This window comes from Aythya marila, assembly GCF_965140915.1.
Source record: "Aythya marila genome assembly, chromosome: 2".
In the NCBI taxonomy this organism is placed as follows: domain Eukaryota; kingdom Metazoa; phylum Chordata; class Aves; order Anseriformes; family Anatidae; genus Aythya; species Aythya marila.
Window position 1 is genome coordinate 16,376,158 of NC_139043.1, and position 125,635 is coordinate 16,501,792.

General features: G+C 49.0%; 1 protein-coding gene across 3 annotated transcripts; it reads right to left on the minus strand.

The window, feature by feature from the left end:
- Positions 1 to 26,283: 26,283 nt before the first annotated feature.
- JCAD (junctional cadherin 5 associated) lies at positions 26,284 to 81,431 on the minus strand. Of its 3 annotated transcripts, none has more exons than XM_082753049.1 (4): positions 81,291 to 81,431; positions 43,029 to 43,381; positions 34,539 to 38,188; positions 26,284 to 31,373 (listed from the first exon to the last, which is right to left on the minus strand). In XM_082753049.1, the coding sequence occupies exons 2-4, from the start codon at positions 43,319 to 43,321 to the stop codon at positions 31,339 to 31,341; spliced, it is 3,978 nt and encodes a 1,325-aa protein (XP_082609175.1). In that variant the 5' UTR covers positions 43,322 to 43,381; positions 81,291 to 81,431; the 3' UTR covers positions 26,284 to 31,338. The 3 variants fall into 3 exon arrangements, with proteins under 3 accessions (XP_082609175.1, XP_082609174.1, XP_082609176.1); XM_082753048.1 differs by lacking the exon at positions 81,291 to 81,431 and adding an exon at positions 54,071 to 54,155; XM_082753050.1 differs by lacking the exon at positions 81,291 to 81,431 and adding an exon at positions 53,108 to 53,402.
- Between the last annotated feature and the right edge of the window lie 44,204 nt (positions 81,432 to 125,635).

Sequence of the window (125,635 nt, forward strand, 5' to 3'; positions counted from 1 at the left end):
ATCTGGAATGTATCTAAACTGTTTTTGGTTTGTTTTCTTCTTGTTTTGAATACACATAATATTCCTTCCTTCCTTCCTTCCTTCCTTCCTTCCTTCCTTCCTTCCTTCCTTCCTTCCTTCCTTCCTTCCTTCCTTCCTTCCTTCCTTCCTTCCTTCCTTCCTTCCTTCCTTCCTTCCTTCCTTCCTTCCTTCCTTCCTTCCTTCCTTCCTTCCCTCCACAAATAACAGCTATGCAGAGATTCCAGCATCGCCTGTGATGGAGTTGTCCAGCTGGCATATCGTACTTAATCTTTGGTTATTTTCTTTCTATTTTCAACAGGAGTGAGACATTGCTTTGGAAAGGAAAGATTTAGAGCAATTTTGGACACTCGTAGGAAATACGCTGATACGAAAGATCTGTAGATGCCTTTTCTTTCGGCTGTTTCTCACTTTGTACCTCTAAGTGCTCCCCCTGGCTGCAGTACCACGTTATATTATCACAGCCAAGCAGATGTAGCCTTCCTTGAAGATAATCTTTCCCAAACTTTCTGTTAGAATGCATAACTTCATCGATTCCCCAAGATTTTCACTGGAGTTTGGGACTTTTGCCAGGAAGTTTACTGTCTGCTCGCATTCAGGCTGTCCGCTCGGTGTGCACACACGCTGTCCTCTCCTGTCACGGACTTCAGCAAGAGCTGTTGCTTCACAGCATCTTTGGAAATACCCCGTCACACATAAGCTATGAAATAGATTTGTTATTGTTATGGGGATATTTTTAACGCGTTTGAGCACTCAGCAATTAACACAGACATTTTATTAGCTAAATCCCTTGGTATCTAGCATGCTTCCCCTCTGGCTTTTGTAGTCTAGCAGGAGAGATCACTTGCAGCGGGGCTAGGGAGCAGGGACGGGCGGGCAGCGTGTTGCAAAACCTCCCTCCCTCGCCACTTGTCACTGCTGCAGTGACCTTCCTCTGCCGCGAAACTGTGCGGCCAGATTTCCGCCCCCATCCCACAGGAAGCTGCAGTTACCAGCTAAAAGAAACGCAGGAGGGGGAAGGAAAAAAAAAAAATAAGCGAGGGAGCAGTTAAGTGGAGATTAGCATGGGTAACAAGACAAATCGGAATATCTGTTATTCCATTTAGACGATTCCAGCGTTTTCCTAACCCCAGGAAGGCCACTATGCGGGAGTATTATTTCCACTAATGTTCCCTGTCTAACCTAATGGATTGTAAGTACCCCAGCTGCTCCTTATATAGGTGCTTTAAAGTCACTTTGTAAAACCACAGACAGACACGCTAAGCACCTACCTCTGGCCATCTGCTCATCATTGCTGCAGCTCGTGACTCGCCTTGGCCACTGCCACAGTCCATCGTGTCCGTGCTCAGCCCTTCCCCTCTGCTCCAGGACACGGAGGCACGGACAGTCCCCTGACTGCAGGGTGTCCCTATTTTTGTGGATGTTTCCCGAGGACCAGCACAGCACTGGGCTGCTTTTGTTCCTACAGGTGGGCAACACTTTCCCAGGCAGCCCAATGTCTCCGGGGAACGCTGTGTTTTTAACGCCACTCGGCTTTCATGGTGTTGGCTTTATATGGAATGAGTCGCCTCTTAGGAACTCCAAGAAACCAAAGTCTTTCAAGTTTTGGCACCCCTGAAGGGCTGTTGGATGGAGCCCCGTGCTGCTGAGCCCAGGGTGCCCCTGGCAGTGATGCCTGGGGCACTGCCTGAGGCTTCACCCAGCACAGGAGCTGTGCCCGGCAGTGGCACAGGTACACAAGATACACAAGTCCTCTAAGTCAGCACCACGGAATATACCTTTCTTTTTATTCATTGTTCCATTTGCTAAGTGGATATCAGGATTTCAAGACTTGCTCCTCCAGTAGCTGCAGAGTGTTAGTGCAAGCTCATGACACCCCGCTCAGAGATGCTATCCTTAGTGCACAAGTTACCCCATCACAGAATTTATGCCTTTCTATGTCTTTCTTTTCTTTTTCTTTCTTTTCTTTTCTTTTTTTTTTTTTTTTTTTCCTCTGCTTTTTTCTTAGCAATTAAAAAGCGCCCTTTGTTTGTGTCTTGACAGAATTACTGCAGCAAGGCACTCTACCAAAAAAGGCAAGAAAACTCCTTTCATGTCAGTCAAGAGTTTTTATTTTTCGGTGATGACAAACTCAGAAAAGAGGAGCATTTGAGACGCGGGGGATCTGGAGTTTGGTTAAACAGCAACGAAACAAAACCTGCGAGTGACAACTTGCTCGGGTAACAAAGATTGCCTCAAAAGCAGGAAATGTTACACAGCAAACCTCCCTGTGTTTGCATTGCCATGTGCTTGCTAAAGTGCTGCTTCTCTACCCAAAGCCACCCCCTGCCTCTCTTCCTCCTGTGCCCTCCACAGCAGGGCATCAAACTGACTTGCCCCACTGACTCTTCAGCCCCGATGTGCCAGGCATTTCCATCGCTGTTTTTTTCCCCTTGCTGTGTGGTTACTGAAGGAGAGGGGGGAGCAGTGGCTTGCAGAGGCTCCCCCAGCCTTGCCCCCCCAGCCTGTTTTCTCATCGCCGCATGACTAATGTAACCGCAGGCACTTCGGGTGCATGGGAACATTTCCAGCCGGTACTCCGAGGGCAGCAGCAACCTTTCTGCTGAGGAGGGTCTTAGGACATTTTTGCCTTTTATTTTTATTTTTTTTTCTTTCAGCAGACAGCTTGCTGGCGCTGGCTGGGCAGCAAGAGAGACCCCAAATTCAGGCCCATGGGAAAATGCCTGCTGGAAATGACTGAATCCTCGATATACCCTGAATTTTGTGCCAGTGCAAGCTGCGTGCACCACGCACCGTTGGGCTCACACGGTTGGGAAGAGTCATTTTTAACTCCTACATGTGCTGACACTGCTTTTTTGGGTCCTGGTCCAGTCAGGCTGGAGCCTACAAGCCCCAGCATGGGGTTAACCAGCTCCCTGCTGGGGCTCTCATTAGGAGCAGCCGAGGCACTGCTGTTCCTCTGTGCCTCTCTATACATCTGTTTCTGTGTTGCAGAGGAGCCTTGCCAAGAACACCCCAATTTACTTAGCTCTCACGTCTGATTTGATTTGAAGACTCTCAGCCCCTCACCCTTGGGGCTGGCCGGATCACTGGAGCAGGAGTCACAAGATTTCTTAAAAACAACAAGAAAAAAAAAAAAAAAAAGCTGATTAGACAAAACTGTTGAAAATCTCCAGGAATTAATTTGCGGACAAGATGTGATTGCTTCCCAGAATGGCATCTTTCCAGCTGCAGTGTCCCCATCACTCCAGTCGGTGATGGGACAGATTAGGCACTGGATTTCTGCCAGCTGATACGCTGGGGCTTTTTGATTGATGGGAAAAGTTGCAATTTGGTAGGGCTTGGCCATCCCTCTGAACTTTGGATGAGCATATTGCCCAATTTTGGCAAGTTTGCACCTTGGTAAAGAGTTGCATGCTGTTCAAAATCCACACGACCGTAGCAATTGCACCTTTTATTTATAAATGTCACCCACACATAGCTGGTCTGGTGAAAGTGAAGGCAATTGTACTGCAGCTTGAGAAGAGAGACAGAGCTGGGCTAAACCTGGGGGGTGGGAGAGAGGAGTCTGGGGATGGGGATTTCTCAGTTTCAGTGCTGCAGGACTCCAAAATCCGATAGCGGCCACAAAAACTGAATAGCTAATTAATTATTAGCTTGTAATAATTAATTGTAATGACTTGTAAATAGAGGCACTGTCTTCAAGGCTGACGCTTCAGCTGTGCAGCTCAGCCTCGTGTCGCAGGTCCCATCACTCTGATGTCTGCGAGTCAGGACCATCACGAGCTGTTCTGTAAAATAGATGTCAGCGAGCCTTACAGGAAAGGCTTTTCCTTACAGGAAAGTTGAAACAAGCTCCTAGCTGTGACTATGGAAGCAATGGTGTATGGCTAACACCCCAACTGTTGGTAGCTAAAAAGCATGGGCTAAAACCAGCTCTTCATACTCTTGAAATATGGGGGAATTCATACAGAGCTCTTCAGGCTTAAATCCTGCAGACTGCAATTTCTGTTCTGCAAAGTCCAGCCCACAACAGGAAGAAAGGAGAAAACTTCCCGAGAGCAAAGAGAAAATTTCCATTTTTTTTTCAGACCAGCTTACAGAAATTACAGTCCTTTCTCTTGGCTCAGTTTATCACTGGATCCCTGGGATAAAAATACATATTTAAGACCAAACTCTGCTTCTTGCAGCAGAAGAGATTGTTTTGTTTGACTCATTTCCTACAGAGGTCAGTGAAGGGTGGTTATTTTTTCACAAAGCCAAGTGGGTATCAAGTGATGGTTAAAATAGGAGGACGCCCCAGCAGCTACGTTCTCCCTGCATAGGTGCAAATCTCCACCTCAGCTGAACTCATTGCAGAGCTGCACCGACCTGAGTGCAGGTCAGCAGCTGCTGGGAGGGCACAGCGAGGGGCAGAGCAGGAGAGGAGAAGGGACTTGCCCTGACCCCTGGAGTCCAGGGGCACTCCATGCTGCACCAGGCACAAATTGATTTAGGTTAGAAACCCCGGGATGCAGTTCCTGGAGAGCCTAAAAATAGCCCTGTCCACATGGAAAAGCGATCTGGATTTGGCTGAGCACAATTAGCAAAGCTCCTTGCACCTCGAGCGCCAGGGCACAGCCTGGGACAGGCAGCAGCTTGCTGCAGGCAGGGGAAGGAAAAGGCAAAAAGGGGACCTGCAGGTAAAGGGAGGGGGCTCCGGGCTTTGGGCAGGCTGGCTTCTATCAGAGCAAGAAACAACACCCCTGTGGCCAAAAAAATAAAAATAAAAAAAAAATTAAAAAGAAAGAAAAAAAAGTTATCTGTACAGAAAGCAAACGGTAATTACATGTTTATAGAGCTCTGGTTCTCCAAAAACTCACTCTGAAGCACGATGTGGAGGAAATCTGTTTTTTACTTCTGCGAGCAGCCTCGGCCAAATGTCTTCTGTTCCCTCCCCCCTCACCACCTCGCTAGAAATTCCCTTCCTTGCTCAAACACAAACACGGCTGTTGCCATAGGAGTCTTCTTGAGCTGGTTAAAAAGTGATTCAAGAGGATCACCCGGTGGTGAAGCCGAGCGGGGTTGTGCTGGGAGCAGCACAGCCGAAAGCGGGGCTGCTCCGGGGGCTGGGGTGCAGGGAGAGCCCAGAGCCCCTGCCGCAGGTCACCAGTCGGAAAGTGAGGCTGAACGGGAAATTATTGTGCTGTGTGACACGGGGAACAGTGCTAGGAAGATCATGCTGACGAAATGTTATTGTTCCACTTTCACGGTTACACCTCCGGGCTTGTTTTCTTGGCACAGCTCTCGTTTTACGCAGTTTTGGAGGTTTTAGTGCTCTCCCCCTGCGAAGGGCAGCATCCCCTCCTCTTGCATTAGCTCCGTGTCTCCACGGCAGCCCCGGGGGCCTGAGGAAGGGAAGGTGAGTCCTGGCACACACCGGCTCTGCTGGCAACCACCTCCGAGCCTCTCAACCCCACACCAGAGCTGCTGGCCAGGCTCCTGGGCACACACACGTGTGGCTTCGGGGCCACATGGCGAGGTGCAGGGGGTGGCAGGAGGAAGGGGCAGCGATCTGGCAGGGTCTCACCTCCCTCATCCTGCAGGAGCGGTCTGCAGCCAAGTGCTGGCACGGCAGTGGGCTCCGTCACCCAGAGACCGCAGCACAAAATAATTCATCCATTTCCAAGACCGAGGCTAAAATAAAATATACACCACTCGGCTCCTTGTAAACATTAACAGCCTCCCTCACAGCCCTTTTGATGAGCCTCCTCTGGCTACCGCAGGGCTGGAGCTGGGCTTTGGTGCTGCCTTTGAAGATACACCTCCTCCAGGAGTATTCACCCGAGTTAAGGGTCCCTTGTGCCTTGCAGCTCTCTCACGCAGTTGGAGACAGAAGCTGCCAAAGTCCAGCAGAGCCACAGCAGCAAGCCAGCCCCTGGCTGCTGCGTGGGGTGGCCCAGATGAGTGCCACCACGCTGAGCATGTGGCTGCTGCAGGCACCCAGGGGCTCCAGCCCAGGGCTGCCCATGGCCACACGCTTGCTGCTGGGATCCCAAATGTCTCCCTGCCCTCAGAGAGGCGAGGGGTGGGAAGCAGCATCCTGCCTTTGACGGTAAGTGAAGGATGGAGAAAGAAAGGAGGAGGAAGGAAGAAGACAGGGAGGAAGAGCCGGGTCTGTTGGGGTGTGAGAAGATGCCTGGAGAAGGCAGGAGGCCAGCTCTGAGGAGCAGGATGAGCCTGATCTCCTGATCAGCTGCTGGTTAATTAGCAAGAGCCGGCTGTGTCACCATGCAGGATGTGACAAAGGGAGGCACAGGAGGGTAGCATGGCCTCGCACACTGTCCTTTCCTAGCTCAGCGCTTTCATTTGGTAGCTTAACTCATTAGCAAGACATATTTTTTACATCTTATTTTACATGTTTTGCGTTTTGGTATGTGTGTGCTATGTGCTGTGTTTACATTTTATTATGTGTTATTTTATATTCCGAAACACAGCCTGAAGTTTATCACAAACCACTGGCACGGGCCTGAAGCTGAAAAGCAAGACGGGGCGCGTGGTGCGGCGGGTGCACACGTGGGTCTCATTAGCGGGGGGGTTTAACAAAACAATCTCCCTCTGCTGAGGCTTACTGGGACTCCAAAGACATCGTCTGAGAGAAGTATCTGACATCTTTAGAGTGTTAAGGCTGAGGATTTTTCACATATTTTTTTAGAGCTACACATGTAGGACACATACAATGTCTTTTTCCATTCTAATTGTCATTTTCATTGGCAAAACCATACCTGCCCCTGATCCTTCCAAGAGACAGTAATTGCACAAGCTATGCAGACCACAGAGGAAAACAGATATGCAAAGGCACTAATAATTATTCAGGATTTTAAGCAGCTTCCCAGTGGATGGTGCAGCACTGATCTAAAAGCTTCAGGCAGCCTTTGATGTGAAATTTAACTTTTGACAGAGAGAGGAAGAGGGGGAGAGAGGGAAGAAACAGCTCTCTGAGGACCATGAGGCTGGAGATGGGTACAAGCCTCACGCTGTTTGATCAGCTGCGTGTCCTGGTTTGAACAGAAGAAGGGAGATGAAATATCCGCTTGGAAGTTGTATCCACTTGATATTTAATCTGCGATATTGATGTGCTAAACTGCCTGCATACGCAATAAATCGAGGAGCGGGGAGCAGAAGATGACTGCCAGGGCCTGCAGACAGCGGCCCGCTTCGTTTATTGCCCATGGAAATGAGTCCGTTTTGAAAACAGAAGTGTCATTTTTCTTTCTAAGTGCCTTACTACAGCAGGGTGATCAGGGCAAGAGGCTCACCGACCGCTCGGGTTAGAAGTGCCCCCATGATCTGTGAGCCTAACCCGGTGAAAGCCAGCCCGACCAGAAGTGGCCACTCGAATCTCCTTGAAGGACACAAGTAACAGGGATGCCAGGAGTCCTCAGCTGCTGTTTACCTGGGAAATGGTGTGTCTGAAAGAGAAAATCAAGGAGTCTTGACAAGCTGCCCCTGCCAAATGTGAAGGGCTTTGCTCTCTCCCGTGAGCTGCAGCAGTAGGCCTGGGGAGGAGGAACCTTCCCAGCCTGCTGGGCTGCAGCTGGGTTGGCAAACCGAGCCCCTGCCTCTCCTAAAACCGGCCAGAAGCGCCTTCAGAGCTCAAGAGATGAAAAGCAAGAGGTGCCTGCTCCGTTCCCACAGCAGCACTTCTGCACGGGCAGCTTTCGAGCAGCTAAACAAAACAGCAAGTGTGGCCTGGCGCGATGCTGGGCACATGGGGGTGCCTTTGCCTGTCACTGACAGCTACCTCCCGTGCTCCAGCAGCCTGGTTTTCAGGGGAGGCTCTGCAAATGCTGAAGAGATCAGCGCAGAAGACACAGCTTCAAGGGGAACGTTGCCTACGTTGCCTTTCCCAGGGGCAGGCCAGAAGCCGTGTGCTGAATTTGCACGGGCTCATGGAGGAGGCTTTCGGTCTGGCTCGCTCTGAACTTTTCTTGACCTGCCTGCAGCTTTGTTTCGGTTTGTTTTGCCTCATTTAGCTGCAACAGCAATTTCTCTAACTGGCCACGTGCACAAAGCTCTTTTGTTTTACTTCTGTGTTATCTTTGCGTGGCACAGCCTGAGCTTGACACAGACAGAAGAAACAAGCAGTTACTCCGTGCCGACGGAGATATGTATGACTTCTAGAGCAAGGAGCAATATCAACATCTCAATACTTCCAGAAAAACGCTCCTGAGCCCCTGGCTTGCTGCAGCACCCCAGCTCCAAGCCCATCCACCAGGAGCAGAGGACGGGGATAGAAACCAAGAGAGGGGTAGAAACCAAGTGGGTGTGAAATACTTTTAACTGCCCTGCTATTCTGTCATTTTCTGTAAAGTTCTCATCCAGTGATCAATATTACTTACATTGAAACGCTAAAGGTCAGGCTGGAAAATGCTGTAGCCAAATTGATTTGGAAGGGCCGAGCTGGATTCATGAGAAGGAGGCGAGCAGGGAACGGCGTGTGTATGATTTGTAACCCAACCCAGGCAGCCGCGATACGGAGACAGCAGCTGTCATACCCCTGGCGGGTGCATAGAAAACACTGAACATGATTAAACAGGGATATTTGGATAAAGGGATGCTGAAGTTTGTTTTTCACAGGACCTTTGCTGATAGTGTTTTCTTTACGGACCTTCCCCTGCCAAACAGCCGCCCAGACTTTGCAGGCCTCAATTTCTTCCCCATTTTCCCTGGGAAAAAAAAAAAAAAAAAAAGAAAAGCACCTTAATGCAGTGGGGCTAATCGTACTAGCAGGGATCAAGTCTTTTGCCCAGCCAAGGGAGCTGCACTGGTTACCTGCCAAGGGTACGTCTATTTTTTTATTTCATTTTATTTTCACAGATGGGGAGAAGGAATTTGCAGCTGCTAGGTTAAAACACCTGGGCAGTACCAAGGGCGAAAAAAATCTCTTTGGAGGCCGAGGGAGCCAGCAACCAGCACATTCTCATGTGGGCTGCATCACACAGAGCACCAACTGCCACTTCTACAATCACAGCTTTTATTGACTCCAGGAGCTGCAACGTGCTTTGAAGACCTGCTTTTTGGATGGACGTCCCTGGCAGGGCTGCAGACGGGCCAACATTTCCAAAGGTCGCTGCCAATTTTGCAGTACCAGGTTTTCAGCCTAATGCTCTGACCTATGCCACCTGCTTTACAGACTCGCAGCAAAGCTGGTCCTAGCTACAAAGACGTAACTTTCTAAACAGATGGATCCCATACAGGCGAGCCTGCTGCTAGAATTAATAGTCTACTAATCATGTTAGCTTTTACTTTTCAGCATACGCTGATGCCATATTTCTGCAGCCAAGTTATCTGTAACATGATGGATAGTTTTGCCTGCTTCTAATTTCCAAGCAGTAGTGGGAAAAATTTAGGTTTAATCAGAAGAACTCGACATTATTCTACGGTTTTGTTCTCGGTATTGCTTTCATGATTCAAAGACATTCCTGCAGCCCTGCTTTGAAACTCTTCATAGAGATGGGGGAGGGCACACCCCAAATTTCCTGTTTCCATCATTATGTGTGAGACTCAGAGGAGCAGTGAGCCAGTTTCCTATGGCTCACTGCAGTGCCAGAGCCAGGGTTACTCACACAGACGAAGCCCAGCAGCATCAGTCTCCAAGCCAGCTGCCACCCTTGCACTGGGGTGAGAGGGAAGGAGAGAGGCTGCTGCTGGGGAACGGCCCTCCGCGAGCCCTTCTGGAAAGCAGCCTAGCCACAGGAGCATCGTGTTGCACATCCAAAGCAGCTGGCAGTGGGAAGAGCAGACACAGGGGATGGAGGAGCCTGGAGGGTGCAGCGAGAATCCTTGCTCCAGTCGGAGGGCACACTGTCAAAGAAAAACACCGGGAGTGGTTTGCTGCCATGTGTTGCCTTTCCCATCCTGGAAAGATAAGTCACAGATCGGGGTGAGCTCATTAAGCTCCATGTTTGTTGATCTAAGAATGAACCAAGACGGATTTTATTTGGCTGGAAAGGGCTGAACGGCAGCTAATATTAAACACCTCTCATGTGAGGCACGGACATTGGTACTGAAAGAATTATAACGACTTAATGCGAACACTAATAGAGTGTTCATGAATAATACACCTACATTATTACCCAGATACTGACTGGCTGGAGTTCCAGCCTTAGCCCATATTTCTCTGGTGCTCTTTTACCTCGTCACTAATTTAGGGAATTAGAGGCACTAGAAATCCTTGCTTTGGGGGAAACAGGTAGACTAATAGGATAATCCTTGTCCCATTCATGCACAGTTTCTGCTGTAAAAGAGGGCAACGGGTAAAGCAAAATCCAAGTCTGTAAAATGAAGTCCACGCTGAGTCTGTGGCCTCCCCGCACAACCAGATGATCTCAGGCCATGCAGTGCCCACAGGAGCCGTTCTCCTGCCAGGCTGCAAGTGCCTCCCGTGGGTCGTCGCTCCTCTCATGGGCTGCTGACGTGGCCGTGCGTGAGTAACTGCAGGGTGCGTGATGGGGCAGACAGCGAACTCGGCCCATCTCCTCTCGATTGCCAGATGCGGAGATGGTGATTCATCTGGAAAGCATCCCGCTGGCCAGAATTTTCCAAGCAGTGGACGGAGGAGGCAGATAACATCGTAATGTATGGGCTGGTGAAGCGATGCTTTCCCTGGGCTTCTCTCCCCAGCTGGCTGCTCTGAGTGCCCCCGTTTCCAGCACCCATCCCACGCTGCGTCTTGGGACTGCACCTCGTGCATGGCAGCTTCTTCCATGCATGAAACCACACCTGAGCAACACGGGGCATGGCTCTGCAAACACTGCTCTGAACGGAGCAGAGGTGTGGGTTTACGGCGCTGCTGATGGCAGCTTCTCGGGGGCAGCCTCTTGTCCCGGAGCAACTTTGCCTTTAGGGTCAGGCAACGCTTTTCACTTACCACGGGCTGCAAATGGGACCTGGCTGTGGCAAACATGAGGTGATGTAAGTGCACGTCCCCCCCATCACTTGTTTGTATAGCTGTACCCTCAGAAGTCAGAGTCCCGACCAGAGCGGAGCTTGAAAAGAGCCCCGCTGCTGGCCAAACAATGCTTTCAAAGGACTTTCAAACACTGTCTCATGTGGGATTTGTAAATTGTTTTGCTCTATGAATCTCTGCAGCACTCGAGCCCATTTCAGCCTGGGCCCAGAGCATGGTTTATGGTTAAGAACACCATGCAGCTGTAATGCAATAACAAAGCAGTTCATCTGACTAAAACTGGCCGCGGTCCTAGGGGCTTTTCTCTTGCTTTCTCAGTCACACCCTTCCTTTATATTCACTCCAGGGTCATGCAGCTGACCTCAAGTCCAAACCAGCAAAATTATTTTTGAGCCCAGACCGTTTAGGGTTAGATATATAGATAACGAGTAAGCATAAATACCGCCTCATTTTGGACTCACGAGCAATGCCAAAACCTTACTGATGTGTCTCCATCTGTTTTGCACAAACTGAGCAACTGGGAGAAACATTCATCCTCAAATTCCCAAGCACCAGAAGGCCATGCAGCATGCACACCCCCACACCTCTCCTCTGCCTTACCCCAGACACCGAGTGCCGGCACACAGCGGTCACCAGTCCCCATCTGGGAAACCCACGGAGCCAAGGAACCCCGTGCAGGACTGCACTCTGATTTGGGGCTGGGGAAGGGTTAATTAGGATGGCTAATTTCTGCAGAGAGGGGGTTACAGTCAGGGAACACTTAGAAATGGATCTCTGCAGTAACCCAGTTTGAAATCTTGGATTTCAAAGGGGAAGGAGATGGAATGACGCATAAAAACCTCAACAGCTTTCCTCTCTGCTCAGTGACCTCTCTTAGTGAGCTGGGTCTCTGTTTTTGTCATCAGTCCAGACATCATGTCACCTCGCAGTCTGCCTCGCAGTACACAAGGTAGATGGACACAGCCCAGTGCCCATCTTCAGCCAGAGCACAGTGAAGAAGTTCACAGCACGAGGTGTGTCCAGGACACGCATCCCAGTAAGGGAAAATCATTGTTTAATATTGCTGTCCTCCATTTCTCCATCACTAAAGGGATCTTCCATCACTAAATCAACATGACTCAGCCTGCTGCAGGAACAGACAAAAAAACAGGACTAACACAGGCTTTCTAAAAACAAAATGGAGCCAAAGATGTCCTCTGAAATACCAAATTTTACAACAGCACCAAGCTACTCTGAGAGGCCAACAAATGAGGCAGGTAGCAGGAAAAGCTTGCAATTTGTGTCAATATGGCAAGTCTGGGTGAGCATCATCCCAGCAGCCGCATTGAAGGGGTGACCAGCCCCAAAGGCTGCCTCAGAGCAGGCAATTGGGTTCCTTCAGCCCAGCACCATTATAATTAAACTGGCCACACAGGAGGGAAGGAAGGTGCGAGGACAAGCATTTGCTTTGTGTTTTGCCCCTTTCTCTGTGCCCAAGACCACAAGGATAAGACCATCACCTACCTCAGTGTCCACTGGCAATTTCTCCCCACCAGAGAAGGGAAAATTGGCCTCCTCAGCATCCTGTCATATGGGTGGCCCAAATATAGGGCCCAAGAGTGGACAGAAATAGCATTTGCAGCCTTTCCCCACTGCCTGGCTGTGTGGGAGTCCCTTGATGTGTCCCTACCCACAAGGAGCCTGCTCAGCTCCTGAAGAGTACCTGGCAGTGCTCTATCTATTGCTCATGGTGGGGAAGGAGAGCAGTCTCTGATGGTATGTACTGCACAAAAAAAAAAATATATATATATATATATATATGATTCAGAGGGTTTACAACTTAATTAAACATTTTAATTCTTTGTACACACTGTAAAACTGAAAATCCAGGGTAGGTCCATTTGAAAACAAAGCAAAACAAATAAATGCGAACTGTTTCACATTGTGCTATGCGTATATTTATGTCGAAGACTGAACAAATAAATTAGTGGTTTCTTTTCTGATAATGTAAATGCTCTTGAGAACACTGCAGATCCCAGCGAAGTCATCTGGACGGGGATGTAATGCGCTGCAGATGTGAAAGTGCTTGGAGGGAAGGAGGGAGCGTCCAAGCCTTTCCTGAAACTCTCCTAGCACCCTCCTGACAGCGATCTGCCTCACTGTTGTTGTTGGCATGGCTCGTTCAGCAGCCGTCACAGCCCAGCTTCATAATTGAAGCTACAGGCCCAATTCATTAAAAGAAGATTTACTGGTGGTAAGAGGGTTTTGTTATAGATCTTGTTTTCATAAATGGGGCTCTACAGTGCATTATGCATGTGATTTACAGCGGAAAGAAAAAAAAACTCTGAGTTATGGGAAGAAGTGTATGTGAGCAAGGTTCACAGAGTGTGAATAGTTTAGTATGGAAATGAGATACAGATCTGGGGGGAAAAGGAAGGCCATCTCCTCCCATCTGCTGGTGTCCCAGGACATCTGCCAGCCAGATGTGACCGTGCTAGGGGCTGCTAAGGTGCTGTGTCCACCACTCTGCTACTGCTGCCATCCTGTGTGCTCCAGCAGCTCCAGGGGAAGGTGGAAGGCAGCAGTAGGGCCCCAGCTCCCACAGCTCATTGCCTCCAAAACAGAGCCTGTCCTGTCCGGGAGAACCGCTTGGCTGAGTGCTGAGAGCCCCGCTGATGTCTTTGTACAGAGAGACTTTCCAGCTACACCTGGAAGTGGTTACCAGAGGGAGCAGCAGCTATAATGACTATCTACAGTGACACTGTAGACGTATTGGTATGGCATAATAAGTGATATTTAGATAATAAAAACCTGGCTAATTTGGTTAATGGTGTCTTGAGCACGTCACATCTCATCCCAAACTGGAAACCTAAAAAACATGCCCCAAAATTACCCCTCACCCCATCCTTTCCACTGACTACAAAGGAAGCCAGGGCAATAGAGATGAAATCCCTCCTGATTCAGGTCCTGATTCAAGCCGAACTGCAGTGTTCAAATCCTGGTTGCCCATGAGGCAGAATACGAACAGCATTGGTACTTACAGCATGATCTGGAAGGAAGGGGCAACACAATGGCTGGATCCAGACAGGGAAATCCAGAGGACAGACCAAAACCCCTTCAGTCCCGTTTCCTGTACTTTAAACTGCTTATGCTTATTAGCCTTTCAGTCTAAAGTGCAACAGAAATGACTAAAATATCCTGTTTCTTTATTGAACCCTTTAGGTTCCTGTCATGAAAAGAACAGCTTAATTATTTTATTTAAGTATATATATATATCTAATTTTTATGTTTTATCTCTCAAAACCTATGGCAATCTTGTACGTGACAAACCTATTGAGCAACACCCAACTTAGTACCTGCCCTTTCAGAGCTGCTCAAAATCCACTACACCCAGGGTTTAAGGGGTTTATAGTAATCAACATGGGAAATTGTTGTATATTTTTATTTATGATACTATATTATTGTTATTTTGCTCTTGCAATATTTGATATGCTGTAGCGACACACAATTCTTCCAGAGGTGTCCTATATACAACCAAAGCAGTTTTCCTCTCCGGATCTTGCACATACAAAAAAAAAAAAAAAAAACATTTTTCTGGAAATATTCCCTCACATCTTTACAACTGCTTCACTTACTACAGGAATATCACAAAGGCCAATAAGTTTGTAGGTACTTTAATAAAAAGAAAGTGTGAGGTGAAGCATTTACTGCCGTTAATTTAAGCTGTTCCTCCAGCAATCAGGGGCTAGTTTCCAGAGGCCCTGCAGGTGCACATTAGATTTGACAAGGTCTATTGTTTGTGCCAAGCATCTTTTAAGTGACAATCAGTAATGTCCACAGAAAAGGGCAATTTTGGACTTGTACAGTGGGAGTGATGGTGCACAAAACTTGCAGCTAAGTTTCACTTGCCCAAGGGGAGAATGAGGAGCAAAAACCTTATGAGTCAGGAATTCAGTCAGCGTGGTCAGTGTCCAAATACTGAATGCCAGTTACAGACTGCTCCCAAATGTCTTTTGACAAGGAAGTTATCTACTGTGTAATTCTGATTAAGCAAAAATGTTCAAAATGGTCATAACCTACTTGTGGCCAATTCACACACACACACAAAGTAATAACCAAATACAAGGAGTTTATTCTGTTCTGTTCACGTGCCAACACTGAGATACATGCATCCAAGCCACACACTCCCACTGGCAAGCCACCAGCAATAGGACACCAGGAAAATCAGCCTGAATGCTTCAAACGCATTTTAGTGCCATCTCTGTTCAAAGTTTTTATAAATGATCTGGACACAGCACTTGAAGGCATACCAAGTGAGTTTGCAGATGATGTTAAATTAGGAGGAGCTGTTGACTCCCTCAGGGGTAGAGAGGCCTTGCAAAGAGATTAGAGGGCTGGGTGATCTCCCACCTCATGAAATTCAATGAGTTAGTGCCGGATTCTGCACCTGGCAAGGGGCAACCCCGACTGCATGCACAGGCTGGGGGCGAGAGGCTGGAGAGCAGCCCTGCGGAAAGGGGCCTGGGGGCTGTGCTAGAGGCCAGCTGGCCACGAGCCAGCCGTGTGCCCTGGGGTGCACCAGGGAGGGCATAAAGCTGGCAGAGAGCCTCCACGGGAGGGCTACAGAGATGGCAAAGGATCTAGAGGGGAAGACATGAGGGCCCTGGGTTTGTTTAGCCCCGAGCAGAGCAGGCTGAGGGGAGGCCTCATGGCGGCCTGCAGCTCCCTCACGAGGGGAGCGGAGGGGCAGGTGCTGAGCTCTGCTCTCTGGGGACAGCGACAGGACCTGAGGGGACAGCATGGAGCTGGGACAGGGGAGGGTCAGGATGGGGGTTAGGGAAAGGTTCTGCACCCAGAGCTGGTCAGCACTGGGACAGGCTGCCCAGGGCAGTGGTCATGGCACCGAGCTGCTGGAGTTCAAGAAGCATTTGAACAACGCTCTCAGACACGGGGTCTGGTTTTGGGGTGGCCCTGTGTGGAGCCAGGAGTTGGACTCAATTTTTGTGGGTCCCTTCCATCTCAGGATATTCTAGGACTCTATGATGAAGGAGGGGAAGGTCCTGCTTTTCAAATGCAAGCTGGCTGACAGCAAGCAGTTAACTTGGACAATCCCCTCCCCTGGAGATGTTCCGGGGATCCACAGATGATGGCTGAGGAAACCACCGTTTTAGATCAATCATCTCTGACAGCCCAATTTCAGGGCTGGGTGTTTCAACTGTGAAGTTAGAAAGAGATTAAGAAGCCTGGATAATAATTGGCTTTCCAGCCTGTCAGAGCCACATTATCTCACATAAAGCCTCTATTAAAAGAACAACACAAAGGTTGCCAAGTCAAGTATTCAAAAGTTGGGCAATACCAGAAATAAGGTCGTTATGCTCTGTTTTAGCACGTTGAATGACAGAGGCATGTTATCCTTCTGTTGCAGTCATCACTGTAGCATCCGTACTCCACAGAAAACAATTATTATTTTCAAGCCAGCCTGTGAGATTAGCATATCTGTGAGTGAACATCCCATCCTACACTCACCCATATAAATCACGACAGCCAAAGCCTGCTAGAAAATCGAGTGCTCAGTTTGAAGTGTGTTGCACCCATTTTTTTTCAGTATTTGCAAGCATGGCACCTCACCTGCCAAAAGCACTGCTCCTGATGGCTTTCAGTGGTGCTGCCACAGTTTCTAAAGACTATTGCAGTGGTGTTCACTGCATGGCACAGGGACAGAGGGATGAGGAGAATCCAACTTTTTGGGGTGGTACTATCTTTATATAGCATGTGCTTCCCTGCTGCAGCATGTGAACCCTTTCTGTTTGTGCTCAGAAGGGATGAACTCTGGGAGATGCTAAAACTGCAGTTTGTAAATGTGCCTTGAAGACTGCTCTGGTGTTTTGCAGGCTGTTGTTCTGGCTGATACTCTGCATTATGTCCACTTGATATAAGATATATAAAGAAGTTTCTCCACATAGGGTTCAAAACTGTTAAGCCTAGGACTTTTTTATTTATTTATTTATATATTTTTTACGAAGGCCTACATTTTCCTGTAGACATTCACTGAGATTAGACTGACACCAAGAGTTGCTCTGAACTAAATCCCCAGCCAAAAGTGATAGTCTCTTGGTTTATGTGAGTGTTCAGTCTGCTCAGATTTCTGTTCTACACTAACAATGTGTAGGACTAATTCACAGACTATAATTTTCACTTATTAAACCAAGGTGACAACAAATATTCCCACAAATCAGCTTCTTTCTTTCTACAGATGGCTACTTCAAAAATGTTGGTGTTCATTTGCAGAAGCCCTGTTTGAAAGATAAAGGAAAAGTGATGCCTTGATGTTGACTCCTCTGAGAGCATTGCCTCCCTTACCTGCTTTTCTCTTCTGAAGGGCTAAAATGGAGGAACCTAAAACAGTGATTTGTAAAAGGCTCTGATTAAGATACCTAGTGGTAGGTAGATAATGCTTTCATATTTATCATCCCAAATGCTGTTTCAGGTTCTCTGCTTTTTGTTTGTCTCTGTTCTTTTGGATTTAATTTTCACTGATATAAGTTTTCTCTAAAGCCCCTTGCATTGCAGGAGCTCACTGAAGCCGTTTATGTAGATCTTTAAAATAATACTGGCTTACACATTAAAAGACAGACACTGCTGGGCTGAAGGGCATTAGGCTTTTGATCTCAAAAAAGAAGAACCTGGGTTTGAAGAATATTCATTTCATGCAAATAAATCTGCACAGAAAATCTCTGTAAGAGAAATCCGTGCCCTTTAGAGACTGGGGAAAGCATCTAGCCTGGCTCACACAGAAAGCAGCCTGCAGGTGCTGGGAGCCAGCCAAAGGGCAAGATTCACAGTTGCTGGACATAAACCTGGCCTTTGCCATGGGAGGGCAGGAGGATGTTTTTGAGGAAGCAGGGCTCTTGTAACTGTCCCTGGAGAGATGTTCACCCCCTCCCACCTCCAGTGCTGGAAGGGCACTGTCTGGTTCTTTGCATCTAGCAAATACAGACATCTATCAGGCTGGGTGTTCTGTTTCTTCCATCTCTTCTTGTGGAATAAGATTTGATTTAAGAAATGTTTGTTCAGAGGTGGTGACTGGCAGGCATTTCCCTGGAGGGCAGCCTGCACTCTTACTTTGGTCAGCTCAGAAAAAAAGTCGGATAAATGCTTCTGGGGAGCTGCAGAGTAGAGTCTTGTCTAACACATTTGAAATAAGAAGAGTTTCTATCTGTGGGACTTGAAACCTTTTTCTGTTCATTTCTCTGGTTTTGGTCCAGCACTTATGACTACATTTTCTCCCTCTTCAGTGCCTTTAAATGAATACCCTGCTTTATCACAGGCAGTAGGCAGTATTAGGTGAGGGGAGAGAGACAAGGGAGAGTAATTGGTTTTGATTTCGATGTATGCAGGCAGGTCTGAAGTGCTTGGCATTCATCTCCCTCTTATAGTCTGTGATGCCAAAAGGATCAGTATAGGTAAAAAATGTTGTGTTGTGTGACTTGGAAGAGGCTGGCAATTCCAAGGGCTGTCTAATGAGCTGTGGCTGGCACAGCACACGTAATGTGAAAGCAAAAATACACTCATGGAGATGTAGTGCTAGTACCACCTTTTCCTACCTTCAGTTTTCAAAATGCTTCTCGGAAGGAAGTGGGCGAACTACACCCATTTTATAACACAAAGCGGTGTCCAGCAGTGTTTGTCTTTTAATGTGCAAGCCAGTATTATTTTAAAGATCTACGTAAAAAAGCACACAAAGCCCATCGCCAAATTCACCGAACATACTTACATCAGAATAAAGGGTGAAAAATTATCTTCTTGCTCTCTTGAAATGTTCTTCATTCCTCCTCCCAGCTCATCTAGAGACATGTTTCAATACAAATGTACACTTCCCACAACAGAGGTTCACTGAGTTCAGAGGCTGGAGAAAACCTACACTAAGCCTGGGATTTAGATGGATTTCAATGCAAAATGGGGTTATTTCGGCAACATCTCTGTCAAATTTTGAGAAAAATGTATCAGTGATGGGTGAGGTTACAGAGCAGCTGGATGATTGTTTAGTTCAGTGAGTGTTCCCAGCCATCCTGGGACCCAGCTCCCCATGAGAGAAATGCCAAGACACAGCTTTCCTCCTCCAAAGCATCAAGCTAACTTCCCTAATCCCTTCTCAGCTATTCGTTAGCCATTTCATCACAATCAATAATGAAAAACAAAACCAACCTCCATAGACTTCCTTTTTACTCAGTGCCTTAAAGCTATTTTCCATACAAGCATGGAATTTCAAATTTGCCTATGCTGTGTCTGAAACCACAGAACTGGGATCAGACAATTCAGTTGGGGTATCAAAGGCAAATGGGATCATGGGTCACATATTTGGGCCTGGGGTATAGGATGCCTGGCATGGAAAGAGCTATGGAGCTCTGGCTGCTAGGGTTTGGAAAGTGGCAAGAAGCTGTGGTTAATTCATTTTTGAGAACAGCCTCCTACTGCTTTGCCTCTATGAGAACCACCACTGGAATAAAAAACATTGAAATATACATTAAAAAAAACAGAGATTCTCTTTTGCCAGAGGAGTCCAGCAGCCTGGAGTACATGTAGCAGAGTAGCTTGTTTCCCAGCTCAGCTATGGTTTAAGCTGAGCTGTTGTTACACCATCCTTCTATAGTCACAGGCACTCCCTGGTGGCATTTCAAGCCCTCGTGGCCTGGCCCAGCCTGAGAAGAGCCAGAACTGTACTTTGTGGAAGATACTGGAATGGAGTAGTTGGTGGAAAATACTGGAATTGCCTTGTCTAACTCATAGACAGGAAGGAAAAGTACTAAGAGTCAATCATCTCGTGGTCCTATAAACAGTGGTCCTAAGCAAAGAGCCCCTGGGGCTGTCCGGGGTCACAGAGGGCTGTGACCCAGGAACCCCCCCTGAGTTGGGATGCCTCTCAGGGCCGACTTCTTGAGATTCAGAAATCATCAGTTCACAAACACCAGCGCCTACAGGGTGAGATTTCCCACCATGGGGAAATCCTTAGGCACACAACTAACTTGAGAACCCCCCAGTACCATGCAGTAACTTTTGAGTGAACCTTACCATTTTCAAATCTTCTTTAGTTAAGTCCCTGTTTTAATCATGACTAATTTTTGTTAAATTGCTATATGATATCAATAAATCTTAAGAGCTGCTAGACATCACAATTTGTGTCACTTTATTAAATTGGTTGATGATTAGGTGTTGTTAAAAATCACACAATCTAATCTCGTGATTTACTATAAAAGTATTAATAAATCCTAATTGCTGCTAAGTTAGAGTTTGTCTAAATTAATATTTGTGACAGTACACAAACCCAAACTCATAATCTGGGCATGTATCAGGCAGGGCAGAGTCTGGCTATCATGCATTGCATTATTTTGTTTTGTAGGTTCTTGGTTATGTCTCAGTCTCCCTTGCTAAAAGTATCTATTTTGTATAAATAATTTTATATATGGTAAGAGCAGGAGAAATTTTGTCTGTATATGCCATCAGTTGGAGTAAACTGATTATTGTATTATTGTCTCGGTTTACTGGCATGGCCATTTAGAAAAAGGAAGGAACTAAAAATGAAGGGTTCTGGCCACAGTTCAAGATGTAAAAGAGAGCAAGCCAGGCAGGAAAACGAGGGCAGGGAGGAAGGATGGTTACAGGAGGAAAGCGGGATGCTGTGAGGGGATTTATGGAAGTCAACTACTGATGATGGTTTTTTGGCCAAAGTGGAACTAGAGGTGTGTTCAAAGCCAAAGCAGATGTTGGTGAGACACAGATGTTTTAAAACCTTAGTGGTAGCCTGTGGTGACACTGCTGGGTAATTCCACATACATTTTGTCAATCACTGGCTGGTCCTGTAACTCTCCCAGCAGTTCTGGGTCCCCACACCTTTGGGGAAGTTGCTGAAGGAGAACCTACACGTCGTAGTGATGCTGCAAGATGGACTGACCACCTGTGAAAAGAAAGGCTGACTGAGGTGCTGCAATTGTACCTCCACAAGCCTGAAGGGAGTTGCTCCACAAGCCTGAAGGGAGACAAGCCTGTCTCACCAGCTCCCCCCTTTCTCCCCACAGCGCCCCATGGCCGGGACCCGCGGCGGTGCCGAGCCCGAGCCCAGCTCCCCCCGGCCCGGCCCGGCCTCGCCCCGCAGATGGCGCTGCTGCCTCGGCCCCCGCTTCGTGCTGGGGGAAGCCGCAGAGCTGTGGGTGGCCGCAGCTTCTTGCGGGGCGTGAATTCGCCTGGATTTACCCCCCCACACTCCGTGAAAAAGCCCCGTTAGCCACGGGGACAACGGGGAACGCGTCCCCCTGAGGAGGCAGTGCAGGCTGGGGCAACCCCTTTCATCTCGTCTAGTTCTCCCACATGTAAACACCATGAAAACAAACAAACAAAAACCAACACCGCAATTTATTTATTTATTTATTTATTTATTTATTTATTTATTTATTTTTACACGTGTCTTTCTTGAGAAAACAACCATGGTGGCAAGTCTTTACCCAGCGGGGACACCTGCGCCCCATGGCAAAAGCAGCAGGGCGCTGCCACACAAAATGGTGCCTGCCCCAGCAGCGGCGCAGCACCGCCCTTGTGCCCACATGGGGAACCCTGGTGTGTCCTCGCAGATTTTGCCATGGGGTTGGGGGACACATGGGGAAGGATTGGAGCTGTCTAGGAGCCCTGTGGAGGGTGCTGAGGGCTGCCAGCTCTGCGGGTTTGCAGTGGCATGGGGGCCATGGCCTCCGAGGGGAGTTGTGAGGAGGGGGCTGCAGCGGCTTCTCAGCTCAGTTCGGCCTCTCTTTGTGGGAAGAGAAATGGAAGAAAAAGAAAAGTGAACACTGAATCGTGCTGAAGGAGTGCTCTGGGCTGGCTACAGAGAAAAAGAGGATGGGGCCAGCTCCCTGACAGGCTACTAAGGCCTGTGAGCAGTGATCACACCATGGTGTGTAAAAACAGATTGGGCACAGAAATGGGGAACAGGCGTTTGACAGAGGTGATCAGAAGTTAAGTTAAATTCACAGCTGTGGGTTTGTCTCTCCTGTTGTCTGCACCCTCAGGCAGCAAGGAAGAGTCTGCCAGAAGGTCACTGGGGAAGGGCTGCCACAGGGACAGTCAGACCTGTGGGGTCTGTGAGGTTACTACCAGCTGCCTGTAAGGGGGAAGGCAGGTGAATAACCACTCCAGGTAGGTTCATGGCCTGGCAGGAGATCAGAGGTCAGTAGCAGCTCTTTTAAACACATAATTCTGAAAGGGGCTTGCACTTTTTTACTGCTCTGTCTGCATGTGATCAAGCTCTTTTTTGTTTCCCTTCTCAGATCAAGCTCTGTGCTTCACTGCTCTGCTGCTATGATGCACTCCCTCAACTATTTCTGTGGTTCAAAAGTACGGATGCTCCCTAAAAAATTCTCGAGGCAGAGTTTTAGGAAATTGGTCAGAAGTCTTAGAAAGTGAGTCATTGGGATGGGCTGACCTTTGTCTTTTTCTTCGAGCTGCCTACTGTGTGTTTGTCAGATAGGGACTGAACTGAGAAAGGGTCCCAAGGTTCAAACAGCTTCCCTGCCGCAGCGAGGTGGAGGGTGGCACGGGATGCAGCTTATCAGAGATAACAGCTGTGTGCATCACGGGGCTCTGCTCCCCTCTCCCATGCCTCTTGTGCAGCTCCTTTCCTCTCCAGTGGTCACTGACCAGAGCGGGGCTTGGGTGGGATGTGATTTTCAGACCCCTTAACAGCTCTTTAGCTAGCTAAGGGCTGTGTCCCACAGTATATCCTGCTGATTCAGCAGGAGAGGGCAGTTCCTGTCTCACAGGGAAGGAGAATAAAAGAAGGAAATAATCTCCTTTACCACTGGAGGCCAGTTATACCTTGCAACCTGTCTGGGAGAAACATGAACCCGTGTCACAGAACTCTGCTGCCTCACTGATGTAGTTAAAGCAGTGTAATTTCCCAGCAGTTGTCAAAGTTTTATAGATATAAATGCAGTCACCAAGCACTGAATTATAACCTCAGCTGGAACTGTGCACACCAGGCTTTGGTGGCTGTCTGAAAGGTTGGGACAGGGGAAAACCTGGGGATGTAAGCAGATCAAAAAATGAAAAATGACTTTTGTGGGAAGGAAAAAAAGAATTTTCAAAGGGAATTTCAGAGGCTTTGAAATGTACCCATAACTGTTTCATTATTCTCTCTATCCCTAAATCCTCTTTCCAAAACTGTTATCAGAAACTTTGTTCAAGGGGTTATTAAAACACCACAGCCAATAAGCATTTGATAATAAACGTACAACGTACGCATGAATAAAAGGCATGATGTTCACCGTGAGCATCCTTCTATTACAAGAGCTGACAATACTCATGATAATTGTTGTTTTTGTGTTGTTGTTTTGTTTGTTTGTTTGTTTGTTTGTTTTTTAGGGAAACAAAAGACAATTTTTACATGAGAAGTGTTTCTGTTAAACCTATGATGCAGGACTAACGTGAGTCACCTCCTAGTGAGTAACTTGTAGTGTCATTCTTGTGGTGCAGGGGAAAGGGCCCTGTATTTTTGATGTGGTATTCTTCAGGGTACCTTCGGTTGGAGTCACCGATTTGCATGAGAGCTGCTTAGGGTAAGGAGTGTGTTGCAAGAACAGGGAGATGTGTCTGCACTGACAGGGAGAAGAAACTGAAAGGTAATATGGAAGGAAAAAAGCTTTGTGGATGCTTCTCAGCCCTCAGCACTCGAGAGGGGGCTGGGAAGGGAAGGAAATCAGAAAAGCAGTGTATCACAAAGTGAAGAGAGCGGTGACATTTTACAGCAGCCGAGGATCTCCACAGTGTTTGTTCTCCTTTCATGTGGTGTTATCAGAGTTCTTTGCAAGGGTTTATTATCGTGTTCTCCCAGACAGAAAGCAGACAGCCATCCTGTGACCCACATCCTGAGTTTTACAGCCCTCCTTGTCCTGTGCCATCTGGGATATTTATAGTGTGACCCACCGCTGGGAGAGCAGAGGACTTCCTTTATACTCTAAATGCTGTGCTGCAATAATAACGAGAAACTGGGACAAATGACAAGCCTTCCTGCCCACAAAATGTCATAACCCTGCCACTTCAAATGATGAGCTGGCTAGGTCACCGTGCTGTTTGCTCAGTGGGTTTCAGGTTGCCGGTTGTTCCTGCAGCTGTAGTGAAACTGAGGCTGAAGGCAGTACCTAGGGCAGCAGCGCCTAAATACTCTGCAGGCTAAATAGGGTAGCAAAGGGGTGAGAGAGGCTAAAGCTCACCAGTTAGGGCAACAAGTGTCCACCCAGTCCTTCCCAAAGTTTGGCTGTTAAATCAATGATAAAGAAAGATACATCTCACTCTTTAAGTACAGTGCTGCAGAGCTCAGATGAAGTGTAGCTCCTCAAAGGGAAGGGATCTAAAGTGGTTTTTGTTGTTGTTTTATCTCTTTTTTTTTTTTTTTGGTAAACATTTGCCTTGATCTTGCTTATCTGTGCAAGAAATGTTCTTATTTCTAGGGGTAAAGTCAGGGAGTTGGCTTCCTATCAGCCCGTTTCCTTTCTGCATCATTTCCCTGAGGTGTGCCACTCCTGCATGAGCAGTGCAAGGGGATTCCCAGGGGCTATTTTTCTTTGCACCTGACAAGATTCAAAGCAGAACAGGGAGAGAGCATACAGCTTTAACTGAATTTGGGCATGCACACCACCAGTACCCTGCAAAGGTCAAACATGCTCTAGGGCTGTAAGAGTTCAGCGAGAGAGATAAAGAAGATGAGGTGTGTGTTGTGTAAGATAAGAGCAAGGGGTTTTATTTAATTAGCAAAGGGTCAGGGCTCTGTGGACAAGGGTGAATGACCTGGCAGCTCCCAAACTGGTACTGGAGAGGAGGCACAGAGCCCTTCAGCAGGTTTCTGGCTGCCTTAGCAAAAAAAAAAAAGCTTCTGAGCGAGGGCTGAGCAGCATCCACTGATTTGCAGGGTTGTTGTGAGTGCCGACAGATTTCCTCGGAGGGAGCGTGAGCTCTGTTGGCCAGCCCCTGTCCCCGCGTGGTGGCAGACAGCAGGGCATCTGCCAGCCTGAAGCATGTCAGGATTGCTGGCTGGCTGACATCCAGGGCTGGAAGCAACAGGCTGCTCCCTGCCAGCGTGGGCCAACATCAGCCTCGATACTGCTGCCCTCCTCTTTGCAGGGAGCGGGTGCTGGTGGGTGGGAGCAAGCACAGAGAGGTCTCTGCTCTCGTACCTGTAGCAAATGGGACAACTCTGCTGCTTCTAGAGAAAAAAAGGTCTTAAACTGTCCTTGCAGTGATGCAAGGACCAACACTAAGATGAAGAGGAGGAAAACCACCAACAAAAATAACAGCAAGTGGATAGAACTGAGTGCCTGCCCTTTCCTACCACAGAGGAAAAATAAATAAATAAATTGATTTCTAGGCTAAAAATGGGTGGAAGCTGGGATTATTGCCAGACTAGAAGTTTTAATACTTAAAGCAGGTAGGGAGGAGGTAGGGAGGAGGAAGGTATAGTGAGTTCATAGTGTCTGGTGATGGAAAGAAAAGGAGAGTAAAACTGCCAGGGTGATTTCCACGTGCAGCCTCCCCAGTGCTGTCCTGTCTTGTTCCACAGGTCGATTTGTGACAGGTGAGGAGCTCCAGGATGAATCCAGCGTTCATCCACAGCCTGTGTGTGAGTATGACAGTAAGGGCTAACCTGTTCCTGAGCCCGTGACAAAAGACAGACCTGCACATTCTAACCATGAGCAGCCTGCACTTTTGCCTGAAAAGGATAGCTGGGGGTTTCGTTTGTTTTGTTTTTCAATATTAAAACGATGGCTTAGCTCTCTTGAAGTCTTATCAGCACAGATACAGAGCATGCCATTCGTTACTGCAGCACAGCCAAAGTAAACTACCCCAGTGCCGTATCGAGTTGTGCAAAGGGAGTGGGAAATGCTCTGATGTGGAGTGGAAAATGCTGTGACACGGTAGGTTTACCCAGAGCAAATGGCTGCTTGCCAGTAAAGGAGGAACCAACAATCGCATGGAGGCAGAACGTACCCTAAAGGTAGCAAACAAAGAGCACAACCTGGAAATGTGTGACCTAGGGTTTATGAAGATGTGAGCAAGTGTGGATGTGGAAAGCAATTTTTTTTGCAGGTAAATGTGTGAAAGTTAATGACAATTTCTGTACCTGCTGGTGTAACAAGCCAGCCACAATGTCAGGTTTTAATGTAGGGAAGCAGCAGCCCCCTGGAGAATACCTGCAGCCTTTTATCACTTCACCAATACATTTATCCCTCTCAAGGCGATGCAGACATCAGAGCACACGCTCGGTTTTGCTCTGTAACAACATCAACATCACAGAGGAGTGTATCCATGCAAAATCTTTATTTGGAGAATGTCTCCTGTGGGACAGCAGCACCCCTCCAGTTTACAGGTAAGCACAGAAGCACGGTATTTGCATTGTGCAGAAAAAAAAATACAAAGAAAATTCTTAAAATGCATTCATCTGCTGACATAATATAAACACTATTGAAACTGCTTGCCTCCGTTTTCTCTTTATCCCTCCAGCTCCCTGCCCTTGGGCTACCTAGCGCAGAAAGTTGTGGAAATGAGCTGGTATTAGTTTTGGAGATAGGCCACAGCAGCTTGAAAGTCAGTATGGAGAGTTATCCGCAATGTGTAAGGAAAAAGGCACGAGGATACTCTGCCTGTTTTCCTTACAGGTTAGGAACAGCTTTTGGAGTAGTTCTGATTATTTTCTCTGCCAGTCCAGATCTGGAAGGAAGGCTGAGATTGCTGCTGCTTGAGGTGGAAAGTTCCTCCTTCATTTTATAATCTGTATGTTATTGTGGTTTCTCCTGGCTGGGAAACTTCATTTTTATTTCTAATCTCAGCCATGTGTCAGTCAGTTCTAACTTAAGTTCCCTTCACCCTCTCCCTGCTGAGCAGCTCTGCAAGCCATATTGCAAACATATTTTTCAGCATGGGTGGGAGGTAGCATTGTGGTTTGGGGCTTAGCTATTGATATCAGGATTTCCCTTTTTCTTTGTTTCAAACATTTTTTTCCTTTAAAAATAGAGTTGATGGTAAACAGCTTTCGTTTAGCTCCCAGGGGGAGGCAGAGTGAACACTTTTTCATGCAAGTTTGAATGAAAACATGAAGTCACAATTTCCCAGCTCTTCTAAGGGATTCAATGGCATAATCATCTCATGAAATCTCCAGCTTCATTCTTTACTGGGACTGTGCAGAAGAATACAACTTTAAACTCCGTGGTCCACACCTGTAAGTAAATCTCACTCCAGTAAATTAGGACTGCAGCATCGTGGCTTATTGCCCGGGGAATGGAATTAGGGGGGTGTTTGATCCTTAACCAAGAAAATATCAGTGTCCTGCAAAAGGACAGCTTTACAGGAAACATTCAAAGGGCCAACAATTAAAAAGCTCATTTATTTCATCTGATGGATCCTGTCAAGTAAAGATGTGCTTCTCAGATACACTTGCCTCAGTCAGATTGTGAGCTTGGACAAAATGCCTACCTTGCAATTGCAAGAACTGCTATTTAAAATGCAAGAACATCTCACTTGTGCTTTTCTCCCAATTGCTTTTCTTTTGAAAAGGGGCAGTGAAGAAAATATCAACACTTTGACCAGCCCAGAAAGTCCACTATTGTAAAACTAACATTCAGCTGGCTGGCTGTGTGCTAAAGGCAACAGAGTATTGACCCAAGATATTAATACTGATTTATGATATTAAACAGAAATATTTCACTAAACTCAAATATTTATATAAATAAGCTCTATGGGACTGGTTATTTTTAAAGGGTGCCCACTTGACAGATTAATTGTATTGACCACTTTAAGCACATATTGTCCTTTTTTTATTTTTTATTTCCCAGCAGTTGTTGGCTGTTTCAGTGTATAGAAGCTCCACCATCCTTTCATTTTTACGTGTTCCATCAGGAGTGGAGACAAGGGAACTCAATGGGTTTGATGCAGTATCCAGTTGTTTGCAGTAAAGACTAATCTGTGGCACGAAACACAAGTCTTTCCTACGCCTAAGGAAAGCTTTTTTGAGTCAGTAGCTGACCAGTGGTGCTTGTTCTGGCCTACTGCTGGGCATTTCAACTACTGATGATTTTGAGTCATGCGAAGGGATTTCCCTCCATTGCCTCTCTCGTCCCACCCTATTTGTCAGTGATGACAGTGGGATTTCAGAGACAGGAGCATTTCTCATTGCACTCTCCTGTCTAGTTCAAAATGCCTCTAGCAAGGCCTGGGGTGGGATCAGGGAACCGTGGCTCTTCCTGCAGACCAACTCCTGACTCGTGCTCAGGGGAACCACACGAGGGAGCACTCTCACCTTCCAAAAATGACATTCCCATCAGGGAGTCCCTGAACACCTTCTCGCTTCGCACCTCTCTGCTCCAAACCCGACGGGACTGGCTTTTCTTGGTCAGCAGCTGCGAGCAATGCTGGAGACTGGTGTGACTCTTCTTTCTCAGACAGAAGATGAGAGCCTCAGGCTGCGGGTTCACCATGTCCCTCCCTGGCACCAGCACTGGTACCGTAGCACAGCCACCAGGTGCTGTTATCTCACTAACCCCATAAATTGGCTTTTTACCCTAGGAACAGGCTCCACATCCTCCTCCTCCTCTGCATCCACTCAGCCCTGAGCTCCTGCCCTGGCCACTGCCAGTGACAGCTGTTGCCATGACAGCTTTATTGAAACAGGCACTGAAAATCACCATTAACTATTTTTTAACTGCATCTGGTGCAGAAGGAGCTTTCTGATGACTATTTGCAACTGGCAAAGGGCTTCTGGAAGGGTGTTCATCTATGGTATCATCCCCCAAGCCCATTCAGATAGCTGATATGGCACAGGTGCCATAGAAACACTAAGTCATAGTCATTCCTATGTCACAGTAGGAATATCTAGTGTGGTTAAACTAGCACACCATGTTTAAAGCAGTGCTAACTCTAGTCTTCCATTCATTGGTCAGCCACATTGCTGCAAAATAAAGCTTATTAATGTTTTAAGTTTTAATTTCTTATTGTTGGCCAGTAAAACCAATTCTTCTTGTTGCCTTTTTTAAAAAAAAAAAAAAAAAAAAAAAAGATTCTGGCTGTTCACGTGTTTTGGAAAAGTAATTACTTGACATGAGTGGTGAAAAAGACGCTGAAGAATCAGTTAACCCCTCCCCATCAGAAAGAAAAAAAAAAAAGCACAAAAACTTCATGTTCTACACAGACATGAACTGAAGGTAGCAGGACCAGAGATACGTGACATTTACAGTTCTCCAGAAATCCAGGGTAAATTAAATCCCTCAAGTTATTGCCAGGCATCTCAGCTTTGCTAGTAAGTGGGATGGTAAGAACTGGAGCAATTCTTTTTAGGAAGTAGCTCTTTATGGATGGAATTAGCAGTGGGAAACATGTTTTGCAGCCACTTACCAGCCCCCAGATGTGCTAGATGGAGATAGACGATTATTTTGAAACAAAGGTGAGTATAATAAAGATGGTAGGAACAGTTTGTCAACAAGCATTGCTAGACAGCATGCACAAGAGTTAATAAAATAAATTATACACCACAGTTTCTTTTCAAACAAGCTTTAAATAGTCCATATGTAACAGAATCGTGTTACAGACAAGAAATTCTTTCTGCCAAAACACAGGATGAGTGTTCCTTCCAAAGTACAGACTTAGGAAAACATATTTCAAGAAATCAGATTTTAGAAAATAAAATTATGCTACAAAGCCAAAAAAAAAAAAAGGATAGTAGAATAGACCAGTGATGTACATGAACAAGTCACCTGAAGAATGTTAATGACCAGATACTTACAAAAACTGCACAGGAGTGGACATAAAGGCTTTAAAGACACAGATCCTATGCAGGCTAATTCAGTATCAAAGAGCAGAATGCATAGGCTTTATTATAAACTCTGTAGGTCATGCATTTGTGTGTGCAGATAACATACATTAAAGCCATGTATTTGAATGCCTCAGAGAAGACATCTGAACTCCTCCCCGGCACCATCAATGAGCTGCAGGGAAGAACTGAACCCAGATTTATTTATTTTCATACACTGGCCCAATCCAAAACCACAATGTGCAAAAAGAAGTTAAGTGAAAGAAAGAAACCAGGTATTTCATCTGAGCTGCTCAAGGACACTGGGATGAAGATCCAAACCCTTTTTTTTTTTTGGTAATCACAGTCACTGGAATGTTATGGCAGCAACACCAGCCCAGACGGTTCTCAGCTGCGCTTCAGAAAGTTGCTCCAAGCAGAGCGATCCAAGGGTTGAGTGGGGAAAAAACAGAAATTAACCCTGTAGTACATACACACATACATACATGGATGGCTCTTTTCCCAACAAAATAAGGGAGCACTACTGGATCTGTGGCAATACGGCGTGTGCATTAAGATACACAAGTGAAATCTGCTTGGGTCACCTTCACTCAGACGGATAAGTCTTCTTAAAATATAATAATAATAATAATAATAATACTTCTTTATACTTGCCACTTGTTAGCAATTGTTTACATCGTAGAAAAATAGATAGTATTCTGTAACAAGAAATATAGTTACTTTGTTAAAATGGGCTATTTTAAACCAGCTACTATTCTTTCATATAAAGAATTTCTAAACAGCAAAACAAAAATAGGTAATACTGAGTGCAAAACAGCCAGTGGTATACTTTGCATTGGTCTGAAACACTAGTTGCCAGCTACTATAATTACACGTTCTGTACATTGTACTACAAAAGTCTCCATCTTTTAGAAGCTTTGGGGTTTTTGCTTTTCTTCTCTCTAGGTGGCAAGTAAGTATTTAATCCGAGTAAATTCAAACTCTGGAAGTCAGAAATAATTTCACAATCAGCCTTCGCTCCCATTGTCTCACATTCCTTCCCCCGCTTTGTGCAGCAGCACTTTCTACTTATGGCCAAAAATCCCTTAAGTTAAACAAAGTTTAGACTATAGAGACTGAGAAGTTTAGCTTATAAATTCACATTCTTTTCAAAATCATTTCACTAATCTCCCACGTTTACATTTACACCAAAGAGAAAGCTCAAAAGCCTCGCTTTATGCACTTCATCATCCCTGCTGAAGACTGAAATGCTGCTCAGACAAAAACGCTTTGCCAACTGTAGGCATTAAGTCTTAATGCTACAAAGCCAGATGGTCCCAATGTAGAAGTCAGACTTTTCTGCGGTCTCCACAACAGTTTCAGACACAAATAGCTAATTCCTAGTGCCAGTGGTAAAGGCATTACCAGTACACCATGAACACCACTAATGGAGGCAACTTCCAAGCATCAAAGAACAAAAACATACAAAAAGCACCCAGCAAAAAAAAAAAAAAATAAAAAAATCAGTGAAACATTCTTAGTAGAGCAGGAACCTCTGTTCTCCTCTCCGTTCATCTCACACCTTTTCAACTTTGGTGGGGTCATACGTGTCTGAAAAAGACAAGAAAACGCCATCAGTAAGGTACTGTGAATCTTATTTAACACTGATAGGTACAGCAAGCCATGGAAATATATCATCTTTTTCCTAATTTTAATATAAAAAGGGAAGCTAAAACTACTACATTCCTGACCCAAATTCTGTATTTACACCGGTGTAACCTGGGAGCAACTCAGCTCAAATGCATCGAGGTAAAATTTGGGAAGCCTTGGGTAGGTAGAAGCAAGCTCACTGGCTGCTAAATGATTACATCTGTTTTTCAGATGCTTCGAGAGGGAAGGACATAAGATTTGCCCCCCTTGTATTGAAGACTCAGGACAGGCAGATGCTGCAAGCTCTTTTCATCAAGACCTTTTTGTTTGATTGTGTGTCCCCAGCCCAAGGTTCACTCAGTGGTGTAGCAGAAAGCACTGCTCTTACATCCCTGTGGTCAGACTGACCTGCTTCAGCCTGCACAACCGCAGCTCACGGTTTGAATGTTACTCACTGAAGTGAGAACTGGTTCACTAACACTGGTCTTGGCTTTTAGCCTACCTCTCCTCAGGTCACAGGACACGCCTCACTTTGCATTTCTTCTCTGAATGCCCAAGGACGCTCTTCCATCTTTTATGTTGATGTGAGGGAATGTTTTCATTCCAACGGGCATAAAAATCCTCAGAGGGGGATTTCTGCTTTAGGTGCAAGTGTCCATCTGCAGCACCCAGACCCACGCCAAGGCTAAGAAGGAGTTTCTGGGTATGGCCCTAGTGGGTGGATTCGTGGGGAGGGATCTGTGATTGTTTTTCTTGCCTTCTCTCCCCAAATTGCTAGGCCAGCTAAGAAAGGAGCCTGTGCTGTGCCAGCACTACCTCTGTTTTCTGAAGTGCTTATCACTATGCAGCCTCTTCTGGTATTTCCAGACTTCAAGGACAGACACCACATGAATAATAAAAAAAAAAAATCAAGGGGAAAATAGTGTACGAGGGCCAGTGCACTCCAGGACAATGCTTGAAGCATCTTTCTAAGCTTCAGGCATTGATGGTGCGAGAGGATGTCTCCAAAGCAGCAATACTTTTTCAATTGCAAGTGTTTTTTCCCACCTAACCTACAAGAACATCCACAACTTCTCAACTGCTCTGCATGAGGTTGACCTAAGGATAAAAATGGATTCACATTTCAGAAGTCTGATTTTCCTAAGGCCTCCGTGGCCCCATTTTCACACACGTTCACGCTGTGAGGGCTCACCACAACACGGAGGTGCTGCCTTTGGGGGAGAGGAAATCAGGCCACAAGATTTGGAACTGCGTGGCCCAATTTATTCCCTGATAGCTTACCCAGATCTCCAGCATCTAAACCAAGGCCACAAAAGGCCCAGACTGCCAGGAAGACTCTTGGCTGCCTCAGACTGTATCTGAGGGGCAAATACAGGAACTCCTGCACTGCTGCACAAACATTTATTCAACGTTTGGTTAAGCTAACTTGAAATACTCTCTACAGAAACAAAGCCAGATCATTAGCCTCACAGAAGCAGTCTTCAAACAGCAAAGGAGAAAAGACATCGAGTGCATTTGGGAACATTTGGAGATCAGATTGTAAGACCAGCTTCTTGCACTGAGTTTCAGGAGAGGTCTTACTCTGAGATGACTGTTGGAGCTGGAGTTAGCTAAGACAAACATCAGGCTAAAAAATCTGTGATTTTCTACACAGAAATCTTCAGGCCTGCCTCACTCAGGTCAGACAAACACCTCGTGGCTGTTGCAGCTGCAAGGGAACTGCTGCAATGGGAGCGCGCTGCAGAATGCACGCCTGGCATTGTCAGCAGGAAGGATAAAATTAGACCTCATTTACTGCAGAATAACTCCAAGACTCCAATAAAACACACACAATCTGTTTTGGTACATCCCTGAAGTCATGTCACCACAAGAGTTATTTTCTTCACGCCGGCAGAAACCCCCCGGGAGGAAAGCGTATGGGAGGCGTGTGGGGCGTGCTCGCCCTGATGGGTACGAGGAAGCTGAAGGAACCCACTTGGAAAATTGGGTCTAGAGAATACAGTTCAGGGCAGAAAGAGATGCAGAGCTGAGGGATAAGGAGAAAGACACGGAGGAAAAGGCTGCAAGACTGCAGGAGTCAATGCTCTGAACTCATAAAAACACATTTTTTTGTCAGAAAGAAAGAAATACTTCCACTTTGAAGTATGCTCAGTTTAGTTTCAGTCCCTCTGTACTGGAAAACTGTGAACAGATTTGCATTGATGGGGTTTAATGAACAACCTGGGCAAATTTCAAAGCAGAGTGTCAGCTGTTGCAGACGGGATGGAAGAACGGAGGAGGAGATTAACAGTGATTGAACAGTCTTCGCACCATACACTTGCTCACTCCAATTCATTTCATGTAGCAGACAGGTGGCCTGGGACATTTGTCCCTTTATGCAGATCTATGGCAACGACTGGTTTTCAGTTGCTCACTCCATCCGATGCCATATGAAAGCTGCTTTGGAGAGAGAACAGCTCGTGCTGCTCTGGGGATGCATATGGACTACACAAGTTTATATGCTCTTGAGAGATGAGGGACATCAGAAAAAAAAAAGAAAAAAAAAAGGTGTTCACTGAAAAAGACAACTTTCCTTTTGACCTGGGAGTAACAGCTATTCTCAACATATGATCTGGAAAATATTCATGAGAGAGAGAGAATTTTCCAGGCCCCTTAATGCAGCCTTTTCCCAGAGGCTTCCCAGAGGAACATCAGATTTTTATTTTTAGTTTCTCTTGAGCTCTGATATGGTATGCGTCTACTGAAGTATCAGAGAGGGAAAAAACGTGTATTCAGGGAGAGGCTGTGAGTAACTCACCACGTGTTCCCAAGCACTGGCACAAGAGTGGCTGTCTTTGAACCCCGCTGGTTGAAGCTGGCAGCTCCCTGAAACAATTCGACGGAGAACAGACCGCAGGGAGCGCGCCCGTCGCGGTGAATGAGCTTCAGTGTCACAAGTTGGCTTTACAGCAACTTGTCCTAAAATAGGCTCCCTCCTTACCTCTTCCGCAGGGGGTGGCAGCCAGATGGGGACAGTACCACCTACAGCCTGTTGCTATTTGAGCCTCGTTACGTGGGCACAGGCAGAGCGACGGTGCCCCTTACATAAAGCAGCTCCCCCTTGGCTCTCCAACAAGAGGGTCTTACCTAAAGAAAAATCTCTGTCCATCTTCTTCTTGTCCACTCCAGCTAAATAGCCGTTTTCGCCGAGGGAGATGACACGCTTGGACACAGCTCCGGAGTTCGCCACTTTGCTTCCTCTCTCCTCTGGTGCCCTCGACAGCTTCTCCTCGTCCACCTCCTCTCCTGAGTCCGCGCTTTTAATGCTCAGGCGCCGCATCCGGGACACGGAGTCCACTTCCTTCATGCGCACCAAGCGCTCCATGGCAGTCCGGCTCGGGGGAGACGTGAGCTTGCCTTGGAGCGTCTCGATCACTTTTGAGGTGCTCCTCACTCTCTTCTCCGAATGCTGAGACACCGATGGCTTGGGCACTGAGTTTTGGTCTTCGTTTTGGCTGGGACTCGCAGGTTGTTCAAACGCTTGCTCCCTCACCAACGTTTTAGGGCCGCCTTCGCGGTGCGTGGCCTGGCATTCATCAAGGTACCTCTCTCGGTTCCTCTCTCCAACAAAGAGCGCGCTCTCTGTCCACCCACACTTGCGCCTGCCTTCGTAAGAATCATCTTTTTTTCCTTCTTTGCCACTTTCCGTGCTCTCCGCTGATGACTCAAAGTCCTGGGCACCGTTTGCAGGGCTCGCGCCTGGATGGGGCCCACCGTGGTCATCTGGAAGGAGAGACTCCACTGCTATCTCTATGCCTAAAATTCTTGCAGCTCTCGCCTGCAAGGACTCATTCACGGGGATTTCCACTGCGTTTGCATTTGAAGAGTGATCAGAATCGTTAGCACCTGGTCCTGGGGCTACATCAAGCCCCACTGACCTCAAATCCGGCTCAGAGCGCCCTTGGCTCCTCTTCGTTAAGGACAAGCGTACCACTGAGCCTCTCTCTAACACTGGATCGTTTTGAGGAGCTGCCCCTTTGCTGAGTTTCACAAAGTCCAAGTAATTTTGGTCTTCACTCATCTCCTGTAAAAGGGGATTATTGAAAGGATTGCCATGGTAGCAACTGCTTGGGCTGCTGGACAAGAATCTCTTGATAGGTCCCGCGCGAACGGGCTGCTTGTTTGCTCTGCTCTTGGCTTCCTCTGCCCTCATTTCTGTTATCAGGCTTCCATCTGCTGGCCTGACTCCTTCACTGCTCCCTCCTGGCTGCGAAGAGCGTTGAGAGCCAACGCAGCCCGGCTCGCCACCGTGCTCGGTCGCCACGCTCCAACTTTCAGACTTGCTTTTAACTCTCCCTGACTTCAACACGGGCACCTCTGGCACACCCGTTTCCAACCTCCCACCACGTTTTGGCTCCTGGTTCTCATTCCTGGACGCCCTTCTCTGCAGAAGGGCATGTGCCAGCGGAGAAGCCGCGGCGCTTTCCAAGTCTTCTTCACTGCTCGTGCTCTCCTCCTGCCCCTGCAGCTCCTTGTTGAAACTCTCCAGCTCGCTTATCGCATCCCAGGGGCGGCGACTGACGGGCTTCAGAAGGAACTGCCCAAACAGCTCCTTACTGTTGCAGGGAGCGCCTGCTTCTCCCTTAACCACATCGCCCTTGGGAAGAAGGCCGTTCTCCCTCTCCTGGGCGTGCAGGGGCTGGCTCTGGTGGCCCTTTGGCGAGGAGGCCTGCAGGATGGAGGTGGCAGTCCTGGAAAAGGCGCTGTTGCTGGACTGGCTGAGGTACGTCTGGCCCTTCATGCCGTAAGAGCTCTGCCTGCAGCCCCTCTCGTCGGAGGGCGACCCCGATTGTTTCGACCTTGTGGTGGATGCTGCACATCCCAGCTGCTTCGGAGACAGCAGCCTGGTGCTGTCGGGCTGCCCAGGCTTTGCACCATGGCAAACCTGCGGGCTCTGAGGTTCTTCAGAAAAACTGGTCTGTGTCTGCTGGTCTTTGTACTGATCACCTGGCCAGGAGCCAGAGTATTTGAGCTCTCTGTGTTTTGCAGGCTGAATAAATCTGAGGTCATTCATTTGTTTGAACTCTTCTGGTCTCCACAGCTCTTGTTTTTGTAACTCATTTTTATTGGTCATGCTTCCTGTAAGCGCCTGTAACTCCAAGTCCGTCGAAGACATACTTAAGAGACTTTGTTCTTGCAAAGCCCCATTGTTATCAAACCCGTTCTTATCAGGGCTCTGGGTTATGTTGTTGTTCCTATCTGTATCTGGCAGATTTGACTCTGATTTAACTGGGATGGAGACCAAACAAAATATAGTTTCATTCATTTTTTTCTTTGAACTCTTTTTGCTCTGCATCCCAGTTCCAGGTTCAAACTTCTTCACTTTCGTAACGGTCTCGCAGGTGCTGTCCATATGTGAGCTCCTCGCAGAAAGCCTGCCTCTCGTGTGCTCCGTGCCGGCTTCGTTACGGGGGCTGTGATTAGTTGAGCTACAACTGTCTCTTTGGTCCAGCAAGGCACAATGGTCCTGATCGCGGATGGACGGCGCCAACCACCTGCAGCTGGGAGTGGAGCTGTCCGAATTTCTTTCTCCCTTTGCAGAAGCCGGGGAGTGTGCTGCATCCAGAAAGGCACTGTGGTGCTGCGCGTCGAGATCTCGCTCCTGCGACGTGCCAGCACTGGGACTCCGCGCGTTTTCACCGCGCTTGGTGCTGTCCTGCAGCCCTTCGGGAGGGGGGGCGATTTTAATGTGCCGTATCCGAGGGTCGTCGAAGGGGATGTACTGCACAGAACGCAGGTGCTCGGCGGGGCGTCTCGGGTGGCTCTGCTTCCCGTGAGGAGGGTGGCTGTCTCTGCAGGGGTCGCCCCCTCTTTCGACGCTATTCGCAGGCGGTCGCTGGCAGGTGACAAGCCGCTCCGCCGCGTCCTGCGGGCTGCTGCTGGCATGCGTGGCATCGGTAGGCACTTCACTGGGGGAATGTGGAGTCACGGCGTGGTGGGGAGGGGATTTGTAGGATGGGGGAGGTACATAGACCGGGGGCTCCAAACCCGGGTCTTGAACGCAGGCGTCTGGCCTCGGCTCGTGTGCTTTGGCTAAGTAGGGAGCGGGGTCGTCCTTCTGGGGGTGGTCCTGAAAGCCAGCGGTGTCAGCGGGTGCCCTGCTCTGTCGCTGCAGTTCGTAGGAGGGAGGCATCAGAGGCCTCCCGTACTTGGGTTTCACCAGGGGCAGGAAATGGCTCCCCGATTCGTGGTGTTTGGCCGATTCCACAGCCGGCCTGCTTGGGGGGTAGGACGGGGCTTTACTTGTGCTGAGGGAGCTGTTGCTGTTGGTCAGGGAGGGCATCTCCACGCACCTCATGCTGTCTGGAGACAGGACTCTGGGCAGGGACTGCGATTTGCCCTTGCTGTGGGCACTCAGCACGTCGTCTCGCAGGGTCAGCGCATACAGCTCCTGGAGCAGTTTCTCCCTCTCGCCGTCCGACATTTGCCTTCCGACTTTTTTCGGCTGGTTCCAGCTTTCCAGCCTCAAACCTTGCCAGCTGCAGTCGCCAGGCACCTCGCAGTTCTCCGGCAGGCCACCTCTCCTGACGTACTCTGCTCCAAGCCCTGCCTTCAGCTGAGCGTCCTTGGGGTGCCGGGGCACCCCGTGGGCTGCCGCCAGCCCTTGCATTTCCACTCCTCCTTTCTGGGAGTAGCCCAGCAGCACGCTGAAGTCTTGTCCTCGCCGCCGCCAGTAGGCCAGGTCCTTGTCAGCCTTGGGCTGGGAAGGCCACGCTAGTTGAGGCCTGTCATAAGTCCTGAAAAAGAAAGGCAGTGTCACAGGCACGTTTCCACAGCCGCCCCTTCCTTCCCTCATGGGTGATCCCGTTAGGAGGTCGAATGCTGAGTTATGCCAATGGGGTTTCTGTAATTACTTTCAACCACGACACTTTATGATTTTAGTGAGAGGATTTAGGTCAGTCGTTAGCTCGAGCAGAGGAATGGCGAAGGAACTGATGCTCTGCTGGCATGTTGTTAGCTGTGCAAAGCTGTTAGAAAGAGACACGAGTGCACACGGTTACACGCTCTGCGAACACATACAGCCCTCCTCGACTGGCAGACAGAAATAATTACGTTGAGTTTACTTCTGCACTCTGTTACACCAAAACCTAGAAACTTTAAGGGGACTACAGAGATAAACAAGTTTAATAGGAATCTAAAACTAAAAAGTAGAGGGTAGGGGGAACAGGTAGAGGGCTATTTCTTAAGATACATTCTGTAAGAAGCACAATTTGCATCCTAGTGCAAGAGCTGAAATTAAACACGTCATCTCCTGCACTGATTCTCGTTCATCTTGCTGAGGGAACAAATCTCTTTAAAGGGCTTTGGATGAAAGGATACATGCCACAACCGTGGTGACATATTAGCACAGCTCTGAGTAAGGTGGAACCACTCTTTAAACCTAAAACACACCAAAAGAAGTATAACTTTTTTTTATTTTTTAACAAAAGAGGGATGACCTTCAACAATCCATTACTGAAATACGAAACATGTCACACATTTTATTGCAAATTAGAGATTCAGAACACAGGTTTCCATGAACAGACCATTTTTTTCATGTGTTCTGAACAGATTGCAAACTATTTTGTATATTACTGCTGAACAAAATTGGTATCCTTTCATATAAATAATTAATCTCCTACTTGAACCATGTCCTGCTATCCTTGTGCCTAAGGTGTCCAACAGTGTAGCTGCTATTACACTCCGTAGCTGCCACCAGCATACGACTAGAATGAAAAATCAAAATTGACATAAATAGGACAAGGATGTAGAGAGAACCCAAGAATTTCTTCCTCTTCCCTCGACCTCAAGGTACATAAACACTGTCATCTAGCTCATTTTTCTACTAAAAGCGCCCTATTTGAGTAGTAGTTTGTGAAAAGATAATATAATTTAAAATTCAGAATGAGAATTGCATCATCCATCTCCACAGTAATTTTCTTTTATGTAGATTAACTTCATGCTCTGACTACAAAAGTTTAAAACTAAGCTGGGATAAGGAGCATCTTGTTCACATTAACTCAACCGAATTAAGACTTAACATCTGAGCAAAGCGTTTTGCTTCTGAAGCACAAAGCACAGCTCAGTTGCTGAGCCCCACGAAGTAATAAATGTCTTAATTAATCAATGAGATATAACGGGACGCCTCCTATACTGGAAAGTTGATTGCAGTAACAACAAACATTTCTATGCATTTCAGCGTGTAAAAACATGCAGCTGAACAAAAGCTGCCTTCTTCTGAAATTGGTCACGAGGGGATGGGCAGCTTGCTCTTTCTGTTCCGTCAGATCTGCTAGGAACACAAAATACCTGGTCTGATTTCACCATTCATCATTAAAGGGACTATAAAAAAAATCCCAGAAAGTACAGAGTCATAGATTCCGAGATCAGAAGAGACTGTTACGATTATCTGGCTTGACATCCTGTTCAATGCAGGCCAGCAGAACTCCCTGAAATGGTTTCTGCTTCGCTGGCAGCAGGTCTTCTAGAAAAGCATCTAAAGTCTGGATCTTTAAATTTCCGGAGATGGCGAATCTATCACAATTATTGCAAAGGTTAATTCAGAGTTAAAAACAAACAAACAGGAAACAAAACAAAATGAAACACTGAATATAAAATGCAAACAAGTTCTTATCAACCTAACTATGAGAACACTGGGGGAAGGAGGTATGGGGGACAATAATGCTGCGATTTGCAACAACTGCAGCTAACACTACAGGAACGAAGTGGGCTGCCTGTTTAAAGGATTTAATGGGAAATTGGGAATAGGGAAAGAAGCATTACTCAACCCTTTCCTAGGAAACCACTGAAAGAACAGTTTGGGTTAGTTTGCTTTTTTAAAGACAAACAAAACCCAAGCTCGGATATTCGTTGAAGTAAATTTGCTCTAAGTTAGGACAGCTTCAGTTACAGAAAGGATGTTCCTCCATTTATTAAAGGTATTTGAAAGATTTAATTTATTTCTAAAGAAGAAAAGATTAACAGCTAGGCTCCGTAATAAATTTCTGAGCATGATACAAACCACCACGTGACCACCACTGCAGCACGAGTGCAGAAAAGACGTTTAAAAGGCTGTATTTAGGGCATTTTAAAGCTGATCTTTCCTATGGTCTATTCATTCACGAGGCAGAGAATCTCATTCTCTCCAGTGCCTGACCCAAGGAGCTGGGGATGGTTACACACAGCCTGCTTCCCAGGCCCTGTAAGCCTCTGGAGAGGATGGCACCACACTGTGCAGGGTAAGGGGACGCTCCACAGCCTCCTGACAGGCCTCCAGCCTAGCACAGACTGAGGACACCTCTGCTCCTGAGGATTTAGGGGACCTATGACACTGCTGGGTGATCTAATGAAGCGGTGGAAAGGGGAAGCATCCCCAAGTTGCCTCAAGTTCAAAATGCTGCCTCAGCAGTGCCACAGGTCGGGATGGTGAATGCCAGTCGTGCTGTGGTCTTTGCATCCAGGACATGTCATGAACAAAGACATCTCACGGTACCTCTCTCTTACCACTCTCTGTCCATGCTGCTCCCAGTGCACAAGTCTGCCTTGCTCCGGGCTGCAGCCACGCTGGTGCACGAAGAAATGTGCTTCTGGCCACAGGGAGCTTCACAGCTGGCTCTCTGGTGGCAGCCAGGGACAGAGGGGTCCCACGGGACCAAGAGGAAGATTTAATCATTGGGAACTTTTTCTACAAGGCCTGCTTCTAACAGACATCACGACTGCTGTCATAAAGTGCTTTGAGCTGAATCTATATAAAATTAAGCTAATAAAGCATTGAAAAAGCGTAAACTCTTGCTGGCTCTCTACGAATCTTGGGCCTCTGCAAGAAGGGAGGCCGTCAGCCCACCCTGTGCTGGCTGCACGACCACATCTCACCCAGCTGCTGCTCTCACCGCAGCAGGGCAAAGCTGCCCAGAGGCCGGAGCAGGACCCACCAGAAGTAAAGGAGCATGGCACAGAGTATTTAGTCAAAACCCTGCAGGATGAGGCCATTGTAGGGCCATCTAACAACAGCATGGCAGTTTCAGTCCTCGTTTTTTTGGCTCCTAGTGGGTAAACAGAAGGCATTAGGCACCCAGCTGCCCAGGGTGCATGAGATTTTTTCACCAGGACAGACTTTGTGCCCTGCAGGGAGGCACTGTGAAGAACTTATTTCCAGGATTTTGGCAGCAAGGTGGAAAAAATTCAGAGCTCTGTTCTGGACACTGGCAACTTCTGTTCTATTTTGGGCTCCTATCCTCACAGCATCTCATCCACGTTGCAACACCAGCACAGTTGTCTAAGTTTTGCAGCAGGTGATCTCATTAATGATGCTATCTGCTTATCTCTAAATTGGCTAGCTACCAACACAGTTCCTCCCACACAAGCAAGGAAGCGAAGTGCATCTCCTCCACGCTCAGATGAGATGCAGTTCTGCAAACCGTCTCGTCTCTACCCGTAGGGGCAGCTTCCTCGTTTTCTTTGCCTCACAGCTTCTTCCAAACCTTTCCCGCGTGGCCTCCTGATGCTTGGCTAAACCAGGACAGCCAGGACAGCACTCCCATCACCACATGGAGGTTATGTTCCCCCATAACCTGCCTGAAGAACACCAGGGTGGAGCAAAGCACGTCAGCAGAGCAGCGGAACAATCCCAATGTGTGGACACAATAGCATCACCTCCTGACCTCACAAAAGCTGGACAACACCCCATATTTCTGGGGTGCTTGGAGGCTCATCAGCTCTTCTACACCCAGCACTCTGAGCATGAGTTGGGACACACTCCTTTGCCACGTTACTGAAGGTCTTTGTCGGAGGACGAGGTCCCGAGGCGAGAGCCTTGCGTCCTGCTTTCAGTTTCAAGCCCGTTCCGCCAGAGGAAGGGGCTTTTCCTCACGAAGCACCCCCGTCACAGCTGGGCTGGCTTCCAGTCCTGCTCTCACCCCTTTCCTTTGTTGATCGGGAGCACTCAAATAGCCACGAAACAATGCCCGAGCCGTGCTGTATACACACAGCTCTTCCTGCCCGGCCTGCCCCGGCCCCGCCGCGCACGTACTCGGCGGTGAGCACCCCGCGGCTGTGCAGGCACGGGGTATGGGGCGACGGCCAGAGCTCCCACTGGCTGTGAGCTGCTTTGAACAGAAACACACGGGCACCTTCGCCTGTTTACTCCACGAGAGCAGCCTTCGGAAAACCAGAAAGTGCCCTGTGCGTGGAGGAACCCACCAGATGGGTGAACCCACCACAAAACCAGGCCATGTACGTGGCAGAAGAAGCTGGGCTCTCTTTTTTTAAACTACTCACAAAAGGAAGAGCTTCTGCCTCTCTTTTTTATTTTTATTGCGCTTGGACCGAGCTTTCCCCAGCCCCTCAGCAAGGCCCTTCTGTGACAGACCACATGAGCAAATGGCATTTCCCCTCGGGTGGCCACTTCCCACCACCCCGGTACCCTCAGGGGCCTCCCCGAGCAGGAGGCGAGCAGATGTGGACCTGTGGGCATGGAAATGGTCACTAGCAGGAAAGGATCACAGGAAGACGGTGTCACGGGTTAGGGACATGCTCAGTTACCCGCCCGGAACCCCAAAGGAAGAGAAAGCAAAGCCATGGCATGATGCTGAAACTTACCCCCCTTCTGAAGTATGAAAAGTGGACAAACCCTGAAGGCCATGGTGGTAACCAGGACCCGCTCGCCTCCCGTGGCTCCCATGGCTGCTCTCGGTGCTGCTCGAGTTGGTTTTCACCAGAGGCTTCTTGCTGTAAGCTCTCGAGTCTGCTTCGAACCCGTTCAGCGGCCTCTGAGCAGGCCTGGTGCCCGCGCTTTCACGCCGGTATCCATCGTATCTGTCCTCGTAGGAAGCAGGGGGGTTTCTAGACAATTTGTATCCATGGGAAATCAGGAGGTCCTCCACACTGAACATATTGCGCTGCTTTCGCTCACAGCTGCGCCATCAGGGAGCTCTCTGCAGCAGGACCCATCACTGGAAGAAAAAAAAGTCACACAAACAAACTGCTTTAAGCACGGGAAGGCATCCTTCATCAGCCGGTGGGCTGCTGGCTCAGGCCGGCTCACCGACGGATCCAGCACTCATTGCAGCTTTCAGATCTCCTCCAAACCCTTGCACCAGAGGTAAACCCACTGTTTGACTCAGGCGTCTGCTTCAAAACCAGCTTTCCTCTGGCGTGCTCTGTAAGCCAGGAGGAGGGGACAGGTTAGAAGGCAAGCCGCCTCTCCCAGCAGCTCTGCATATTCCAATTAAGAAGAAATGTTCACATGGAGGACAATGTATGCATGAGAACAAAAAGTCATTATGCGACCACATGAGAAACCCAGGTAATGTCATGCAATACCTTAAATAGTCTATTTTACAGATTATTTTCTATTTGGCCTAGGCTGACCTGCTGGAAACCAGTAATTCTCAGCTAGAATGACACGAAGCCTAAAGTTTCAAGCGTGCTCTATTTTTACAGCAGGCTTTCCCTGCGAAAAAATGACTGAAATCAAGCTGAGGTGCCTGTGTCTGTTGTGTCTCAGTGATTCCCAATCCAAGGTTTTTCTCCCCAGTGACAGTCCTCAGTTCAGGACTCCAGCAGAGCTTCAGCAAACTGAATTAGCTGGCCAGAAACAATCTCTGTTGTCCGTGCCCCCCTCGCTGCTAGTTATGGCGATTACAGAAAACCCATTCTTCCGTAGTTTTAAAATGCCCGGGAGGTGTTCGTCTATTCTGCAGGTCGTGCACAGCAAGGGACTGACCTGGAGATACTCCTCCGGGCTTGAACTGCGTTACCAAAAAGAAAAAGTGCACAAATGAGAAGTGAAACATGCAGAAATAGACTTGTTATGTAAAACATAAACCACTCCAGAGGGTTTTTGCTGCGTAAGGACTTCATCTGGCACACCTGGTGAGCGGTGTGTGTCCTTCAGAGCAGCAGGTCCACCTGAGGGACAGGAGCCCAGCATTAGCAGCCACCCAAAAGGAGATCATCTCTGCAAAGATCACGAAAAACAAAGTGTGTTTTATACACAGGGCTCTAAGGCTCTTCTTGGGCAAGAGGTAAGGGAGAGCCCTCTTCACTGCCATTAACAATAATTTGGATGGAGCCACTGCCGGGATGGCTGCTGCGCATTTATTAGGGCTAACCCTCTCGGGCTGCCTACCCACAGAAGCCGATGGGTTGCCTTAGTACCTAAACCAGTTTCTGTGGCACAGTGCTCCACGTACTGCAGCCACCCTGCAGCTCTCCAGCTTTATCCCCATCCCCTTATTGCTCACGCCCTGTCTGCTGGATGCCCTGGGGCCGCTGGTGCCAGCCCCCTGCGTGGCTCCAGGCGTGTGGAGAGCCCCTGGAGAGCACCAGGGCAGCCCACGGTGTGGAAAAGCAGTGTTTTAAGGCAGAAAAACACGCACGTTTTAAATGCAGAGCCACGATTTAGCCGGTAACCTGCAAGGCTGCAGAAGTGGCTTTGCAGCCTGCGAGCCTGCTTAGCATTGAAACCGGTTTGTCTCTGGAGCTTAATGAATCTCTTCCCTTTTCACGCAGGCAGCGCTACACACCCTTTAAAAACAGAGGAATAAAGCTCTGCGCCGAAAATATTTGAGGAGTCTCCCTTGCTAGGACAGGACTCCAAATTCTCAGTGAGTGCTCCGGGTATCGGAGCCAGCAAGCAGGCAGAAAGCAGGGAGGAGCAGGACCCTTCCCTGCCGGAGGGGAGGGAAGGCTTTGTGGTTTATTTTTGAGTGCTGACCTAAAAAGCTGATTTTCCATCCTCCCCCTGCCCTGGACCGTGCGAGGAGCCAGGTAGGAGCAGAGCAAGGGGAACAGCTGGCTGCTAGAGCTGCTCAGCCTCTAACGAGAGGAAGATCCGATGTGACTACCAGGGACGGCAGAAAGCCCATCGCAGGTGCAAGGAAGAAATGTGCTTTTCCTGCTATTATTGTCAGGCTGGAGCACGGCTTAACCCCCTCGCTGCCTCCTGCTGCAGCCACAGGGACATCAGGGAGGCAAAGGCAAAGGGACAAGGCACCCCCAGCCGTGGGGCTCGCTCTGATCCCCTTTTTGGTGAGGAGGAGCAAAGCTCACAGGACATCAACCCTGTCAGCACCCGATGCCCACAGGGACACCGGGCATCTTTCCAAAACTGGCTGCAGTGCTGGGACACTCTTCCCACCCTCCTTTAGATAAATAAATCTAAAAAAAAAGCTAAAATCAAAGGGATCGGACCGGCAGGAGTAGCAAAACCATGGCTGCGGTGCCGTCCTGTAAATAATCTGTGAGACTGGGCCAAAGAGTAAAGGCTGCGCAGAGCTTCTAATTCGAGGCAAGATCAACAAGGCTGCAAAACAGTTTGTTTTTCCAGCGCTCGGTTGTTTTGTTTGCCAATGACATCAGTGCTTTTCTGATAGGGTTTGCTTCCTGAGGATGCCTGCTATCTTGCCAGGGTTTCCGACTTGTCCCCGTCAGCCGGTACAGCCCCGCACCGAGCTGCAAACCGGGGCCAAGCTTTTCTCTGGAAACTTCTTCACGGTGCTGTCAGATGGAGAGGAGCGAGCGCGGGCTGAGCTGCGGAAATCTGCGTGGCCTGTGTGCCACTGAGCCCTCTGTGGCCTTCAGGGCAGGCTCTCGGCGTGCTCCTTCGCTTGGTGCTGATCCTGGGGGAGCACCCACGCAGTTCAGCAGGATGCCAGAAGGGACAGGGAAGTGGCCCGGAGCTGGCTGCCCTCTGTCACACCTCTCCCTCCCTCCGTTACTTCAAGTGGAAGGTGGCAACCCTCAAACTGTTCGAACACCACCCCTGGAAGTCCTTCTTGCACCCAACTCTCCCTATTCCACCTCTGCGTCACTATTTATACTATTTTGCAAGCAATTCTGTGCAACTTGACAGAAAGGACAGTAACCTAGGGGCATTGCTCACGTTGCAAAACGAAGCGCTCAACCATCACGAATTGCCAAAATCAAGGCACCCTGAACAACCCAACGGCTTGCTGCTGGCTGTGATTTCGTGCCTCCGGGCTGCTGAAGTCTGCAGGACTCCTGCCTCTGCTGATGCACGGGGCAGGTGATGCTGTTCTTCACGGGCTTTATCCACAGCAGCTATCCAGACGCTGCTCTGAAGACGGAGCTACTAACAGGCATCTGAATTACAATGCGTATTATCTAGATGGGTCACACATTAAGCTAGCTTATCTTCACTCACTTCTCTTAGCGTGCGCAGTGATTTTATTCTCATTTTATATCAGACACGTGCCAGACAGCAGTATTTATGTAGACAGACTAAAGTGAAAACAGCCCTCTCCATTCTAGGAGCCCAGCCTGAAGTGGCTGCAAGCAGATTTTTCTGAAGCACAGTGTTAAAATGGAACAAGGTATGTTGAAAGCAACAAGAAAGAGGCCAAGGGGCTGCAAGATGTGCCATGTGTGGCCAGCCAGGTGCCCACACAATGAAGGAAACCATGGGGTGACCCAACAAGCTGGTTGCAGTAGTTTGTCTAACTCCGTCCCTCTGCCCACCTAATCCAGCACCAACACATCTCCCTCCCACCCCGGTAGTTTCTCACCTCTCTGCACACCGCTGCCTTCATTCCCGGTTCCTTGGGAAACCGAGGAAAAGTTTCCCTGGGCAAAGCTGGGGCTACGCAGGCACACTCTGCTCACACATCCATGGGAGCAACGAGGGCACCAGCACTGCACCAGAGGCTGTGAGATGCTGACGGATGTGAGGAAAAAAAATTTTGGGAAAACGGAGCAGCTGGAATCAGAGACAGGTCTGCTGAGAACAACACGCAGACGTCTCCGAGCCTTGTAACCATAGATCCTGCTCCTGAGCGTGATGGCACCACAGCTCTCAACCAAGAAGCTGGAAGGTTTCTTTTCTTTCCCTGTTTTAATGTGGGCAAAACAACATTCCTCCTCTCCTTCCTCCTCTCCCTAGTTTTTCTTGGAAATGGTTGAATTGGTTTGGCTGACGCTATTAGAATAAATTTAGCCTGAGAGAGACACACAACCTGAAAGTCTCAGATGAAGTGATAAAAGCCCGACAGAATACAGCAATGGAGAACAGGTTCTTGGAGTTGAAGTTACAATACTAGATGGTACTACGAGCTCAGACTAAATATAACCCTGAGCTACATCCCAGGAGAATATCCAAGCCTTTGTCCATTGTAATCTCTCCTGTTTTCTCACTCTGGTTTTGCATGTGTGCATACAAGACAGCTTATCAAAACCACACACACTCCGTGAGACGTTTACCTTGATCCTTTTGGAGAGAGATGGGGCTGCAAAGGGCAGGCTGCTTCACAGCTGAACCTGGCGTGCCGAGCCCCTGCCCTCTGCTCAGAACCACGGGTGATGTGGAAAGAGCTGGCACCACGTTTGCTTGCCGAAAGACAGACGTTCAGATGGTAAAGAAGAAATTCATTAATGGAAGTCGGATGCATTCAGCTCAGCGGGCCCTAATAAAGCGCAGGCCTGGAGTAAGGTGGGAGTAGGGATGTAGCCAGAGCAGCCTCCAAGCCATTAGCAAATACCTCCTAGAAGCTCTCAGAGGATGGGCGAAGGGCGAGCATTATCTAACTTCAAACAAAACGGGGAAACAGACAGATCTGAGGTATCATAGACCAAACAGCCTGGCTTTGATACCAACCCAGACAGATTATTCAAGCCACTTGTAAATACTTCTGGTAGGTGTTGATTTATCACGGAGCAGGAGGGAGAGGGGACGAGCGTGCGGCCCAGCAGGAGCAGCGCGATTTCCAGCTCCCTGCAACCCTGCAGCTGCATCCACTCCCACATGATAAAGTCGTAAGAAAACAGAAAACACAGACTTGTCAAGAGCAAATTAAGTCTAATCAATGTAATTTTCTTCTTCAGCAGAGTTGGTAGCGTAGTGACTAGGGGGAAAATACAGAAGTTGCACGTTGGAAGGAGGAAAACTTTTGACGGATGCATGTGACAGTTTTATATGCAAAGCAGGTGAATACGATTTATGTATAATATATTATCGTAGGTGGATATACAAATGTTCCAAATCTGCACTCAAGGAATAGTGAGTAAATTAAATGTCAGCCTGAAAAGACACACAAGGGCTCTGCCGGGGGTTTTGCTCTATTCAGTATTTCCATTAATAACTTGTAAATTAGAATAAGGATTACAATTACAAATCAGTAGGGAGTGCTACGAGCATTTTCAGAGATTACAATTAGAATAAAATCTTAATAAATTAGAGAACCTATCCGAAGCGAATGACAGATTCAACACAGGCAGGTGCAAATCACCACGCCGAAGAAGGAAGATGTGTAAGTACAAAACGGAGCGGTACAGCAGGAGGGTCTCGGGGCCTAGAGCCACACAGAAAAAAGGCATCAAGAATAGTGCAGGATTTGGCACCCAGAGGCGAGTACATCTGGAAATACCCCAGGAGGAGCACCTCATGTCAGGCTGTCCTGCTCCTCTCCGTGCCCGGCCCCGCACCCAGTCCTGGGCCCTGCCTCCAGCTGCTTCCTGCCAGCCGCTGGCAGGAGTGATAAAAGGGTTATGGAGTGTGACCCCTGGAGAAAAGGCTACAAGAAGCGGCCTTGTTTAGCCAGAGGACAAGGGAGGAGGGATTGGGGTGAGAGAATGAGACGCGATAACAGGTTTCAGAGATGTCAGGCTGCTAGCAGGCAGCGATAATCTTGTCCCGCTCCCTGCTGATGTAGGAACCTGAAGGAATTGCCTCAGCAGGCAGCACGGGAGGCTTGGGTTAGGCATCAGGAGAGACTGTCTAGCCCTGAGGATAGTCAGACACTGGGAAGCTACAAATCTCCACCAACAATGGTCTTCGAGAACAGGCTGAAGGGACATCTATCAGCAACAGTGGAAATAAAGCAGATCCTGACCTGGACACAAGGGATTTGGGACAGAAACTAAACAGTTTGACATTCCTCCACCCTCCCCCCCATCCCCAAAGGTATTGTTTTGTTGAAATGCCCCACACCTGTAATTCTGAATATTTGACTAGACGACGTATTTCTTGTTTCCCTCTTGATTCCTCAGCTGCAGCTTGCTGGCCTCCACCCTCTCCTAGGGGCCTACCCTCACACGAGCGCCATTGTGCCTCCACCACGAGCCTCATGCAGATGAAGAGGACCAGCACACAGCTCTTTGGGAAGTAAAGTCCCAAAACGAGCACAAGGCACAAGAAACACCACACGCTGAAGGAGCTTGCACACAGAAGAGGCAGCAGATGACCTGAGAAGAGGCACGAGGACAGGACCCGACCAGAGGACTGGGGTCAGATCTGGACACACAGCACCAGACAGAGCTTCAAGGCCGTCCCCAGTACAGCCAACACCACACCAAGGGTTTCAAAGCCACTAAATGCATGATCAGCTCTGCTGACCACACGTGAAGACGTGCCACAGTCATTGCTGGGAGATAATTCAGTGTTATGGCGGCTCCACAGGCCCTCCCAAGCGAGTCTCTCTCATTCACCTCACAGAAACGAATAAGAAATCTGTGAATTTTGTGTTTAATCCTCATTACCTATGGGCAGGAGGGTTCACATTTTTTTTCTGTAACACAGAGGTTCACAGAAAGGGAAAATTATAGCTCACGTCCTCTCTGCAGTCTTCGAGCAAGAAGTCCTCACTGAAATCACCAAGGAGCCGAGCCAGAGAATAAATGAATGATCCAAGGTGGCTCCAATAAAATTAGGAAGTGGGGAGGAGGAGAGGAGTGAGCGTTAAAGAGTTTATCTATCTGGAAGAAGGTAGTTATTCCTGTCTTTTATCTCACTGGCACAGATGTATCAGCAAACCCACCAGGGCATGAGAGAGCACCGAGCGCCTTCTCCGCTGGGGGAGGCCGTAACGAGTGACTGCTGCTCTCCCCCTCTGCTGGGTTTCAGGTCAGGTTTTGAGGCTTGCCTTCTTGGATTTGCCAAGAAAAAATGGCACAGAGCTCGATTTATTTTTTTTAAGTGCTGTGGGTGTTTGAGTATTGGGTTCACATGATGATGAAATACGTGTCTGATGGTGCGTGGCTGGGAGGTTGGAGCTGAGCTAGTGCTGATTTTTAAATTTGCTGTAGCCTAACCCAGCGCTGACTGAGCATTCATTTGCTCAGGCTCCGAAGCATCCGAAGAGAAATAAAGGCAGAAACGGGGAGAGGAAACGTCCAGGCATGCACAGACACCACTGCTCGTGTTAGCTGGTTTTCAAAACGTCAACAGCTCGCTCCCACCGAGGACAGAGCAGCACACTGCTGCACTGAAATCCGTCCAGATTTTCTTCAGAGAAGGAGCAATTGTTAAAGAGCACTCGCTGCTACTCTGCACGGCAGATATAACGAGTTCTTAGACCAATTGGCAGCATATGGTATATTTCCCCAAATGACAGCTTTTGTTTGTCGCAAGAAGAGAACAAAACAGTACATTTATTAAACAAAGCGTAATTAGCTAACTCTTTCCCTGCCCAAAAGGAGCAATAGAGAATATTTTTTAAAACCCAGACGAATGTTTCCGTGCAGTTATGACGCTTCTGTACGGCAAGATCCATCAGGGTTGTGGTGGAACAAAGCAAATGTAATCACATTTGTTGTTCACATCCTAAAATCAGGCTGCTAGGGGCTAATCATCTCACCTCAAATACCTGTGGGCAAAGTGCTAATAAGCAACTCCCACACTAAGACTGCGTGAGCTTTTTTTTTTTTTTGTAATTGTTTTTTTAACAGAAACACTCTCATTTGTATAAAGCAAAAAAAAAAAAAAAAAAAAAAAGGATGTCAATAATAACTGTATTGAATGTTTATAAGTAAAAATTTCTAATAAGGGATCCATCACGGGGCCGAATGTCTTTGAGGTGACAGTGACATGACTTACAGAGCCTGGGCTTTGTGATCAAAAGGATTACGCACATTAGCATCCTACTAATCACAGCAGGACGGGCCGGCCCATCAGGCCAGGGCTCACGGAGGAGCGATCCGCAAACAAACACTTTCTCCCGCTCACAACTGAGGCTGGGAGCGGAGGCGCTCCAAGCTTGTCATGGTCTTCTCCTCTTTCAAAGAGATAAGGATTGTGTCTGCTGGGGTAAATAAATTCTCAGCGTAGCCTTATACGTCTGTTTGTTTACTCATTTTCAGACATTACCATCCTCTCCTGTGCTGTTATCCCTTTTATATTACCCTTGTATGTATAATTGAGTGCACTCTCTTCTGGATTGACCCTTTGCTTCTTCCTGTATTATAGACATCTTTGATCTTCCTTTCTTGCGTCTGTGTGTCCTGCCTTGTAGTCTCAGCAGGATTTCCCCCCGACCCCTTGCACTACTAGAAAATAAAAGCCAAGTAGCACTTGAGAGCATTAGTGTTAGAAAAAAAAGTAAGACAGGCACCTCTCCTGTACACTGGTAGGGTACATACAGAGGGGTGAAAGGTGGCACAGATCCTGAGCACAGAGCCCCAGGGACCAAAAAGTCCAGCAGCAAGCAGCGTGGTGGGGTAAGAGGACCTATCATAAAGCTTCAGAAATGGCTGGTAAATTTTCCCTTCCCTTGCCCCACCATTTGAGATGGTCCAAGTTATGTCTGACGACTTCTATTAATATCCCAACTGCAATACACTTGGGCGACAAAGAGTCTGCTGCCCATTTTTGTTCTCTGCAGGCACTGCCAGTACCAGAAGAACAGCGGGTTATCTCTACGTAGATGTGAAAAGATGCCATCCGTTCACATAGAGACCTTAACGACCACATCAAGACCACTGGAAGGCTGACCAGCCCCTTCCTTTGTCGCTGGAACCGGTGAGTAAGCTTCCCCAGCAAGCCCCAGTCCACTGGCTTTTAAAACAAAGCACAATAGCAAGGTTGCAGAAAGTGAGATAACCCTTTCCACTCAAGCAGTGAAAAACAACATCTGTTAAAAAACAAATAAACTGGTGTAATGGCTTCAGCAAGAGACCCAGAGGATTTTAGAGATGCAGCTCTTGTTTGGGTCGACACATTGTGAAAAGCAAATTACAAGAGAACAATTGTTTCATACCAAGCTCTCCCACCCCTGAACTCCCTCAAGGTTAATTAGGATGGCCTTTGGCCAAATTAATTAGAAGATCTGGACAGGACTTTGCTCTGCACTCACAACTAGTTCCAAGGTGACCGAGAAGTTCAGAAATGCATCACCTCCCAAATAAAGTCTGCTTGGCAAAAACCAAGCCCACATGTGCCATGTCATTTCTCTGGCAATCAGGAGCAATGCTTAAAAGTAACCTTTTCCTAACCAGGCGGCGAAGGGCAGAAGATTTTCTGCACCCTTCCCACTGAACAATATGCCCTTGTTTATTTTCTGTGTGCTTTTTAGGTCACAAGAGGCCAGTGAAATTATGCATCGAAAGAACAATATACCAGTGTGACATGCCACTTGACACACACGGCCAGGCAGGCTCTGAAGGAGCAGTATTTTCCAGGAGCTGGCGAACACACGCTGCAGCAAGGAGAGAGCATGAACATCACCAGGCAGAGGATGCAGAAATGGGGCCGAACCTTTGAAACAACAGCCTGAGCTGGCATTTTGCAGCACGCTGTGCCTGGTGGGACACCCTAGGGAGCATCCTGCCTCCAGGGCTAGGAGCTGCCCGGGGCAGCAGCCTGCCTTGGTCCTCTCCTTACTCCTGCTGCCCTCAGCATCCTCAGCAAAGGGGCTAGCTGGCAGGACCACACTTTTTCCTCCACGTACCTGGGCGTGCTGTATAACTGCAAGAACATGACAGGGTAGGGCAGGTCTGGCCTCGGTGATTACAAACTGGAAGCGCTGGGACAAACTGAGGCTCTCGGGGCGGCTGCATCCCTTAACTGCACAGCCCTTCTCTGTCATTAATCCCATTGTTTTCGGTCTGAAGCTGGAAGGTTGCTATTTTCCCCGTGCCTGCTCCCCACGAGCAGCAGCAGCCCTTCTGGGCAGAACCAGAACTTTTGAAGCAATGAGAAGAAAACACTGCAGCTCACGGGAAGAAGCAGAGCTGAATGCTTCTCGCAGGGCACAATTCTCACCGTCACCGGCCAAGGTTTAACGCCTTGCCTGTGCGGATCAGCCTGAGCGCTCAGTTAGATCATATCTGCACTTGGGGTAACCCAACATGCAGGGTCCCCGACACAAAAAAAAAAAAAAAAAAAAAAAAAAAAAGCTATTATTCTCAACTCTTGACAAAACAGGGAAAAAAATAAAAAAACAAAAAGGAAAAAAAATATTTAATAGATGCAAGAGCCCACTGGCAGGGACCTAGGGGCAGAGTGAGGCCACCCCTTGTAATCCTGAGCCCATACCCAAGTGCCATACGGGCGCAGACCCCTTCTGACACCGCAGCGCTGATCCCCTCCGTCACAGCAAGCGCTCTGGGACACGGAAAATGGAAACAAACCACCAGACCCCAACAACTGCCGTGCAGACACGAGCACAGACCCCCAAAGGGGAGCCTGCTGCTGCTCCCCCCTCCTGCAGCCACCCCGCACCGCGGGGACCCCTGCGGGCTGCTCCAGCCGCGCCCCCCCCAAACCTCCCCGGGGGAGCTGGGGGGCTGCCGGCGGACCCCCCTTTCACCGAGGGGTCCCAGCAGGTGCAGGGCGACCCCACAGGCTCCTGCAGCTCGTCCCCGAGCCCCCCCGACCCCATGCCCGTTCCCCCCCCCCCCCCGGCACTCACCGCTCCGCGGCAGCCGGGAGGCGCCGAGCCTGCGGGGCCCGCCACCCGCGGCGGGGCGGGACGGGGCGGGACGGGCTGGGATGGGCTGGGACGGACTGGGACGGACTGGGATGGGCTGGGATGGGCTGGGACGGGCTGGGATGGGACGGGAGGAGCGGGGCGGAGCGGCCGCGGGAGGCCTGTGAGGAGCGGCTGAGGGAGCTGGGGGGGTTTGGGCTGGAGAAGAGGAGGCTGAGGGGAGAGCTCATTGCTCTCTGCTGCTGCCTGAAGGGAAGGGTGGGGAGCTGGGGTCGGGCTCATCTCACAGATAACCAGTGATGGGACTAGAGGGAATGGCCTCAAGTTGCGCCAGGGGAGGTTTAGGTTGGAAATGAGGAGATATTTCTGCTCAGAAAGAGCAGCCAGGCACTGGGACAGGTTGCCCAGGGAGGTGCTGGAGGCACTGTCCCTGGGGGTGTTCAAGGAAAGGTTGGACGTGGTGCTTGGGGACATGGTTTAGTGGGTGACATTGGTGGTAGAGGGATGGTTGGACCAGATGATCTTGGAGGTCTTTTCCAACCTTAATGTTTCCCTGATTCTATGACTGCAGCCCACACAGCACAAGCCCGCTCACGGGGAGCTGGGGACACGTCCAGCACCTGTACATCCCTCCAGGAAGGTGACACAGAAGGGCCTGACGCCAGAGCCCTGCAGGGAGCACACTCCCGTGTGGGCACTTGATGGAAAATATCAACTTTCCCCACACGGGGATGAGCTGCAGAAAGAGTCTAGCCAAGAGGGAGAGGGATCAGAGCACGTCCTTCTTCAGCTGCCACGTCTGCTGGCCTGGGCAGACCGCATGCCCAAAGGGCTCGTCCTTGCCATGGTTTTCACTGTCACATTTGGGAGCATTATTGGGTGCCTGCTTCCCCCCCTCTCCACTCCCCGTCATTTAGTCAGCCTTGAGAAACAGGTGAATCATTTGAAAATCTACTTCAGTTTAATGATGCTCTGGAAAGGGTATGTTTGTGAATCATTTACTTCAGCAATTCCTTGGGCCCGCCAACTGCTCACCATGTCTTAATTGACTTTTACCCTAGGCCATCAAAGCGCTTTACACATGTTCACGAACAGAGCCCTGTTCAATACGTGCTCTGGCTCAGAGTGGGAAAACAGGGGCTGGAAGTTCAGCGATAACTCCAGGAGCTGGGCAGGAGAGCCCAGAACCAGGTGCAGGTTCCTGGTGCCCTGCTTTCGATGTAATCATCATTGTCCTGCTTTTCTCCAGGCGTCTCCTTTCACCTTCCAGCAGCGAGGCTCTGTGCCTGCAGCCACTGGCACACGAAGCATCCCCAAGGGCAGCACCGCTGGTGGCAGGGGGACCTGCAGAAGGACCCCATGCAGCACCACCTCACCCCCCAGCCGTGCGGGGCACCCGTGCAGCTCCCGCAGCTTTGCTGGTCAGGTAGCCCTGTATTTTGCCCACAGCAAAGCCTTGTGGCTGGCAGTAAATGAGCAGAAAGACTGGGTTTTGTCAGAGCACAGCTTCATGTGGGCGTGATGGTAGCACAGGTTTCTGTCAAAGAGGCCTTGCTGGCACTAGTTAAGGTTATTTATTATTTAAATATCTTGACGCTGACAGGCAAATTGGGAGGTGTTTTTTTAATACCTGTCTCTACTGTCTTTTATGAAAAAATAAATAAAAATTCAGGATGATTTCCTCATCTGCATGGCTGCAGCTCGGGGCTGTTTGCTTGGCTGTAAGAGACAGTCCTGCTGACATCCCTCCTTCCCGAGCCCAAACCTCCCTGTTGGGGGTTAGGACACAGTGCAAGTGCTGTAGCACTGGGAGCTGGTGGGGGGCACCAGCTGGAGCGGCCCCTCTGGAGGAGGAAGCCTGTGTCATGTTCTGAACAATGTCAACGTGAAGGGAAGGGTCATGTCCTTGCCCTCGGGAGTTCACTGCCTGCAGAGAGCACGATAAAAGCACACAACGCAGCACACCCCAAAGCCAGGTGCTGTTTGCATCTCTGCATTTGGGGGTATTTTTGTTGTTCCTCTTCTGAGGGTACGTGGTGGGCTGCAAAGGGAAGTGCAGCCCTTGAAAGAAGGCACTTCTGCAAACTCATTAGGAGTCCTGCACTCTCCGGAGGTTTCCTTAAAGTCAAAAGGCCTTGAAATGAGAAACAGCTTTCCTCCTAAAACAAAGAGAACAGCCACCTGTGCTTCTGGCTCTCCTGTTACAGAGAAAAGCCTGAAAACACGACCTGGACGTAGCCCTGCGGCCTGACACCAGAAAGCAAATCGCATCGTTTTCAAGATGATCTGGGCATTCTCTCAGGCTGGATTCACAATTAGCGACTGTGAACAGCTGCAGCCCCAAATCCCACGTAAGGGGGGCTGAGCAGAGGATTGGTGTGTGGCATGAAGACACGGGACTGTGTCTCGTGTCTCGAGCTGGGGAGCTCCGAGTGCTGTGCTGGGCTCTGCCCCTCCACGGAAATGTGGCTTTTGGGGACTTTTTTGCCCCTCCTGCATCTTGCCCTCAGCCTGCTAGCGAGGAGACTCTTGGCGCAGATGGAGCTTCTGGTTTTTCCCCAGCTCAGTGCCCAGATTGGTGGGGTCATGGTCTCACTCAGGTGGAGAAGGGTAAGGATACTTGGAGAAAGGCAAAGATGAGGAAAAGCAGAGGAGGGAGGAAAGCAATTCTGCTTTTTTTGTGTGTGATGGCAGTAAATGTGCATGGCAGGTGGAGCACTGCTCCCTTGCAAAGCCCATGGTCCTGTGGAGATGTTCCTATCCTGGCTCTTTCTGGAGAAGAGGACCACAGTCGGACCTTCTTCTGTTTGGCACTCCCAACCTAAAACAGCTGTAAGAAGTAAATGTGCCTGTGAGAGAAACACACATGTACAATTGGGGGCTGCAGAAGAGAAAAGAGCCCTGAAGCCTCTGGCACAGGGCTCGGCCACTGAGGGCTCTTGAGGTGGGTGAAAATCATGGAAAACAGGAATGTACAAATGCGGGAGAGGCAGGCCAGATGGGGGAAATACAGATGGATTCATGTGCAGGGAGGGGAAAAGGAAAAACACGGCGCACGCTGCACACCGGCCAGCTCCTCAGCCCCAGAACTGCTGCTGGCCGTGGCTGTGTGATGAGTGAATGGGAAGTTCTGGTCTGCTCGGTGCAAGTTATTGCTGCTTTATGCCTTTATAATTTGCCCTGGCCTGAACGCCTCCCTCGCCAGGACTCCTCTGTGTTTTGTGTCCCATCATCAGCACTGCTGCTCAAGGCCAGGGCTGTCCTGCCATCCCTACCTAGCTTGTTGCAAGCTTTCAGCCTTGTATCTTTAAATGATCTTGTGTCAGTGATTTTACCTCGAGGTCAACCAGATTCCATCAGATTTTGGTGTGGTTTTAAGTGACTAGGTACATTAATTATTCCCCGAAACGCAGTAACAGCGTTTGTCTTAGGTCCAGTTGCTGGGGATGTATTTAGGAACACACGCTGAAATCACCACATACCTGAAGTTTACCATAACTAACTAGCCACAGATGTGCTATTAAAACCCTGCTTATTTTTTTCCTCTTGTCCGTCCTAAAGGGCACGTTACAGCCATGATATACGAAACTTTCTTAGAACAGATGCTATTCATAAACAGAACAGATATTACACTTTTGCAAGAAAACACAAGTAATGTCACATTACTCCTCCCGCCAGTAATCACCTGTTTATAGAATTGGCACCTCTTCAGTTTGGAACAGAGGAGCTTCAGATATTTTATAGCTCCATCAAGGGAAACACTAAGCATTGCCATGGAGAGGAGAATGTTTTTGTTTGTCCTCCGTACTTCTTTAGCTGTATTTTGAGCTGATATTTGGGGATTCAATTCCTTAACTACTTCACCACTTCCTAAGTGTCCCAGAGCAGTGGGTCAGTGCACTGCTGGCATGTAGTTTCCTTTAGATGTAAGGACTAAGTGAGCATCTGTATGACACACAAATGTATGTTGGAGGTTAGAAAACATGGATAAAAAAATAAAAATAAAAAAGTAATTAACCCAGAAGAACCGTACACACACACTGTGTGTGAAGACACCTGAATGTTGAGAAGGCTGCTGAAGAGGTTGAGGTGTGGCACGCAAATTACCCTTCAAATTTTAGCTGTTTTACATTTGGGAAAATTAGGTAGTGTTTCTAAAACTTTTGAAGTGCTAAATATTGTTAAAACAATCCTTGCAGCTCTTTCATTCAAGGACTTGGCTCGGGGTGCTCGGGAAATATGAATGAGCTTCTCATCACAACACCCCGGAGAGGTGGGAAGTTCTGACAGGAATTGCTCCCATCACTCAGACGGGGAACACAACTGCTAGGCCTAATTTTTCAGAAGAGCCTTCTGACTAAAATATTTGTACAGTCGTTCAGCTGAAAAGCTCTCAAGAAGGGCTGGGAGCTCCAGCAGGCCTCCTGGGAAGGTGTTGGGGATGGAGAAGAGGTCGGAGAAAGCAGGGGTGGATAGAAGGGGAATAGTTGTGTGATAGCAAAGAATATTGGTGCAGGATCCGGCCTACTTTTCCTAGTTTAAAATTTGGATGCCCACTGCCCTACCGAAGGCTGATCCTTGCCTTAGTTCAATATAAGTAATAGGGATTTGATGCCTTAAGTACAAGGGTATACAAACAGTACACCAGAGACACTATTGCATCTCTGCTGATGCTCACAAGGGCTTTGATGGCCACATCATCGTTTCTGCTAATGATCCACGTGTCGCTCATTAGGGAGTGAAGTCTTGCAGACGAGGTCACGGCTGAGAACAGACATTTGAGATGTATACAACAGAGAAGTGGTCTTTTTGCAAGCATGGGACAGGTTTTAGTTTTATTTCTCTAGTCAAAAAGCAGGGGTTAGCAAGGGCTGTGATCCCACTGACATCACCGTGGAATATTCTGATGAAAGCACGCTCTTTGGGCTCTGGTTGGATCTCATATTTTACCACAAGATCTTGATGGTCTAAATGCTTGCTTCACTGTTACTTGGGGTGCTTGGCTGCTCCCAGCCACACTCAGCAGCCCCCAGGGTTATGCCTGATATCCAGTGCTGGTCTGGGCAAGCAGTTGGGTGCACCCTGTCCTCTCACGGAGTTTTTCACCACAGCACTGTCCAACTGTGACACCAGATTCACTGAGGGGAGGTCAGATGGTGACCTATTGGCTTCATGGGGAAGGCTGAGAGTACAAATTCAGGTCGCCCACAAGCATCAGCTGAAGATCCTTTGCCTTTTCATGAAGCTAATTACAAAGCTACCTTGAAAAAAAAAAAAAAAAAAAAAGCAATTTCATCTTCAGAACAGCTGCAAAATTGTTCTTAGCAGCATAAATAATTTAACTCACAAGGACACAGCGTGTGTGTGCTGAGCAGCTCTTTATCTGGGAGAGCGGAGGCTGAAGTAGTGGGGCACCTGATGGAAGGGACGCACACGAGGTGGGGTGATAAAAACATGCAAAATAACATAGAAACAGGACAGGTAGTTTGGGAATGTCTCCTCCCTTTCCTGAACATACACATATAAACAGTTAGCTGGAAGATGGCAAATCCCGTACTGATGTAGGGATTTGGACGTATTTCTGCTGCATGTAGTTAGGCTGCGGCAGTCACTGCTCGAAGATACAACCGAAGCCCTGGGGTTCGTAAGGAGCAAATGAAAAACACATACAGGCAACAAAAGAACCCATGGCTGCAGCAGTAAATATCAAGAAGCAGAGTCTGGAGGGGCTGCGCTCTGCCGTAAGCCCTTCCCCAAGGACCACAGGTTCACACTGGGGAACATCACGGAAATAGTGCATTTTAATACCAAACCACAGCACACAATAAAACGGCTCTTGCTGTAAATGTTCTGCGGCATCTTTCCTATTAGTTCCATAAGGATTTAAATAATAGCTATTTAACTTCAGCTCACCAACTCCAGCCTTCAGCTGTGGCAGCATTACATTTTCAAAGGGCAGCACTGCCCTTTCTGAAATACTGCCTCCCTGCCACGGAGCTACACGAGCTCATTTTATGAGATACCAAGGGCAGAAAACTGGGCTATTTTATTTTATTTTATTTTATTTTATTTTATTTTATTTTATTTTATTTTATTTTATTTTTATTTTATTTTATTTTATTTTGCTGTAGAAGAAGCTTGGCATGGTGGCAGGGGCGGGAGCACGAGGCCGGGCTGGCTGTAAGGGGACGACTCACAGAGTTCAGCAAGAGTTTGCAAGACCCCTTCGTGCCAGGCCGTTCCCACAAAAAGTCTCACCCAAAAAGCTGAAATTACAGTCTGTTAAAGAGAAAAATATATATATATATTTAAGAATGGCTTGTAATTTTTGAGCCAGAAGAGCTATGTTTATCTCCCAGAGAACAGCCCCTTGAAGGCACGAGTGTCGCTCGGGGTTGAAGGCCCAGCAGAAAGGCCGCGGAGGGATGGATTTTGGACATGGAGCACAAGGAATCTGTCTCCTTGGGGCAGGCCACTGTGGTTATCTAGCTGATATACTCCAGGATGGTGCGGCTTTCTGTATCCAAACACATCTTGACACGGGAGATTACACAGATCCCCGGGCTCTGGAGGGCGGCCAGGGCAGCGCAGCCGCCCCACGCAGCTCTCTGTGAGGGGAGCAGGCAGGGGCACGGCGGGGGTTTGTTATCAGGGAGCAGAGACCTGTCACTCTGATGTGCCGGGGGGTGAAGGGATTAGGGCTCAAATCCATTCTTAATAGAAAAATCTTTTCCAAGCGCCTGCCTTGAAGCTGTGAAATCACCTCAGGAGAGTGCTGTTATCTGTGGGGGCAGCACGGGCCCACCTCTGCGTCAAGTGCCGGTCCGAAATAGAAAAACATAGCTGCATAAAGCATCCCCGTGGCACAGAGGCATGCTCAACAAGCTGCTTTCCTTCCCCCTCACTCCCACCGGGGTACAGGTTTAGATGTGAGTGGGGTCTGTAGACCCACAGTGATAAACTTGCCTTGTGCTTGTGTAGTTTGTTCCTGCAGCTAACTCTTACTCACTCTCGTATTGTTTTGCAGGAGAGTTCGCACTTACTCAAATACTGCTCTCATCCCCGTTTCCTAACTGGTGTCCACTTGCATTGGACTGGAGAGGAGACACTTCTTCAAGGAAAGTATTCATGCCCAGAACTTTCTGAGCAACATTATGGAAACACAATTTGGCTTGATAACCTGCTAAATTACAACAACCGTGCAAAAGCATCACAGCACCAGCAGCAGAACATACGCCTGCACCATAAAGGGTTGCAGGTGTGTAGGGGATGTATTGTAGCATGGAAGTCTTTGAAGTCTATTAATTTCTTACGCAGTCTTGTGGAAGCTGATACTGATATTACAAATAAGTCTTGTTTGGAAGGTGGGGAAGTCCAAGCTCTCATGCTAAATGCTTTTCTTGTTGAGCCGAACTCTCCGTCTGTACAGCACCAGAGGGAAAATGGAGCCAGGCACCAAAATAATAAAAAAACATTAATTGGGCAAAGCCTCATTCAGATTAATCAAAAGGCATCCGTGTGCATTTTACTAGGTTGTCTTGGCTTGAGGCTGCCTCCTGTACAACTTATGCAGCCTGTCTGAGTCACCAGAGGGCTTTTAGACTCATCAGTGGAGATTACACCTATACTTACGCTGTATTTTCTCTATTGCTGATCAGAAACAACCACCACGGAAGCCTTAATTTGTCACATCCTGTCTTCCACGGGCTGAAGCTTCACTCCCTGTATTTTGGCAGGCCGCAGGGCAGCACAGAAGTGTCACACAGCCTCGCATCAGGAGGCAGGCCATGCAAAGACTGGGACCAGTTATACCACACACCCTTCAATCACACTGCCAGCCTGTCCCAACCCGGTCATCCCCACAGACAAGTCCCTGCTCTGGGGGGTCCCATGTCCCCTTCCCAGACAGCAGGGACCTTACAAGACCTCGCTTCACCTCCCAAGTATTGCAAAGACCTGGATCTAGAAGGAGACCCTTAGTTCAGGCTGGTTTTGAGAGCCTTGTTTGTCCGCAGCGGGCTCTGGGAGAAAAGCAGCCAGTCGGCCTCTGAATGAGCTGTCTGAAAGGAGACTAAGCACTCCCAGGCACATGCAGCTATAGTGGGGCAGACAACATCGGGCAGAGCTGAATCGCATCCACTACAATGAGAAAATTGAAATGGAAATGAGTCGTCTTACTTCAGCTCTGCCTTTTGTTGTGCCCCACAGGCAGCGTGCACCTGTGACCGTGTGTCCTCCAAAGTCAGCGTACACGCGTCCCGAGTGACAGAAGGTAAGCTTTGCCATCTATTTCCCCTCTTTACCAGAAGATTTTCTGTTCTCTGTCTGCTTAATGTGAGCTCTGTGGTCATGAGCAGCACCACAAACCCTGTAAGCATTTGACAGGCCTCAGGAGGGAGGTGTAAGAGCGAGTCCCAAAGCTCAGGGCATAGTTCAGCTCCTTCCAAGTGACGTCTCTATATTTAAGGAAGGAGGCACACAATCACTACAGAAACAATGCTGCTTTACACTGCTGTCCTCTACCTGCTCACCAATTTCAGCACAAAGTCAGCGGGAGCTTTCTGGAGCGCTCCGGGCTGATGGTGTGGCAGCAAAGGCAGCGAGGAAAGCGCTGCTGAGGGGAGTTTCCTTGTAGAAGCGATGAAGGAAATGGCTTGGGGCAATGGCACCATAACTCAGGGCAGCTGGTTCTGCACCGATCGTTTGTTCGCAACCTAGGATGCGTTAGAAGAGCAGCTCGGAGCATTTGTGCTGCTGCTTATCCCCTGACCAGGCTGTTGTTAAAGCTAATGCAGCGCTCACTCAATGAAGTGTTTGGGATGAGGTCCAAAAAAGCACTTAGGTGCCTAAATCCAAGACAGCAATTCGCAGCTGCCTAAGGACTTAGGTTCTCCCTTTTGTACGCCCCTTCCCAGAACTCCTTTAAAAACCTGGACTTCTGCAAGGGGGTGGCTGTAGGTGCTGCTGTCTTAGCAGGGCTTGGCCACCACAACCTGCCTCTCCAGGGGAAGGTGGCCACCTTCAGGGGCTCTCTGATGCCCTGTGGGCTCTGAGTCCAAGCTGCTTTTGCTCAAACCTTGGCTGGTGCTGCTCATCCCTGTAGGTGTCCAAACCAACCTCCAACTCCCTGTGCGGGATCCAAATAGAAGTCCTTCTGATGTTGCCCTCTTTACTGAGGGCTTGGAAGGAGAAGTTGGAGCCAGGTGGACTCTGCAGTCCAGTGTGCGTGGAGGCTGCGTGGAGGTCATGGGATGCCAGGCTCAAAGCCACTTGTACCACAACCCATCAATAAAGCTATACAAGAACAGCATAAAGTCACTCCTAACAAGATATAAAAATCCCCCATTAACAAACTCTTCTACTACGTTGCCAAGTATGTCTGTCCACGTGCCTCTTTCCTCAAGACAGGGCTCGAAATAGCAACAGAAATTTGGTTATTGAACTCCAGTGACTGACAGGGACCACGAGAGACCGTAGCTGCTATTCTGCTACGGTGTATTCATTCTGCTCCCGAAAAAGTCAATTACCTCTCAGGAAACTCTTTGGAGAAATAGAGAGCCGAGCTGCTTGTGCTGCGAACTCATTAGCGAGGATGGCAGCACGCCGTCCCACAGCCCGAGTATCTGTTTGGGTGATCTGACAGAAACCTCTCAGCCTCGTTCATGTCTTTTGCTGTGAGATCGTTAAGCTTTGCCAGGTTTCTCCTCTCATCTGATAAAGCAGTTAGGGTCTGTGTAGCAGACGCTCGCACGTTTCAGATCTTTGTCTCAGGTAGGGCTCGACACGCAGAAGCTGGTTTTCTCATTAAGCCCTTCAGTTAACGCAGTTTACTTAAACCCACGTTGGACTGTAAAAGGCATAATCGATATAACACATTGACTCCTGATGAGGTAAGGGAGGGGCTGTAACAACCTAGCAGATGAGCTGATCTGATAGCTCGTAAATTTGGGATGGCAAGCAAGGTTTATCGCGTTAAACTGGATACTGCCAGCACGTTTGAGTCCTGCAAAAATGCTTCAATTCTTCATAAAGCTATGACTGAGACATAAAAAGAAAGCTTGAGATCTGAGCTTCTGCTCCAGTCTTCTTCACCTTGCTCCTCTTGCTACTGCCAGGGCAGCCCAACGCGGTGGCATGTTTCTGAAAGTGTTTCAAAGATCAGAATTGCTGTCTTCTCTGTCTCCAGTGCCCTCAGCAGGAGTGCGGCACAGCAGCAGAAGGGTGAAGATGAGGAAAACGGGTTGTCTGTAGGTCTGTCCGTGCACGTGTATCTCGCTGGGCCCCGTTCTCCAGTCACACTGCAGTCCGTATTTCAAAGGGACCATCATTCCTTCTCAAGTTACTGCTGCTGGCAGAGCAGCAGAGCTGGCAAGTGAGCTTTCAGGAATGTCTTTATCCTTTGCAATCCATATGAACTAGGTCCAAGTAGTAATATTCTTGGAGAGCCAGATACACGGATTTTGCAAAGGTTGGGAACAGCAAAGCACACTTATTAATAAAACAGTCTCAGCGCTCTTTGTTTTGTTCTGATTGTAATAATTGCAAGCAGAAGTTTTCTTTTATCTAGTTCAAAGTCTCTGTTTGCTTCAAGCCTAAAGCTGTTGGCAGCTGAATAAGAGGGCTATGATCGATGGACGGGAGTTTCTGATCCAGAAAGGGCCATCTGCCTACTTTGGTAAGTTTAGCAGGAGCATGAGGAGGAAAGATTGTCTGAAGGCTCATTCCCCCATCCGCTGTTAGCATGACTGAAGCTCAGAGTAGCTTACCAAAGGTGTCTTGGCTTACACCTGGACACGTATCCATAACTACATATAATGGCAAAACCCAGGATCACATCAACTGCTGTATGTGTTATTCTGATAATGCTGGCTTATTTTAACAAAGTACCTTCAACAGGGACCAAAAAAAGAGGACCTGTTCTAAAAATACTGGGAACCAGACACAAGAATGATGCTGCTTATAAGTGTTTTTTTTTTTTTTTGTATCCTTAGTGGAACAAAACTAGTGACTTCTAATGGTACAAGCCTACTTAGGAGAGAAAATTTTGCTGATAGTCAATAAATTTTCCCTGCACATCTTCAAAAGGCAAGGCTCAATAGCTGCCATTAAGAATCAAAGTCTTGGTGCTCCAGAGGCCAAAGTACCCAACATTTCACCTCATCTGCAATTTCACAGGTTTATCATTTACACTGTGTTGTCTCTCATGAAGGAAATCCCGGTGGAATTAACCAATATTAGATTTCAGGTGCAGCAGGAAAATGTGCAGTGAAGCACATTTGTGCTAGAGACAGACTTTGGTGCCTGGGTACACTGCAGTGGATATTGCTGAAAAGGGCAGCTTTTCTGCAAAGTTCTGTTAGATCCCCTCAGCAGGAAACAATTATCTGTAATACCAATTTCCTGCAGAATTTCGCAAATCCTTCCCTACAGGGATTTCACCTTTCATTGTTTCCCCTGTACAGTACAGAAAATCTAACTGCGGTGGTAGAAAATCAGATCTAAGCCGTATTTTTCAGCCTCTGTCAGCTGGAGGGAACAATCTCATCTTGGTCAGGAAGAAGATGGACAAACAAGGCGATGGCTGGTGACTGGAGTCCCAAGACGACCTCTGCAAATCCCTTCCCACCTCGCCTGTTTTGTGGTTCTGTGCTTCTGTGGCTGCCTGCACCCAAAAAGAGAGGGGTGGAGGGCAGGGTGGCAGACCCATGCACTTCACCCATTCTTTTTTCATTCAGATGTGGCAGTGCAGGGTTGCCAGGCAGAATTACAGCCATGGCAACCATGAATCACGTTTTTGGTGTGTTTTCTGCGTTTTTTGTCCTTGTCCCTGACCCCTTTTCCAAACCAAGATATCTTGGACACGTGCATGGACACAACCGTGACTGAGCAGTTTTGCAGAAACAACCCAAGGCACTGGAGAGAAACTCTGGGATTGGTGTTTGTTTGTGCAAACCCTGAAATGGGCAGCACCCTACCCATGGCCCGGAGAAAATAGATCTTGTGAGATGCTTTTGGACTTCAGCAAGGCTTTTGACACGGTTTCCCATAGGATCCTACTGGACAAAATGTCCACCATACAGCTAAATAAAAACATCATACGATGGGTGAGCAATTGGCTAACGGGCAGGGCCCAAAGGGTTATGGTAAATGGAGCTGCGTCAGGCTGGCGGGCGGTCACCAGTGGGGTCCCTCAAGGCTCCATTTTAGGGCCGGTACTTTTCAATATTTTTATAAATGATCTGGATGTAGGAATAGAGGGTATTTTGAGCAAGTTTGCTGATGACACCAAACTTGGAGGAGTTGTGGACTCAAATGAGGGCGTAAAGGCCTTGCAGAGGGATCTGGACAGGTTGGAGAGCTGGGCGATCACCAACCGCATGAAGTTCAATAAGAGCAAGTGCCGGGTCCTGCACCTGGGACGGGGAAACCCTGGCTGCATGTACAGACTGGGCGATGAGACGTTGGAGAGCAGCCTAGAAGAGAGGGATCTGGGGGTCGTGATAGACAGCAAGTTGAATATGAGCCAGCAGTGTGCCCTGGCAGCCAGGAGGGCCAATCGTGTCCTGGGGTGCATCAAGCACGGCATCGCTAGTAGGTCAAGGGAGGTGATTGTCCCGCTCTACTCTGCGCTGGTGCGGCCTCACCTCGAGTACTGTGTGCAGTTCTGGGCACCACAGTATAAAAAGGACATGAAACTGTTGGAAAGTGTCCAGAGGAGGGCTACGAAGATGGTGAAAGGCCTTGAGGGGAAGACGTACGAGGAACGGCTGAGGTCACTGGGCCTGTTCAGCCTGGAGAAGAGGAGGCTGAGGGGAGACCTCATCGCAGTCTACAACTTCCTCGTAAGGGGTTGTCAAGAGGCAGGAGACCTTTTCTCCATTAACACTAGTGACAGGACCCGCGGGAACGGGGTTAAGCTGAGGCAGGGGAAATTTAGGCTGGACGTCAGGAGGGGGTTCTTCACAGAGAGGGTGGTTGCACACTGGAACAGGCTCCCCAGGGAAGTGGTCACTGCACCGAGCCTGTCTGAATTTAAGAAGAGATTGGACTGTGAACTTAGGCACATGGTCTGAACTTTTGGGTAGACCCGTGCGGTGTCGAGAGTTGGACTTGATGATCCTTAAGGGTCCCTTCCAACTCAGGATATTCTATGATTCTATGATTCTATGATTCTATGCTGCTGGGGACAGGGTACTTCTCTCTTGGGACAGCGGGGATTCTCTCTTGGAGCAGTTTGGCATATTTGGAGCTACCATGCACCAAGGTTTCCTTGCAGAATCCACCTTTTTCCACCTCTCCAGGCATTTCTATAGGGACAAAACCCAAGGACTCTGGCTATGTGTGTAGGGTTTCTAGCTGCATTTTCCACCACCAAAGCCTGACCCGTTCTGTCTGTTCACCTGCCTGTGCCAATGTGTGGCTCTGCCAGCCTATTTCACCCAGTTCCTGATAGAGGAGACATCTCGAGGCCATGAAGACCCCACAGGTTTGGGACATGCTCTGAGCTGGGGTCCTCAGCACCAGCCACTGCTCGCCCCCTCCCAGGAGGAGCCGCAGGACGGCGTGAAGGGCCAGACCCTGCAGCAAACGAGGCTCCTACGTGCACAGAGCAGCTCCCTCACTGTTTGTCCACCTTCATCCCGAGCTATTCATTAACTCCAGCCCAGATGACCTGACATTCAGGTAAGCCGGATCCAATTTTCTGGCTGAGGGAGCCCTCAGATCTTTACCGCTCCCAACCAGATTTCATCAGGGAAAGCACATTACCCTCCAAAGTCTGAGCTTCAGTGCCAATAGCAGCAAGTACCGAGTGTGTGCAGCTGCTGGCAAAAAGGAAACTTAAACCCTTGCTAAGCCCTAGCTGAAAAAGGGAGGAGAAGGAGCACTGGAATAGCTGCTGGACGCAGTGCCAGGCCTGGGGTTGTACCCGGTGTCCCCATCTGCGCTGGCAGGAGGCACCCAGGCAGCAGCAGAGGGACAGAAAAAGGAAAAAAGAAAACAAACAAACAAACAAACAAAAAATAGAAAGAACCTTCTGTGATATTTTTTTGAGATGTGATGGGATGGAAAAAAATCTAATTTCTCAGGATATTATGCTCTTCAGAAATTAGAAACTTAAACTTCAGGTGTCATTTTTTAAACCATTTGGAAAATACTTGCTGAAAAGCAGGGTTTTTCTGCAACAAGTGACTTTGAAAAAGCCATGACAAGATCTGTTATTTTAGGAGGAACATCTTTAAGTCCCAAAAGTCCGAGTAGCCCTGCTCGGCTTGAAGCACACCCAGGGCACGTCCATGTCCACACAGAGCTGCAGCCTGCTCCTCTTTGGGGTCCTGGCTGCTGGCCTGGAAGCTGTGGGGCAGCTGCCTTGTTTCCTTTTCAGCAGAAAGTGGTACAAATCACGATGCTACCATCTGAGCAGTGCGAGCCAAGCTGTGAAGGCACACAGACCCACAGCACCGAGCTCTAAGGCTCTGGAGCATTTCTGCAGTGCTGTTAATATCCTTTGATATTCCTCCCAAGCCGTCCATTTGTATTCATGATCTTTTTACTTGCTGGAGTTCTCTAGCAACCTTCAATCCCCCCCAAAAAATTCATTTCCCACTTGAGATCTCAGAAGAAGAGGGTAAAAATGTAATTTACATGATAATCAAGGTCTTTTTCAAGGAAAGCGTGGGATAAATTGGCTGCAACACAGAAGGAGTGAGAATATCCATCAGAAGTTTGTTTGCTTAATTCCAAAGCCCGGGTGGTTGCAACAAGTCTGGTTTGTAAAAACTAAGGGAACAACAACCAGAGGAAAATTATTTGTTACAGAGAGGTCCAGAAACCCTTCTGAGGTGGTCGCAGATGGCAAATTGCAGGCTGTCCCCACTGCGCGGGGAAGGCAGGAGGGGAAGCACACCTGATGTTCCTCCCCGATATTTAGTTCTTAATTTTAAGCCAGATGTTCTTGCTTCAGTCATGACATAGCCGTAATGTCCCCTAACATGCCACAGTGTTTACAAAAATTGAGAGTGGTCCAAGGGCAAATAGTGCCCTCCTTGACCAGAAGCACTGTTTCTGAGGGTAATGGGAGAAGCAGCAGGCGCGGGACCCTGGCGCTCCCCAGCAGCGGATGCTCAAGGAGCAGGTAATCACCCACTTGCATTTTGCAGCCTTTCTGCCGTCTGACTGACAGCTCAGGCCGACCCGTGCTCCCCTCACTCATCACAAGGGCAGCTTATCTGACCGCAGTGCCAATAAAAATAAATCATCTGCTGGCCTCGTGTTCTGCGCGGGGGAAAGCAGAGCCACCAGCGGGCCACGGACTTCCACGTTAAATTTACGCCTCCGGCATTTTTTTTCACATCAGATCACAGGGCTTCGAAGAGACTGCTGTGTGCTGGAGAGGATCAGGGGGCCGAGCCTCAGCATGTGCAAACGAGGGGGCTACAATACTGCCATTGTTCAGTCTAGATAATGCTTTCTCAAATTAGGTTCGCGAGTATGAGTTTAATGCTCTCATTGAGGAGCAGGGTGCACAATGGGCTACCCACGACCTGGGAGAGCGCTACGAGTTTGTCCCCCTGTAGGCGGGCATCACTGAGCTCTCCATCCCCGTTCTGTCAGTGTATCCTTAGCCTGGCTTTAGTCATTCATGCTGGAGGAGCCGCAGGCATATCTGGATCACACAATTTTCCACGGGGGCTTTGTGCACACTTAAACGCTGACTTGGACTGATGATTCAACAACGAGCTGAGGGGGCTCGAAGCCTGGAGAGCTGAGAGCTGTGCCAATGATCCCAAATCCAGCACTTGCCACTCATTCAGGGTATGAGTAAACCAGGAGTCATTCTTCTGAGGCTGGAGATGTACCACCTCAAAGCAGGAATGAGCAACATCCCTCATCTGCCAAGGGGGAGCCAGGTAGCAGGTGAAGTTTTTCTGTCACATTTTGGGAGTGCTCTTGGCTTTGTCGTTGCTCCTATTCTCACTCCTGTAGTTTCGTTCTTTAGAAGTGTGTAAGCTGTCAAGCAGGACGCAGCTTGTGAAAGAATCCCTCCCACCCGGATCAAATCTGAGATAAAATGAGATAAATTGAAGCCGCTGTGGGAACGGACCCTGGCGGTGTTTCTCTCTGTGTCCTCTCCACTTCTCCCAGTGCCGGCAGGGGAGATGCTGGGGCAGGTTACTGGTGTCAGCACAAGCTGGTGGTACCAGCCGTGTCTCGGCAGCGGGGAAGTGTTGGTGCCGGCAGCCTTGCACGGCATTTGTATGTGATGAGCTAATGGACATCTGGCACCAAGCGGCTACCGGGACCCTGTAAATCCCTTGTTTTGTGAGTTTTGTGCAGAAAAGCTACCTCCAGCCCTGTGTGTGACTGTATAGTCTGCAGTAATACATTAAAGATGGTGTTGGTCCTTATAAAGCACCGAGCTGTGCAAGGCTGGTTCCAGATCCCCAGCTCAGCACCTGTGCCTGGACAACCCCAAGGATGCCAGTGCCTGAAGAGGGACTCGAGGAGCTCTTAGGTGTCCATGGGCTGGTTTGTGAGTCCCTGAGGTTTGCTTTTTGTCCTCTCATCCCATCATTTTGGCTGGGCCAAGCGGCTCAGCAGCAGCTGGATGGATGCATCCCACCTGAACCCCCCAAGCCTTCACACATGGGTTCACAGTCCCCAGCACCCCATATTGCTCCCCGATCCCTATCAGTGCTCGCAGCCTGGGGCACGGGAAGCCTGGTGTCACCCCTCCCTGGGCCTGAACAAGCACAGATGCCACATTTCCCACTTCTGGGATCAGGGCACACCCCTAGGCAAGGCGGGGTGGCTGTTGAGGTCTCTCTCTGCTGCAGGCACACGTTGCACACTGCATCCGATTACTGTTTAGGATAAACACCCTGAAAGCCCCTGCTATTAACTCGAGGCTAACATATAGTTAATCTCATTCCAAACCAAGGAAATTACAAATTCCATTAACACGCTCTGTTGTTGAGAAACACGAGCGTAAACAATTCATTAGGGAGAACTGCGATTAGGGGGAGCCCACTGCAGAGCACACAGCGCGTTCAGCTCCGTGCTGAGGCATTTCCAGCCCCAAATCCCTCGGGATGGGTACGGGACCAAACTCAGCTCTCACTCGCGCTGCCCTATGGCTAAAGTGACTTCAGTTTGCTCGGCAGCTTGCGGCCCTGTGGCTTTTTGTGGTGAGCTGGTGGGATATTTGAGCTCCGGCACCAAGAGCAGGAACGATTCCTGCGCGTGGTGTCCTGTAAATATCTGCGTGAGGAGCCAGGGCCGAGGGAAAAAAGAAATCAAACAGAGGGATGTGAAAAAATCTCTTTATGCCTATAAAAGGATCACTTCAAAACCACAGGATTTTGTATAGGAACCTTTTCCCTTAAATAGTAGGAACAGTCCCTGGTTGCGTTTTGCTGTCTCGTACCAGGAGGGGGAATAAAGCCCAAAGCTCTCCTGTGGCTCCTGCAGGAGGGCGGTGGGCCAAATCCTGCCATGCAAAGCCCTGCTGACATCACGGGGATTAGGCGGGCTGCTAATTGGGACAGCGGGATTTGTGTCAATCTCTTACTTTGGATACGATGCCGAGTCCCCCAGTGGTTAGAAACCTGGTGAGTGTGAGTGAGAAAAAAAACCTTTTTTTGGGGAGTTTCAGAACCAGAGTCATGTTCTCTGTAAGAGCTTTATCAGAGGAGTCTCGTGCTGGGGTCAGTACTCTGGAAGTGTCACGCAGAAGGTCCCGAGGCTGCCCTCAGCCCATCCCTGCACCCTGTGCCTAGGCCACGGCCTGCAGGTATATGGAGAGCCTGCCCCTGAAAGCCTCTGACAGAACCTCCACAGCCTCCTGAGATGAAGAGTCTCAGAGTTTTTCTGTTCTTAGTGTTCATTTCTTAAACCTGAACATTTCTTAAACCTGTCTTAAATCTGTATTAGACCTTTCTTACCTCCCTCCTGGCCAGACGAAGCACACACCCCCACTGAAATTTTAGCACATGGCTCCTACCTACAGCACTGACAGAGAACGGTTTATTTGCTTTCCTTTTGCTCACTCTCTTACAAGAAATATGTTATAATATGTCATTTCACCGTTCAGCCCTCTCTTCTCCAATCCACACCACCTTCTTCAGCCTACCTGCCCGCCTATACCCGTATAGACATTGTCTGAGGGGCTCTGCTGTGGCACCGCGAAGCTCACAAGGGGCTGGAAGCACAGGATAGGAGCAAGTGGCCTCCCTTTGGGTGCCTGCAACTCATTTCTGTTACCATCAAAAACATAAGCAACCCCACAGGGTATGGCTGGCCACCTCCCAAGTGTCCGGGTTTCCACTTCGTGGAGCTTCTGGGGGTCCTACCCTCTGCAGAGGGCTCAGACCTTGTGCTGCACATCCACAGATCTCTAGTAAAATTGTTAGAGCTATTAGAAAAGGATAAAAAAGGTACTTTTGGAGCAGTTGCTCAGCCTCCTTTCCAGAGAACAGCACAGCATACAGCTGGAGACACTGCTGGAGCAAGCACGCTCGATGTACTGGTCTAGCAAACACCTCCTGAACATTTTTTAATGTGACCTGGCAGCAGACCAGGATAAATGGCATGTTCTTTTTCCAGTGCTTTGGCCCAAAGTGTGTATTTCAGAGGCTCAAAAGAACAGTCAGTCAATTAAATGTGATAAACGAGGCCATTTGTCACCAGCATTTTAGCTTCTCTTTTAAAGTATGAAAGGAGATAATGAGCAGGGCTTGAAGAAATCCTTTGTGGTGTTGGGAGCCAAGGGCACATGATATATGGGACGGATTTTCTGCCTCTCCCATCATGCGAATGAGATCTGACAATACTCCCCCTCATGACACAGAAATCAGAGACGATGTTAAGAGAAAAAAAAATCACTAATGGATGAAAAAACAGTGACATGTTCCAGTGAAGATAAGAAAAGAAAAGCACTTAGTTAAGGGCAAATCTACCCCCATTTGCATTCTTTAAGGTCCCATCTTAGAGGCTGGTCAAGAGGAACACAGAGACAGCTACAAAGCACCTTTAGCTTACAAATAATAATAATAATAATAATAAAAAGCCTCAGGTAGCACAGATAATGACACTACAGCTACTTAGAGATCAGCAGGGTATATGCCCATGAGCAGGCAGTGACTGATGGAAGAGATCATCAGCCTTTCCTTTCCTTTCCTTTCCTTTCCTTTCCTTTCCTTTCCTTTCCTTTCCTTTCCTTTCCTTTCCTTTCCTTTCCTTTCCTTTCCTTTCCTTTCCTTTCCTTTCCTTTCCTTTCCTTTCCTTTCCTTTCCTTTCCTTTCCTTTCCTTTCCTTTCCTTTCCTTTCCTTTCCTTTCCTTTCCTTTCCTTTCCTTTCCTTTCCTTTCCTTTCTTTTTTTTCCCCACACACACATTACACAGCACACATACACATTATGCTGGTGGCACTCAGTTAATTTCCAAATTTTGGGTTTGTATCTACTGCTGGAAGCTAGACCTGGAGCTGGATCCAGAGCTGGAGCATTTCCAGCTCTCTTTTAAAAAATAACACCTTTATTTCTGGCAGATTCCCTGAATGCGTTTCACTCTGTGCCTTCATTTCCCACTTCTAGGAATTAGAAAACTTTTACTACAGCAGGCGAAACCTCTCCACGCTTGCAGGACATGAACATATCCCCTGGGCCGACTGCATTTCACACAGGGGTGTGCACCACCAGCTCGATGTTGCTTCTGCATCCTCTTCCCCTCTGCATCTACCCACCTGTAAGGAATTACTCGTACTTCACCTGTTTTCCCATGCCAGCCACCACTGAGGACGTCGAGGCTGGAGAGGCAGTGTGGTGGTGCACAAACCTGAGCAGGCATTTCAGGGGGTGAGAGCCGCTGCCAGTCTCTGCAAGCTATCTTTTATTTATGCCCGCACTGCGCTGTCTTGGCAGCGTTTGGTTCAGTCCTGGGATGAAGCCCTGCCTTCTTGTAAACACGGGCAGCCTCACACAGGCCTCCGACACTAAATAAGTAATACACACCAGGCACGGAAACATGCTTTTAGGGAAACTTCCCCTCGGCACCAGCATAATCAGGAGGTATGGAAGAGATATCCTGAGACATCTCCAGAGAGAAAGGATCAAAATCTTTCTAAAGGAATTGGATGGAAGTAGGTCCCGGTCATAAATCTAAGGAGTAAACACCAAAGATGCAGCTTGGCCGATGGCTCAGCATCAGGTTAACCTCAAATCAATGAGTTCTGAAGTTTTCAACTCTTAATGAACTTTGTGCATGGCCTTTGGTGGGTTTTGGTGGAGGACCATCCCCCTCAGCCACCCCACAACACAGCACCAGCAGTCCTCACACGTTTCCCTTCCTCACGCCCATGGTATTACCCCTGAGGTGGCTTTGTAGAGGCCCTGCCACCATCTATCACCACCAACCCGTGTGAGAAACCAGCTTCTGTGGTCTCTAAACGTGGCCTGAGGAGGGGACTGCCCGTCCCTCCTGCTGCAGAAGCCTGCTGGCCTCCACCTCATCTGCCTGGGTAAGCGAGGAGGAGGTGGAGAAGAAGGGGTGCCCTCCGGCTCCCCAAAATGCTGATTGACAAATCCAGGAAGATGGCTTCTTTGTAAGCACTTGCCACGGTTTCCTCCTCTTGTTAGCTCCACAGAAAGTGGAGCGTCCTTAAAACTGCATCCGCCTCCCTCGGGGGGGTGGTTCTCAGATCCCTGCTCAACCCGATTTGGAGCAGGGACGTCAAAAAAAAGGCAGTGCTGGTCCCCTGTTAAACTGGGTCCATCTGGAGCTGCTCTGGGCAGTTGGGACTGGTGCTGATCTTCACAGTCTCGTGAAATATTTACTTATCTGACTGACAAGAGAGTTATTCAGTAAGTTATGAGGCCTGCAGCTCTGTGTAAACAGTTTACAGCGCCGGGACTGAGGCTGGGCACTGTTTGGAGAGCGGCAGGACCGATTGTATACACTGGGCCTCGGCTTGGAAAGTTCAGCCCCGGGACTGGGCAGCATCATGCCTCATAAATAACAACAGTTAATCATCGGGACTCACGCTGCTTTCAGCGCTCAGAAAGCCACATGAGCACGGCCGAACTGAAACAAGGTTAATTTGTGCAGCCCTTGGCCATGCAAGAGCCAGGGACCCCGCAGAGGTGCCCAGCAGGGTGGTCATGGAGCCCAGCTCCACTCCTGCCTCTGCCCCCGGTGCCTGTGATCTCCGTAACCCTTATTAGAGGTTTGGGTTCAGTTCAAGCCATAAACGAGTCATTTCAGCTCTGAACCACCATCATGCCTTGTTTCCGGCATTAAGTGACCTGTACATTTCTGAGGCAGTATTTTAGGGCCACGCAATTGCCTCAGATTTTCTGTAACTTGACTTCCTGACCTGGCTGTGTACAAAGACAAGGGTATGATTGCCAGGAGGTCCCATGAAATGGAAAGCAGGGCAGCGATGTGCAGTGCAGGAGCCATGGAGAGCTACCACTGGAAGGAGAGGAAGAAAAAGCCCTTTCGTGCTATCATGTGGCTGCTCAGATCGACTATTACAGGCAAGAAATTTTTAAAAAAGATGTAAGGACTTTATTCTGGAAATACTCTTTCAGGCACATTGACAGTCAAAGGTCCATGCCAGATGCTGTGAATAAATTTGGGAGGAAATTAAAGGAGGGAATTGACCCTGACGCCAACATGAGGTGACTGGGTGGATGTAAGCAAGGGCTGGATAAAAGCCCTTCCTACCCACCTGGGGAAAAATGTGCTTCATCTTAACACAGCAGAGTAATGAAGTATTGATTTGAATTTATTAAAGCACAATGCTACGTCCATGCTGCTGGAGATGGCCTCGTGTGGTGGGGAGGAAAGTACAAGGAGGGCTTTCCAGTTCAGACTGAAAAAAAGGCAAAGGCTGTCTGAGGTAGACTTTCCACGTGCTGCCTTCACCATGGGAGGAAAGTAACACTCAGTGCCATCCTGATCTTCAAATCTGTTCCTGCAATCATCCCCAGCCACCGGGAAAGCCTAATTGATCCCCCAGCTTCACCAACAGCACTCCCTCTCTAATGGGACGTGTCTTTTTATTTAGCCTGTTGAAATTTAGGCTCAGTACAAGGGGGATCTCGATCAAAACGCGGCCTGCCTCTTCCTCCCCAGGGCCCTGCTGGAGGAGCACTGCACTTAGAAAAGCAAGTGGAGGTGCCAGGGGGACCGGAGGGACTGCGGGCTGATGGCACTGCTCTCGGTCTCCATGGAAATGTGCCTTGATGTAATTAGCGATAAGGAACCGGGATGAGAATAAAAATGATTCAGAGAGGCTGTGGTGCTTCTCCCCTGCACAGCTCCCCCGGTTAAACCCACATAGAGCCCAGAATGGGAAGCCGAGGCTCGATTATCGCCGAGGAACAGCATAACGAATTACCTCCTTTGCACTTGCTTATGTGGGTGAGTAATCCAATTCCTACCCAAACGCACACTGGCTGGGGAGATTTTGCCAGCGCATGAATCATCGAGGTGCTGGAATACTGTGGAATTGGAAACACAGAAGGAGGACTGCAGTTCTCCACCACTTAGATACTGATTATTCCAGGCAAACTTTTTAACAGATAGCATGAAAATAACGTAATGATTTGCTGAACTCGCACCCTTAGCTAAAATTACACAGAAGCAAAGTGAAGCCTCTTTTTTTTACGCGCAATACCAAAATCTTTGTGTGGCGAGTGGTGGGTCCTTCTCAGATCTGAGGCCTCCAGCTGAATAGCACAGAATGTTTTACGTGTCTTGAAGGTCTGCTGCTCAGAAAATGCCCAGAACTGCAGGTTTTATACAAAAAATCAGCCGGCTGTAGATGCCGGCACTTTCAGCCTCAACTGCTGTGCGTGTGCAATGGTAGGAAGAGAGGCTTTCAAAGCAGCTTTCCTGCCTATTCCTGGAAGTTATGGGGCTGTTGTGTTCCTGGGACAGAAACAATATGTGTGCTGAAACCCTGCCCTGCGGCTCTGGAGCCCTTGGCAGGGTTTGAGGATGGGTCTGTGAGCCCCAAGGAGCAGGCACCGGCTTTCTGAGCAGGAGGCAGTGCTGCCCCCAGTGCGGCTGTGAGGTGGGGAGGCAGACCAAGGAAATTTTAAAATTAAAAAAAAAAAAAAAAAAATCTGGGGTCTTTTATAAAAGGCAGTCTTGTACAGCAATTTATAAAGAGCTCAAGGGATGTTATAGTTTAAGTAAATATTTAAGGGAGATTCCTCTGAATTTAAACACAGCGAGCTGTAGCATGTGGAGAGCAGCGATGTTTGATTACATACGTGAAAGAGGCCAAAAGCAAGGCGACGTGAACAAAGGCGGCGGCGAGGAAAGCAATTGCTTTGGGTTCTATTTCTCCACCATAGGTCATCGACAACCCCGTTTCTGCTCGGTGCTGGGCGCAGCAGGGGTACCGGTCCTTGCAGTCACAGCAGGGGACGCGTTGCCTTCTGCGAGCCCTTTGGGCACAAACACAGCCTTGGTGGTGGAGGCTGCAAATTGCAACGTGGGTTCATCTTAAAATGCTGCTTAATTTGGTTGCGCTCAGGGATGGAAACACTGAGGAGATTTTATCAGGGGCTGGAGCCACCCCGTGCGGTGAGCTCAGCACAGCCAAAATTCGGCGCTGCTGTCAGAGGTTTGCTACAAGCAGGCGCCTCCTGCCCTGCAGGTGGAAAACGCCGAGGGCACAAACAAACAACCAGCGGGAGCAGGGAAGAAGAGAAAACCAGAGAAATTCACCGCTGAGGGACAAGGCATCTAAATAAAAGTGAAAATGTGATAAAAGGCTGTAAGCAGTTAAAATGCCCTCAGAGAGCTTGGAGTTATTAGGAACTTGTGTGTGTCATGGTTTTATAACTAGACTTAGACGATGGGATTCACGAGGGCATTGTAAATGATAGGGAAGGACTTAGGGGATCAATGACACTTGACTTGGGGTGGGAGACCTGAATTTACATCTGGGTAGGGGTTACCCTGGTGGTCTTTGCCAGTGCAAGAAGCTGAAGTGCTCGTCTTCCTCACCCTGTGCAAGTTTCTCTTGAAAAAGGTAAATCCTTTCCTTATCCTTGCACCTGAAGACGTGGCAGAGCACCCATACAGAGTAGGGTGTGATTTGCACGGGGCCGGGATGAGCCTGACTGTCTCCAGCCATGGGATTTGGGGACCTCGAAGGTGCGACACGACCACCTTCAGAAACCCAAGACCTGGTGTGGCTCCGGACAGAGGACCCAGCTCATGCAACCTGCAGGCTCCGGGAGTCTGCAGAGCAGATCAAAGATCATTTGGAAAACAGCATTAATTCCCGGGACTGAACAGTTCGTAACTCATGACTATTTGGAAACATATGAGAAATGGGAATTACACAAAAGCCTCGCTTTGTCCATTGAGGAGCTGCAGAACGAATTTCATGAACTTTAATTTCCAGCAAAGAGCGTGTCCCAAGGCGTGGGGCTGTGGCTGTTGAGCTAGTCCTGTCCCACAGCCTGCTTTAATTCAACCAGACCTGCAGGAAGAGCACGAAGGGACAAAGCCAGCTGCTAGCCGTGAGTAGAGCTGGGATAGGAGCAGGGTCTGGGTTTGGAGCAGGTCGCAAACAATGAAGGTTTGGGGTTTGCACCTGAACTCCAACTGAGTCCTTGTGTGAGCTCCAAGGAGCTGACGAAGCATCACTGCCTGCCTTTGTGAAAGCAGAGGCTGTATGGGATGCTCCGTGGCTCACAGCCCTAAAAGAAGCGAAAGGAGCCACCACTTCTGCAGCTCCAGCGGGAGTGGGGTTGAGCAGACTGCCGCTCTCTGCCTTTCGCCGTGGGAATCGCGTCAAGTGGCAAAATGGAAACCCTGACATTTCACCATCTGTCTGAGAGCGCCGCAGACGCGCTGCACACAGAAATAGGCCGCAAGGATAACTTCAAGACTGAAAAACCCACGAGGAAAGAGCTTGCAGAACTAGGACTCCCTAGGACTAGATGATCTCGCAGCGTTTTGCTAGAGGTCCCAGCTTTACCCCACGGGGCAGGGTGGACAGAGGACTGATCTTCCCAACAGTGGCACACCTCCCACAGGCTCTGGGTGCTTCGCAAGCATTTCTGAGCTCTGGTACCTGCCAGGGTTGGGGAGATGCTTCAGCCCCTTGTCCCTGCAGAGCCGTGGGCAGGCAGCAGCAGCAGCAGGAGCTCGGGTGCCCGGGAGCATCGGGGTCAGCGCCGGGAGCTGCTGGGACACTGGGCTGGGCTCGCTCACGCGGGAAGAAATCTCAGCAGATTTTGACTACTGAGCACTTGCATGTCCTTAATAAGTTGCTATTTTTTCCCTTCAAAGTCTATCACGAGGCCAAATTGGAAGAGATTTACAAAGTTAAAAAAAAAAAAAAATTACAACAACCCACAGTCCTGACAGAAAGCTCAGCTCCTGCCAAATTTCAGATCTCTGCTCCAAAGCGCAGAGGGATAAGAACTATCCAAAGAAAGATCACCAGGTCCCCCCCCTCCTGCTTCTTCCTTTCTGCTTTTTCCAGTTGGACAACAACGCCTTTTCCCCCTATGCTCATTCTTGGAAATAGCTGGACAGTTTTGGCTGAAATTTTCCAGAAAAGAACTTAGCCCGAGGCAGACAAACAAGTTGGAAAAATTCAGTCTAAATGCCTTGAGTCTGGCAAAGTTATAAAGGACCGTGAACGCGGTCCTATAGCGAGGCAAGTACGAGAAATCTTAATCAGAGGAGTCACACGCAACCCCACCCCGGCACATCCAGCCTTATACAAGCTGGTAACGCTGTTCCATTCAGGTGTGTCTTATCACGATTCAGATTTGTCACTAGTTAAAAAAGCTTTCGTGCAGCCATCCCACTGAGCCTTCCCACTCCCCTTCCTACTCGAACAGCTCTTCCCATCTGACAACCGCTCGTACAGAAAACCACGCTTCCCTCCCTCACCTCCAGCGGTTGCATGAGAGCTTCTGACTCTTGGATGGGGGCAGCTGATGCTAAAACGGGACCGCTTTCCGAACTAACGTACTCAGAATTAATAAAAGAAATAAAGCAACACACTCCTCTGGCAGATTCCCATGCATATTTTCCATGAAAGTTCATTTTTCCACATGAACAAATTGTGAGTATGCGGGGGATTTTCACTGAATCTTGATACGGAGCTCAGGATTCTTGGCACCGCTCTGGGAAGTTGCAATGACATCAGCTTGACTTTCTATATGGAAATTTTACACTCGCTGCCTGACCACATCTCTTTGTTCTGTGCATATTCCCTCTCCTCCGAGCTGCCTCCCCGCCACGGCGTGCTGTACACAATGTGCTGTCGTGAAGAACTCTGCGTTTGTCTTCCTTGCAGCCTCGCTGCCCCCTCCCCACGCCAGGCGCCCAGATGATAAAACCACATTTCCCCCGCCAGGACAAAGTGGTGGCTGGAGGGATGAGGTTACCTCCGCCAGGAGGGAGCTTCCCCACAGCACGGCAGCTCAGCGCTGCGAGGGACCTGGCACGCAGAGCATCCTCCTCCTCCTCCTCCCTCCGGAGCAGCAGAGGAGTTGGGTGCGTGCTGCCAGGCTGCCAGGGCTTTGGGACAGCAGGGACCAGGGGAGGGCAGCTGTGGCAGGCAGGAGGTGCGCCCCGAAGGGCTGTGAGGAAGCACCCTGCCTTGCTCAAGGCGATGCTTTCCTACATCCCCTGGGACTCGGAAAGCAGTAAGAGCAAATAAAAGCAGCCAGTTATCCGGCATGCAGCATCCCAACACTTCTGAGCGCCCCGTGCTGTCGCTGCCATAGGAGCCTCAGCACATCCCCTGCTCCCAAACCCGCTGCCCCCTCCGGCACCGCGCTGCCTCCTGCGTGGAGCCCCCCTCGAGGGGCTGCACCCTGGGGTCAGCCCCACGCCTGCTGTGCTGCAGGCTGCCCGGACCACGGGGGTGCCCGCTTCTGTTATTTGCTGCCTTCCCCACACATTCAGCCTCTCTACCGTGCGGCGGGGAATTGCTGCTGCTAGCCCCGCCGTGGCAGATTATCATTTCATCCTTGCTCTGCTGTATGGGAGCAGCCTCCAGATCAGATTAACAGTTAAAGATTGTGAAGCCATTTCCCAAACGCTTCTCGCTATGTAAGCAGCAACATTTGCACAGCCACATTTTCATTTTTACAGGCACATTTACAGGCTCCTTTACGTACACACGCAGACGCACACAGAACGCAGAAAATCTTTACCTTGCTCGCACGCAGGAGAGCCCCTGCCTTCCTCGCATGGATCAGAAGTAGGATGGGAAACAAACCCGGGAGAGACCCTTCAACAGCTTCATCTGTGGAGAGTTGTCTAAATCCCGAGCCTGCTCCCGCTAGCAGCTCTAAGTTTGTGCTCTGAATAGAGGCTGTGTTATTTTAACCACAGGATTTCTGGTCGTGGGGGAGGAGAGATGGATTAGGTACGTTTGCAATCTAATGCTTCACATCTACCTCGGCTGAAACGGACTACTTTAAGCCTGATGTAAATAAGTGCTGCTAAGATATAAATTTCAAGAGCCCACTCACCAATTATGCCTAAACTAACATGTTAAATAACTGCGGAAAATTCCAGAGGAATAAGATAACATACTTTTGTGTTCTTTCCTAAATAAAAGGCATGTGTGGAATTTCATGCTAGATACTGAGACAAGTGGGAGACAGCAGATGAACTGTGCAGACCGACCTCTGTAAGGTGCTGTGTCTCGTAAAACTGTATTCCCAGCACCTGTTAGCGTGGATTTCATCAGACATCGGCACAAATGGGTTTTCGTGGCTTCTGAGAAGCACAACTTTGGGGGATTTTAATATAGTCTTTCAAACAACATCAACAAAAACAAACAAATAAAGCTGTTTAAGGTAAAAAGGCAATATCTGAAAAGGCCATCATGTCTGTAGCTGTACGAGAACACAGGTATTAGCACGCTGAAGAAGTGCCATCTCCAGGAGGGCTGCAAGCCTGATAGCCTCCCTGCAGCTCAGATATTACTACAGAGATTGTCAAACACAGGCAAAATATTGTCCCCAGGAAACTGGTTGGGTGGTTTTCATTATTATTTTTTTTAATCCAGCTCAAAACCTGCCTTCATTTCCTGTTGTGTGACACTTTGGTGCTGCAGCTGCTGTCACTGCACGGCACAGCCACAGTCCAGGCTCCCAGGTCCACCTCCCAGCTGATGGCTTAGGAAAATAGATGTAGTAACTGCCAGAGGGTGTTAAAACAGAGTTTTGTGAATAAAGCACACCCTTAAAGTTCAGGCTGAACTGAGGAAGGAGAACAATTTGGATGCAAAATGCTAGAGGAAAGGAGGACAAGTTCCAATTTGTTGTTGACAGCAGAGGCTTCATGAGCCCAAGTTTAATTCCATTTTAAATAAAACCTGGCTCTATAAATAACATCGCCTTACCCTTACATAATGCTTTTCATCCCAAAGCGTTCCCAAGTGCTTTGCAGACATAATCAGCCCATCTGAAAACCGCAGGCAGGCATCCCGCCCCGGAGTGGGGGGGAGCTGGAAGCTGTCCTGCACCTCTCAGCCAGCACCCTGCCCTCGGGGTGCTGCCTCCAGCGGGTCACCACTGGCCTCAGGAGAGCCCACCCCGATTTATGGGCCCAGCATATTCAATGAGCAGCATGGGCAAGAGTGGGTTTGTCTGTCAGGAAGGACTGGGGCACCTGCTTGGTTCTCCTGCTGCAGGACAAGTGCCACCTCTGGGGACACCGAGCTGCTTCTCTGAGATAAAGCTGAGCTCCCTGAGGTCCCCACAATGCCTGGCCCAGCCCGGCTCTGGGAGCTTGTTATTTTGGCCCTGGGAGCAGGGAGGTTACTGGGATCTCTCTTCAGCATCACTGTGACTGCCATCAGATCATCCCTGCTGGCCACTTTAATCTACAGGTCACACCTTGTCCTCACGTGGGTCCCCACCAGGACAGCAGGCACAAGCACTGCTCCCAGGGCAGGACCAAAAGTTACAGCCCTCCTGGGGAAGCACCAGTGCCTCCCAGTTTGCAGAGGTACTGGTATATCAGTCACCAGACCAGTCAGAGCAGGTGTGCCAGCCACCAGGCCACGTATGTCAGCATGGACACTGCAAGTCGCTGGAGAGCCCTGGGGGAAGAAAATGGCACTTCCCCTTTTCTTGTGCTTCGTGCTCCACTTGGAGAGGGGAGTTTTGCTTGCACAAAGGACGTTTCTGTGCTGCAGAGGAATACATTTTCCATTTTTGCTTAGCTGGCGAGATAGGAAACAGTGGGAGGAAGAGAGGCCAACAGAAGTTGCTCTGCAGGTTGACCTGAAAAGAGCCCATTTTTCCACAGAAACTCAAAAAAAAAAAAAAAAAAAAAAAAAAAAAGAGTGGGAGGGAAAAAAGCAAAAATAATTTTGAATCTAGTGAAAGCATTTGATCCTAACATGTGGTTTCATTTTCTAATTTATCTCTTAGGCCAGACTGTACTTAATTTACAAAGAAACAGCGCATTAAAAACAAACATAAAAAAAACGAAGACTTTCATTTCTACAAATGTCAAGGCAAGAAATGTCACCTTTCCAAACTGCTGCTGCTTTTTAGCAGTGGGTTCAATGTCAGCTTCCTTTCACCTCCCAAATAAGTCGATGAATTGGCCCCGGATTTGACTGTTTTGTTCAAGTCTGTGTATTTTTGAGGAAAAAAAAAAGGGGGGGGGGGGGGGGGGGGGGGGATGTCTGAAACCTGTGCCAGATTTTGGCCCTAACACAGCAGTTTGGAAGTCAAACACCTGCCCATCGATGAAGCTTGGTGTTTTATTTTCCCTGCTGCTCCGGCTGCAGAGCAGGCCACAAGCGTGCCCGCTGCCTCCAAAGCCAAGTCGGCTCCACGTAGTTTGCTAGAGCTGCTTCATCCAACCCTAACAGCAAATGCCAACAAACTCTTCCCAGTCCAAGAGGAACCTCCCCTTTCAGTGTCCTCTGCACACCACTGGGTATTTCTGCACCATGACCCCACCAGGCCGAGGCCTGCAGGCAGTGGGCCACACCTGACATCTCCTAAAGTTTCTCTTTCTTTTGAATTTGGAAGCTGCTTCTAGAAGTGATGTTGCCAATCCACCCAGCTAAAAAAAAAAAATCTTCAGTTAAGATCGCACAAAACTGTAAGATCGATCTAGAAAACACAAGCTTTTGGGAAAAAAGCCCACTGGGAATGGTAGCAGGACACATTTTCACACTTCAGCTCTGTAGTTTTGACATCTGGTGCTTGCTTCTGTTGCAAAATAAAGCAAACGTTTTCTTCAATCAAAGCATGGAGGAGCTCCGGCCCTGAACCAGCCCCTCCCAGAAGCAAGTACCAAAAGACGCACAATTGTGATGGTTGCTAAAAAAAGGAATTAAAAAAAAAATAAATAAATCAAAAAGTGATTTTAAGCTGCTAACTCTTGAATTACATTCATTCTTAAGCATGACGCTGTTCTAAAATTATGTCAATCACAACCTGATGGTGAATTAAAAAAGGAACTAGTGACGTGACAAAGAGAACAAGCTCACAGTAAGTGCAGGTTAACCCAGAGGATTACGTTGAGGCATTTCCCACTCAGTGAAGTGTGTGAAGCTCAGCTGCAAGCCCAGGATAAGGCAGGCAGGTGTGTGGTTTGGGGGACTGAGGCCCTGACCCCCTGTGGGCATGGCTTCCCCTCTTCCAAAAGCAGCAGGTCTCACCCTGCATCTCCCAGCTTATGGCAGTAGGGTCCTGGTCCCCAGCTTGGGGTTAGGATGGTCACTGCTCTGGTGTCCTGGGCAAAGGATTAAATGTGTGAGCCACCAGGGACCAGATGTGAGCTCCTGAGCCATGCCAGGGACCTACAGGGATTCCAGCGGAGGTGGAGAGCTGTGCCCAGCACTTGGTAAGGAAAGCTGCAGTCATCTTCAGGCCTGGGGAGCCCCACAGATGTCCCCTGAAAGGTCTTCTGGTGATGCCTTGCCACAAGGCTCACTCAGAGTAGGGTAGGAATTTTTATTGCTTAGTAAATTCTTTTGGCTAAATTAACAAATTTAGAAGAAATAAAGACAATAAACTTGCTCTTCTCCCTGGATGCTTGGAGGTGAACCGTGGTTCTCACTTGGGTGTATCCTTAGCTCTCCTCCCTCTCACACCACAACCAGGATGCCTGCCTTTGGTGGTGCTTCAAAGCTTCCCCAGAGCAGGTATGGGCTTCAGTTCAGGAGTTTCCTTTGTAAAAGAACACCCTGCTTGCAAAGGTGATGAAGCCTAAATCATTCAGCTGCTGGGGGGCTCCCACTATCTCCCCACATGCCTAGAAGGAGCTGGGAAGCATGCTTTCCCCAGCATGCCTAGAAGGCCAAATACTTTTGAAATGACTTACTAGGCAGGTGCCACAGAATAGCTCACCTCCTGGCAGGGGGAAGAGTTCTGGGAGAAAATCTGGGACCCACATGGGCGAGGGCAGCATTACAAGAGCATAGTAAGGTCAGTTTCTGGGGTGGGAGGATTTCAGTCAATAGATCATGATTGGAAAATTCCTGTCTGACTAGAAGTATATTATTACAATATCAGAAAGACGCATTATGATCGGACTATGACTTATTTAAGCTTTCTTTAAAAAAAGCCCTTCTGTCTATCTGTCCCTATTCTACAGCCCATCGCCCAGCCATTTATAGTTTGATGGTGAGTATGGCAGGTGGCAGGCAAAGATGTGATGAAACGACCCACATGGATCTCGGAAGGAAGAACACGCGTTTCCTGTAAGCAGCTTTAGGGTGAGAAAGCTGAAAACCAGGTTCCACAGACAGCTAAACTTCAGTGGGGGCAGCCCTGAAAACACTCCTAGAGAAGAGCCAGCTTTGCTCAGCAATAGAGAGGTGCCAGCAGCAGTGCCCAGCCAGTGGACCTTCCACTCAGGAAAGGTTATCCTCATCCCCAGTCCCCTTCGACGGGCAAATGTGATTGCTGCTGCTGCAGGCATACTCATTTAGAGGTGCCTTCTGAGGCCCATGGGCATATTAAATCTCAATTGGCAGGCTCATCCATCAGCAGGGACCACTCGTGCGAGTTATGTGACTGCTATGAAGTGGAATTTCTGCCTTGGAGAACTTGCCTTATTAGAAAGCTCTGCTGCTGCAGGAGTTCTTTACATCTCCTGCAATGCTTATACACCCATCCTTAGTGTGGAAACGAAGATTACTTGATGTGACATTCAGAATAGACAATCAAGGCAGCTGAGTCCTGATTTATAAGATTAAGGGGTTTCTTTACATTAACAAAGGATTCACATTTTTGCATTCAGGTTTGCATGTCTTTAAAGCTGTATTACCCAATGATACCCAAACCAAAGTAATTTTGACTGCAGCAGGCAGTTTTACAAATGTCAGCTCCTGCTTTGCTTTGCAATACCTGTTCAAGCCCTGTCCCATACCCCACATGAGCTGCTCGGTAGATGCAAAAGAAATCACTACAGCACTCTTGTCAAGGACCAGAAAGGACCAAGCCAAACCATAGCAGTTCAAGGCCTCTCATACTCTTTTCTGAACTCCCTAACGGCATGGACAAGGGCTGTAGGCACTGCTGCAGCAGCGATGCCTTGTCCAGCTGCAAGGTGATGGGCTAAAGGCCTTGGTTGAAGCACATTCAATGAGACAGGAGTGAACAGCAGAGGCCCTTGTTCAGCTGGAGGTTTCAGGGCACGCTGTGGGGAAAATGAAGGAACAGCAGGCTTAGGGAAAAGGATTTTGGAGTGGGAACCTCTGAGGTCCTGGAAATAGAGGCTGATGAGGAAAACAGAGGTAGCAGAGCTGAGAAAATTACATTCAGGCAGAGCGTGAGGGTTGTCAGGAGGTAGTAACAGCATGTCTTCTTTCCTCTCACACCTCTGATGGCAGGAACACAGGGACCTCTTGCACCAAGGACCATGAAATGAGCTGTGCTGCTGGAAGGTGCCATCAGCTTGTTACACTTTATTCCTCCACATGAAAGCAAACTGAGAGTCGCACAGTGAGGGAGACTCTCCCTGGGAGGCATAGGCAATGGGGAAGGACCATGCCGAAATACAGCAGCAGGTTTTCCTTGCTGCACGGAGTGCCAGCCCCTGGCAGGGACCCAGCGGCTGCTCCCTGGCGAAAGGAGTAGCTGATGATGATGACAGTGAGGGCACATCTGACACGGGATGTGCCCAAACCTGGACGTTCAGCTCCTGTGCTGTAATTGCTGCAGTTTTCTCTTCCAGTTTGCTTGAACCAATGCCTCTCACCCACCCTAACAGCCATCAGTGGCAGGGACCAGGCTTGGCCTGGGTGCCTCGAGCCCCCATGGCTGGTCCCTCAGTGCCCACTGGGCCCTCCTGGCACACTCCTCGCATGGCCTGGCCCTGCCCTGTGGCTTTTGGCTCAGCTGTTTCATGGTTCTTGGTGCTTTCAGCAAGGAGGAGGCCTTCAGGCAGATGGGACGTTTAGGATTAGTCTCTTTATAGTACATCCAGAATTGCAGCCTGCATCTCTAAGAAGGCCTCTGTTTACACACCTTGCCTTTAGACTGTAATTATTTCAATTTGCCAAATGGTTGCCCAGGCTGCAGCATGAAGTCCTGTCTGAAGGAAACACTGAGCTGAAGACCTTAGTGAATAACAAGGCAGGTCGTGAAAACGTGGAAGGCCTAGCACCACACCAGCCCTTTCCCCTCGCACTGCTTGTGGAGCAGTGTTTGGGTTGCATCTTTTTTTTTTTTTTTTGCAACAAAATTTGCCTGGCAGATGACACTGTAAGGCTCCGTGAAGGATGCTTCAACAACCTGCTGATGGGCATTCCCCGAGCCTGCATTGTGCCCAGCAGCACTGCAGGAATTTGTCTAAAACTTGCATGGCAGAGCTACAGTGCTGCTAAGCCCCAGGCCCTGAGCATTGCTGAGGGTGCCCAGGGTGAGGTGGGGCTGCCCCAGCGTCCCCACAGCCAGGCCAGCCCTGGGGACACGGCCCTGCAGAGGGCTCAGGTCCTTGCTGCAGCTCCCCAGGGGATGCAGAAATGCTCCTGGGGCATCACACCATCTGCCACGAGCAGTTCTGGGTGAAGCAAGGCAGCAAAGCCGAGGCCAGGCCCTGTGCTTCCCAGACGAGCCGGAGGCCTGAACAACGTCCTCTGACTCGGAGAGCAGGACCGGATCCCCCAGACACGTTGCAGGCTCGCTGTATCACTCTGGCAAGTCACTCTGTGATGGATTTTCATACACTTGGCACCAAAGCCGAGCTGCTACAATAACTATATAAGGCAAGATCCCCAGAAGAGCTCATTTCCCCTTGTCCGGAGTTCTTTGGAAGAATTTGCCCATTACTTTACTGACTAGAGGGGAGCTCAGCTCTTCTGAGAACTGCTCTTGCTTGGCAGCACCGACTTCTTGAGAAACTTCACGCCCACACCTCTCTGCCTCCATCCCCGTCTGTATGTTGAAAGAAACCATCTTTCCTCAGCATCCTTACCCTGGCTTTGCTACCCCGACCATGAGATCCCTGTGGTTAAACTCCCTTGTATTTAGGGGTCCCTCCAGCACAGTGGGGCATGGAGCTTTGGTGCTGCTTTTGCTACACCAATGCACACCACTAAGTAAAAGGAATCAGAATTAAAGAAGCAAACTGCACAGAGAAATGGACACTGAAAAGGGAAAAGAAATATCATGTGAGATTCCTCTTTGACCCACTTTAATCTGTTTTTTCTTGTAAGATGCTGGGTGTTTCAGACTATTTCTGCTTCATTCACTTGGACGATTAGAGGGCAGTTTTTCTGGGAAATGCACCGTAAACCCTCTTCAGGTCTTTAATGATGAAGATGAATAAGGATGAGCATGCTCTGTCTAGAGTGAACATCAGCAGGAGCAAAACACCAGGAAATATAATGAAACAGACCTTAAGGTCGGAGTAAGCTGAACTTTCCTCAATTTTATGGCCACATTAACTCTGCTTGATTTTTTTTTTCTGAAACTGGTATTTAGCATATGACTTCCCAGATGCTGGAACTGCTCCTTAGAGCCACAGAAACTCACTCACAAGCAAGGCTGTAAAGGGAGTTGCACTCAAATTATACAGTGTCCCTAGGAGATCAAAACTCATTCAAAACTACCTGCTGCTATTCCAGAGAAAACAAGCCTCACACTGTCGATGTGGGTCACTCGCTGTGTGGAGAAAAACAAGGCTATTTTTGGCAAAGTTCTGATAATCAGACTCAGATTTATGCTGCGACCGAATTGCTCACTGAAACCTTTCCCACCAAAAATCACAGTCACAATCAAAAGCATGACAAAATTAAGAAAAATACCACAGAGGCTGGCAGATGAGCTCCTGGCTCCATCCTTCAGGGATACAACCTATAGGGCTGGTGGGGTGATATTTTTGAAATATCGAGCACCTTGTAGGAAGTGGTAAATGCCAGCAGCCTCTTCTGAAGCCAGAGCACGGGGCACCCTGTGGGCCAGGGCATGAGGGGTGAGGGTCAGCCCTGACTCATTGCCTGCCCTTTCCACCTGCCCACAGCAAGGCAGGATGCTCGTAGCAGGCCACAAGTCTTGCTCTGGGCACTGGTCAGTACAGCTCAGGGAAAATATCCCTCCAGATCTGCAAATGCATCTAAATTTTGTATCATAATACAGCCCAAAGCTGCACTCTGGTGTTTGCCCCATCACTGCCACTGCAGTGCAAGTTTTCATGCTTAATTACCATTCACAGTGCAGTCCGGGATGTCTCCTGGGACAGTGATGAGGATGCCATGAAATTTCCCACAGCATGACAGGGTTTATGGATACAGGAGTGGGAGCATTTCCCCCAGCAAAAACTGAGTGCAAATACTCTTTTATTCTTGAAGTAACAAGAGGTCTGGGTCTCTTCCCTTACCACCCCATTTGCAATACATCTCAGCTCTTTGAAAAAAAAAAAAAAAAAAAGCAGCATCAGATTATGTTGGGCTGTACCCAGGGAGCAGCTGGGATAAGGAGTCCTTCGTTTTTTGCTAATCTCTCCCAATCTGAGACAGCAGCAGTTTGAAGCTCACACCCTCTGGGAACCATTTGGCAGCTCAAATTAAATGAATCCACCCGGGCTCTGGGAGATGTGGCAGTGGGGTCAGCAGCAGCCCTGCCCAGCATCACCGTGGAGCAAAAAGCAATAAAGCCTCATCCACTGCCACACGAGGACAAGTGAGACACCTCGGGTGGCTGTGGGGAGGACAGCAAGGTCATGTACAGCAGAAATTAGGGCCCAAGTAGCATTTCCTGCTACTAGTTGAGTTTGTGTCCTGGACCTCATTACGATTTTTATTTTCCTTTTGCACCCTAATTTGCAGCAGATATGGTTGTTCTTGTTAGCAGTGCTCAGAAGCCAAGCGGTTAATCAGGTCATTGGCAAAGCAGTTCAACAGTGGCTATTCCAGTTCATCGCTGTGTGTGTTGATAGTCCAGAAAGGACAGAAAGCCTACAAAATGCTTTTTTTTTTTTTTTTTTTCAAGGTCAAGAATTCTTATTTGAGGCAGGGAAAAAAAAAAAAAAGTAAAAAAATAAAAAAAATAAAGATAAAAAAAGAAGAAGAAAAAAAAGCACCTTCCATCCTAGGAAAATCTGGTGTAAGCAAAAGCTCAGGAAAGCTCTGCTGTGAGGGAGCAGAGGTGCTGCCTGCTCTGCCAGGAGTCCAGGCTGCCCTCGGACGGCTGCTTGGAGGAAAACGCATCCTCCTGGTGCAAAACCAATGGTTTTTAGCTCCCCCAGCTGCTGCAACCTGTCAAAATCAACACACTCCTGTGAACATTCCCATTTTGATGAACTGGCATTTTCAAATGGGAAACCAAACCGATCCAAAACACCAACAAAAAGACCATTCAGCTGGAAATCCCCCAACCCACCCTAGCCCTCGTGATGCCCGGTGCCAGCCCACGTTGTGCCGCATGGGTCGGCGAGGCTGTCACAGGGAGGTGAATCCGTGTGGCCCAACTCCAAGGCCCATGGCAGTCCAGGTGCCTGGGAATGAAGCCACTCCTTCTCCTCCCATTCAGACCTGCCTGCTAAGCAAAAAGGCAGAAAGAAACTGCATGAATTAGGCACCCGGAGCCCCTTCTACTCTTCAGTGCCCCTTCAGAAAGGCAGCGTAGCATTATCTGTGTCAATCTGAAGATAAAAATAAATTCTGGATTTCTGCAACCAAAGCCCAGAGAACATTTTGTTTATGTTCATTTCCTGCATACTTGCAGGCATGAGGTGGATCGTTAGCACTGCTTTCCTGTTATGCCACACAAACATGATTTTCAGGCTTTCTGAGTGTAATACTTCATTCTTTTCCATTTTACAGATAAAGAAAGAGACACACGGGTGGTTGAATCACTCGCTTTAATACCCGCTGTGGGTTGTAGTTGGGCCAATGCCTCAGAGACCAGCTCCTGACCTGAGCTTAATTCACCTGACTCTGCTACCCCGAGGAAAGGGCCTGAGTTTCCCAGCAGAATAACTTCATTCACGGCAGTGTTCAGGCCATTCATCTGGTGGGGGGCTTCCCACCGGTCCTGCAGTGACCCTGCTCTTTTTACAGCTTTATTCCTCCATCTCCTGCAGCCCGGTGCTGCCACGGTGCCCTGCTCCCACCAGCAATCCCCTGAGGCTCTGAGAAAACTGCCGTGGGGCTGCGACATCTCCAGGAAGCAAACTGGATCAGAGTGCAAATTCTATAAAGGAAGGAGAGCTCCCACCCCCTGCAAAAATGTGCCTCCTGTGCCAAGAGGCAGCACTGCGATGCTCGGGGAACCCTGTGTTCACACCTCCCAAGCAGGCTCTGGCTTTGCTGTAAGGTTCCTGGAAGAACGCGGTTCTGTGAAAACGCCTGAGTTTATTTAAAGAAAACGTTTGTAGCTCTCTCGTCTGGGGAGAAAAGCTTGAAAATATGACACCGATGGAATCAAAATCCCAAAGTTAAAAAGCTGCTTGCAGATTTCTTTGAGCTCCCGGCTTGCCTCCCCCTCGCTGCTGGAGGTGGTGGGCACGGCGCAGGGGGGTGGAGAAGCACGAGCTGCCCACACATACAGCGATGCTGCTCCCATCCCAGTGTCCCACTGAGATGTCAGCTGAATACCTGTCCCCAGCTGTGAAAGGACGGGCTGATGCTGCAGGAGCATGTGTTCTGTAACTATCCTTCTTTTCCCATTTCAACCAGACTAAAACAGCTTGCCCTTTGGTTTTCTGCTGGGACATTTGCTTCTGTGCGCCCCGCCAGTGGTTCCTGCAGGGAAGAGTGGCAGAGGCAGTGCGAGTGATGTCCCTGCAGACATGGGGCTCAGCAGCCAAGCTTCTTCAGCTTCAGCAGCTCTGGTGAGTTGCCTATCAGCCAGCAAGAAGCACCTCACTGTAGATAGTAAAACCCTAAATCGATTCTTTCACAGAGTTGTTTTTTTTGCACGAGGTTCCCTTGCGTGAGGCCCAGCCCTCGCTCCAGTCCTGCAGGGGCAGGATTAGCTGACCCGCGGGGCATGCTGCACGGCACGTTCACTGCCAGGGCTTTTTCTGCCCTGGAGATAACGGAGGCTTGATGAGAAGGTGATCTGCAGCGTGTCTGGTGATGGGAAGGCAGTGCTAATCAGCAGCACTAATTAGTTGCTGTGGGAGTGCTTTGTGCTGTGGATGGAGGCAGCTGCTCCCATGCAGAGGGGTGCTGAGCCTCCCCATGGCCAGGCAGCCTGAATCCACCCCTAAAATCACAGACCCTCAGCATCTTCTGCTGCTCCCAGAGCCCAGCTGGGGCGGGAAAGGCTGGAGAAAGTCCCTGAAAGCCAGAACTGGGAAGTGCCCTGTCCCCCTTCAGCCTCCATTCTTTAATGGTGCTGAGCCTCCAACCTCTGAGCACCTCCTGAATGCTTACGAAGCTGGCAGGCATCCTACCAGCTGATGAACAAGAAGGAATAGGGGACCCTGGAGACATCCCCTCCTGATGTTCTGGGCCCCCAGGGCTGTATTTGGGGCTGTCCAAAGTAATACCTTTGCAAAATACACCTCCTTCTACCAATGCCAGCTTTTAAAACTACCTATCTTCCAAAAATATTGGAAAATATCAATATACTGACCAGGTATATGAGGACCAGGTAGATACTTTTGGCCTGGCTGTTAGATTTACCTGTGCTGAAGATCTGTAGCATGATTGAGGTTTTATAGACAAGGTACCCATGCCATAAGGGTAGAGGGACATTTCACCACTCTGCAGAGCTTTTACTTGCTTGTACCGGAGGGCTGACAGCAAAGCAAGAAAGGTTTTCTTTCCTCTTTCTTTCTTTCCCCTCCTAATTTAAACAGGAGGAAGCCGTCTTAAAATGATTCCACTTCAGTGTGAGCCTGGAAATTGTTTAAATGACTGCGGTGAGGGAAAAGAACAAAATAACAGAGAAAGGATACCAGGGGGAAATGGTGCAGATAGTGAGCCGAAGGGAAGGCAACGCTTTCGTTTTGCTGCTGGCGTGATTGCCAAATGACACGTGTGTGCTGCTGGTAGGGCTTTTGGAGACAGAAAAGCTCCATCCAGCCAGGGGGTGCTGGAAGGAGGACATGTGGGACGTGTCTGTGGGAGCAGGATCTCCTGCTCCTCGTTAGCTGAAGGACAGCAGAGAGCTGCCTCTGCCCCTTGTGCTCCTTCAGCTGGAGGTGCCCCAGCTCTACAGGGATCCAAGTCCCCATGGGACCTGGCCCCATCCTTGCCTCACCAGCTCCAAATTTCAATGGAGACAACGCTTGTTTCCTTGAGGCAGACACACCTGGGGTCTAACACTAAGGTTTGGGGCCCACCCTCTCTCTGGCCATGTGGAGAGGATCTCTGGGGACCCCAGCAAGTGCTGGGGACCCGTCAGCCCCCTGGTGTGCAAGGAGTCCTCGTGTGTTTCAGGAGGTGAGTGGAGGGATCATCTATGAGGCATTCAGAAGATGTCAGGTGGTAAAATCAACTTTCATCACCACCAGTACTTTCAGTTCGTCTTCTTGAACCTACCAGTTAAGAGCTGCTCTCTGCAAGGGTTTGGTCACTTGGAGGGGCTGAAGAAGAGTTTTTTCAGTGATTTTCTTCAGGCACTGGAAGATCCTGGAATAGACAAGCCCAAAGAGCTCGTCTTTAATTCTGAACAAGCATTTCTGGGGCACAAGGCGGGGATGTGTGGGCAGTGCTGGGGGTGGTGCTGGCCGGGCTGGGCAGGCTGGCTGCAGGGCTGGTGCCCAGCTGGAGCCCCCGGTGAGAGCAGGAGCTGCAGGGACCCGAGCAGGGGCTGCAACTTCACCCATGCAATGGTTCACCCATGGCATGGGGCCTCGTGGTGCCAGCTGGGAGATGGGATAAGGGCTGAAGGCTCTAGGGCCTGTTCTGGCCAGGGAGGTTCATGATGTACTGACGTGGAGGAGAAAAAGCTACTTATCCGAAGCCATTATAAAAATTGAAAACAATTTAGCCCTAATTCCCAGATTTCACTTCTCTCTCTGCAGGGAAGATGGAGAAAAATGCTCTGTGTGCTCTCGACTTTCTGTGTAAATGGGCAGGTTTCCTTGCGAGAAGCCTTTGACCTGCTAATAGCTGATGCAGAAACACTCCTCTTTCCCTCAGCTTTTTAAAGCTGGTCTTCATCTCTTCTTTTCTTTAGTTGGATATGCACGGGGACTTGAGGAATATCCTGCTGCAAAATGGTTGCTTAAACCTGGTATATTTCAAGACACTACACCCTAGCCTTAAGGAGGCTTTGCAAAAAATTTAGGTTCTGGCAAAGAGATATGCAGGAGATCCTTCATCAGGAGGGAAGATGCAAATATTACTCCACTGGAGAGTGAGCTTAAAGTCTTTTTTTTTTTTTTTTTTTTTTTTTCCTCTATAAAATAAGAATTTAGCTAGTCAAATCTGAGAAAAACGGGAAACCCAAGTTGGGAAGAAATCCAAAGATACCTGTATAGTTCAGTGAATCCCTCCAGAGTAGCAGGCATCCCAGAGGTCTTGCCATCATTGCACAAACTCGACAAACCCCATAAAGCCCATGCCAGGGAGGGTGACATCGAGTGCTACCGAGGTGGTGTGCCAGGAGCCAGATGAGTCTTTACCAAGGGTCTCCTCTTGCACTGATGGATTGGATGGGGCAGAGCAGCTCTCCTACAGCTGCACAGGGCTCATGGCTCGGGATGAACAAAAGCACTGGCCGGAGAGGTGCTGTGAGACGTGCACCTGGGGATACCCGAGGAATTCGTGTAAAAGAGACAGGGCCAGAATGAAGGGGATGCAGGAAAAAAATGGATCCTGAAATAAAAAAGGATGTAGGAAAAAAAAATCAATGCTACTTCAGCACAAGGGGCCATGGAATAAAATAAAAATGTGGTTGCTTGTGTTTGGGTAGCAATACAGAGTACACACATGGAAAGAAGAGAAAGAATGAAGCAAAGTTCATCTCAGACTAGGAACTGTGTCCCCTGGAGGGCCTTCGAACTGTCCTGAGAGCTGGGCCAGCTCTGTGTGCTGCCTTGAGTGACAGTCCAGTAGCTCCCCTGGAGAAAATCCTCTTCCAGGAGGTGATTTTCAAGGCGACCTTGAACTGAAGTGTGTGAACTCTGGCCCAGGAGAGGCTTCCTCCAGTTTCTGGAAGGGCCGCGATGGGAAAGGCTGTGAGGCTGTCACAGACACTCAGGAAACCCCACTGGGGGACCTGGCATTTCCAGCCTTGGACCAAGGATTGGAAGAATGAGGTTTTATTCCCAGATCTGCCAGTAAATTGATGTGTGACCCTGGGGAAGGCAATCCACCCGTCTCTGTTTCACCTTCGCTTTATGCAGTATGGGAATAATCTGTGTTGTGCTATTGGCTCTAGTAATGAAAAAGAGAAGATAAAAGTTTGGTATTTATTATTATCACTATTAAATAGGCAGTTAATTAGACAACAGCTCAGATCTTAAGAGCGTTAAATCAAAGACACTGACTTGCTTTGCCTGTGAGCTGGGGAGCACCACCCCGACCTGGTCATGCCAGGCATGGGGAGCGTGCCCCCGTCAGTCACTGGAGGGAGGAAAATAGGGGCTGGTGCGCAGGGAACAGCCACAAACCAGCGGGACTGGCACACAGAGGCTGCCTTACCTGCAGTCATCTTATTTTGTGACGGACTCACGGGGATGGGCACAAAGAGAAGCAGTGTGACCGACCTGGTGGTGCTCTCGGTGTGACAGCTTTATAGGAACCCACATCAAGCCCTAATGGCTCGCTTTGAGGAAGACATGTGTAACTGACACAACAATGCGATTTACTTGGCAGAAATCATCCTTCTTTTGTTTTGCCTTGTATTTCAGGAACAGTTGTAATTACACACACCAGGAAATGACTGGAGGACTAAAGGTTCAAACCCAGGAGCTCTGTGCTCTGAGAAGACAGCCAGAGGAATGCATTTCCCCAGCCCCGTGTTTTACTGCTTTGTTGTGCTGGTGGAGCTTCTCCGTGCAGGGGAAGCAGGTTTGGAAACATTTCACTGCCATCAGCTGAGGGAGAGGCAGTGCGGGATGATAAAGGTGGCAAAACTAATGGGGAAAAGTTCACCAGAAGCACAGGTGTCTGTCAAAACCAGGCAAGAAAGAAAAAATGATAATAATCAGCAGTTGCATGGCAATGACCTTCTGTTGTATTTATATATATATCCCACTCTAATTTTGAAGCAATTCAGATTTGCAAACAGACTTTGGTCCCCACCTGCTCATCCCCACCTCTCACCGGGATTGTTCCACCACCAACCCAAGGAACTACAAGCAGCTCAGCTCAAACCCCGTGGCTGTACTTCGTGTTTTATGTATTTACATGGGAACACCTAACAGCCTTCGGAGGCAGGTTTTATGAACGTTGAGAGGAATGGCAGTGGTGGAGGCTAGGGCTGGAGGCGAGAGGGCTGGAGGTGACGGGATGTGGGGAAACAGTGCCAGTGGGGACAGGATTGGGGGACCAGGGCTGGCTTTCCAGGGCTCGAAGGCAGGTGGCTCCAATTTGGATCTGTGCTGCTCGCTCTGAGGCACCTGATGCCACCTGGAGCACTTCAGCATCACCAATCTTTCTGTGTGATCTTTCCAAACATGCAAACCATCTACTTGCTGAGCTTTTATCTCTTTTTTTTTTTTTTTTCCTCTTGCTCTGCCTGTTGCTTGCCCACCCGGTGGCAGTGGCAATTCCAACACCACCTGTATGCACAGAGGCTGGGATAAGGTGTAGCCAGGCACCCCGGCTTGGGAAAGAAGAGGAAACCTTTTATTCCTCTTCTGAGGAACACCAGGCACACCGGGGACAGAGCAGAGACCCATCCATGGCCATACTGCAAGCAAGGACTGCTCCGAATTTGCAGAAGCAGCAAAATGTCCCATGAGCTGATGAGGAACAGGGGAACGGGATCCTCTTGTTTGGGTCAGCTTGGTGGCTGCTTGTCCACAGTGCCCTAGAGAAAGGCCTGGGAGGGAACAGGAGCTTTCTATTGAGCTGAGAGCATACACAAAGGACGGCCAGGAAAAAGCCTCTCCGAGAGGAAAACCTGGAATAGAACGGAGAAGGGAAGTGGCTGAGGGTCTGGGGGAAGCAGGGGAGGAGGCACGGGCTCAGCCAGCCGTCCACGTAGCTGTCCCCAGCGGCAGGGAGCAGTGCTGGTGTCCCTGCAGCTGCAGACACCCACATCTGCCCGGGGAGAGGAGGAAGCCAGCTGTGCACAGCCCCGCAGGCAGGAAGGCAGCGTCTTCCTGCAGAAACCCTCCGTCAACAGCCCGCCTCTGCCTGGGGCTCTCCCAGCAGCTTTCCCTTTAGTGGCTGCTCTCTGAGAGCTGGGGAAACCCAGCCCTGGTCTCGAGTCAGCACAGTCTCCCTTTGGGTTTCATTTCGGAGGCCCGTCACGGTGTGTTGGATGAGGCACCTGGGCAGCTGAGCAGCAGCGATGCAGCCTGGTGATGGGGGATGAGCCCCGGGAGCAGGTCGTGCTTCTCCAGGTGGTGGCTTTTGGCCAACGTGGAGCTCAAATGGACCCCGGAGCTCTCCACGGACACAAACAAGGCAGTAAAAATAACCCCTGGAAGAATGAACCGTGTCCCGAACATTGTTTTACCATTTAGGTAGCCCTAATCTGCAGCTGGGAAGGGCAAGGTATTGTTGTCAGGGCTTTCCACATGCTTGCAGGAAAAACAAGGGAAGGGTTTGGGAAGCTGTAAGGTCCGAGGGAGGACGATGGGTGTAACTGGAAGGAGATATGATGCCGCTTGGTGAAGTAGTTTTGAGGATCTCGGTGTGTTTTTGTAGTTTGTGAGAGCCGAGCGAAGAGGGCTGGGATCGCTTGGGTGGGTCTCATCTGACCAAACAGAGATATATTTAGGCTGCCTTTAAAGTCAGTGAGAAGGAACAAGTGCCCTCGAAACACCCGATTTCTTGCCCGAGTGTAGAGCCCGTGACCTGCTTGGCCAGAGACATCCACAGTGTGGCTATGCAGAGGAGGGCAACGTGACTCCTACCACACACGATGATAAACAGAATAAAGAGGTGACCGGGGAGCCTGGAGCACGAGTGTGGCCAAATCTGGAGCTGGATGCTGAGGGAGAGGGATTTTAGATCAAAAGGAAGATGCTTTAGGAACTGAGGTTAACTAAACACGAGAATGGTTTAGCATAGGCTGGGGTGGATTTTCAAAACGCAGAGATTTTCCTATAATGCATTTTTAAACAGAAATACTCCAGTTCAAAGGCAAACTAATTCAGGGAAACTCCGGCCCAAGCGGCATGTGAAGTCAGAGTAAATGTTTACAACAGCCTCCCCCAGCCCTGCTTTCTGTGAATCTAACTGGCAAACCGAGGACAGGTTTCACCAGCTTTAGCGCATTTTTTTTTGAGGTTTGCATCTTGTCGCACCGCAGCGATGGGAAGTAGATCTGATAGGCATTAGTCATGCTGAGCTCACCACGTCTCAGCTTTCTGTCCCTGCCACTCCTTCACCGGGGCTGGCAGCGAGCAGGAGATATCGCTTTGCTTGGATGTTCAAGGCTGCACCAGGAAAGCAATTATTTTCAAAGGGAAGTGACTGAAGTCATTCAGAGTTTTGCTCCGCAGAGCAAAAGGGGCTGCAGTTGAACCTGGGATGTTGTGGAAATCCTGGGCAGTGCCTATCTTCTGGGCCGGGCCACCACCTGCTTTTCCTCATGCAGGCAGCTGCTGCTCACCCGTACGCGGGAATGGCACCGAGCTGGGCTGGGAGGAGGCTGAGATCAGCTTCACGGAAGGTCAGTCATGCATCTTTTCCAGGCCGAGCCCTACAGGTACACAGCTTAGAAAGGACTGAACTGAAAAAGGTGCCTTAGCCAGGGCAGCGAGGAAGCCGATCCTTCCCAGCCCAGCCTGTTGGGCAGCTGGCCCAGAAGCAGGGGTCCTGCACCGCACGCGTGCCGCTGCCACATCGCGTTAATTAAGCCCTCCCAGAGAGGTTTAAGGAGCCAAACTGTGGGCTCCCCCATGAGCTGTCTTCATGTCACGGTTTTCTGGCTTAAAAGCGGAGAAAGAGAAGGGTTTGTGGCAGCAGGGACATCCCTCTGCCTTAACCCTTCATTTGAACACCCTGTGCGCAAAGCGTTTTGCTGTGATTTTTTCCTTTCTTCTGCCTTTTGATTGATTTTTTTTATTTTTTTTTGTTTTGTTTTGTTTAATGGGGGAGACATTTCACAAATCCTCTTTTTAAATTTGTGTGACTATGTGCATATAAGCATATCTATGGCATGAACTCTTCTATGTGAATTAACTCTCTGGAGCAGGAGTGGTGGTTTTCTTCCAGTGCCTCACAGGAGGGGCTGCTCGAAGTCCTTTGGGAAGACTCCAGGGCTTCATCATCAGATCTTACAGGAGCGTGATACAACAGGGAATTCACTCAAGGGCCAGCTGAGAACATGCCACGCCACCAGGTCTGACAGCTACACACCCCTCCCTCTCGTCCACTGTCACATTTGTCCTGCCCCTCTCCTCTCGGCTGCCCAAGCCTCCTGAGCCTCATGTCACCTCCTCCCGGGCATCTCCATGACTGCCCCACTGACACCCTCCGCACAGCCCAGCTTCCCCCTGCCCTGACCCGGGCTCTGTCTAATCCCCTGCTCGCCAGTTCTTTGGCATTGTCATTCTGAGTCACCAGAGCTGGATGTTTAAAAGATCTATTTAATCTTTAAGTCTCTTCCCTTTTTCATATGTAAAGATCTAATCCCTTCTGAGAGAGCATACTAAATATTTAATGTTATACTACACTTGATCTTCACCAAAAGCCTCAGAGAAGGTATTTGTGAAATCCTAGTGTTAGATAATAGTTGTCTTTTTTTTTTTTTTTTTTTTTTTTCCTTAAGAAACAGCAAGCCAGTATGAGGAGGAAATGAGTCAAGGGAAGCACGGTGGTGTATGAAGAATGGAAAATATCCTGCAGGGCATCTTCAGCACACATGAGGTGTGTTGCTGTTGCCCAACCCCCTGTGGGCTCTGTCTTGCAGTGCCTGGCACAACACCAGCACCCAGCAGGGTGAGGGTCCCCAGCCATGGGTGACCGTGGGATGTCAAAGCCAACGCAAAAATGAGCAAGTGAGAAGCACCAGAGCTCAGGCTCAGTCTGGAAAGGAGAGTGCAGATCTAGACCAAGTGGGAATTACACTTCTGGGCGATGGGACACAATCTCCCCCGCCTGCTATCTGCTGAGAAAGTGAGCTTAACGCTAACCTCAGCCCAGTTTCTTATCGCAGCAGCTCTGGGGCGTTCACTCCCTTGCAGGGAGATAGCAGGTCCTGGTGCTGCTCCTCCTTCTCCTGGGTCCTGAGGGACTGCCACGGCTGGCGTGGGACTGCTGCCGCTCCCTCTGCGGCTCCAAACCTCACCCGAGCTGGTGCGAAGGAGCCTGGAAAGGCTCCCCAGGACAGATAGCGAGGGTGGGGTGGCAGAAAGGCACCCCCAGCCTCTGAGCTATCACAGGATTTTGGTAAGAGCCCCACCACCAGCCTGTGGGAGGCAGCTCCACTGTCCTGAAGTGCAGCAGGAGAAGAAATAGCAGTTCACGGACATGTGCTTGGAGAAGCAGCCTGCCTAAAGAAATCCCAAGGAGCTTACATAAAAAGAGAGATGTCAACATCATTTCCTATGTAAATACCATAGGTCTCACTCCAGGCTCAGTCAGTAAATCAGGAGTAACCGCCTGGAAATTAATATTTCCATGAAAGCAAACCAGTCTGAAAGGGAACACAGACCCTTCTGCTTTTAACCCTACGTGCTCTCTTTGGGGGATTCGTTTTGGCAGCTCAGCAGTGGTGAAAGCCCGGGGAGCACAGTGAGAGCTGCACCCAGCCCTGCTGGACCCAGCCCCCAGCCCCACAGCCCAGACACGACAGAAATCCCGTGCTTTTCCTTGGCCTCGCTGTTCTGATTTTTCCAGGAGCCTGCTTCTCTGTGGACCGCAGCCCTGAGCCGTGCAGCAGGATTACTTTCTGGAATATTTTGCTGCATGCTGCGCGCCTGGTGAACAGGAGCATAAAAACACTTTCTAACTGCTAATGAGAAACACAGCAATCCCTGTAGTCGATGAACCACGGAGGTCAGAGATGAGAAAGATCCCTAAAAGTAGGTCAGTTGGACCATCCCTGTGCCAATGCCAGAAAATCTTTAAGGGTTGTCTTTAAAGCAGGTGTGCACGTTTCAAAATGCACAGATGTTGTAGGACACCTGAGAGGCCCCTCAAGCATCCCAGCCATACAGCCTGCAGTCCTGCCAGGGTCTTGCAGCGACTTTGGTAGCAGTCAGGAATTCAGGAGGCCCTGGCTGAATCTGCTAGTTTGCTGCAGATATTTGATTTGACCTTGGAAATTCATGTTTTTTTTCACTCTTGTCTTTAAAAAGGAGCTCATATGAGAAATACTTTAAGTGCTGTGAGTTGCTCCAGTGTTACAGTAAAAGCACCAGAAGTACCTGAGAAGTACCGGCCCTACTGACCCAGGCAGTAGATGCAAATCTGCACAAAGCCAGAGCTTTGCATGTGACAGGCCTGGGATACCTCTCAGATTCTCATATCTTTTGGTCTTTACCTCATGGCAGCCTCTGGAAAGGCTCACCTTTAGAAAACATTTACAGGGGTGTGCTGGGGGGTCAGGGACACAAGGGGCAAGACTCCTTCAAGGGTTCTCTTACCGTTTCAAACAGCAGGGAAAGAAAGATTGGGAGCAAAGTGAATGTCTTCCAGCTCACCAGCTACTTCCCCTCCAGCCCTGGGTTCCTCAGAGTTTCCAGGAGATGCAGAGTAATTTTGGAAGGAAAAAGACTCCTTAATTCTCCTGCTCTTGTGACACCCAGTATCCCTACTGAAGAAGAGCAGGAAGATGTCCAACGAGGGTCAGCTGGACCTGTCAGCTGGATCACCAGCCTGTCCCAACCACAACAACCCCAACAGGCTTTAGGGAATTCAATTAAAAAGTGCTGAGAGCCGCAGGTGTTGCAGAGCCCAGCCAGCTGCAAGCAGGCACTTCCAGCCCTCCTCATCTCCTGATCTGGTGAGCCGCAGCCGGGACCGAAACCTGATTTCCAGATTTTGTCTTGATTTGTAGGAAATGAGATCCCAGATGCTCCAATAAATGACAAGGGAAGGAAGGGCCTGCGTACATCACCCTTGTGCTGCTGTGCTGTGTCACCAGCCCCAGAGCCGGCAGCTTCCTTGCAACAGTCTGTTAGAGGCAGAATGGGCGCCTCTGGGGAATAATGAAGTCGTTCAGATGTGCGGCCTGCCTTTTCCTATTTACAGAGCGGCCCCCTGCTCCTCAGACCTAAAACCATTATTAGGCTCGGCCCCAGCCCGTGAGATGCTGAGGGAGAGGCTGAGCCCACCTGTGTCCCTCCAGATGGCTTTGGCCTGGACCTCCCCCTGCAGCGCTACCGGATCAGCGCATCTGGGGTCAAGACCCGAAGACCAGTCACAGGGGTTTGTTGGCAGGCTGCATTTTTTGAGCTTTCCTTCTCACCTCCCTTCCTTTCCCTTCCTTCCCACCCTCTTCCGTGTTTCCATCTGCTAGAAAACCTCAGCGTGGTGGTGTCCAGGATGGTGTTACCTGGATGCAGGCTGGCAGATGCTTCTGCTGGTGGCAGTTGTGTGTTCCTCCTCTCCCCGTGCTCCCAAAGGTCCCCTTCACCATCTGCTCCCTCCACCATGCAGGTCCCCACACGTACCGCTGGTGCTAATAAGAAACATCAGGGTCACTCTAGCAGAAATGATGATCATCCCCTGCAGTTGGGTGATGATTTTATACCTTCCCAGTGGGAAACGTGTCACTGGTTACTGAAGAGAAAACCTAACAAGCAGCAGAAATAACGTCAGCCGAGCCAATGTCCTCAGCCAATAATGGGGGAGAAATGCAAAGGTTTGCTCCTTTGACTAGGGGCAAGGCTGGAGTGCAAGGAGCATCCCTGAGGATGTTTTCCAGCACGGAGCTGGAAAACATTATGACTCCATAAAATAAAAAGAATTGCTAGACCCAAGCCCGCTGATGTTTTCCACTCCTATGGGGGCAGAAATATTAGTCCTGTATAAGTCTGGTGCTCAGGGGAATAAAACGCAAAAAGCCCAAAAGAAACAAATGAGGAGAAACGTGGTGGAAATGGATGCAAGCTGAGCTGTTTCTTTAAGATTTTTACCGCTTGCCCATCACATATGTTTAATACCTGCCCTGCCTGTATTTGAGGTACTTTTAGTGCTCATCTGCTAGCAGCTCATTTGCACCAGAGCCAAGCCAGCCCCTCTGGCCAGGTGTGCTCAGCCGTTTTGTGGGGCCATGTGGTGCCCAGATGGCCTGCACGGCCTCACGGGGCTCTGCTCCATGCCCCCTTCTGCCACAGAACTGCAGCTGCCTGAGGCTGGCAGGGAGCTCTGGGCCCAGCAGGCCCAACCCCAGCTCATGCAGGGCCACCAGGAGCAGGGAGCCCAGGGCCATGTCCTGAAGGTCTCCCAGAAGGAGACTCCACCGCCTCTCTGGCTATGTCACCTGCACAGTACAGAATTGCTCCCTGATGCTCAGAAGGAGCCTCCTGCATTTCATTTTGGTCCCCCTGGACCTTCTCTTCGGTAGACTGCAGACTCCGTTCTCTCAGCCTTTCCACATAAGAGGTTCTCCAGTCCCTTCATGGTCTTCATTGGGCTCCCTCCAGTCCACCCACATCTCTCTTGTACTGGAGAGCCCAGGCCGTGACAGAGCACTCACACACGGCCTCACCAGTGGCATGGAGGAGAAGGATCTCCTCCCTCCACCTGCTAAAGCAGCCCAGGAGGCCATGAGCCTTCTGTGCCACAAGGGCACACCACTGGCTCATGTTCTCCTCAGCGTCCACCAGGACCTGTACTCAGTGAAGGCAAAGCACAGGGCTGCCATCCCTGAGCTCAGCTGTGGCGGTGTTAAAGGTTGGATCGCTTCAGGATGCTTCAGCTAACAAAGGAAAAGGAGCCGGGGGAGGCCGTTCCCAGCTGCGAGCGAGCGTGGGAGGAAGCGTGGCGGGGGACTCACACAACGCCAGCCCAACAATCGCAGGAACTGGGGGGAGGAAGCGACTGAAATAGCCCTGAGGGGCAGCCCTGCAGAGCCAGCCTCAAATAAATAACCAGCACACAAAGGCTGATTTGCACGTGGCGAGGGGGAATGAGCGTGGAAGGGCCCTGAAAAGGACGGCGGGGGGCACAGCTGCCGTCCCCCATGGTGGAGACCCCCGTGGTGGTGAGCCCAAGTCCCCTCTGGTTGCAATGTCTCTCTGGGGTTTGTCCATCATGTGAAGCAGAGCCGTGGGGTGAGCAGAGGCCCCTTTTGGAAAAGCATGACCATAGCCCATCGTGCCAGCCCGGCTTCACTGGGAGGAAAGCATTTCCCATAACCAAGCACTTGGCTCCAGCTGGGAGGCAGAGCCACCACCCCACCATGTCCAAGTACCAGCACCCATCTGCTGTCGCACATCTCATCCAAGAGCTGCCCCTTCAACCTGCATGGGACTTGGCAGAGTCCTATGAAAGCAGAGCCTCCAGTGAGCAGTCCCCCTTAAAAACCAGCGAGCAGGAACGTCACCGTGTCAGCCTTCGAGAACAAGGTTCTTCCCTTTGGCTGTTGCTGAAATGGATTTGTTTCTTCATCACAGATACTGCCTATATAAAAGATATGGTTTATTAGCTTTGATCTCCCCACTTGAAGCTGATTCCAAGTTTCATACAGTTAAATACTACCACATGCTTCCAGGGCTGGATACAGCCTTTTCTATAAACTAGCGTAAATCAGAGTAAGAATTTGAACTGCTTCTTGCCAAAACAGAGGGTGTGCCTCTTGCCTGAGCTAAGCTCTCTTCTTCTTCCCTCCTCACAGTTAACCTTCAGTTTTGCAGCCTGGGTTTGCACAATATCCCTTACAACCTGTACAGGAACGCTGCAGCCTCCCAGTGACTCCGGGAAATGCAGAAAAAAAGTAACAGCCAAGTTCACCAGCAAGCATGGAAGTCCCTGTGATCCTGGATAATCCCTTAGCATCCTGGTTACATTTGTTTGTCAAAACTATGGAAACTCAGGGAAAAATGTGAAGGGGGAGAAAAAAAATCCATCTGTAGGATATACAAGGCAGCAGTACAGCTCAGGAAGCTCAGGCACTTGTCCTAATCTCACCATCCATGGGGACATTTCAAGCACAGGAGTGTCTTTCACCACCACAACATGCCAGTTTGGTCCTGGAGCAGCAAATGTCCTTGTCTTTGTGGGATCTGAGCCTTTCAGCATCTCTGGAAGGGGCTGAAGGAAAAGGCTGGTCTGTGCTGGATGGAGGAGGTCTGCTAGAAGTTGCATGGTCTCCTGTGCTTTGGGTGAAATCCTCCTGCTTTGGAAAGTTTAGCACAGAAGACCACGCTTTTCTGGGGCAAGCACAAGACCCAAATCCATTGGAAATAAGGCTTCAGTAGCTCCCGTGTCCACCAAAGGGACATTCTCCGATGTTGACTTCCTCCCCAGCAGCCTCCAAGGGCAGTGGGGGCCTCAGCCCTGTGCAAGGTGGTGCTCCTCAGGCCCTACAGTGCTGAGGAGGTGACCCAGTGGGACTTCCTGGCATTTCCCCATACCCTGTCCCCATTTGGGGCTGGATGCACCAGCTCAATCCAGCGAGAAGCACGTTCCCTGCAGTCCCCTCCTGCACAGCAGGAAGGAGCACTAGAGGAGCTCGTCCTCACCCAGGACCGACAAAAGAAACAAAACAAACCCCACAAGCTTCCGAAAAGAGGAGGCCATGGATCGGTTTGTTGGCAGCTCACGCTGCTCGTACACACTGAGAGCTATTCAGAGCAATCTGAAAAAAAGCCACTTGATTAAAAATTGCAGAAACAATTAAGCACTTACTACTGTTTACTTTTGAAATGGGAACAATTGATCCTTCTTCCTTCTGACTGCCACCTCTGACCCTAATTCCTCACTCTGCACACAGCCAAGCACAGTGCAGCTGGGGGAAACAGTAAGAGAGGTTAAGATTCTGGGCTTCAGCTAGAAATATAAATCAGCTTTGAAACAGTCACATTTTTCACCTCATTAAAGGAAGACATCAGTACAAATCAGGCTATGGCCACTTTTTGGTTCTAATAGAAAAACGCCAGGTTTCTGAATGTTGGAAATTATCTTTGTGTGTGGGTGGTGGTGCTGTGTCGCTTTTGTTCCAGGGTACTGGGATTGTGTAGCTGGTAGTGTTTGAAGAGGAGCTTAGAGCATGGGAAAGAAAAGGCAAACACATTGGAAAGGGCAGAGGCAACATCAAGGCACTGCTGTGAGGATGACCACGGCATGGCCAGGCCCAGCACCTCGTGGTGCTGCACGAGGAGCAGAGGATATCGCGTGGAACCCCAGGCTGGAAATGGAAAGAAAAGCAACACGAGCAAGGACCACGAGGCTGCACGGTGCCCCTCTGGGTATTTATTTTCATGGCTTTATTTGTCCTTTGCCACACTGCCATTGATGGACCTCACTACACTGGGCTGCTGGCAGTCTCCTGGTGCTGGCAGCCTCCACAACCATCCCTCACGAGCTGCCGTGCGGGTCCTGCTGTCATTTCTTTCAGAGGGAAGAGGATGCCATCCACATCAGCACCACCAACACCAAACCCAGTCATGCTGGGGGGGCCCCGGCTGCCTCTGGCACGGATCCACCGAGCCCTGGGGCTGCACAGCTGCTAGCCGCGGCTGGCAGCTGCCCTGCTTATGTGAAATGGGGAAGAAAAGTAACTATTTGTTCTGTCTGAGCATATATCAAACAGATGTAGCTTTCCCCCTTTGACTACTGCTTCTTAACGCACCCCTTTTCACTGATACGGTGAATGTGACAGACCAAAAAAGCAGTTACATTGGCACGGCTACTGCGAGTGGGTAGCAGGCATGACCACAGTACCTGCTGGCAGAAAAATTACAGCATAGAGCTTCCACCTTGTGAAAAAGACCGAGAGACAGCCCAGAGTGGCCTTTTGGATAAAAAAAGTGTGCATGAGACGGAAATGAGGGGCTGGTCATGGGAGAGAAATAATGCATTTTCTCTTTCCAATTTTACGAAATGAAGTTGCAATGTAAATGTTTCAGGGCTATAGCAACGGGAGGGGAAGCACACCCAGGTATAAAGCATATGAAACATCTCATGGAAAAGAATAGCTGAGAAGTGCCATGCAATAACAAAACTTCAGCTTCACATCTGTTCTTAAACACGTAAGCCATTTAAAAATCCACTGGGCAGTTCCTGCTGCCAAGTCTGGGTGTGCTGGGCCTTATGTTAACACTGTTCTCTCTGCAGCCAGCTACTGAAGCCTCAAAGCAAAGCGTGCTGCCCCTCGCTGTGGTTCTCCTGTGTCCTGTTGCTGCTCGGTGTCCCAGATGGTGCTGATGTTAGAGGAGAAGCTGTGCTGCAAGAAGCTGCACTTGGTGCTGCGCTCTGTGCTCCCATCTCTGATAGCCACCAAGGAACAGGACAGCAGCGGTGCAGCTGTCACCCCTCATCAGCATCCCCGCGCTGAGGAGAGCGCTGGAGTTTGCTTTAATCATCTCCACCCATCGCATGTGGCCGCAGAAAGTCAGCCGTGATCAACCTCAGCGCACAGGCGGCTGCTGCCGTGCTCCTCCATCACCACGGCAGGGGCAGAGCAGAGGTCCCGTGGGATCTGGCCCATTTGCCTCTGGGATGCTGCACTCGCATCTCCTGTCTGTTCTTCTCCATCAGTCTCCTCCACAGTGGTTTCTGCTGCCCCACTGGGCTGTCCCCATAGCGGGGCTGGCCTCGGAGATCTTTGCTGCACCTTCTTACTCACAGTGTTAGATGGTTTATGGGGTGAGCAGCTTGAGATGTGACCCAAAAGAGAATGCAGCCTGAACCAAGTATTTTAACAGCCCAAATTTATTCTTTCACTTTCCTCTCTTCCCCCCTGGAAAAGCTTGCAGAAGGAATAGGGATTAACCCACCGGGTTAATTAATAGAGAATGACACCATCCAATTCATCTTCTGATAAAGAGAGAACAAAAATACCCTATGGGACGCCTCCCACTTTCTGGTCAAGTCTACAAGCAGGACCCTCTGTCTCTCCAAGTTAAACCTGCGTTCTCCAGAGCATGGTATTTAATTTAATTCTTTCAATTAGAATCACAAATCGTGGGCTTGAAAATGGAGACCTGCTTTTCTGCCCGTTTGGAGGATTTAGTGTGACCATTGTGCCATCTGCATCCCTTGCCTTATACACCTGCTTTATGCCAAACGAGGCCAAATTTGCCAAATTTTTGCTCCTTATTTATGCCCTGGAGCAGTGGGTAATGTTTTCTTGGACAGAAAATTTTCCCAGCTAGCAGTGTCTAAAACCCAGCTGTCCCACCGTGGCTGAAACTACAGAAGGATGCAGACTCAAAAAAGAGCTGAGAAGAGAAAAAGTGCCAGCGTGGGGCAGAGGGGCGGATTTTGGCACCCAGATGGAAGGTGGGGAGCAGTCTGGTTCCCAGGGTGATGTGGGTACATGCAGAGAGGCACGGGGAGGGGGGGCCTTGTGCCTCTCATCATCAGCTGGGGTCTCTGCGGATGGATTGGCAGGCGGAGGACAAAACGATATTTCTGAAAAAAAAAAAACCTGCCGTGGTTTTTAATGCAAGGAGTCTTCTTCTGCCTGAGGGGGCAAACATAAAAGGCAGAGGAACATTTTGGAAAAAACTGTCATTTCAGAGCATGCCTGCTCTGCTGAAGCGTGGGGCTGGAGTGCTGGGAGGCGGCGGTGCCCGGGTACCGCACGCGCAGCCCTAAAATCGGCGCAGCCTCTCCCCCCAGGGTGCTGCTGGTACTTCAGCTGTTCATTTTTTTACAGCACCGGCAGCACGTCGTGCAGCTGAAAGCTGCTCTCATCTTCCATTAGCACATTTTAACATCATTAATCTTTCAGGGAAATCCTGCGGTGTTGCAAGTCACACGCCGGGTAGCAGATTAAATTTGGGCGTTTAAGCGGCACCATTTCACCTTTCCACCACAAGAGCGTGGCAATGGTACCCCTGTCTGGGGATCTGACAACGTCAGCAGTGGCTCGAGCACTGGGGGTGGGAAGAGGTTAATGGAAAACCTTCACCAGAGCTCTCCTCCTCTGGAAAACGAAGCTGAAGTTTTCAAGGATGCGCCGCAGAGGTGTCAATGTGCAAGCCCCGTGCCTTGGAGAGCGAAGCACAAACCCGCGGGCATGCCGCAAAGCCAACTCTTCCCACAGGCACTGAGGAGGAGGATTTAGAAATAAGGTGCTGGAGGTGGGAGGAAAAGGAAGAGGAGGAAGGTAGAGATATATGGGTTAGGATTACATGCAATCATTGCTGTTGAGATCATATTTTCTGGAGAATACTGTAGAACAGGATACATATATATACTGTGAGCACTGCAGAGATTAACAGAAATTTGCATCCCTGCTATAGGATGCTATAGATTTAATAGCTTCATTACTGGCCTGGACAATGGGGCAGAGAGCACCCTCAGCAAGGCTGCAGGTGAGACAAAACTGGGAGGAGGTGATGGAGCTGGAGCTGATGCACCAGAGGGTTGTGCGGCCTTTCAGGGGGAGCTCAGCAAGCTGGAGAAAAAGGCTGACAGGAACTCCATGAATTTCAGCAAGTGGCAGGGTGCCATGGGGTGGAACAACCCTAGGTACTGACACATGCTGGGGGAAGAAAGATCTGCAGAAAGGACCTGAGAGTCCTGATGGACACCGAGGTGAACGTGAGCCAGCAGTGTGCCCTTGTGGCACTGAAGGCCCACAGCCTCCTGGGCTGCTTTAGCAGGGTGCTGCCAGCAGGTGGAGGGAGGAGATCCTTCCCGACAGCATGGGTGAGGCTATCTGTGAAGTACTAAACCCAGTTTGGGGCTCTTCGGGGCCAGAATGATGTGGACATACCACAGCAAATCCAGCGAAGGGATGTGAAGGTGTTTAAGGGATTAGAGCATCTCTTAAACAGGGGGAAGCTGAGAGATCTGGGACTGTTCAGCCTGGAGAAGAAAAGGCACAGAGGGGATCTCACCACTGTGTATAAATACCTGACAGAAGGGTTTAAAGGGCACAGAGCCAAGCTCTTTATAGTGGTGGCCAGTGACAGGACAAGAGGTAATGGGCACCAACCAAAATGTAAGAAATTTCATTTAAGCACAAGAAACAAAAACTCTGTGAGAGTGGTTAAACAGGAGAGCAGGCTGACCAGGGAGGTTGTGCAGGTTTCATCCTCAGACATCCAAAACCAGCTGGACATGGCCCTGGCCAACCTGCTCAGGCTGCCCCTGCTAGATGACCTCCAGAGTCCCAGCCAGCCTCAACCATACAGTGATTACTTGTTACCCAGCTTCAAATTGATGTGGTTTTTATCTCTCCATTCATTTGTTGGTACAAGGACTTTTTTAGTGAACGATGGAAGAGCTTTCTGTTGGTAAGGAGTATCCAATGACCTGGGCTTTACCAGCTCTCTGCCGAAGTGGAAAAGTCTGTAGATCTTCACAGGGATGAAATGGTTCTGCCACACATGCTTAACAGGGCTTGGAAAAAGTACTCTGAAATAATGAGAATTTTATAGGAAAACACCATGGAACAAATTTTTCTGGTTCATGTTTACATGCATATGAAGAAACCTTCTGGAAATAATCCATTTCAATTTCAATTTTAGAGAAATCAGTGGAGAGAAAGTTTTCCCAGCTTGCTTGGAACTTCAGCAAAGCCCTTTCTAACCAATAGCCCCATGCTCAGCCTCAGGAAGAAAGGGCAGGCAGGCTGGCTCAGAGAGCGCTTTGGTGCCTTTGACTTGTGCTTCTCCAGCAGCAGCTATTCCTTGTTAAAATTATATATATATTTTTGCACAGGAGCCTGCAGCCTCACACTGAGAGAAAGACGCTGAGCCGAGGCAGGGAGTGCTGATGTCGGGAGGTCTGTGGCAGGCAGAACAGATGCATAGCTTCATGCTGAGAGAAATCACCTCCCCGTATGAGCTGCCTCTGGTATCCCTCCCACCACTCCTGGTGGCAGCCGCTTTTCTGGAAAGTGAGTCCACCTCACGCAAGAGGTAATTTATCTTCTCCTTTTAGGAGATGTTTTTGCTGGCAGAGCCAGGCACCTTCTTTGCTCTTCAAGGTTTTCCAAGCACTGTGGTGGATTATTTCTAAACACACTTCAATAAAACCCACCAACTCACTTGTTGCTTGGCTGGGGGCTCACGGGTGGGTGGATGTGCTCGGCTTCATTGCCTGTTTGACCCTCAGCTGGTGCAGGTGGCCATATCCCGACCAGGGCCACCTGCACCCTGTGGCACCACGTCCACCCTGTGGCACCACGTGCAACTTCCAACAGCAATTAGGAGGGCTGGGGTGCAGCTAAACAGTAATGTTTTTTGACAGGAACAGCAGTGTGAAGTTCAGTCTTCTGTGCTGCGCTGAAGTCATCCAAAATTATGATCTACAGCATCTCCCCACCCACCGGATTGCTACCCTTGGGAGCAGACCACCCAATCTGTCTTTCTCAGCATATCGCAGGCTCCTGCAAGACCACGTCCACATGCTGTCTGGATGCACTGCAAGACAGGGAGCTTTCCAACCCACTGCCTTTGCCATCATCAAGGAGTGGTTATGGTTAAAGTCGTGCAAATAACTTTTTTTTTTTTTTACTATTACTGTTGGAAGTAAACTCAAAATTTCTGAGGCAGAACAGAGCTGGCAAGGAGCTATGGAGCAGGAAGGCAGCAAGCAGTGTGTGGAAGATGGGAGGTGTTTCTTTGCCATCTTCTGGCTTTTCGGGATCTGTCTTCTCCCAAAACGTGCAGAAAAAGGATAGCTTCTATCTAGGGCATGGACTTTATACCATAAAAGCATAAGTGTTTGGTCCAGAGGTGAGCAGGACAGAGCAGGAGGAGATGGCACACAGCCTGGGCTGGGCTCCTGTGCCTTTTATCATCATGCACAGCACAAAGCATGAGGCAGGGAAGCTGAGGGGGCCACAACCTGCTTCAAGATCCAGGTGCTTGCAGCAGGTTGATCCCAGCCCCTGTCCATCACCGTGCCCATTTTCAGGTGCAGGGCGCTGTGACGTGGGGTGTGATACGGAGCCATCCTCACATCGCCCGTCTGTGCTTGCTGGGGTTGAAAAACAAAAGAAATCTCTTCAAGCTGCGTAAATGCCTTAAAAGGAAGCAAACAGAATTAGCAGTTTTCATGCTGTCAGCGTGGGGAGGGATTTTTTCCCTCCAGTGCTATACCAAGAGAAAATGTGCTTTACGTCACATTCCCAGCAGGGCTCCAGCAGCACAGCAACGCTTCTGCAGACTTTGCAGAGATGTAAATGTGGGGACCGGGCCCTTTTCACGGTCATGGATTCATTCCCTTCCCTGGGCCAGAACAAAACTTCCTAAAACTGACAGAGCCGTCCCCAAATCCCCCAACCCGACCCCCTCTCGAGGAGCAGCGTCTCTGAGCAGTGAAGCCTAACTGGCAGAGGGAGGCAGCGCCGAAGCCACATGAGATGAGGACAGAGCTCTCCACATCTCCTCCCCGGCGGTTGTAAAAGAGAAAGCTGCGAGGGCTGAGCAGCGGCACCCCAAGGCCTCCTCTCGAGGCGGGGGAAATCCCCTGAGGGCACTCGCCTCACCCAGGCCACCCCGCCAGGAGCTCCCTGCGTCATGGGGCCTTGTGTGGGCACGGGCGCCATGGCACCGGGGGCGGGCGCCTCAGGAATAGACCCACGTCAGCCTTTTCCCGATTAAAACCCGAAGTTATTAGAAACTGGGCTGATGGTTGCTGCTGACAGGCTGTAAAAGCGACAGGAAACCGTGTAGCTTCCTGGGCTCCTTCAGCCGGTGCTGTGAACTGAGGCCTGCGTGGCACTGGGGTGACCGGGGCTTGAGCAGGAGCAGGGGAGAAGAGGTTTCACCCTGGGCCCCTCTGCCACAGAGGAAAAAATAAATTTAAAAAAATAAATAAATAAATAAAAGAGAGAGATTGAATTAGCCTCCTGTCAGCAAGGAGGCTCTGAATGAAGGCTTTCAGCTGACTTACAGGACCACTGGCACAGTAGGTCTGTGTTTGTAGCTTAGCAGCTCTGAGCCTGTTCCTGCTTCAGCACCTGACCCCCATGGGTGCAAAACACCACACTCACCCCTCAGCTATTGTAGTGGGTTTACGTGGCAAGGTTTTGGTAGCAGGGAGCCATAGGGGTGGTTTCTGTGAGAAAGATCTAGAAGCTGCCCCATGTTTGGGAAGGGCCCCATTGTTTTCCAGATCCGAGCCAATAAGCGATGTTGTTTTGCGCCTCTGTGAGAGCATATTTAAGACAGGGAAAAAACGCTGTGCCACACAGCAGCCGGGAGAGTCAAGGGAGTGGGAGAACAGCCTTGCACCAAGGTCAGTGTAGAAGGAGGGGGAGAGGTGCTCCAGGCGCCGGAGCAGAAGTCCCCTGCGGCCTGTGGTGAGGACCATGGTGAAGCAGGATGTCCCCCTGCAGCCCATGGAGTACCACGGTGGAGCAGGGTTCCACGCTGCAGCCCGTGGAGGAGACCACGGTGGAGCAGGTGGCCCTGCACCGACGGAGGCTGCCGCCTGTGGAAGACCCCTGCCGGAGCAGATTCCGGGCCGGACCTGTAGCCCGTGGAGAGGAGACCACGCAGGAGCAGGTGACCTGGCAGGAGCTGCTGCCCGTAGGGGAGCCAGGTTGGAGCAGTTTTCTCCTGAGGGATGGACCCCGTGGTACGGACCCATATCTGGAGCAGTTCTGGAAGAGCTGCTGCCTGTGGGAAGCCCACGCCGGATCAGTTCATCAAGGACTGCATCCCGTGGGTGGGACCCCACAGCACAGGGGACGAGAGTGACCGAGAAGGAGCGGCAGAGAAGAAGTGCTGTAGACTGACCATAACCCCCATTCCCCGTTCCCCTGCGCCGCTCGGGGGGAGGAGGTGGAAAAGGGTGGATGGGGGGGGAAGGTGCTTTTGTTTTTTTTTTCCTTTGTTTTCTCACTTCTCTCGCTTGTTAGTTGTAGGCAATAAATCTTACTATCTCCTTATGCCGAGTCTGTTTTGCCCGTTACAATAATTATTGCGTGATTTTCTCGTCCTTATCTCAATCCTTGAGCCCTTTTCACATATTTTCTCCCCATTCCTCTTTGAGGAGGGGGAGTGAGAGAGCGGCTGTGGTGGAGCTCGGCTGCCCACTCGAGCGGAACCACGACAGCTATAACACAGCCTTTTGCAAATGTCAGTACGTTTTGCCCATTTCAGTACATTTTGCCCATTATATACAGGAGCTTGTTTCTGGAAATAATACCTGTAGGGCAGGCTGTTATATCACGACCACAAGCTTTCAAAGAGATAAATAGAAACTGCTCTAGAACTGTGAGGAAGGAATAAGAAAGCTTTCATGAACAGGCAAGAAAGTTTTGAACTTTGTGGGATTTTGGCCATCTTGTCAGCAGCATCCTTAGTGCCAAAGGACAACAACAAGGTGGAACCCATTTCTCTTAATTTTAATAGGAAACAGGCTGAACGCAACACATTTTAACAGGAAACAGAACAAACTCAATGAGTTACTTTTAAAAGTAGCTTTATTAAATTAGTGTATTAAATAAATACACTTACAGATAGCTTAATGCAGCAGTAACTCTTACGTCATTCGAATCTAAGTACGATCTTTAAACTTGACAGTCAGTGTGGTAAAGTCTTATCAAAAGATTGTATTTCATCCTATCTGCTGCTCCTTACTCTGGTGTTACAGATAATAAAACAGGAAGATTAGAGTGCGTCTGTATTGCTTTTTTTTTTCCATTTCTTTCAGCAACAAACAGTAGTGGCAGTGTCAAACAAGGTTACAATATCTTGTTTCATTAAAAACATCGCCATTATTTGAACATTTGAAATACTCAGCTACATTTTTGTCACAGCACCAAGTGAGCTGTTTCTTGGATCGGTTTTCCAGTTCCAGACGAGTTCCCATTCTCCCAGATACACACTAGCTCATTTACAGAAACAAAGAGCGGCCCGGAACGGACGACTGACTCACCAGACCTCCTGGCCATTCATCACAGCGTGATGCTTCAGCAGAAGACATGCCCTGTGTCTTCTTCCCAGCACAAACCTCTGTGTCATTGATACCGACAGCGATTTGTCAAAGATGCGTAAAAGATTTGGGGTTCAGCGTTGGAGCCCTTTGAAAATTCAAGTTGTATTTGCATACAGATGCTTCACTGTGCCTGAGCTTGGTTTTCTGCTCTGCGTTTGATGTCTTTTATGTACAAGTACAGTTGCAGAAACCAAAACCCCCCTCCAGTAGTATTCTTTATGCGTTTATTATTACCAGTAACACCCAAGATCCTCAGCTAGTGACTTCTATAGAAAGCTATTAAGCTACAGTTGCTTCCACAACCACGCTGGCTGGGGCTTCAGTCTTCTTTTCTCTGGAAAATAACTCTGACTTTTAGGCAGGTAGACAAGATTTCCTTATTTATTTTCTTTTTATTTTTTTCCCAATTAAGCCTCACCAGCAAGGAAAAATAAATTAAATCAAATTCTCATGTTGAGGCTGAAGAAAAAAATTTTCATAAAATAATTAACCGAAGCCCAGAGAAAAGAATGACTATAAATGGTTAGGACTGATGGAGGGAGGGGGACAGTCTCATAAAAGTCCACGTTGTGCTAATAAACATGCCAAGAAATAATAGGATCATTAGACAACATCATGTCCAGCCATCAGGATTTATTTCCTCCTTTCTGGAGAGGAAAGGAGAGTGCATGAGCTGGTCTTGGAGCACTGCCTCTAAGTGCTTCAGGAATCTGTTCAGATCTCAAGGTATGGGGATAAAGAACGTAATTATTTCCTGGAAAGTGTATGAAGCAGTATCTAATCGAACATGGCTTTGGCTGCAAGGTTTATTTACTGTAACATATAAAAAACGATGCTGTAAGACATTGCACATTTCTCCCAATGTTATAAGAAGCAGCTGACAGTCAGTGTCAAGGAGATGTGTCACTTGGGAAGGAGTTATTCTTCCCAAAATAGGAAGGCACAATACATACCTCAGTTTCTCCTAGTTATAGAGAAGTTTTTTAAGTAGTGCTGCTGTTTATGTAGCTGATGGTAACACAACTGTGATGAATAAACCTGGAAACTAGAGCCTGAGGTGCTTGCAGGGGCACGCAGTGCTCCAAAGAGCGTATGGTATCGTGCAAACCTACCAAAATAAAAATAGTCCCAGATCCCTTCCCTTGGAAGCACTCACAGAAGGAAAGAGATAAAAGCTCAGTTCTTGATCTTCAATAACAAAAGGCTGTCTTGGAAGGAAGAGACAGCACGGAAGAGCTGGTAGGCTCCCACACAGAGACATGTCGTGGCAATGTGCAGTGGGGCGTCCCATAAATCATCGTAATGAGTTAAACAAAATTATTATCTGCAACAGCAGTGTTTCCTGCCAGCATGCAGGGCTGGTGTTGACTGGATAGGCCAAACCAAAACTGAAGGTGAACAAGTTTCTGATGCGCTGTCATTGACTTCAAAAGGCACAAGGCTGCAAGAAAAATCCAGAGCTAGCCAAGTTACCTGCTAATTTCCCCTGACTCTTAAGTACATGAAATATCTTCCTGAACATAAACTGCTGTCAGGTAGTCACACTGGAACGGCATGATTGAGCATTTCTGGGTGCTTTCTCCTCGACACAAACCCAGACTTTAATCACAGAGCCTGGGTGTAGAGTAAATGAGCTGTTTAACTAGAAAAATTAAACCTTCTTATATACAGACAGCATGCAGCTATGCCAGCTAGATGGCAAGTCTTTTACAGCAAACTGTTTATAGCCTACCTCTGCCAGGGGAACAATTTAAGTAGTAACAACATAGTGTTTTTTTTTTTTTTCTGTAATGCTTCCCATTCCCAGACTTCTTTGTAAAGTCTGCGAAGAGTGATGCCAACATACCCCTTTCTGACCTACATAGAAAACAATTGGACTTGTGTTCCTGCTGCGTTATCACAGAAATGAATCGTTGCTGCCTCTCCTAAATGTCCTGGCGAAACGGAGAATTTTCTGCTGGGAAGTGTCAGCTGTATCCCACACCTACTGCTCTCATGACACCAACTGCATATTTTGTGTTTATCTCAGAGAAGAAAAACACACAGCAGAAAAAGGCTCAGCTTTAAAATCTGCTCTTTGCCAGTACAAACACAGGAGCAAGTGAAGCACAACTTTGAAAGCTCCAGCTTATTAAACTCCAGAAAAAAAAAGAAAAAAAAAAAATCAGATCATCAATCTTTTTAGAAAAACAGAATAAAGATGCTAACGAAAAATGTTCACTCCACCCTAGAAATTCACATAAATTGCCCAAAGTTGGGGAATAGCAATGGCCATGTCATAACATCAAGGTCCACTCTCTCTTTATCTGAGAATAATTTTGGGGTTGTTTCCTGCTGTTATTTGAAGTCAGGAGGAAAAAACTTGCTGGGAACAGGGAACAGGGATGACAAACAGTTCTTTGCCTTCTCAGGCTTAAGAATCAGGTAAAACAAACAGATGACTTCAGAAGCCCCTGGGTCGGCTTGGCAATGAAAGGTCCCCACTGAATCAGAAAGATTAACTTCAGGGGAAGGCATCCCTACTGGGAGCGAGCAGCTGGCAGCCGGGAGTATTTATAGTCTTCTGCAGCAGGGGTAGGTGGGGTCTGAAAGAGTCGAGGAGATTCAGACGAGGTGTCTTTGAATCAAGTCTGCATTAACCTATGTGATCTGAAGCTTCTCTCTTATCAGCATTTGGAGCATAAAATCATATCGCTTATGCCTAACTGCCACATACTTGTAACCCTATACATGTGGGATAAAACTAAATCAAGACAAACTAAGAGGCCTGTATTCACCCTTTATAATTTATAAGGATAAAATGCGAGGTTTTTGCCAGGGCAGGGTTCAGGAACTTTAGATATTCTGCTAGAAAGAAAATTTCTTCTCTCCCCATTAAGAGATATCTTTCAGAGTTTGTCAGACATCCAAAAATATTTCTGCTCTCTTCATTAAAAACCATGCTTTGTGACATACTCTTCACAGACCACCCTTTACTTAAACGGAATATTAATCATAAAGTGAAGCTGGAACGCAAGAAATGCTGCATCTCTAATCACGACTCAACGGCGGTGGCTTTGACCTCTGTTTTGTTTGGAAAATCCCAGAAGGTGAACACCTCTCGAGTGAATTTGAGCTGTCTGGCAGTCAGGTTGGCTTTCTCAGGGTTTGTTTTCTTGCTTTTTTTGTGAGCTCTTCAGACATAGTTCCCCGGACCCTGAGGGATTCAGAGATCAACTGTTAAAACTCTTGCTCTGGGAAATGCATTCTCATCTCAGTATGCAACCAACTTCTGCCTGCATCCGAGGAAGGAAAGCACTGGATATTTCCTTCTTTATCTCACTGAAGACTTCAACAAGACAACCAAACAGCACCTTACTGAACTAACAGAGATCTTTTACTTTATTATCTCCTAGAGGAAATACGAAATTACTGCAGAACAATTCAGATTGAGAACATTGTCCATACGAAAAAGGGGACGTAAAATCTTATAAGTGGGAGAAGAGTGAAAGTCAGTTGCTATCTGTAAGCATTGGGATTTTTAGGGTAACCCAAAATGGCAAAATTCCACATTCCTAACCCAACTGCAATGCAAAGCCTCGTAAACGTGGGTTTTATTGCAGAGCTATAATAGCTAAGGTCTTTAGTGTCTCCACATAAGAGACTGTGGTTGCTTCAAGTGAGATTTTACTTTCCAAGCTCATATATAAAAAGCATTTGCTATAATTCCTTCACAGGTGTCTGAAGTAGAGGGGTACGAGGCACCTAAGGGTGCATGGAGCCATTCTCCATAGCATATTTTTGAGGTCACTAAATCTCTGAACCTTGTTTCAGGATGGAGTCAGCCTTGCTTCTTTTATTTACTGCAGGGGCTAAATGCCCTCTCATATAATGAATACCATCATCTCCATTCAGTATACTCTCTCGAATCCCATCCCTTTATAAAACTAATGTGTCACTGGGAGGACTACCGAAAATTAAGAGAGGAAATAAAATTGATTCAAAGAGACAAAGCAGTGCTTCTTTTCACTGCCAGATTGTTGGGTGTAATACTTTCCACTACATGAGTATTTTTGATGATTAATCTAATAGTAACTACCATTTATCTATGAAGCTTTTATGTATTCTTCCAATTCTTCTTTTCATCGTGACAACCTCTAGCAAGAGCTCATAGCAAAGGACTTCAGAAAATCAAAGTCAAGATGTAAACTTACAGGAAGTATTTAAATAATGCTGCTTTTCAATCCCACAACCCAACATCTAAAGCACGTAGCTCCTCTCTGCAGGAACAGCAGAGCTTTGCCTGTGTCCAACACGAGAAGAAGAGACACAGAGTTACGGGAATTGTTCCATCCTATGGAGCGAGCAACACAAATGGGAGCCTTTGTAATTTGTGGTGTTTTTACTTCCCCCATCGGGCTGTGAGGATAATACCTACAAGACATATTCTGGGAGTTGTTCCATGCAAGATTCCAATATAGGGCTGCACTGTTTACATTTACTACAAATTTGTATGCACAAGAGAGCTCAGCATGGGAACAAAAACCTATCTCTGAAGGCTTTCTGTAAAACTAATTGAACATAATGTTCCCCATAATAACAGGGGGAGACAGAAATCTTTTTAAAGGGCAAAGTATCTCAGAAAGTTTGCGTGAAACTTCTGTTTTCTAATACCACAGGCAGTGTTAAACGAGTATCTTGAATGGAAATGCTTCTTGAAAGCGCATGCTTTGTGTAGGCGAGGCCCATCCAGTCCAGCTAATTAATCTCTCTGTGGACCATGGAAAAGGCAGGATGGAAACTCAGTCTGCAGAGGAATGGAAGCTGTAGAAAGTCGCACTGCAATGCCAGTGCCACACTAAAAACCACCCCACTTTCCTTGAATGCAGCTCTCTTCACTGCTGGTCCACAAATACTAAGGACCAAATGGAAAAACTGCTGCTTATTGATCAGATCAGACTACCTGTGATGAAAAGAGAATGGCCAGGAGAAAGAGAAGTAGGAAGGAAGGGAAATATTTGAGATCAATAGCACTGAACAGAGAGAGTCCAAAAAGAACAAGTGAGGAGAAACGCGTGTACCTGCAGCAAGCCCATCTTGCAGAATGAACATGGCAGAGCAGTGTTTTCCAACAGGGACACTAAACACTTGAAGAGACAGTTAAAGTGTTAAAAAAGAAAAATAAATGACATGTAATTAAGGATTTTATACATGTAATTAATTTTATAGCAGCATCAATCAAGCTGCCTGCTAGATGTGGAGAACTAGGCTCCATCTTTTCATTTCGGAGCGGCAAGGAAGGTAACTTCTGGAGACCATGATTTTATCTCCTGGCACAGGTTAGCCTTGTGTAAATCCTAATCCTTGCTTGTCTAACCCCAAATCGCCCATGAAGTTTAGGATAATTTTGTACTAGAAGAGAGCCTTGGTGGTAACTTTGTGATAAGCAAGACAAAGCCTTGGGAGCAGCAAGTTTTCCGGCGAGCGGGATGATTTCACTGTTGAAACTCCCGAACTGTTGATTCATCAGATTTCAAAAGCAGCTCAGGCTGGAAATCCTAAACTTGCTTCAGCTGAACCCAGCGCAGACCTTTAACTAGCTTCTTGGCAAAATTATTGAAATGGAGATTATTTTTTTATCCATCTTTCCTGTTCCAAAGGCACAGAATCGTGTCAAATAAAACATAGCCTGGACCCCCAAGAGAGTATAAATTAAACTGAATTTAGAAATAGAAGTTGCAGGGAGGAAGCCATGCCCTGCTAGGAAGACAGCTCCTCATCGGCCACCGATCCCACGTGAGCACCAAGCACAGCTCCCCTGCAGCCAGGAGAAGTGAAGCAGCAGCCACATGCCGCATCCAAGCTGGCAAGCTCGGTGGTACAGCAGAGCTGGGGTGAAATCCTGCATTTACACCTGAATTCGTGTCTCTGCAAGGTGCTGTGCAGCTCTGCAGCTGAGACCAGCTCAGGCGTGTGCACCAGGCTGCCCTGCAGAGGCACAGACTTCTGCTGTCATGTCAACCCTGTATTCACAGCCTTTTATTTTCCTACAGATCCTTTCAGAAAGTCATTTTTAGGCAGGATTTAAATGTCAAGGGAACTTCTGCAGCAGGATGAGAGTATTGGCTGGGTGTTTCCAGGCTGAACTGGTGAGAACAGCTTCCAGCTATGAACAATAAGGTGGAATCACAGAATATCCCCAGTTGGAATGGACCCACGAGGATCATCGAGTCCAACTCCTGGCTCCGCACAGGACCACCCAAAACCAGACCCTGTGTCTGAGAGCGGTGTCCAAACTCTTCTTGAACCCCAGCAGCTCGGTGCCGTGACCACTGTCCTGGGCAGCCTGTCCCAGCGCCCGACCACCCTCTGGGTGCAGACCCTTTCCCTAACCCCCAGCCTGACCCTCCCCTGTTGCAGTTTCAAGCCACGACAGCTCAGCAAATGATGAAGATACTTCCAATATTTGATCAGTCTTAAATAAATGACTAAATCCAGGACAGACTCTCCAAAATATAAATGCTTATTTTAGCAAGGGCTCTGATTTCCCTGGTTGGGGATGGCTGCATTTTAACACTATCTTAAAGAAAAGCAGAACTTGGAGCAAAAAAAAAGAAAAGATTTCATAATACGGGCAAGGGCAGCCCAGGAGGAGCTCCTGGCAGTAAAACACCCAAAGCTGGTCTGTGGTCTTGGCTTTTGCCACTTCTCTCTGATCGCAGTAAGCTCAAGTGTACAAAAGATGATAAAAACAATAAAAATATTTGAAAGTTTTAAAGGGTAAACCCAATCACAGAATTACAGAACAGAATCACAGAATTTTCTAGGTTGGAAGAGACCTCAAGATCATTGAGTCCAACCTCTGACCTAACGCTAGCAGTCCCCACTAAACCATATCCCTAAGCTCTACATCTAAATGGCTTTTGAAGACTTCCAGGGATGGTGACTCCACCACTTCCCTGGGCAGCCTGTTCCAGTGCCTCACAACCCTTTCAGTAAAGAAGTTCTTCCTAACATCTAACCTAAAACTCCCCTGGCTCAACTTAAGCCCATTCCCCCTCGTCCTGTCACCAGGCACGTGGGAGAACAGACCAACCCCCACCTCGCTACAGCCTCCCTTGAGGTACCTATAGAGAGCGATAAGGTCGCCCCTGAGCCTCCTCTTCTCCAGGCTGAACAAGCCCAGCTCCCTCAGCCGCTCCTCGTAGGACTTGTTCTCCAGGCCCCTCACCAGCTTCGTCGCCCTTCTCTGTACCCGCTCAAGCACCTCGATGTCCTTCTTGTAGCGAGGGGCCCAAAACTGAACACAGTACTCGAGGTGCGGCCTCACTAGAGCCGAGTACAGGGGGACGATCACCTCCCTAGCCCTGCTGGTCACGCTGTTCCTGATACAAGCCAGGATGCCGTTGGCCTTCTTGGCCACCTGAGCACACTGCTGGCTCATATTCAGCCGACTATCCACCATCACTCCCAGGTCCTTCTCTGCCTGGCAGCTTTCCAACCATTCCTCTCCCAGCCTGTAGCTCTGCTTGGGGTTATTGCGCCCCAGGTGCAGGACCCGGCACTTGGCCTTGTTGAACTTCATGCAGTTGGCCTCAGCCCATCGGTGCAGCCTATCCAGATCCTCCTGCAGAGCTTTCCTACCCTCAAGCAGATCGACACACGCACCTAACTTGGTGTCATCTGCGAACTTACTGAGGGTGCACTCGATGCCCTCGTCCAGATCATCGATGAAGATATTAAAGAGGACCGGCCCCAGCACCGAGCCCTGGGGGACGCCACTAGTGACTGGCCTCCAACTGGACTTGGCTCCATTCACCACGACTCTTTGGGCCCGGCTATCCAGCCAGTTTCTAACCCAACGAAGCGTGCGCCAGTCCAAGCCAAGAGCAGCCAGTTTCTTGAGGAGAATGCTGTGGGAGACGGTGTCAAAAGCCTTGCTGAAGTCAAGGTAGACCACATCCACAGCCTTTCCCTCGTCCACCCAGCGCGTCACTTTGTCATAGAAGGAGATCAGGTTCGTCAGGCATGCCCTGCCTTTCATAAACCCATGCTGACTGGGCCTGATCGCCTGCTTGCCCTGCAAGTGCTGCGTGATGACTCTCAGGAGGATCTGCTCCATGAGCTTTCCTGGCACTGAGGTCAAACTGACAGGCCTGTAGTTTCCCGGGTCTAAACACCTTATAAAAGGCAAAGTTGTTGATTGATAATGTGTGATACAGTCAGATACCTTTGGATACTTCAACAGGTCTCCAGCTTTAGCAAGGAGGAGGGACACAGCTCAGCCAACCTCTGGGCTTCGCCACACCGCTGGCTGTGTTGAGGAGAGGGAACGAGGTTATCCATGGAGGGAAAATGAGCCTGCAATTGTGTGGCAGCACAATTCCACTCGGGAAGTGAGATGGAAAGGGCCTGTTAAGGAAATGAGGATGAGAAGCACGTCTGAAGGGCGAGGGAGTGAGATCAGTAGGAAGGCAGCGCTGAGGTGAGAACAGAACTGTGTAGGTGATTTTTTCTTACGTGGCATGGTGACAAACCAGCTGGGGAGGCGACAAGTGTTTTTCTAACAGTCTCTTAGGTTTCTAACATCACTCGGTGCTTTCTCACAGCTATAATCTGCAATTAAGCGAGGCAGGGGTGGAGAGTGATTGAGAGAAAGGATGCAGGGTGATGGGAACGAGAGAGACTTGATACGAACGAACAGATCGCACCTCAAATGTGCGGGTGGCAAGGTGTGCAGCCTGGGGGACAAGCAGGAGGAACCAGAGCTCTGGTGCTGCCACCACGGCACCGTGGGAATGGCAGACACGGGGGCAGAGCTCACGTGGTGGGAGCGTGGTCATGGGTGGACACGAACTCCTCAAAGAGCTCGAAGGAAGGGTGACGACCCAAAGGTCTCCTCCAACCTGAATTATGCAGGGATCTGAAGTCCAAAGGACAGAACCCCGCAGGAATTGTAGTTCTGAAACTGAGGCAGAGGAACAGGGCATCTGGTACCTCCTACAAGTCCCAATTTTGGGGCTGTCTCAGCCAAGAGCACCATGCACAGGTCCTCACCCAGCAGCTGGCTGGAGCCATGCCTTCAGATCCCAGAAGAGGAATGATGGAGCAGTGGCAACTGCAGCAGAACCCACTCCTGCAGCTCCTGTGAGCATTGGATATCTAGGGGGGGAGAAAAAAAATCCCTGGCAACAAATGTGACCTTGAAGTTAATGTCCCAAAGAGCATTTTCTCAGGGCAAGGAACTTTCAAATGTTTCCAGTTTCCTTACCCAGTTCAGAGTCAGGGGACATAAGACTGCACTGAAAAGTACTCCCAGCGAGGGGAGGGGGCAGGGGGTTAAAAATGTGTTTAATTTACTGATGTTCCCTACGCCTGTGCACATTCACGAATGAAGCGTTTTGGCCAAAGTCATGCTTCGGAGTGGCTCAACTGCGTAAGCAAATTGCGAAGTTTATTGGTATTTGGGTACAAGCATCCCGTGTCTGGGTGTTAAAATCCTTCAAGTCTTTCTCAGCTACATGAGAACGAAGCCTCCAGACCCTTTCACCTGCCTTGGTGCCCTCCTGTGGATGCCTTCCAGCACCTTAACATCCTTTTTATATTGTGGAGCCCTGAACAGCACACAATATTCAAGGTGAGGCCGTGCCAGCATTAAATATAGCAGGAAAAACACCTCTTTTGGCAGGCTGTCTTTACTACACCCCAAAATGCTGCTGGCCAACTTGGCTGCCAGGGCACGCTGCTGCCAACCAGCACCCCCAGGTCCTTCTGCAGAGCTGCTCCCCAGCCACTCATCTCCCAGTCTGTACCTGTACCTTTTCCTCATTCTGAGTTGAGGATTTCTCCTCGTTGCCTGTGGAATAACTCCTCTCTGCTACCACCCTGGGCAGGTGATCAACAGCAGACACCCATGACAACATCTGCTTTGCTGTTCTTTCCCTTAATCCTACCCTGGAGGCTCTCCACCACACCACCCCTATGTGGAGATCC

What these genes read in the sequence shown, in the direction of transcription:
- JCAD (XM_082753049.1), bottom strand. Translation starts at nt 43,321, where the DNA reads ATGTTCAGTGTGGAGGACCTCCTGATTTCCCATGGATACAAATTGTCT. An exon ending in TTTCATACTTCAGAAGGGGG is followed by an intron (nt 38,189 to 43,028) that starts GTAAGTTTCAGC and finishes TTTCTTTTTCAG; the next exon opens with GACTTATGACAGGCCTCAAC. An exon ending in GGACAGAGATTTTTCTTTAG is followed by an intron (nt 31,374 to 34,538) that starts GTAAGACCCTCT and finishes TGTCTTTTTCAG; the next exon opens with ACACGTATGACCCCACCAAA.